The sequence below is a fragment of the Eleginops maclovinus genome, chromosome 5 (assembly GCF_036324505.1).
Source record: "Eleginops maclovinus isolate JMC-PN-2008 ecotype Puerto Natales chromosome 5, JC_Emac_rtc_rv5, whole genome shotgun sequence".
Classification (NCBI taxonomy): Eukaryota; Metazoa; Chordata; class Actinopteri; order Perciformes; family Eleginopidae; genus Eleginops; species Eleginops maclovinus.
Genome location: NC_086353.1, coordinates 6,256,175 through 6,400,353, shown reverse-complemented (window position 1 = coordinate 6,400,353; position 144,179 = coordinate 6,256,175). Strand labels below are relative to the sequence as shown.

General features: G+C 41.9%; 4 protein-coding genes across 8 annotated transcripts; 1 reads left to right on the top strand and 3 right to left on the bottom strand.

Moving 5' to 3' along the window:
- Nucleotides 1-25,283: 25,283 nt before the first annotated feature.
- lsm6 (LSM6 homolog, U6 small nuclear RNA and mRNA degradation associated) lies at nt 25,284-27,429 on the bottom strand. Of its 2 annotated transcripts, none has more exons than XM_063882779.1 (4): nt 27,289-27,429; nt 26,765-26,870; nt 26,562-26,675; nt 25,284-25,451 (listed from the first exon to the last, which is right to left on the bottom strand). In XM_063882779.1, exons 2-4 carry the CDS (start codon nt 26,856-26,858, stop codon nt 25,417-25,419), a joined length of 243 nt encoding a protein of 80 aa, XP_063738849.1. In that variant the 5' UTR covers nt 26,859-26,870; nt 27,289-27,429; the 3' UTR covers nt 25,284-25,416. The 2 variants fall into 2 exon arrangements, with proteins under 2 accessions (XP_063738849.1, XP_063738850.1); XM_063882780.1 differs by lacking the exon at nt 27,289-27,429 and adding an exon at nt 26,948-27,224.
- Nucleotides 27,430-41,459: 14,030 nt separating this feature from the next.
- Nucleotides 41,460-105,310, top strand: znf827 (zinc finger protein 827). Of its 2 annotated transcripts, XM_063884087.1 has the most exons (15): nt 41,460-41,796; nt 59,651-60,928; nt 63,144-63,316; nt 63,595-64,078; nt 71,619-71,888; nt 82,472-82,711; nt 85,518-85,572; nt 85,701-85,801; nt 90,982-91,119; nt 92,353-92,524; nt 93,698-93,864; nt 97,064-97,273; nt 97,939-98,116; nt 100,839-100,889; nt 101,225-101,439. In XM_063884087.1, exons 1-14 carry the CDS (start codon nt 41,754-41,756, stop codon nt 100,885-100,887), a joined length of 3,558 nt encoding a protein of 1,185 aa, XP_063740157.1. In that variant the 5' UTR covers nt 41,460-41,753; the 3' UTR covers nt 100,888-100,889; nt 101,225-101,439. The 2 variants fall into 2 exon arrangements, with proteins under 2 accessions (XP_063740157.1, XP_063740158.1); XM_063884088.1 differs by lacking the exon at nt 100,839-100,889 and having other exon boundaries at nt 101,225-105,310.
- A 12,418-nt stretch (nt 105,311-117,728) lies between these two features.
- On the bottom strand, nt 117,729-125,148 carry mmaa (metabolism of cobalamin associated A). 3 transcript variants are annotated; one of them, XM_063882723.1, is made up of 7 exons: nt 125,091-125,148; nt 123,881-124,289; nt 123,622-123,744; nt 123,103-123,273; nt 122,619-122,704; nt 121,571-121,720; nt 117,729-118,879 (listed from the first exon to the last, which is right to left on the bottom strand). In XM_063882723.1, exons 1-7 carry the CDS (start codon nt 125,097-125,099, stop codon nt 118,586-118,588), a joined length of 1,242 nt encoding a protein of 413 aa, XP_063738793.1. In that variant the 5' UTR covers nt 125,100-125,148; the 3' UTR covers nt 117,729-118,585. The 3 variants fall into 3 exon arrangements, with proteins under 3 accessions (XP_063738793.1, XP_063738794.1, XP_063738795.1); XM_063882724.1 differs by having other exon boundaries at nt 125,084-125,141; XM_063882725.1 differs by lacking the exon at nt 117,729-118,879 and adding an exon at nt 118,904-119,763.
- Nucleotides 125,149-126,475: 1,327 nt separating this feature from the next.
- Nucleotides 126,476-143,043, bottom strand: smad1 (SMAD family member 1). The gene is made up of 7 exons (XM_063884391.1): nt 142,823-143,043; nt 134,504-135,065; nt 132,203-132,487; nt 131,980-132,096; nt 129,151-129,372; nt 128,690-128,946; nt 126,476-128,096 (listed from the first exon to the last, which is right to left on the bottom strand). The coding sequence occupies exons 2-7, from the start codon at nt 134,901-134,903 to the stop codon at nt 127,953-127,955; spliced, it is 1,425 nt and encodes a 474-aa protein (XP_063740461.1). The 5' UTR covers nt 134,904-135,065; nt 142,823-143,043; the 3' UTR covers nt 126,476-127,952.
- Between the last annotated feature and the right edge of the window lie 1,136 nt (nt 143,044-144,179).

The following is a 144,179-nucleotide window of genomic DNA, read 5'->3' as shown; positions in this document are numbered from 1 at the left end:
TTGCTGTGTGTGTGTTGTGACTTGCGTGAGGAAAATTCATATTCTCACATTTCATAAATATATTAGAAACCTTAGCATAAATGCCGTCCCTGCTAGCCACACTGACCTCGCCCCCTTCATATGTGTGGTTGATCCACAACACTCAAGCATTCAAATGGGACTAAGTGGCTTTCAATTATTCAAGCATATATTCAAGAAAGGCTGTATAACGCTCGCTATCACCTGCTCCTGGCATTTGACTCCTCTGGAGATATTCCATTTCAGATTTCAAGTGATGCCTTGCTGCTCACAACTGAGTCAAAGCACACTGAAATGTTTTTTACAAACAGCTCTGCGAACAGAGAGCGAATCGCGAGTATCTCTATCACCGGTGTCTTCACCGTTCTCTTTATTTCGTATAATCATTCCCCTTTACTCTGATAGGTCCTCAAACACTCACACAGCTCTTTCTTTGATTCGTTCAGCGGTGCGAGCAGAGCAGACAGAGCTTCGTACCTGCATACCTCCAGGCTCTTAGACCTGCGTGTCCCCAGTACAGTTCAGCTGAGGGAATTATGATTATAATTTCAAAGCAGGAACAGGATCTTGAGGGCCAAAAAGATAGATTTGCATATGGACGGACGGACAGACAGACGGACGGATGAATACATAGATACAAATATACGTAGATAGATATGTAGACAGATAAATAGATAGAGAGATGGATGGATAGATAAATACTGTAGGTAGATAGGTAGATACGCCGATAAATAGATACTTATATACTTAGATAGATGCGTAGACAGATATGTAGATAGATACGTAGGAACAACTTTTACGTGTTACAGAACTTTCATGTTGGGTGATTGAAGATTCAGAATGAGTCAAAGAGAGAGGTTAAAAAACGATGGAGCTGAAACGAAAATATATAATTTGCATTAATTCGCATGATGAAAAGCTTGGAGATCCGGGAGAGAAACACGGAAATCTGGAAAGTGAGAGATGAGATGTGATTGACAGCTGTAAGTTGTTGGCGTTAAACTTTGATACCTCCAGTGAGTGAAGAAGTAAAGTATAGCGTGGTCTGTGAGTAGCAGTAATAGACACAGAAGATGAGATGGGGGGTGGTTGGGGTTGGCGGAGCTGGGGATGGGGAGGGCATTGTCGGTGTAACAGAGAGAAATGGCGAACCATACATAGTCTGAGTGAGACAGAGAGCAAGTTAGGGGGTGTGGATAGTTAGATAGAGAGAGAAAGGAGAAGGTTATCCATGATTTAACGCCTGTGGGGCCGTGAGATGAGCCTTGCCTTTTCGTGGTGCTGTGATTGCTGTATGGAGCTGGCTGAGACTGGGGCCTTTCAGCTCATTTCATCATGGAGCTCCTAATGAGGCCTGGGCCCACTCCCTGAGCACGGGGGCTCCAGACACACCTCTGATGGAGCCTACTGAGGGGCTCCAGCCTCTACCAGCAACACCATCAGATCCTGGGTGTCTGAAGAGGCAAGGAAGGGGGAGGCATGTGCAGCGAAAGTGGTGGTGGGTGTTGCTCCAGGGTGAGCTGGGAGACCCACTTTGTCCCGAGGCTGTGTGAAAAGGTCACTGCCCGTGAGGAGTACCCACAGGCCCCCGCTGCAGGGCGTCTGCAGGGAGAGTTGTTTTTGTTCAAACAGGAAGTGGCAGGTTAAGAGGAGCGTGTCCATCAAAAATATGTCTGCTGTTTGCTCAAACAGAAGTAGAAGCTTTTGTTTTTGGAGTTTGTTTACGGAAAACTATGAAGGCACATTTTGTGACTGACTCATGTATCGATACTTCCATCAATCAAAGATAGATAGCTTATATAGATAGCTTATTATCACAAATTTGACATTTGTCTCAAGGAGATTTACAATTTGTACAGAATATGAATACGATAGCTTCTGTCCTTAGACCCTCACATCGGACAAGGAAAAACTTCCAACGAAACTCCACAGTTAATGGGGGAAAAAATGAAGAATCCTCGAGGAGAGCAACAGAAGAGGGATCCCTCTCCCAGTAAATTAAAAACATATTACATTTACAACATACCATAACATAACAACCTGGTGGATGTTAACAATCCTCTTCCTTTTGTTTCAAGATGTTCCTTATCATTAACCACACCGAGCTGGGGTTAGGGTCAGGGTGAGCATTAGGGTTACTATTTATTTCATGTTCACCTAAGATGTCTCTCCCATCTTTCTGGGGAAATATTCAGGGACATAGATCCGTACCGTATGTTGCAATATGGGTGCCTCCCTAATGAGAGGCGGCTCTAGGGGATATGAAAGGCAGAGCGGTAGGGCGGGTGGCAGGAGGGGGGGGCAGCAGCCTTTGCTGGTGGAGCGACCTGTCTGCTCACCCCGGTTCTGGCCTTTGTGCAGAGTTAATGATGCCACTAATATGTTCTTTAAAGACCACACCGTGATTCATGGTTTTCATTAGCCCCGTATGCCAGGGTGTCTTTCTCCCTCTCTCTCTTTCTCTTTTCTGTCGCCCCTTTAATGATGGCCTGGAGACGAGGTGGCACGCTTGACCCTTAATCATACCAGCGTGAGGAGGCTGGGGTGAGTGAGGGGCGGTGATGAGATGGGAGGATTTGGGGAAAGGCAGGGGGTCGGAGTAGGAGGAGAATAAGGAGGAGGAGGAAGAAATCAGATCGTTGTTCTTCATAATCCTGCTCCCCGGGGCTGGTTAAGCTTTAGTCTCCTGCTCGGGCCAGGACGCTGCAGCATCTAATGTATATTCCTTACAGAGCAAAGACACTCATATGAACACTATTATGTTTTCCTCTTCCTCAATAACACTGAACTTCTTTAATATGTCTTTCTTTTAAAATAACCAGTTGGCTTTGTATTTGCTCATTGTTCACGTCATGTGAAAATAGGCCTGTCAACTGGAGCCGGTGGAGGTCAGGTGGTTGGAGAATATCTCGGTGGTTGTTGACAAACTGGTCGTGGTTAAAATAACATGCCAGAAAAAAGGCACAGCTAAATTGTGTCTTAGCAAAATACTGTATGTGATCATACAAGTGCGCTCAATGAAATCAAATATGCAATTAATGGTGCTAATCTGTTGCCATGTTTACAGGCTGCCTGACCATCCGACTCCTCGTGATTTTTGTCCTGTTGGATTTATTGATATCGATTTGTTTGCAGCTCTCAGCATTGACCCATCTGATTACAATGTTTTCATGACTCATACAGGTGATGGCCAAATGTACGAGAATGTAAGTCAAGTTGTTCTCAAGCAGAATTTCCTGCAAGAAACTAGTCCTTAAATCACCCTGCCTCCCTAACCTTTAGGCTATACTATTAACTCTGTGTCTAAAAGAGAGTGTGTGTGTGTGTGTGTGTGTGTGTGTGTGTGTGTGTGTGTGTGTGTGTGTGTGTGTGTGTGTGTGTGTGTGTGTGTGTGTGTGTGTGTGTGTGTGTGTGTGTGTGTGTGTGTGTGTGTGTGTGTGTGTGTGTTCGCAGAGGGGTAAACATACAGCATCTCTCACCTCAACTCGCCTGTTGGGAGGCGGATAAATAAATGATAAATAAATTACACACAGACATACTGTACTGGTGTGCTTGTGCTTGCTTTGCAGAGAATTACAGTTGTTTACAAGTGTGTGAGGAGTGTTAGGGGGCCTGGCAGGTAGAGCCACACCATGTCTCTGTGTATCGTGTTGTGCTGTCTTAGACCACTGACACTGGGGATAATTTCAATAATTTACGCCCTACGTGATTGTAGGAGATGCCTCGTCTGTTGCTTTTTAAAAATGTAAAGCAGGCCATGTTAGTTTCTGCCCACCGACCACAAGCTCCAAGCTAACACACACACACACACACACACACACACACACACACACACACACACACACACACACACACACACACACACACACACACACAGCTTTGGACCTGATGATAAAGAGCAGATGTTTTTCCAACCTGGGGGAATGCCTCTAATGCTTCTATACCTACCATCCCATAATACCTTCTCCTCCTCCTCGCCACCTCGTCGTTCTTCTTTTCCTCTGGTCTCTATCCAAGCCATCCATTTTTCTGCAGAGTAAAGACAGATTAGGTTTTAAATCCCCCGCAATTTGGGTCATGGCCTTTTGTGTGCTCCGTGCGGTGAGCGGAGAGGCACACGCCTGGGCCCCCATTTGCCAGAGATCAGGGGGTTAGGCCGGCTAGTGATTGAGGGGGAGCCACACAGTATGACCGTGTTTGTGGAAATAATGAGATTGAATTAACAGAGAGTCTATGGTGGGGACCTGGGTATCCGAGAGAGGAGGGGAGGTGGGAAAATGGAAGAGAGGGTAAGAGAGAGAGGACAGCTAGAAGACTCTCAGCTGTGTTAGAGCAGGAAAGGTGAAGTAATCATCACTTAAACTGATCAGTTTATCTATTAAGCTTTTAAATATTAATCATAGTGAGTATGGTGTTTTAGAGTGGACAGTGGAGCTTCATGTGCATATAAGTCACCTGCAACAACTAAAAGTAGAGTGACTGAATGAGGCGCTTGTAGCCATTAGGTCAACTGGTTGTTATCTTCAAAATCTGCTGCTAGTAAAGTGAAAATTTCAGTTGAATTTTGAGCAGACTGCATGAATGTAATATGTAAAATCTTGACATAAATTTCTAGAAATGTGGTGTTCTTGTGGGTCTGCCCAGAAGCTGCTGCACTTTTCCTGAAAGATTGTGCAAAAACAGGAAACACCGTGAGAGAAAACAGCACGTCGATGCAACAATCCAACACAGCGCCTCTCTCCTTAACTTCTGTTTCGTCTGTATTACCATCTCATCCTGAGTTCAAAGCAGCGTGATGTTAATGAAGGTTCCCATGTACAAAGAGAAGCTTATGTAAATGTTACCTCTCCAGATGTTCCATGGCTCTCAGAGCCAGAACTCCAACTAGCCCCCGAGCTACATACTAGCAGTTAGCATTTAGACAAACCTTTGTACCTCCACTTGCCTATAGGGCCTATCAGATCGTCGCTGCCTGAAAATCAATATCTGCTGCTAATGAAGTTTAGCCACACATTTTAATGAAGAACCCAATTTGCATTTAAAAGTAACAAGAGGGGAAATGGGTTCATTTTCCCCCATATCTTATTTAGTATGTACATTTGAACAGAAAGCAATGCACTAGTTTGTTGTGTGGGTAACATTTGTCTGTTTGTGAGGAGTTTTATTTTAATTAGGTAACATGTTATTAAAGTTGTGCAGATACAGCTGATGTATTTCTCAATGTGAGTGTGCCTGTACCTAGTTTGAGAAGATTTAACCCAAACTTTGAGCATGTGGAATCTATCATCCCAAGTACATTTTAAAAATATGAAAAAGCTTTTTTATCTTCAATCTCTTTTTATATAATTTAGTATCACACCTTTTTAACATCATGACCCTATATGAGATCTATTATCAATGAATTCCCTCTCTTAATTAATCATGCCTAAATGGGACACGTGGGAATGTGCTGATTGTTTATCTGTATATTAAGGTTGTTAGGACTGTTGTATTTCAGCCGTAGTTAGCTTAAAGGTAACATGAGGTACTCACATTAACAGTTTTATAATACCCCTCTTTTCATCCCTGCTTTTCCTTATCTCTTTGTTGTTCGTGTTTATTTGTGTTATCCTCATTCACTATAACAAGCAGCTACTGTGCATCTCTAAAATAAACTTGCATGAATCCTTTTTTGTTATCCTGTTCAACATGATCACACATCCAACCTGGGTCTTTTTGTTGGAAGTCAAATTGCTACAGTAAGGCTAAAGGCATTTTTTCTTTTTGTTTCCCAAGTAAAGCTAAAATCTGACTTTGTGAGAAGGATAAATGGTGCGTATGCCTCAAGACTTTAGACTTGATGAAATGATTCAGATAAACAACTTGCATGCTGCACGTACTCTCCCATGTTTTTTGTGTAATCTTCTTGTTGTTACAGGAGCTTTGATTTGTATTTTTGTGGGGGCTTCTCTCCTGGACCAGGTAAAACATTAAAGCCGCATCGCTGCACTAAACAGCTGTAGCTCACCCAGGGCAATTTCCTTTTTTTGTGCTCAAAGATTCTTAAATATTTTTAGATTTATGTTTTTTTTTACGCAACTGTTTTGTTTCTATGTGTTAAACAATGTTGTACACCTACTAGACCCCTGTTGATATCCTGGTTTATCTATACCAGAGACATATTTATTTTCAAGAGAAATTGAAAGATTAATTTTGCTAGTAGTAGCTAATTTTTTTGGACAAATGCAATGTGTTTTTATTTTATTTAAAGTATCGAGACATGCCATTGAATATCTGGACATATTTTTTGATTTGTCAGTCCTTGATCAGATATTTTTGCTTTACCAATTTTAAAGTATTCAGTCAAACTTCGGGGCACTGGTTTATCATTTTTATGTTTAAAGTGCGATTGTTTCACTGTCCATGATTTAACTGACTATAATGACTATATTTGCCAGCACATTTTCATTAAACACAATGAAGACCAATGTAATGGAACCTTCTTGAGCGTGGAGTCCAAACACAATGAAACACGGTAGAGCTGGAACTTCATGGCAAACACTGAAGATTTATTTGAAGTTTCAGCCGGAGTCTTGAGAAAGACATTTGCTGCAGCCACGAGGTGATACATGGCTTGTCTAACCAATTCTGAAGATTTCCCACCCAGTCCCATGGCACCAAAAGGTCACAGGCCTGTTCTCAGTGAGGGCAGAAAAACTGATGAACTAGGTCAAACTTATGGACCTAGGAAAATATTTCCCCAACATACATTTATTAAATTCTGAAAAATTAGATACTTTCCTGCAGTCGTCCAGCTATAGTTGCTTATGTTCAGACAACATTTAACATTTTAAACAAATTAGCTTCTTTTGTAATTAGACAAAAACGGTTTGGGAAACTGTGTGCATCCTTATCACATAAATAAATAAAACAAGACATTCAGCTTCAGGGTTCAATTATGTAACTGCATTAAACTTTGGGGGAAAATAGGGAAACTTTTGCAAACACCTCTGTTCTTTTCCCAATGTAATCTCCGACAGTGAAATGTCCCTTTTAGAGCACAGACTATCTCCACTTTGTCACACTGCGTTCATGTTCCCTTTCTACTCGAGCAGCCCCCCTGACATGAAAGGCAACCTGCTTGTTTTCTGTAAATAACAACAAGGCAGTGTCTCCTGCGTGCCACACTTGGTGAGAATACTCTGAGATCTTTGCAACCATTTTCGCGCTCTCCCCTGCCGGCAAAGTGTGCCACAATACCAGCTGCAGCAGGAAGGCAACTTAGCCTCCAGCTAGACTAAAGAGTGCATCAGAGTAAAACAGTTGTTTACTTTGTTTGAACTGCAGTATCTCACCCACGGGAGAATGTGCGCTTGAAGTTTCGCATCTTTCACTCTCAACTTGTGACAAAGAGTCTGATGAATAACAATGTCTTTTTCTTGACATTCTCCCCCCTTCTCCTGTTGTCGTCTCACTCTATTTCTTTTGCCACCCGCCACCACCGCCACCCTGCTTCCCCTTTGCACTCCTCTCGAATTATTCATCTGCCCTTTAAAGTTTCAGCATGCAGAAAATTGGTCGTGACACACAAACTACATTATGTTTTTTCACTCCTTTTTTTATAAACTAACAGCCCTGCTCATCTCTCTTTAATTGCGCAGCAGTTGGGGACGCAGATGCACACAGTTGCGAGTGCAGGAGGGTGAGATGAGAGGAGGGGGAGTGGGGATGAAAAGACAGCGGAGCAGAGGATTGTGTAACTTAGTTAAAGTGATAAGGCAGAGGTCCTAAGTGACCCGGCTCAGATGTGAGTGTTGTCTGTGCGCCGATGTGGATACAAGAGAACAGGAAGAGAGAAAGAGCTGATACTCATTCTTTGCGTTGCTTCTACTTAAAGTCAAACTACTACTGCTTATGAATATGCTCCACATCCTCTTTCTAAAAGTTCCCACAAAAAGAACTTCTGTGAAATTATTCAGATTATATTGAACTAACAGTTTGTTGCAGTTCTAGGTATGAATGATGAAGACTCCTTGCAGTTCTTCCTGCATACTACATAGAAAATATACAGAGTAGTATTATCGCAATTGGGTTTTTCTCTTAATGTGACATATCTATTTGTTTTAAAAGCAGGATGATGACCTGTAGTAATTTCTAGCATTCATAACGTGTTACAATTGCATAGCAGTTGATCTGATTTATTTCTTTATCAACAACATCCATGTAACACACTTTGTCTAAATATTTCACAAAACAAAACAAAAAGAGAAACAACAGGGACAAGAAAATAACACCAGACCAGGACAAACATAGAAAAACTCCCCTCAAACAAGGCAGAGCTGATGATGATATACGGAAGCATAGGTCAGTTTGCTGTAAATCTGTTGAAGAAGAGTTTGCTCTGGCCGGTGGGTGGTGTTTCGTTTTGGTTTGACTGTTGCAAACCTAGCAACTTGACACTACATTAGGGGTTCCTCACCTCTGATTTTTTTCAATTTCTGCAAATATAACTAAAGGTTACCTATTTCAAAAATACCAAATGCATCTTCAACTGAAAAAGCCCGCAGCATGTGTCGTTCTGCAAACTTTTTTTTCCTGAAAATACTATATGACAGCCTGTTGTGAATATACTTTTTTCTCACTACACATTTCACATGGTATAGCAGGAAACCCACAGGTAACATACAGTAAATAACATTCACATTACATGTTGCAGTAAGTTATTCCAGTGAGCAAGCATAAATAATACCTGAAGTGAAGTTATCAGCAGCTATCTTAATTGTTATAAACCTTTCCTACCATGACAAGTCAAAATATCTGCTTAAAAATGATCAATTCTATATTTCTATAATCTCCAAAACATTTTCAGTGAAATATGCATATGTGATTGTCATCCGAAAACATGTGTTTTTATATAAACAGGGATACTTGTTTTGATCTTTTAAACAACCTATTTTAAAGTATTTGTTTTCCCTTGTGCCGTGTGTGTGTACGTTTGCCTTCTCTGTTGTAGTGTGAGAAATAAACAGTTTGTTTGCCTCGCTTTCTTTGTGTTTAATAGAGATATAGATAGACAAAGAACGGTGTCAGTCTGGGGACTTGTAGAGCAGAACAGAGCCGAGATCAAAGCTACAAAAGATTATTGATCAGAGAAACAGCAACATTTTCACTCTGAATCAGGCTGAGGTGTCCATATCCTGGTCCTTGATGTTTTCTCTTTTTTTAATGTACATGTCTTAAGGGAAGGGAAAGTTCAACAGGATGTACTGTGTGTGTGTGTGTGTGTGTGTGTGTGTGTGTGTGTGTGTGTGTGTGTGTGTGTGTGTGTGTGTGTGTGTGTGTGTGTGTGTGTGTGTGTGTGTGTGTGTGTGTGTGTGTGTGTGTGTGTGTGTGTGTGTGTGTGTGTGTGTGTGTGTGTGTGTGTGTGTGTCAGTTTGTGTGTTTACCTGTTTGTGTGTCAATACACCTCTCAGCAGCAGATTTTAAGCATATTATGAATCAAAAAGGTAGTCTGTCCTCAAGAGAAACATGCAATAAAAGACATGAGGCACCAACACATTTCTTTCCTCTTCTCTCTTTATCTCTTCCTGACACACACCCACACACACACACGCACACACACACACACACACACGCACACACACACACACACACACACACACACACACACACACACACACACACACACACACACACACACATACACAAATGCACACACACACACAAATTATCAGGGTGAGTTTAACATCAGATCATCAAATGTCACATTTCTACTTATGTAAAGTCAAAGTGGAAGAGATCAAAGATATATACAAAATATATACATATACGGATTGTGTGTGTGTTTGTGTGCGTGCGTGTGTGTGCATTTATGGCGGGACAAGGCTCCTTTTTCACCTCCCTTTCGCTTCCTCCTTTTTTCAACCTCTGCACCTCTCCAACGGAAAATAAATAAGTAATACATAATATCATCGTATGTGATTGAGGGGACTCTGAAATGGAGGAGTGAAGAGCATCGCCAGATGAAGTGAAGTGTTGAAAAGAGTGATTATTTTTGCTTCACTGAGGTCTTATTTTTCAAAGTGCCACTAAAAGCATGAGAGACTTATGTCACTTTGCGCTGGGAGGATGGAGCAGCTGAAGGGTGATTTGATAAGAGATGAAAGAAAGATAGTGACACCCCACTCCCCCATTTTTTTTCAGACCTTTGCTCAAAATCTCGATACTTCAAGTGGCTCCAATCATATTCTCCAGGAGGAAGTGTGATATTTATGGCCGATTGCCCAAAGCCAAAGCTAATATTATGAGCTTCCAACGTGCCATCCATATTGTTTTACCTCCCATTGCCTGCAGTGAGGAATAAATAAAGTGGCTGCCGCTGTGGAGTAGCATTGGCAGTCCTGACTTTCAAAGCACTCTCCTTGCAGGTTGGAGAGCCGGCCTGGCTGCAGAGAGGGGAGAGATGGGAAGAAAGGGGGCTGTCACTTTAGGTTGGGTAATTTTTGACGTGCACGTCAAGGCCTTGACAAGGGGAATGTGGCCGGCTTGTACATTAGAGTCAGGCTCACAGGCAGCGCAGCACTGGGGACAGGTAGTAATGCAGTCCCAGAGAGTGCTGCTCATCTGCTCACACTATGTACTTGTCTGGTGCCACACAAGGATGCCCCCTGTCGCCCCCGCTCCACTCCCCCATCCCTCTGTAGAAATGACTTTAGTCAGTGAGGGAAGAATCCATTTACAATGTGTGCTTTATAACATCTCCTTGACAATGCAGTAGTGGATTAGAGACATTTCTGATGAATCTTTTATGGAGACTTTTTCCCCCCCATCCTTCTTTTCCATGTGCACAGGCTTTCTGGGGCCTGGCGCTCCACATGCACATGTGTCTGTTCAGATGTCATCGCAGCAAGATATGGAGAGGAGAAAGCATTGGGTACTCAGACAAAAAAAACAAAAAGGAAGGAGTGACACAATATCGTCAGAGTGGGGCATTAAAATTTATCAACAAGTCACAATTGCTGCCATGATAGCGGCGTGAAACTTTCCTTTGAAAATGAATGTCACTTGTCCTCTCAGTCATCCACTTCCCTCGCAACCAAGACAAGCGCTCTCTGTCCTCATCAATTCTTCACTGCCATTTTGACATTTATTTCATTCATTTGCATAACTTCTCCCTGTGTTTCTTGTTTCGTCTCGGTTTGAGCACAGCATTCCCTTTTTCTCAACTTTAAAATGTTGCTTTAAAATTAATGCAAGCCCTAAGAAATATATAAATATATCCTAAAGTTGACATGATGTTGTCCTACATTATTCCCTTTGAAAAGCGATTTTGTTCGTACTTAAAGCTACTCAGACGTGGCGGTGTGGAGGTGCGGGCACATACACTCGGGCTAACAAACACTCACCCGGCTGTCTAGCCTTGCCATCCTCTCTGTCTGTCTGCTCTGTGATGTTAACATGGGAAGGTGCATACTGAATGTTACAATCCGACCAAGTGAACGCTGCTTCTTTAATTCTAAGTAGAAAAAACTTTACCTCACCAGAATTAGATTTTGTGGCCTGGACTGTTGGTCTTTTTAAGATTTGTGGACACAAGAAGAGGCGTGTGGCTTTGCACAAACATTGTTTCAAAAATAAATAAAGAAACCATGACTCTGAATATATGTTTCTGACCCTTTTAATCAATCAAATCTCAAATTAATAATTATTTTAAGTTCAGCAAAGAGAAAAAGCTGCTCTCTCTGGTAATATCTCCATTTATTTTGTAAAGCAAAGTTTGAATGAATCCCTTTTCTGCCTGAATGATGTCCAGTTTTCGGGCAGCTGCAGCACAGATGGCTTTCCTCTTTGCTTTTTCCACTTCAGACTCACCTGTCTGCCCTCATTGTCCATCTGCGAAGAGGAGCAGTGACAGAACCTGAGAATGAGTCAATGCAAATGCTGCATGAAGAGGTATAAAAAATTGATCACCTTTCCATTTGAATTCAAGGTAGGCATCATTCTCCATAAGCAGGCCTGTCTCTTTAAATCAGAGGAACTGTCGCTTCTGTGACTGCCTGTTTACAAAATATGAGGCTGAAAATGAGACCTGCTCCCTGCGGACAAGCTCCTTGTATAAATATAAATAATGAATATTAGATAAATAATTTCTGCCCTTTAATAATGCACCACTCGACGAAATTCACTTACACTGTGAAACTGGAGGATCTAACTGAAAGTAGATAATGCAGTAGTACAATAGGGGTTGGAGTGGTGTGTGTGTGAGAGTGTGTGCGGGTGTGGGTAGGTGTGTGTGTGTCAGAGAGGATGAGTTCAGGTTGGAAGCCCTGCTGACCCTGTGGTCACCTCAACAGATTCATGCTCTGCAGGTGACCATTTATGGCTGTAAATACACCCAGACTGCTAGTGTGTATTAAATAATGATATAGTGATATTTAATTAACATTTGCTGTTAAAAGAGGTCAGCTACAATTGTATTTGCAATCCTAACTAGGTAATCGAGGGAATATGCAGCACAGTTACGGCTCCACTCCCCTGGGAAAGGTGGACTTGTGGTGGAGCAGGAGGCAGGCTGCTGCGCTCCGCTGGCTGGGTATCTTCTGGAGAGAAAGAGGGTGGAGATTTGATAAATGGTTAATTATGAAAACCCTTGTGCCAAATCTAAAACTGTAATTAGCCTTAATTGGCTAATTGGATTGAATTGGTGGATGGCATAAGCGTAATTGCCCCCTCTTTTCAAAGCATTTAGTGCAAAAGTAGCGGTGGTAGTGACAGGGAAGACATTTCATTGCTTTTTTTAAAGGGCAAGGCAACATAACCTGTAGCCAAGCCGACCATGAACTTGGTCCATTTTTGATGATGACTGCTTTTTTTGGCCATGTTTGTTCCTCCCTAGATTTTCAGTGCACTGTATTGACTTGTTGTGCAGCAGCCAAACGAGTAATAAAACCCTCTGTGAAGGGAGTCCGGCTTCTCCTTCGACCTGCTGATGCACACCTCAGAGATGGATTGTGCAAAGACTTTCACTCGGGTCTGAAAGAGAGTTCTCTCTCTTCTTCTTCTCACCTACTTTCTCTCTCTTGACATACAAACACAAACTCACACTGAGTATTAGTGCGGCTCAGCTCAAGGTGCTGAGACTCTCTGCTAATAACACCATCTAGAATTCACGCCCTCCAAATAGGTTAATGTGTTTTTGCCCAGAGGGCCCTATCTACCTCAACAGCAGAACTCTCTCTGCACTTCCATTAAGCAACAACACTGCTGCCTATTAGCTGCTTTGGTGTGTATGGGGTGTGTGTGAGTGTGTTTTTCAGACCGCAGAGGTGCTCTGTAGTGCACTGAGGGTGTCACTACCTGGAGCTGTACTGATGTGCTGTGTTAACTGTTGCAGGACAACAATGTTATGGCCCCTGACAGCTTGTTAAAGGCTCCACCATGTTGAAGCGGCTCCCTCTGTGGTGTGTGTATTAGCACCCTGCGATACAATGCACATATGTCAACACACAAACAGCGAACACATAATGTTGTGTTGTTTGCTAAAGTGTGAGAGTGTAAAGAAGTGGAACTTCACGTTTTGTTTTTTTTACCGAAACTTTCTTGTCTTCATAACAAAAAGTGCTGCTGTTGATCACCAGGTAGAACACATATGAGTTGCCTGTACTGAGTGAGATCTTCTGATTCATCTGCTCTTTATTTATAAGCCAAATATGTTGTTTCTGTTCTGTCAGTGATTATATTTGATTAATGGACTTGTTAAACCTATACAAATATTGTTGTGTTGTGAAGGATGTGGCGATGAAAGAACGATGGACCAAATTCTGGCAATGCTTGTAAATAGCAACTTATTTTAAATAATCATCCTCTTAACATACCAAACAAACGAAAAGGGAGGATATAAATATGTAAAACCATAATCACAGTAATTTAGCCTTGTTAAAGCAGCACTGTGCCCCCTTTAAATTTGTCCTGTACATTTATTAGTTGTTTTTTTGGTTCCACTCCCAAATATAAATATTTTTTATGGTTGATTGATTTGTGAGTGTTTGAGTGTTTAAATGCCTTCTATTTATACATTTTAAAAAGTCCAATTTGACTTAAATTACATTTTAAAAATGTTTTACCTGAAATTAAATGAATGTAAAAAAGGGACGGGCAGGACGTTTTTGATTCTGTTCTCATTATTTCAATTTTTAAAAATGTGTTACATCTAGAACAAAACTGCTGAACTGCTGCTAGGACCTATAAAGCTTACAATATTACTGTGAGTTTAAAAAGGAGGAAAGTTTAAAATAGTAGAAATGGGATGTTCTTCTGTCATTCTGTTTTAATTTCTTCCATTTCAGCTTTCAAACAAAAACTGATTTTTAAACACTTCTCAAAAAGTCTGACGTTTAGAAATATACTTGCTACCTTGGTTTCATATTTAAATATAGCCATGAGTCTTATAAAGACAGCATACAGTTAATAACTTTGGGCAATATAATCTAGGATATAGCTTTAGGTCATTTCTACATTGCACATGGCTTAGTACTTGAGGTGACTGCGCGGACAGTTTTTAAGATATGAAATTAAATTGGGGTCTGGCCGCTAATTTAAAAAATGTCTCCAGTTATTAATTAATTATGGAGTTTATAACATTTAAATGTAACATTTTTTTCTTGCTAAATATGTCAAATATTTGAAAGTCCCTAGATTTATTTATGTTGCATTGATTGCAACATAAAACAATAAAAATCTAATTGAAAATAAAGTATTTTTTAAATTCAAACTAACCTTTTAACCAATTTTGCCTGGTTTAGTGTGTTAGATTATTTCACATTGTTTAAACATCTTGTGTGGAGTAACTTCAGTTTGCAGCAGATGCTGGATGTTTTGTGTCATCCTGACCCCTAGTGGACAGCCGCTGCTGCACCCCGCTCATTTACAGAGGCTTCACACACAAACAGTCAAAGGAAAACATCTATAAAACTTGTATACATTTGATTGAAATGAATTAATCATCTATTGAGATGTTTTGATTGCATTTCACAAGCAACACATGTTCTTTTACGGAAAGTATTCAAGCTAAAATGCCTAAGGCCCTTAGCCCTGGTCTGTGTCTGTGAACATGTATTTGTATTTAAGTAAACTATGCCATTATTCATAATGTTTCATGCCAAAGTCAATAACATGCTGTGTAGAAATGTGAGTTAAATTGCTCTCAATTCTCTCTTCAACTGCAGCTCAACCGTGCCTTTGACAACAATAACTCACACATTGAATATGTATTAAAGCCCGGATAGTCCTCTGAGATGCAATGCATATACTTCATACATTGATGAATTCCATGAGTGGACCAGCCTATACGGGTAAAATAGATCTGACCAACTCAGAGACAGCAGAACTAATTAAATGGATAAAAGATATATATGACCTCCTCAGAATATGTAAAATTAATACAAGACAAAAAGACTTGCCTCGAAGCTACTTCCACTCTGCAGCACGGAGCTGAAACACTGTACTGAGGTCTGATGGAGTGTGGATGAGACTGTGTGTGTGTGTGTGTGTGTGTGTGTGTGTGTGTGTGTGTGTGTGTGTGTGTGTGTGTGTGTGTGTGTGTGTGTGTGTGTGTGTGTGTGTGTGTGTGTGTGTGTGTGTGTGTGTGTGTGTGTGTGTGTGTGTGTGCACGTGCTCATGTGCTTAATCTCTGATTAATCTGTGATTTTTCTCTTTGTGTATACGTAAATATCTTCTTTTTGTACAATATCACACAATGACAAACAGCACACATGCAGTGACCTCAGATTGTAGCTATTTTGCAAAGACTGTGTCAAAAGTCTTGTTCAACTTTATGGTGCTCTTGAGTTTCGTGGTGTTGCTGCATTTATTGGGTTTTATTATATTTTCCTGTGTTCCTGTAATTTCCCTGACCCTGTTTTATGTCCCCACTAATGTCCCTGGTTTTACTGATTATAAATAAAAGTGTAGAACTGCAACACACTGATTTTTGATTTATGTTGGGCTGCAAACTATCACCATAATAAAAAAACAAATCAGATTTTTCTCTATTTAACAAGTAAATGTTTGGTCCGTTAAAAGGTAGTACGAAAAAAGTGAAACAGCCTATCCCAATTTCCCACAACTCAAGCTGATTTCAGCTGATTTGGTTGTGTCTGGATGGACAAGTTGAGTATGTTCTGTCTTGCTCTCTCCTTCTCTCACATGGTCTCAGTATGGTCCTCTGGTCCTCTGCTGACTTTTTCCCGAGAGTGACTGAGCCTAAGGTCAGGGCTGTATCAGGACTCTCCACCCTGACCCATTTCGAAGGGTCAGTGCCCTCACTTCATGATTTACTCATCCATTTTGCTATCATCAAGACACAAGCTGATAGGGTTCAGGTGCCAAACACCGGGTCAGATAAAGACATTATGTGTTTATCTGTTTAACTTCCATTGAAAGATAAAAAGATTAAAACATTTATATAAATTGTAAAATATTAAATAAAAATGTACACATTGTACTACAAAATATCAAATGTACATTCCAGTATATGGTGTATTATTATTAACAAGATGATAATGTAGTTGTAGTTAACACACTCCACCAGTAGAGGACGTACCAGAGAGAAGTCACTGCCTCTGGAAGGAGCCCCAGCCCTGTCAACCTTCCTGGCCTTGACCATGCTCTTGGGAAGCCATCATTTATTTTTGGAGCCGTAGGCTGCATGGCAGCTGTGAGACTGACGGAGGGTGAGGAGGTGGGAGGGTGAGGGGAGAGAGAAGATGCAAGGAGAAGGAGGGGAGGCAGGGCATCTTATGCCAGCACCAGTGACACAAAAAGCATTGTCCTGATTTAATGGCTGTGAAGTCTTGCCTCCCCCTGGTCCAAGAAGCTGCTGATGCTTAATTAGGACGAAACGCACGCACACAACAACTTCCACACCCACACACACATACACACACACACACACACACACACACACACATACGCACACCTCCAACCCAGCCTGCCAGGCTCTCTGCTACAAGCCCCAAGCAAAGATGATTCAATCCAGCTCTGCCATCATGAAGAAGAGTGATGAAGAGTGAGAGGTTTCTGTTTTAGTAAAGAGGCCATTAATGTGTCACCAGGCTTTAAAGTGATGAGTCATCATGTGTACAATCAGGACGATGGTCTAAGTTTATACCTGGACAGGGAAATAGCCTCTGTAATGACAACAAGAAAAAATAAGTAAGCCAGAAGGAGCTTAAAATATACTTTTGATGTGATACCACTGTCTGACGGATACAGATGTGACTCTCAGTTGTTATGAGTTAAGCATTTGAGATATGTGCTTTTTTTTTTATTAACTGAATTTATATAAATGTGCAGCTGTCTTTCAGTCGTTAAAAAAGGGAAGCTCCGTATTTTTTTTTACTGCAGAGATGATTGATTTTAATCACACATGCAGTATTTTGTATATTTATACAGTGTTTTATTTATTCACGTTAGGTCTCTGTAACTATCAAATGAGTGTATAATCTTTTAATTAAAAAAGTTGGTTTCTTCATCTCCTTCTGAAACAAATTTAATATTTCCTTAATTTTTAATCCAACATGTTCTGATTGAATGACCTTGTTCATGATGTGGATTATTGATTGCCTTGTATTGATAATATGAGTGTCTCAGCGGCACGAGGAGAAGTCAACACAGACAGAATTAATATGTATGTGTATCCGTCGGATGGAAGCACATCCCTGGTCAATTCTCTTAGTGCAGGACCCGAATGAGCACATGTCCCATTTGTACAGGTTTCTGTTTTTAAAAAGTGCTTCTGCTCATTTTTCTATGTTTTCAAATAAAGGGAAACTCAATGTGAAACGCCGGATGAATATTTTACCATCTCTTTACACGGAGAAATAAGGATACAAGACAAACTCATGTACAAGCCCCACACAAATATATGCCAAAGTGTTTCTTCAATGAACTTACATCCAATTGTATTAAAATTCCCTTCTCCATTATCTGGAAAATGCATATTTCTTAATTATTCATTGCAAGGCATTGAAGCAACCAGGTCTTTTAAATTTTTTATTTCTGCTCAGCTTCAAACAGTGGATCTTGTAAAGGGGACCCAGTTTTAGGGTGTGGGAATTGCTGCAGGGCGAAGCTGACAGGATTTTCAGTCTCGAGGCACCTCCCGCTTTTTCATTACAGCAAAGCAAAGGAACAAATCCAGGTCAATTAAAATAAGGAACAAGAGGGCTGAGTGTTTGAGAGGGAAACCAAATCCAAGGTCTGCCACAAGAGGGCACAAGGGGCTTAGATATGTCTCGAAGATGTAAAAAACACAGCTAAGAGCGATACAGTACGGCAGCCAGGGGACTGGTGACGGCCCAGATAACATGCAAATAACACCAAACATCACCCCATGCATTCATCTGGCGGTTATACAAGCTTCTTATATGACATCATTGGTCATAATAAACAAAAAAATATATATTCCAAGTTGCAATTTGTATGCACAGTTAAAAGCTTTCCTTTGGCACTTAATAAAAGTCTCTCCCAGGTTTTATATTTAATATCCATCCACCCTATAAAAGCTGCTCCTCCAATCCTACCAGCTCATTCTGCCAAAGGTGTGGGTGTGTGTGTGTGTGTGTGTGTGTGTGTGTGTGTGTGTGTGTGTGTGTGTGTGTGTGTGTGTGTGTGTGTGTGTGTGTGTGTGTGTGTGTGTGTGTGTGTGTGTGTGTGTGTGTGTGTGTGTGTGTGTTAGCGAGAGAAAGAGGGGGCTGGAGAGCATCGCCTCTCCACTTTCCGTGATGGTCGTTAAAAACTCTCAAAGTGACACGCCCACGTAAAAAGCATCAGAGGCTAACCTGGGCAGTGTCACATTGAATTTAATGGCCTCTTGTTCCTGTACGGAAAATCATATCTTGATGTGAAAGGTGCTCTCCCTCGTCTGCCTCATAATATGTTGTGACGCAAATGTTCACATAGTCTATCCTCTCTTTGTCTATCTTCCCCTCTGTCATACACACACACACACACACACTCACTCGCAAAGAAAGACTTAGCTCGCCCAAGACTGAAAGGCTGTAATTGTGTTTATGACAGTGCCCTGACTTCGAAACATGGCCCTTGTCCAGTGTCCAAGTGTGTGCGTCCATTCATGTGTGTGTTTCTGATAGATTAGGGTTGTTTAGTGTGTGTCCCTGTGTGTTAGGTAAATTGTGTGTGTGTGACTGTAGCCTCCTTATGACCTCCCTGATGGCCGGAGATGGGCTAAAGTCATAACTCTGCTGTCTGGCTTTACCCTTGAGCAATATCACAGGCACTCTGAGTGCAGCGAGTCAAACCACTGAGCTCCATAACTTAGGACACACAAAGTGAAAATAACACACGTACAAAGGCACACGGTCAGCCAGCCACACAATAAAGGCTAAGCTGTAAAATCACTAAAGGGTAATTCCTGTTCGTAACAACTTGGGTATTATTTTCATAGCTCTGAGTTATAATAACACGACCAAAGCTGACATAAGGGCACACTGCGGTATCACTTAAAAAAAAAAGTGGTCAGGCTCTCAGACAGGTTGTGAAAACAGCCGATTATAACCACTTCTAACACTTTAACCTGAAATTAATTGCATCCAAAATGTCAGAAATAATTCCATACTGCACAGGAACACTGTGAACACTTTCGGCCAGGACAATAGGTCAAAGTGGATTCAAGTTGTTGTATAAACGGTAATGGATGTTTACAAGAGACAGTTTACCTTTAACCACTCTTTTTTTCTTGAAATAAGTTTGAATAAGGTGAATATTGCCCCTCCCACTAGTTATTTTTGCCTTTACCAACTCTCAACACCTTTAAGAGCTTACCTGAAGAAAATAGCTGTGGCTTAAAGCGACACTGATAAGAACAGAACAAAGTTGCTGGTTTTCAAACCAAAACAACTAGATGAAATATGACACAAGGGGAACCGGACATTAATACATTTTAAATATATAAAACGTTGATTTATAGCAACTTTTTTGACTGGCACTCCTAAAAACAGACACAACACCGGACTAAAAACACAACGACAGAAAAAGACAAGCCTGAATAACCCAATAAGAGAGTCAAACTCATTTCTAAGCAGCTGCCGCCTTAAAGCATTTGCACTGCAGCATTGGAGGCAAAGGGTCATGCGTCGACTCCTGACTGCCATGCAGACATTTTCACTTCCTCAACATTTCATCCAGTGACACACCAGCCGCCCCATGGCCGTTAGTCTGAGAGGAAACAACAACAAAGGACTCTTACAATAACATTATTACCATTTTGGGTGCGTGCCAGCAACACTGCGGATTACCTTGCATGGCAGACAAATTGGCAATTGGAACGCCAGCGTAATGGAGGCTAATTGCCTGAGTGCAGGGTTAGTTTGTATTTCATGCAAATCTCATGTGCATAGTGGTGGGACTTGGCTGACAATAGAGAACAAGCAATAGCCTATCTGAAGCAAAAAGGCGACTGAAAATAGCTCTTTGACACGGCCTGATTACTTCATATTCACTAATTATTGCTCACAAGTGATGATGATCTCATTCCTAAATAAACTATTCGTGAGATGAGGTCTCGAGACGGCTATTCAATATGCCCCCACTTCCTTATACAAAGTGTTTTATAATTGGAGTATTCTTTTTACCCCAAATGGTAGATGAGTTGTTCTGGAAAAACAGGAATAAAACCAACACATTTAGACCAACACAAAGAATAAAATAAAAGCAGAGCTATTACAGTAAATATGTACAAATGACTTTGTTTTTTTATAAAGTTGAGACATAATCCTATCTATGCATAGTCCAAAAAATGTTGCTATTCAATGTTGTTGTTATTGTTGAGACATTTGCCTCTTCATCTCTCCTCAATATCGTCTGAATCTTTCGAAATAATCTTCCTTTCTAAAAAACGATGAGCATTTTTCACTCTTAATCTTTTCTTGACTTCTCGTCCAAGTTTGCTAATTGGTTGAGGCCCAAAGATAACTTTTAATATTGGAAATAATAGTTGACAAAATAACCTCACCTCAAGGTCCAGTCAGCAGCTGTTCTGGAGCTTTCAGTCATGTCAAACGATCTTCATCAACTGGAGACTTAAATCATTTGTCATTCAAGTATTAAATCAAAAAAAAGAGCAGACAAGACCATGTCCTAGATGTTGTGGTGTTAGTCAGCATTGAGTCTCAAGTCTGCAGATGTGAAAGATAGCCTCTTACATAAATCCAAATATATACTGTAAAGGAAATGATTATGCTTCTTTTCTTTTTGTACAGAAGTTAATAAACGAAACCCCTCACCTTTATGTTATAATGGGTATAAAAAAAGTTCACACAAAAACTCTTAGCCTGCTGAGATGAAGAGTGCCAGTGTGCTTTGTGTTCACATCCTCCTAGCTTATTGTGCTGTAAGTGGGTCAGGTCATGGCCAATAATACAATATGCTTATAATCTAGTAGAGATTTTAGGCAAGTGTGTTTCCAAAATAGACCCTTCTGTTGTGTGACAGCTGGAGAGCCTTTTGGGGTGAAGGTTCAAGGACTCACGTGGACTGTGTTACTGTAGCATGCAACACTTTTTCTGGCTGTTGTGTGCGAGTCTGTAGCGTTAGAGCCTCTGCAACACTTAAAATGCTCTGTGAGTGCAACAGTACTGCTCTCTGGCTTACTGAAGGGTACCTAGTTACACTCCCCTAACCTCACCATCTGCATCACGCAGCCATTTGGAGCCAAGATAAATCACGGGAGCCCCTGTCCATGCTGGGAATAGCTTCTTCCAGATAAGAAAGTCAAGGGTCACATTTCTGGCCAAGGTTGACTGTCCTCGGGGCTAAATAAAGAGCCTAGGGGTTGCAGAGCGGCAGAGGCTAGCACAGGCCCCTCACACTCAATTAGGATCAAAACAACCGTCAAACTTGAACTTGGATTTAGGTTACATAGAGACAAGGAAGTGGAGCAGAGAACCTCTGGATCCAAACACCAGTGACGCACAACTTCATCTTGATATATTTTCGTAGGAATAACCACATCTGATTAATGGATTAATAGCCAAACAAGGAGTGTTCAGTTTATAATCCACAGCAGCTGTTTTCAACATTAGTCAGCGATTGTAACGCCGTTTCTAAGGTGTTTGTTTATCCTGCGGTAACCTCACAGGACCTCTGACCCAGCCAGAGGAATGTGAGAGCAGAGACACAGTTTGGGAGGTCACTGCCATCATTTACATCCTAAACACATGACAGGCTGTCAGCAGAGGTTAACGCTGGTCAAGTTCACACAGGACAGTACGTCCACTGTTAGGAGAGAGGAGTCTTTACACATGCAAAAGCAGTATATAACTTTCATCTGTGCAAACACAACAAAAGGATAATGCAGGGCTAGCAGTAGGAAAATAATCAGATCATAATATTCCTCATCAAACACCTTATCGTTATTGTGACAATATTGTTGGGTAGAACATTAATGCTTTCACAAAATGTTAAAACTATGAGAATTGTAATAAATAATCATCAGAAATTTGGATTCACTGACTAAGCAAGTAAAGGCAAATAATAAAACTGCTAGAACATCCCGGTAAATGTAGGAAATGGCATCCTGTACTGTAACGCAGCCTTTAAAATGAGGAAAACACAACATTTACGACAGCAATATCCAAAATCTAAGATGATATCTAATCTCATATCATGATAGGAATAAACATCCATACATTGCCCAGCACTGTTTTAATTTAAAGCACAAAACCCAGTCTTTGTTAAACTTCTTGTGCTTTTTTTACAGACCGAGTCCAGGGAGGTGTTGATTAAGCCCTCTGGTAAGTTATGAGGCTGTAATGTGTGGTGGTTTAGCGTTGCATTTCTGACATTTTTTTAACCTCTGTACATTCAACACATTATTCCTACTTTGCACACACACGACACATTCATTTATCGTGCATTGATTCACCTTGATACTGCAAAAATAAGAAAAGAAATGACTCCCTATGTGTAGCAAACTCTCAACCCTGGCTAAACATTTCATATGAAAAGATCGACTCTGAATAGATTTGCATAGAAAAGAAAGAAATGTGTCCTTGTCCAAATAGGAACGTGTTACAGTCAAACATGGGGAAAATCACTGATTTTCAGGTTGTCCTTGTCATCCTTTGATCCCTTGTGAAAAGGCTAGACAGTCATGCTGCAGTGATCAGTCAGGGTCAAAGTCGTACTCCCCTCTCCCTCCCTCCCCCTTCCTCCCTCTCTCCTGCGACTCCACTGTAGTTTTGTAGCTTGGGCAGCTGGTGGTGCTATAAGACTTGAGTCTCCCCCTTGCTTTTCTCCCACATAACAAGACTGTCACCTATTCTATCCTCCTTTGTCCTCTCCTCTCCATCACTCACCTCCATACGTCAACGCTGAACCACTGCAGCATCCTCGGACAGACCCTGAGCCCGTCTGCTTTTATGGGTGGAGTGGAGAGGGACCAGTGCCCTAAACAAACTACGCAAGACAAGGGGAACAGGCATCTTGAAAGGAGCTATGTGAAATAAAAAGAGGGTTGTTTTCACAATGTTGTTTGGAAAAGGGTTGTGAGGCTAAAATCAATACTCTGTTAACATGCAAAATGAAAAAGTGAATGCTTCTTTTCCCTGTTTTTTTGTGTAAAAGCACATGATGTCTGCCACTAGGTCATTTGCGTGAATAGTATTAATTGGGTTCCCTGTAAGGCCACACAGCCAGCGGCTCAGTTATGATTCCAGTGGGTAAATATTTGCCTGTTCTAACCCTCACTAGGTGCCATAATGATTCTTTGTGTGTTTCACTGTGTACAATGCGTTTCTGTGTACACATCACTCAGTGCCTATGTCAGCCTGTGTGTGTGTCTGTGTTGCAGCCCCCCCCCTGACAACATTCCCTCTCTACAGCTGCAGCTCGGCAGAGTTTGATCAATAACGCGTCCTTCATTCTCAAGTCTGGCCTGACCTTGGCAGCCTTTTGTCTCCTTCCAGGGGCCAGAGTGCGCATGTACAGGTTGGAAAACAAGGCTCTCAAAAAATCCACCCTTGGAAGGAAAATAATTCCCCTCACTGCCTCTTCACTACAGCATTCTCATTAAGAGCTTAATGAATCATATATTTATAGCGTTCTTATCTTAGTGTAATGAGGTGATGCCACTTTTGAACTCATTTGCTAAATTACCACAGGCTACACTGAAATGGAATAAACTTCCAATTCCTTGCATATGCTGCTGCATTCATTTTCAGAGGCCACACAGATGGAGACGGCAGAACCAATCCCAACCTGGTGAACAAAGAGCACCTACAGGGTATGTGCAGTCACAGATGACGAAAGGTAAGCTGTGTGTTGCGAGACATGTGAAAGCACTGAAACATGGAAGTGTGCTGCAGAGAGCAGTGATCTGACAGATCTGTTTACATGTGAAGGCAGCCTGATGTAGCCTGCAGGTGGCACCATTTATGGATTAGTCCTGCAGTCTTCCTACTTGTGTCATTGACTAATGGATATTTAAATGGCCAGTAAGTGAAGAATTTCATTTCACATGTACATATTGAATTGTTCTCCACTGCTGCGTTAAACCAAGTGAGTTGCTTTAGTATGTATAAGTACTCCGCCATGCTGGCATGTGCCCTATGATTTTCTCAGCTGGATACCAGCAGAGTTCAGATGCAGGTACATTAATGGAGTGAGTCATCATATAGAACTGTAGGAACATTTCCAGTACCAAGACTCCGTCTTCAGTCTGAAAAGAATTAGAAACAGAGCTTTCAGTAGAAAAACTTTTTCTTTTCATATGTGAAACAATACCTGCTTTGTTTTATTTCGAATAATGAAAACAGCTGTTCGAATAACTTAAATTATAAAGCAAAAGCAGGATGTTAAGTACATTTGAACACAGGCTATTCAGTAATTGCTTTCTGTAGGCAATTTGTATCAAGATCAACTACAAAATTAGTAAATTGGTACTGGCAAATTACAAAATTTAGTTCTAATCCCTTTGAAGCCTTGTGGTAAAACATTGGTAGATTTGCTTCCTCCAGGGATAAACGTGTTATTTAAGCCAAAAAAATCTGTATTCCCCTTCTAAAATCCCACTGGCACAGGAGAAGCCTGATATATTCAAGAATTAAATCCAAAAAATAGATATGAGCAACAAACTTTTTCAGAACAAGGCCTGTTGAAATGATACCGTTACTTCAAACCCAGCCTAAAACATTTCACGAACAACGCTTGAGGAAAGAAAACAAACCGTTATCTTTGTGAAGTTAAAACCAAAATGCATACAAATGAGATGTAAATCAAAACTGAGGATTTATTAACATATTCCGTTTTTACAAAATCAAACACAAGTATTCAGGTTTTACAGAAACAACAACATAGGACAGTGGTCCACTGAAAATAAAAAACAAAACAGAATGGTCTTCACTACACTTTCCTCTTCTGGGTGCTGATGTAAAGGACTGTGGAGAGAAAAAACAACAATCATTAAAAAGCCTATAGTTTTACGGTATAAACACAATGGCATCTTAAACACATCATTTCTTGTTACGTGTTCATTTGATGCGGTCAAGTCTGCTGCAATTGTACATTCATATGGAATTTATAGTTGGCATGTAGATACAATGTTCTTTAAGGCTGACCCTTAACGCTAATAGCTCTTTGCAGTCACCCTTCACTTCCCATGGTACACCACAAATACATTTTCTGTGGGAAACACAGGCTCACTGATGTAGATCTCAATGTGAGCACACATTTCAATTGTAGACTTGTTTTTGCACTGGTCACTCTGGGTAGAGGTGTACGGCTGCAGACTGTACAGAAAAACAGTTAGGTTATGAGCCTGCTCTGGTTTGACTAAAATAGCCCTATCTTTAGCGGTTGGCTCTTTCATCACACAGAGAACTCCACTGGCCAGCATGACTCATACTCAAGAGGGAATAACAGTAAATACAGTGCATGGCTGGTGTAGGGAAAATCAGGAAAGAAATGTAGACATTGATTTTTATAGTGAATACAAAACTAATGAAACACGTGCTAGGATTTTTTTTAATTATTAATCAAAGTTTGAGAGTGAACGTAGGTTTTTTTTAAAAGCTCCTAAAGCCCTAAAGCATCATCAATATTCTAGTTCACACTTTTTGGAACAATTGAAGGACCACTAAATGTACAAAGTTTAAAAAGAAATGAGGAAAAAAAATATCTTCATACAATGTCAGTACTTTTCTGATGTTTGTCCTTTTTGTTGAACAATACCCATTTGTTAAGTGGCACCATCTGAAACTATCAAACACATATCTCTGCCCACAACGCTCTAAGACTGAGCAAAAGACATCTCTGGAGGATAAATATGTTATTGAAATTGTACACTGGGATACTTTAATAGAACAGAGCAATGTCTAATTATTAGTTAAAACCTTTTCTAGTTTGAAAAGTTCATGGTTTCTGTGTTTATAGTATCAAGTCCTCTCCAGCTACTTGCTGGTAAGACACAATTGTGCACACATGCTCACTTCTTCAAATGCCAAAATGTCTTCGAATTGCTGATAAACTAATAACATGGAGAACCTTACCATTGTTTCCTCTTAGAAAAGCATCTCCATACTTGTTCTTGAGCTGCCCGTTGACATACTCCTCAGTCTGCTCTATGGCAATGTTCATGTAACCATCCAGGCAGGCCAGGACACCTGCAGACAGATCACACACGTGTATTGTTGTTGCTCAAAAATCACACAATGGAAACAATGGGATAGGTTGTACATTTCGGGTGCATTACCTCTGTAATCCACACCAGAGTTCAGTTTGACCACCACAGGTCTCCCAATAATCTGCTTCAGAAAGTCACTCGGTGTCTGCTTTCTCAAACTCATCTTGGCAATGATCTGAAAAAGTCGCAGAAACAAGTGACGTTGTTATGGTGTTTCCTTCAGCTAGCTACATTAGCATCGTGGCAGCTAACCCGTGCTTGACGGCGTCGTTTCGTTTAATTTAACAGCAGGATTTTCCTTCAGTGAGTCGTGAGCGTAACGTGTAGTCATGTATCTCACTTTGACCCAAACCACTGATTTAGTCAGGAATATTTAACTTAATACTGAATGGACAAGTAGCGTTAGCCGCTAAGCTAATGAGTGTAGCTAACTGCCAACTATGTAATGAAAAAGGCTTGCACTTAATGGTGTGAAAGGGTGTCTATCCTTGTAGCGACATTGTATACGTTTACTGAATATAAAGCGGACTACACATTGAGATGTTTGGTTTTATAAATCTTGTTATCTAAATGGTTGGTAGTGTTTCACTTACCCGACGTACGTCTTCCAAACGATTGTATCAGGCATGGACCGAGTACTCACCAATCAGATGCGTGTACTATACGGAGACCGAGCGAGGACAAAAATCCTAAGAGCGCGTCGGTACATACAGATCCGGAAAAAAACAAGAGACCACTGAAGCATTATCAGTTCCTCTGGTTTTACTATTTATAGATAGGTCTTTCAGTTATATGATTTATTTATTTTTCATTGTATTTTAGAAACTACTAACAACATTTCTCTGGTTTGGAATTCAACAGATACTGGAAAGGCTTATTTTTTTCCGGAGCTGTATTTTGTGTGAAGAGAAAACTACATGAGCAGAAATGTAGACAGACACTGGGGCTAATATCTGCATCGAGAGTTTGAAATATTTCAGAGTGTTTAACACAAAGTTTTATTAAACACATCACCAACTTGCAAACGTTGCATGTATGTGGATACGCCTGTTAAAGTGTTTTCAACATTTCAGATTTCTCTTAAAGTGCTACCATGAAATGACAAAATAAAAACAAAAAGCTCAAATTCATCCATTTTACACATGTTTTATTTGTATAACATATTAATGTGTTATCTTGCAATTTACTTTTACATTCCTTTAAGAAGAATATAAACCTTAATACCTGAATATGACCTTTTTGTTGTGACATTTTAATGTGGATAAATGATTAAAGGTAGTTTTACATTTTGACCTGGCCTTCTTAAAAGTAATTACTGGAGTGCTTCTAACCTAGCTTCTAACTGTGTTCCCACACTACGCTATATTTTTACAGCACAGTTTCCATGGACCACTGCAAACTGTCACAGTCTAGTTGAGAACTGGCTGCTGTTGGACAGTGAACCTGTAGCTGGTGTCCAGATGTACAGGCTCAGGTCTGATCCGCCTGCAAGGAAGGAGAGACATTTCTGGATCTTGGTGCAGACTGTAAGTACAGTAAGGTTGCAACAATTATTCAACTAACTGATAAGTAAGGGGTTGGCAGTTAGCTGATATGTTATAAATCGCTCTAGTCACTTTTCAAGCAAAAGTCAGCATCCCAAATGAACTGCATATTTTGAGATTTTGAACTGTTGGTTGAATAAAACAAGCAATATATACATCAACTTGGATTGGGGAAATAAACCCGCATTTACACTAATTTCTGACACTTTTTCACAAAACATTGACGAAACAACAATTTAATTCAACTAAAGACTAACATCTGGTGTTCTGTTATTCTCAGTCAGGGAAAAGGAATCAAGCACATTGATGATATTAGCATACAGTATAATAAAAACAAATCCAATCGCCTCAACATTTGTTTGTTTTTTAGATTTGTCCTTTCATTAAAATCTATTTTTATTTCTATAATCTTATACCTTTAAGATAAATGATTGTAATATTTCTCTTTTACAATGTCATAGTTATACCATGCATATGATACACATTGAGTTAAGTGACCTGTTTTTACTTTTGATATATTTCTCTGCCATCTTTTATAGAACTCCTTGTCTTACAATAGTCATGTGGACATCTGCTTTGAAATTATTATAGCAACGTGATGCTTTTTTAAAAGGCATTATAACTTTACTATTGTTCTAACTTTTTGTGAATTTAATTGAAATCAAGCACCCTTGAGGTTACAGATTTTTCCATTATTATTTTACTCTGCTACGGCCAGGCTGTGTTGTGAAGGATAAGAGAAAGTCCACCATCTGATAAAAACTTTGGTTGCTGGGTGCATGACCCAAACACTGCACAGCTTGGGAGGTACATGATGAATGGTGCAGGGGCAAAATAGGGATGAAATGTTGAGGTGAAAGATAGAAGAGGATAGTAGGGAGAGGATGTGCCGGTACGTGTTAACAGAGAGGTTGAGAGACAGAGAGAAAGACAGAGAGAGGCAGAGAGAGAGAGCGATTGTGAGAGGTGGGATCATAAAGTACTTCTTGTGTGTCTAGACAGGTTGCTTGTTAGCAGGGCATGGCTAGCCCTGTGGAGGCTAGAGGTTAATTTGGTATCTGCTGCTGTGTTAAACTAAGGTCAGTACTACAAGTCCTTAAGTCATAAACAAGAGTGGTTAAGAGCCATGTATACACCTAGGCAACGGTTAATGAATATTCAATGAAGAGGGTTTTTTTCTCCCCTGTCCCCTGTTCTCTTCGTTGTTTCTTGCTTTGAAGGAATTTTTTGGAAAGAAAAAAAAATCCCAGTTTATCTCTGTTGCCTTCAAAATATGACCTCTGTGCACTTACATTTACCCGTCCTTTGTTATCATAATAGATGGCCTTACTCACCGCAATAGAAAGTATTTCTGCTGTTTAGAAGGTTTAACTCATTATGCAGCTGAATGCAGCAAATGTAACTATAATTGATTGCTTAATACATCAAACCTATACTTTAATATTAACGTGATCCTTTTCCCCCCAGGGCATTATATTTATGGTTAAAATAAAACTTAAACCTAGGACCGAAGCTCCGTCCTCACTGGCAATAGATGTTTTAATAGGCAGTTTGGTAACTGTAGGGTATGAGTAAATATACATGAACCGAGCAATCCCAGACAAATCATAGTATCCAGGTGCCCTGAGATGAGTGTGTTTTGCTAGTAACCTGCAACAAGTTCACAAAGGATAAATATTAATTCACCTGAAATGGAGGTTAATTGTAATTATTGACATTGGGGTTTACAATCACCATCAGCTTCACTTCCTACCACGGTTTACATGTCAGTGATGGCCCCACATTCTGCATCCTATAAATTATTTAAAATTGGATTGCGTAGGAGTACACTTTTAAATACCAAGGCCTTTTTTTTTTTTACCACCGTATAATAGTAGTGAAATGCATAAGTATTAGCAGGTTTTGTTTTGCTTCTAGCTCTAACCCATCTGATGACTAACAACATATATTATATTATTATACATATCATATTGAACAATGAACTATATAGACAACATTTTGAAATCACTCGTGGTGAGGCAGCTTTCCATCAATTTACTTCCTATGGCAAGATCTGTTCTCCTTTAAGTGGTGAGAAAGATAACTCTAAAATAAAAGTTATGTTGCTCCATATGTGTAAATAAGCAACTGTTTGCTGACAATAAACACAGTATCGTTACGTTAAAAGAAACGTTAGGTCAGTTGTGTGCTCACAGGTGGGTGCAGCTGCACACAAGTTGCTAAAACAATTAATAAATGCAGGTTTTTTGCCTGGGTTACAGTAATTATACATTTTTAAAAATATCATTTATTATAATGATATTAAAAGCGCTATCCTGCAACCGCAGAGAATCGGATTTGTGTATGCAAAGGGCAAATACATTAGCGGAAACACAAACCTGTCACTCGCATTTTCCAAGCAAGCTCTGACAACAAGGGACGCTGATAAAGAGGGTTTCATTATTCCTGTTATAACCAACAACATATTTGTATTGGTAGCAGAGGTAGCAGAAGTACTTTTAAGAAAGTAGTAAAAGCAGCAGCAGTAATGATATACCATTAGAGTTTATTGCCAGCATTATTATAATGAGTAATAGTCCCACTGTACATTATACTTTATCGCTCGTACGTAATACAATTATTAGTGTAATCAATCAGGTATCTTTAGCTCCTTTTTGTCCGGCTCTTCTGCTCACCAGCCCTATGAAGTTACATTTTTTAATGCTCAATGTCTGGACAAACAGTGAGTGACTTTTCTTCAGAAGGATGCTCTGACCATCCGTAAGAGTGGACACAGCCAGAAAGCACAACAGCAGTGCTGTCAATTGAGAGACAAATCCCATATCCATCTCCAGACCTCTTAAGCCCAAGGGGCGGGGTAGTGAAATAGAAAGATTATGGTGACTGGAGATGCTATTGTAGGTTGAAAATGGAGACTGGACCAAAGGAGGCAGGGGCGGGAATAAGGAGGAGGGGAGTGCACATCCCTCTTGTGTCCTAAAGCAATATGCAGGATGGGGGTGGAGGTGGGGGCGAGGGTCGGCTGTTCAGGATGCGGAGAAGGTCTGGACTGCATTGACCCTTCTGAAGCCAGGTTTTCTCTTCAGGTCAAGCTTGATATGGAGTAGATAATGGAAAAGCTTGGGGGAGTTTTCAAATAAAAAAAACTGATTGGTAAACAGAGTGTCCCTGTTCGTGCTCTATGTAATCCCAAACTGTATGGAGGCAATAGCTTAGAAGTGATGGGAAACCTTTCTTCCATCAAAAATGGGGGCAGGAAACCCCCGCTGCATGGCTGCACGCTTGGATCTGTTGCTTTTTAGGCATCAATGGTTGTTTTAAAAACACACTTGTTCAAAGCTCTTGTATCTCCCTCCATGGCTGTGCACTGGCTGTGCAACTGTTCAGTGGCACAATGTCTCACTGGTTTTAGCACTTCCGGTCCCTTCATCATAATATAAATAGTTTTTTTTGGATACATTTATTGGTTAGATGCCTGAAATAAGGTCTGTTGTCAACACATGCTTGAACTATTAATGTACAACAACACCTCACTTGTGAATCTCTGAATATTAAATGTGTCTTAAAAGCAGCGGTTCCAAACAAGTTGCTAAATGAGACGACTAAACCTATTCACAGCGAAGACAAGGGCGCCTTTGATAACTGATAACTGTGTTGACGTAAAGCTGTACGCCGTCATGTAGTTTGTTTGAATATTATAATTGCTCTTTCTCTCTCTATCAATTGCTGTGATGATTTCAAAATCATAAATTGCTTTTTATTTTCTGCAATTTTCCAAAATCCAATGGAAAAACATATCTATTGCAATAAAGAATCAAAAATCCGAGGCATTGGTAAATAGCCTACAGGTTTCATGACTACTTTTGGTTTAGCTCTTTATTATTTTTGTGCCAATTACACACCTCTCAACTTCCACTAAATGATTCAGCTGTGATCACTAACAGTTGACAGTGGCTGGCTACCCGGGGGCCCCTTGCTGAGAGAAGGGGGTGGCACATGGCAGACAAGGTGGGATGTAATCACTCCCTGTAATTTGGAGGAAATCCACTGTGCTGCTCACATTCAAAATGAAAGCCTTCCTACTGTTTTGTCGCTCCACACAGCAACCAAGCTCTGCTGCTTTCAAAAGCCTCAGATGAGAGGTTGAGAGAACCAATTCTGCCTGGTTGGTGTCCCACAGGGGTTTGTCCTGGGACCATCTCAAATCAGCTTCAGCCCTGGAGCCATGTTCTCTCCCAAAGGAGTGGCAGTGGAGACAGACAGTCAGACTGCCGTCCTGTGCTATACGGCTCGGGTGCAGCCAGCCAGCACACAACTCTCCTGAGATCGTCCTTAGTGGAAAGAGAGCTCAGTGGAGCTTATGCTGAGGGCTTTGCTTGTATCTTGCTGTCCGTCTGTCTTTCTGTATGTGACACCCTGTCATGTCACTTTCCCTCTCTCACCTCCCTTTAATATCTCAATCCAGGCCAAGGAGGCAAAGCATTTTAAAACCAGCCATCCCACTGTTCCCCTTTATCGCATTATGTAAGAAAAAAGAGCATTAATCCATCCTTTAAAACATTTTTTGTTTGGATAAGTTTGTCAAGTAGCATCCTGTCAGGGAAATAATTATGTGCAAAGTAACTTATAATTACACTTTTAACCTCAGCATGCTTTTTTGTCACAGCTGTCTAAATGACAGTCAATTTCACAAGAAAATTTGGCTCGAGCTATGAGCAGATCGCCCGGTTTGCTCACTTTGTCACATAACACTATCCTACCAAGTTGTCAGAGACACTGTAGTGGTTTTGCTTGATAGATGGTGAATGGTGCTTATACAAGGAGCCACTCCAGTGCTCCCATAAATATGCATCGTGACATTTGGAACAAAGCCGCTCGTCCTCTCTTTCCTGATGAGCCTTGCCTGCATACTATAACATATTGCCATACTGTCACACCTTGTGTTTCATAGCCAATCTCTCTGTTCATCAACTTGGCAGATAACCTCTAGATGTTGACAGATGATATGGGGAGATGGCATTAGGGCTCTACTGTATGCAAAACCTGAAAGTGAATTTCGAACAGGGAAGCTTATACCAGTAATTAATAATTAATCATTTGTATTTTATCGTGTATTCAAATAATGTATGCTCATGTTCTCGAGACAGTTTGGAGAAAGTCAATTAAAATATCCCAGGTCAGGAGACATGTTCTCACACTCACACATAGAGTCTGTTAGGACAAGTGCAAAAGAATGCTCCCTGTTCTCACTTCAGCATTAACAATATAACTGGCCTCTTTCTCCAAACACCTCATTGCTTTAGAAAGGAATAAATATCCAAGACAGCCAGGAGCAGTTCCTTTCAAATCCCACACATACGCATATCTCTCTCTCTCCTCCATGTCTCTCTCTCCTTCTCTCTCTGTCATTTGACCAGCAGTGCTTCCTGCCACTGAGGACCTGTGACTCATCAGCCAGGATACAGCAACGCTCTCTTGCCCACCCTTTTGAATATTCATAGAAATAAGAGGACTCAAGCTCATACCCATCCATCTTGTACTCATCGACATTTATATATAAAAAAGGAAGTGTGTGTTTGGGGGGGACAAGCAGTACTAGATATCTAAACGGGTGCTCTGGGAGAGGGGGCGTTGGGGGGGCTGTTTTACACTAATTTCTTTATCCCTTTCACAGGAGTGCCATGTTACAAGAGAATTCCTGAGGCGAGCCAATGGCCCGATAAATCTGCCGGAGTCTCTCTCTCAATTTGTCTCCGTGGAATGTCAGCTGGCAAGCGCCCAGACACTGAGAACCTCTTTTCACAATGCGCCAATCTAACAGACGAGATCCCATGTTGGAGCTGCAGTACAAGGACTGGCATGGATAAATTGCCACGTGCCTTATCTAGGTTTCTTTATGTCTAACTGTCCGAGGACTTGCTCCTCACACGGCCTCTGAAGGCCACTTTCTGCCAGACCTGGCTGTTAACCTGAATGGCTGAGTGGGTGACATTGACAAAATGCAGGTGTCACCAAAGAGGAACCTGTGATATGACACAGATGCCGTGTCAGCTCGTCTTACTCCATATGACCCGCAGTGTGAACAGAAATTGTCCTGTTTAGTGTCGTCCGTCACTGTGTGGCGCAGTCTCCCACATAGCTCGGTCCAGGTGGTGGAATGGCAGAGTGGGAGAACAGACCATGTTTGTGTGAAGATGCAACAACTATCTCTCTATTTTTCTTTCTCTCTCATTTCCTCCCTCACTCCCCCCTCACAGTCCCTCTTCAAACAGACTGCTGTAGCACTTCTTTGTACTCTATTTAAAAGGTCTTAGGTTAGCAAACAACAAGATGCCTCCCCACCTGTACCCCCAAATGAGTCACGAGTCATGAATGAATTTATTTATATACAGTTTATTTGCAGGAAAAGAACATACTGTGTATACACAGATGGATATGAGTGTAAAACTGTTCTTTCCCAATCGACATATCAAGTTTTTATCTCTGTTTCTATGAATAATTGAGTTGAAATGTAGTTTTATTACAATGATTTATTAATTGTATTATTCATGTTATTGCATCTACATCAGATGAAGTACAAAATAAAGAAAACACAAATGAAAAGCACCTTATGCCCTACAACCATTTTAACACAGCAAACCACACAAGCGAGTGTAAAGGGTTCATGTTACTGCCTGACAGTTGGCATGGCTGTAAAAAAAAAAGGCATGTGCCAAGTGGAGCTGCCAATGCTCAGCATGTCTGGTTTTAATATTTTAATGTGTTTCATTACAACAGTATGGGCCAGATAGCCTTTCTGACGTCCAGACAATCACCTGTGAATGAACAAGATTACATGACAAGCCCTGAATGACAGAGCTACCCACTGCTGCCTACCCCAGCCACTTATCTGATGGTAGCCTAGCAACAGATCCCTGACCTGGCTTTGACCTCCACCCGATAAGGTCAACACCTGAAGGCTCTCCCATTGGAGGGTTGGCTGAGAGAGAGGTGGAGCCTGGGGATGTGGGGAGACAAAGGACTCACAGAGCAAGGGCAGCCTCTTCTGCATAGAGTTCCCTGCTCCCTGCTGACAAAAAAATGTTCGGACAAAAGCATGCCAGACCTCTTCACCAGGGTTCGTTATACCTGTGTGTATGTGTGCATTTTTAAGTGTGTGTTAGCATCAGAGGCAAGCCAATCCTAAAAGGCTGGTAAAAACAACACAAAAGCACTTGCCAGTACTCTGTCCCCCGTAGCAAATTCAGACAGCAGTGCTTTAATTCACACAGGGTCAAAATGTTTCCAATGCATCAATGAGAGGGAAAAACTGCTCTTGCAACGATTCAAATTAAAAGCTATTGTGGCGACAAACAGAAGAGACACATTATGAAGGAGGTGCTGAATATTAAATAAATTGACCGGAGCAAAGCGCACAAATAGACATCCCCACTTCTCCGTCATTTGTGTGCACACATACAAATCTCACTCGGTTTAACAACAGTGATATGGAAGTTAATCCAAATTGTGGTGGTGGCAATATCCTATTAGACCATGGCTATAAAATCAAGCTGAGTCTGGTAACACATGACAGATATCAGAACATGTTCAGCACGCTCCATTACAATACGAAGTGACATCAATCAGCGGGGGTCCTCTTACACACACATAGAGGCATAAAACAAACATGCAAATCCTACACACAGACGTGCATAAGCCTGAAGTACTGCTAAAAAAAACATGTTGGAGTGTTGAAGTGCTTTTTCAGTTGATATTATTTTAAATGGTATAAAGAATTTATCACTGGCCTTTTGCTTGATAAATTCAAACATATTGTTGAGGGAAAGATAGTCGAGCAGCCAAGGGCAGAAGGGTGGACATATGAATAGCTGTTCATAACACGTTTTGTAATTGTTTTATTTTATATTGTAATTATTTTTGCTCCCCGAGCCTCTGGTATGAAAAAGTGATTTAGAGGCAGGTGGCAGACAGTGTTACTGTCCCAGAGCTTTGTGACTTTATGTGAAAAACGTACTGCAATTCAGTATGCAAACTGCTCCAAATGATAAAAGAGCACATTTTTGTTAGAACCCCGTTTGCCGAGTGTCCCACTAATCATTCTTTTTATTTTTTTTAATATGTTTTTTGGAAGATAGGGCTGCATTTGATACTGGGCATATCACTTTCTTTTTGGTGTGCCAGGGTTATTATTCAGCAGGTCAGGTTTGGCACTGCTAAAATAACTCTTGTCCCTGATTTGAAGGACCTTCACTTTCCTCCAGGGCCTTTTGCAAGACCTCTGCTCAAGTTCACCCAGGCCAACTTAGGCTCCTCCTCTGTGTGTGTGTGTGTGTGTGTGTGTGTGTGTGTGTGTGTGTGTGTGTGTGTGTGTGTGTGTGTGTGTGTGTGTGTGTGTGTGTGTGTGTGTGTGTGTGTGTGTGTGTGTGTGTGTGTGTTGTGTGTGTGTGTGTGGGTGTGTGGGTGGGTGTGTGTGTGTGTGTGAGAGAGAAAGAGAGAGAGAGAGGACTCTGTCTTCTTACTGCTTGGAAACTGTTGTAGGTCAAAGGGCAGGAAGTTGGCCACCTGCCCCTGTCACTTTAGTAAAAGTAGAGAGCGGTGAGAGAGGAAGTGGCAGTAGGAGAGTAACACATGAGACAAACAGAAAGTATGAACGTCTGTCAGTATGTGACCATACTTTTGTCAGACATTTGAATTTAAAGTCAGATGAGGCATAAAAATCCTGTAAGAACTAAATTATAATTGAAGTCACATCCTCTAAAATCTCCAGCACTTTCTGATGTTGTTTCTTGCTCACTGGGCATTTTGTTGACCTCTGTGAAACTTATCTGATCTGCAATCTTTATGTCTGATTAAAGGAAACCACTGCTTCAGGCTTTGGAGTTTCATACCAGCTGAATAACCGGGTGCAGGGATCTCTCCGCTGGTATTTGCTAGAGGCGACAACCTTTCCTCGCTCCCTGCATAAATGTGCCAACCGAGGACGAGAGCGTAGAAGGCCAGAGGGCAAAAAGGGTGTGAACCACCTGCTTCTGTCACACTGTCATGATGAAGGCGAGCGGGTGCAAATAGGGTGAAGTGTGTGTGTGTGTGTGTGTGTGTGTGTGTGTGTGTGTGTGTGTGTGTGTGTGTGTGTGTGTGTGTGTGTGTGTGTGTGTGTGTGTGTGTCCGTGCAGGAGTTAGGTTGGGGATGTTGTGTAGTCGGGGGGGACAGGTGGCACGCCGGACAGCGCTGGCACAGGCCACCCCAGGATTTATCACTCAGCGACAGTCACGGCTGGGCAGGGGACAGATGTTTCTGTTTACCCCAGGGCAACATCTGACTGGCCGAGCCTAACGTTAGCCCCACCAGCCTCGCCCGCCCGCACAGGACAAGGCCTGAGAGGATAGGAAGAAAAATAGACAAGGAAAGGAGAAAAAAAATGCAGGATTCTCAGTTTGCCCCCAAGGCACATAAGCAAGTTAGCTTATTTCTCTCCAGTCAGCTCCATCCTCCACTGAAAGCACCTGAAACTCATTAGGCCCCCACTAACTGTTGTGCCACTATAGGGAACCGTTTTAATAAGTAGTAATAATGACGACTGACAATATGAGCTGTTTTCAAAGCAGGGAACCTATGCCGGTTATTGGGGAAACAGTTCTAATTGATCTCGGGTATATGCTACATGTCCACTTAGCTAGAAAAGCAGAATGCACAGCTCTTATTTGGCTGTTAGTAAAGGGCCATTCGCTGAGAGGCACTTTGTATTAGTGTATGTGTTTAGTGTACAGTGTTCCAGCTGGGAAATACGAGCGCTGTCACTGGTAATGTAGCTGGAGCACGAGTCCCCGGAGCAAAGAGGGATGACCTTTAGGTTCAACCCTTAGTGAGGTCATGTCAGTGTTACCATGGTTACTATCAGCAGACTCCTGTTGCCAGCATTACCTCAGCCGCCTGGCATTGTCAGGGTCAGGCAACAGGCTGTGACCTCCCCACGGTTTACTTTTGACAAAAACACCATGAACACTAACTCCAGTCTAGTGCAGCTTATTTTCTGGTAATAAAAATGTGATTGGACTTACATTACTGAACCCAAATTCACAAAATGTTGCGAGGCATTGCATTGAGTTAAGAAAATAAAAACAAATAGTAAATATATACCTGCCAACAGCAGAAAGGCATATATCTATGTAGTATTTATATTACACAATATGACATTTTTAAAAAAGTAAGACGTCACTTTAACAGTCAAAGTCAACTTTATTGTCAATCTTTCAATTTGTGTGTACAGACAGAAAGATCGAAATGCTGTTTCTCACAGGCCCGGTGTATTACATAAAAAATATACAAAAATATGTATATACATACATTACTATATATACCTACACATACACACTCAATATATACAAAAAACACAAATAATCATTGCTTGAAAAGTATGCAGGTTATATTAAAAATGTACAAAGTGCAAATGGTAGTGCAAACGTACAACTTATAAAAAATAAAAAAGGATACTATTTACAATAGACAACCTTGGTATATATTATCTTATGTTTATATATATACTTTTGTAGTATTAAGTTGGTGTGTTACAGTGTATTCTAACTCATTCCTTATATTGATATTGTGTGTTCTATTGATAATCTAAAATAATGTATCTTTCCACTGTTTATATCGATATATGTACCGTTAATATTTCTCTTTACGTTATTTTTAACTCATGTGCAATGCCTTTTAAACAAGCTGCTGTAAAAAGATACTTCCCGTTGGATCAATAGAGTATAATCTAATCTAATTTAATCATTATGCAAGTGTGCAAAGTAGTTGCAGTTTTTTTAATTAAAATGTTAATGCAATGAGGTTAAGTAATGTTTAGTAGCTGGCATTGGATGCAGATGATTGCCGTTTTTACACTGATTTCAGTCTGGAATAAGTCAATCTGTTAATGAAGTTTAATATTACAGTTTTCTGTCATTAAATACCCTTAATGATTTAGCACTGAATAAGTCATCCGGCAGGAGAATTTCAGCTTCCCTAAGATTGTAAATACCACATTTGTGAGCATAAACATCGCTCTTGGAAATCTAGAAACCCACAGAGTAACGGCAGTTATCTGTGATTTCATCAGGACATACAACAGAGCTCCTGCATTACAATGATTTAGTGGAATCATAAAAATATTGTTTGCACTGCACTGCATTTCATGAACATGGGAACTGATCTCTACCAGGAAATGTCTCTGGATGCTCTTAAAGTCACCTTTTCCTTCTTTTACAACTTATTTCTGGCTTATTTGTGCACTAGCATAAAATCACAAATGTATGTTGGACAAACTCCTTAATTTATAACTATTTGTCCAAGTTCAGTGTTTCCAGCAGAACTTGAGTACTTTTCCCTGAGGTACTTTGAGAAATTGTCTAGAGGTCTTGCCATATGCATATTTTGTTCTGTCCACAAAAACACAATGTGCAAGAAATGTAAAAATTACAATTTAACTTTTGCCTTGTAGCAGCTCATTCACTCTGCGGTCAGAGCACCAGTCCATAGACTATCCGTCTGCAGGTGAAGGTTAGAAACACAGCTGTGTGCACACACTGAGACACACAAACACACTCACAGAAGTCTATTAAAATTGTAATGTAAACCATTATATTATTCAGTATCACAACCCAACATTATCCTCTCCACAAATGAAAAACCTAATGGGATGTCTTAATCATTTCATGCAGGAGATGCAATAATACATACCGCTTTTCTATTTGTGGAACATGTTTGTCCACTCTCCTCCTGATAGGCCCCATTTAATCATGTTGTTCTGTTTCCTAATTAGCAGAAATGCAAAGTGTCTTTGTCACCTGTGGACAGCCAAGAGGGCTAATTTGGGCTTTTCACTAATTGCCACGGTAACGAGCCTCCTGCGCCTCCACTGGGGGTGGGAGGAAGGCATGGCAGGAGGAGGACTGGAGGATGGAGGATGGAGGGATGAAGACACAGCTCTCCTCACACACGGCCGAGGTGTGAAAGAACGCGGCAGGCCAACAGAACGCAGCCTGGAGGAGTCCAACAGCAGGGAGTGGGGGACAGGCTGCGCTGTGAAAAAGCCCCAACACCCAGCTGAGAGGGAGGAGGATTCAGCTCTGGCCAGTTTTGCTCTCTCAACTTTGATGAGGAGATGACTACATTGGGTTGGATAACTGTTGGACATTTTTCTGACACTGACACCTGTTATTATTTCGACCTGATTTAATACTGGTTCCCACACAATGTACTTTTTCTTCCTCTAAAACCAGTTTTTTGAATAGACAAATTCCAGGTATAACTCAGCAGGCAGTTTTTAAATGAGCTGCACGACATTTATAAAGACTGTGTGAGAGAAGTTTGGGGCAGGAGGATATGACAGAAATATACCTATTTGATATATAGGATGTTTGAAAATGATGATGTTTATGTAATTAATGAAGCTCAAGTTGCAGCCTTCAGTTGTGTTTTGTTTCAAACAACTTTTATATAGTTTTCAAAATCATGGTATAATAGAAACTTTTCAGGAAAAAGAGTGGGTCTAATAAGATGTCTTTCCTTCTGAATCTATAAGTCCTCCTGGTTTTACGATAATACTAATTATACTCCTATACAAAAAAAATCTAAAAGTATTATAAGCATTGCAATTACATAGCAGCATAGAATGCATGTAAAGTTTGCAAAATCACTGTGTAGAAAAAGCCCTCTATTCAATATTAAAATACTAAAATAGCTTTTCAGCATTTTAATTCCACCATGATGCAGGGGGATGCTTAGATTTAATTAAAATATACATTTTGTTATAGACGTTTATTCCGTTTTGCTAAAGCAAGCTACATTTATGTTTGACATGCCCCTGCTTTATGTATTTCTCAGCGTCTAAAATGACATTAATGTTTGCATCATTCGCATAAATTATTATCGTCACTCATCATATTATTTTTGCAGGAAATTAAATGGATTCCGTTAATGTATTCAATTCGATCAATATGGTCCCTCTGCTGATTTATACCATCTTTGCTTTTTTTTTTCCAAATACATTTTCTTTTCAGTAATACACCCTGAAAGCTTGGGGGCACCTTGTCCGTACGCTGCTCTCGGGGGCGCGCAAGAGCGTGTTTGTGTGTGTGCGTGAGTGTGTGTGTGTGTGTGTGTGTGTGTGTGTGTGTGAGAGAGAGCGTGTGAATGTGTTTGAGTGAGCGTGTGTGTGTGTGTGTGTGTGCCTGCGCGCGTGTGTGTGTCTGCTCTGCTGTTGCTGCCCTTTGATCCCTGCATTAGTGTTAGTTAGGGGCTCGGAGACACACTTGCACCGAGAGCAGCCATAGTCAAGACACGGCAACAACAACAGCGGCACCTCCTCCGCCTGTGTTCCCATTCCCCAACAATACACTTTAAACCGAGCAAAGCCAGGTGCACGACCGAGTCCCTGCCATCACTGGCGCCTCCAGTCTCAATGGGAAAAACCTTTTTTCTTCTTATCCCTAAACAAGGACGAGAATGTGATTAAAAACGGGGGAAAATGCCAAGGAGGAAGCAGGAGCAACCCAAGCGCCTGCCTTCACGTAAGTAGGATTTGTACCATTTTGAACGTCTCTCCGTGTGTTTTGCGCAGTAGTTTAGGGTTAAAGAGGTGAAACAGACAAAAGACTCGGCGTAGGTTATTTCTCCCTTTTTAGGTCCGAGCGAGGCAGCCATGTTGTTGGCGATGGGTAACGTTAGCTGAGGCAGTGAGTGGATAAATGATACGTGGCTTTATTAAAGAGTATAATCGATAGGAGGTCCGGTTCCGCTAAAGGTTGCGGTCAGTTGGCATGTCGGTAATGTGTGTGTGACGGAATAACGGCCGAGCGTTTTTTGGTAATGTGCTCGCCTCTGCTTTCTCGCTTTTTCGGGTAGAAAGGGGAGGATCTGGGAGTCTGGCCGCAATAAAATGAAGGGTCAGTCGGATCAGACATCCAGAGTCTGGCTCCCCCATACCCCAGTGTTCCTAGTTAGCAATAGCGCTATCTAGCAACCTCGGTAAACTTCATTTCCTCTGATAAACGTGTAACTTTCGCCTCGTAGTTTGTGCTGCTCCGAATCACGGAACCGAATTTGTTCGCGCTTGTTTGTCGTCGACTTTAAAAAGTGTGGAGAGAATATTTTTTGTATACCCCAAGGCAATGTGTGTGTTATTTTTCTACCCCTCCCAGTCTGCATTCAGGCTATGTCAGAGCCATGGTCGGTCACCTGAAGTTCAGGGTTTTTCCCCCCTTCCCTTTGCAGCCATTCATTGCAGACAGACTACGATCAATAACGCGGTTAGAAAAGGGAAGCGACAGTTGTCCTCTCCTATGCTGCTTTAAGAAACAATTAACCGCAGCAGAAACCTATTGTAGTTTCCGTGTTGTTGATTTGGATGGGAGGATGGTCCACTTTTGTACATTTGACCCTCCGTATCTTGGATGTTCGTATTGTGCCTTTTATCAGTCCAGATAATGAAAAAGCTGCGATAACATACTCCGGCCACTAGAGGATTGCTTAGATGGTAGTGGGCAGTGACAACGACTATTAACATTTTCTGCTCAGTACATGCCTAAGCAAGCTCAATTAGTCATATTGGTGTGCAAAATGTAATGAATAATTAAGTGATTCATCTATAGATCAACGACGTCCCAATACATTTATCTTATGACACACTATTTTCTTCATTTCTTAAATGTCAGAACATGCCAGCTGTTGTTCATAGCCAGTCACCATCAAGAAAAGCACTTTTACTTGTGACTTTTACTCAGTTTACTGGCATTTAAATATACAGGAATTAAAGAATGAATGAGCTCATGCTGCACCTGTCATAGTTTAATATTGACATATTAAAACATGCACATACAGTTATTCATGTAGCTTCACTAAGTGCACAAAAATGCAGTTTTACATTATTGTGTTACTATTAACTGATACACATCTCAGAGGATTGACCTAGGGTTGAACTTGGGAAATGGCATTGTTTGGCTTTGAGGCATAGACTTGGACTTGGTGACAGTAGTGAGTGTGTTACAGAGTGGCAGGGAGATATTTGGACAGTGATATGCTGCATAAGGAGTATGTAAGCTATATGGTTGAACTGCACAGAACAGGGTCATGATATTTATATATCACATATTAATATATAACCCACTGCAGCCTCTTTACTACCACTCTGCATACCGAGGCTTATTTAGGGAGCTTGTCCAATGAATATGTCTTTATCGGTTACCAAAATCTGTGTTTTATGAAGTGAATTTCGTGTGCCGTGTACTCATGAAATACATGCGGTAGTAAGTGATTTTCGTACCTAAAGCAGTGTGCATTCTGCAATATGTTCCTTTGTTAGAGGCATTTATACATGATTAGATGCTTAGAACAGTGTGGGGTTAGTAAGGTCCACTGATGGTGGATTAAGAAAGAAGCCGTGCTTCATAAAAAAATGAATATTTTGGTTTTATTTGTTTCAAATATTACAAAATACAGAGGCTAAATCAATTTGATTTGAAAAAAATCAATCACTGTCACATCAGAAAAATTGTGAGCTCCAACGATTAAAATGCATGAAGCTGTGTGGAGCTCTGTTTCACACAGCAGCCTCATTATATTGTCTGGATCTGTCAAACATGAAGTCCAATATCTCCCATCTTTTGGACAAGAGGACCAAAGTTAGCCCATGTCAACCTTTCAATTAAGCAGCTTTGTAATTGGTCTGAAACAGAAATACCCCTCACCCACGTATCTGAAATCATGTAATCCTGTAGGTGCTGTACTGGAGCACTACTGTGCCTGTGTTTTTGGGTTTAAATGAAAGCCTTTTATGATTTTGGAGGTTTTTTTTTATTTCTCAGTCAACAAACTGTCAACAGAAAGTATGAATTTGTCAGAAGCTTTTTGCGCTTTGTTTTGGATCTTCCCACTCTGGAATGGAAGTGTCACCTCATGCCATTCGCTGTCAGTCTGTGTGTTTTCATTATTCAGCCAACAACACCCTGGTGGTGTGCCAGCCAGCAAGCACAATATCGAGCTTCAAATCTCTTCATCTGTGGTGAAAAAGGGCAAGCCAATACACTGGCTTTAATGCTGGAGGTGCTTTATCTTAGCACAGACCCAGATATATGGCCTGTGTAGACCAGTGTGCACTGTCCTATTGTCTGTGGCACAGCTTGTGAGAGGAGACTATTTTTTAAGTGTGTGTGCAGGGCACGCACATGTGAAAGTGATCTATTGTGCGTGTGTGTGTGTGTTTGTCTGTAGGTACATAAGCCAGCTATGGAGGTCACAGTACAGTATGGCGCCTTCACTCTGACAAGTAAACATGACCTTTGGTGCCACAATGAAAACTGCCATTCTTTATGACCTTGCAGTGTGTTATTGTTGGTGCTGCTTTATTATTCACTCTTTAAAGTGTCAGATAGTGAAAACCCTTAGGGTAATACAGTATTGTTTGGCAGATTTTATTTCAAAATGTTTATATTATAATCTGTTGTCATTAGGTCAAACATTACCATTGACATTTCTCAACAAGAAGTCAAACTTGTCCTCAAAATGTTAAACATTAAGTGGGTGCGTATGTAAAAATATTTACTGAGAGAGCGAGACAACCTTAACTATATTGAGATATTTGTTTTCTGCCTATTTATCCACTGGTAATCTACATTTCAAATAGGGAGAATTCTAACATTTCTAGACGGAAATTGACTCCTCTTCATCAGCCAATAGCAGACTGACTGGGTGGCTCTCTACCTTACTGTAATGGCGGGTCACTGGCTCCCTTCCACTTGCTATGATTATAATGACCTTGGTAGGGCTGGGGCTCGAAAAACATTGGATTAAGGGGAAAGGAAAATTAGAGGAGGTTTCCATTTCGCTCTTGCCATAACATTTGTGGGGTATTTCTGCCAAGAATCCCGTACCTCACCACCACCGCTACGTCCCCCCCTCAAGTTGATGGGGCTTGGGTGCTCTGGCGGTGTCGGGCGAGTGGAGCTCAAGCGAATAATGATACACAGGCTTTAACTTAGAAATGAATTAAAGGGCAGGGGAAAGGTGGTGGACTCCTCGCTCACCATACACTGTCACAGAGAGCAGAGGAACCGGCTTTTAGCGAACATACAGCGCAGTGGACTCTGCCTTTTGTGTATTGCTTGTTAGAAAATGTAAACACTGATGTGAATAAACCAGTATGGTTTGATGGGCCTGGATAAATCTTATGACGTGGATCTTATACACATGTTAGGCTTATTTGAAAAATGGCAAGTCACATAGGCAGCAGTGTTGTGATGTGTTTCAGGGTAAATACAACTTAGAGATGAATGTTTATGCTCTATTCAGTTAACATGGGTATTGGGCGGATGTATGTAAATTGAAGATCTTGTAAAATGTATTTTTGGAGAGAAACTTTAATAAATACATCTGTTTGAGGGAGATGACTTCACAGCCCTTTAAAATAGATACTAGGGAGGGAATAATGACGTGTTTAACTACCTAACCCTAGCCATTAGTAGCTTATAACACTACTAATGCCAAGCTTTCTTTTGAATCAAATCAAGTTGGCAAATTGAAATACAATGAAGACTTCCTAATTGTTTGATAATATTATTTAATTGTTTCTTTTTATGCAAATAACCAACATAGATGGCAATAACAAAGAAGAACATAACATTTAAAAAAGCTTGCCTGTGTACTTTTTTTCAGCAATCGACTAACGGTTGTATTAAAAAGAGCAATCTGTGTTTCTTTACTTATCAATCTCCATCCCTTCATATTGTCAAATCGCTCTAGAGATCTAATTGTCCAGTAACACGTTCTAGCCTCTGTGATTATTATTATTAGTAATAATCTCATCTTCAGTACAACGACATTGTTGTATATATCAGGGCAAGAAGTTTGAAGATTCATAACTGTGTTGTTTTATGGAGCTGGTTTTTTAAGGCTGAAGCCGGTATGTTATATGAAATGTTGTTCCTTACATAACCTTAGACACTGAACGCCCTTTGAACTTTATATCTGAAGGCTGTGTCTTGTCAGAAAAGCTTTGTATGTGATGTTAAGTTGGTAATGCTAGTCAAGGTTCCGCCCAGTAATGGTAGTCAAAGTCCTGCCCATCCATGTAAAATATCCTAAAGATTATTTAGATATCATGTGTAAGAGCATTGTGGATTCCTGGTAAACTGGCAACAAGAAGTTGATCAGAAATAAATCAAAACCCAAGTTATTTGGAATTTGTGATACATGGCTTTTAAAAGAAAATCATCTGGACTTGCACCCTTAAATTGTTGCTCTAATCCCGTCTTTAACTCACACATTTTCTTGATACCAAAACATTTTAGGTCAGTGGAAGGAAAGAGGCGTGAGTGTTTAATAATTTAGCAACACAAATGTCTTTTCAGCAGAAGAGCTGGTTAAGTGTTTCTATGTGCTTGTATTAGTCTAGATATCGGTCCCAGAAGTCTAAATAAATGTTCAGGTTGCGATCGATGACGTATGAGGGCCCTACTGGTTCTGTGATAAATTGATCATAAGAAACTTGTGTTTGTTGGTCTGCTGTGCAAGCAGAGGCTGCATTATCAAGCAGAAAAAAAGTTGTAAAATAATCAGTTTGAGTAAACTTGCCTAACCTTACGTAGCACGTCATACAGTGACAATGCTGAGGGATGTATTTTGAGCCCTACAGCTCACACCAAGTGTTTAAGTTGCTCACATATGTAATGGCAAAGGGACATAGTTGGAAAGCATCTTTTATCGAAAACAACATATTGTGCTTGAGGCTTTGAACTTTATTATGTATATATTTGATTGTTAAATGTTATGCCATACTAATGTATATTTACTGTAGAGTGGGAGTTAGGCCAAGTATTTTATTTTTTATCTGAATATTCTTTGAATACTGATTGAGATGGGGTCACAGCTACAGTTGATACGGATTGCGGTTCTTGTCATATTCTTGGTGTAGTTTACTGTTTTATTCTCAGTGCAAGTACCAAACGTTTTGTTTGAGTCCTGCATTTACCAAGGATGTAACAGAACCATCACAGTTCTTGCTTTTTCTACTTTATGATGTGTTACTTGTGTGTTTGCATCTTTTATGAAGATCATTTGGTAAAGAGAAACCTGATATGGTCAAGTTTCCAAACCTTTTCTCTTCATGTTTTATCAGCATCTCATTACAAGTTACAACTGTATTTTGTTTAAGATGTTTGTTATCTAATCATTTCAAAGTGCCTTCTCTATGCAATACATCCTCCTGCAGCAGAAAATCAGGTATCAGTACTCGACCTGATACCTCCAGTACAGTACCTGGTCTCAATCAGAACCCCCTCTGTGTGGAATGGAAGTGCCTCAGCCTTGGTAACGATTTTTCCCGTGTTGACAAGTCACAACATGGAGATCTACAGCTCGGAGAGCAGCCCTTTGGCTACGCAGAGCCCTGCTTGCACTGAGTAATAGCAATCTCACAGGAGTAGCAGGCTTTCAGCTGGCAGCAGTTCATACAGAACAGCTCGCCGGTGCAGCTGGGAAAGACAGAGCAGAGAGGAGAGGGAGAGAGGAGCTGGTGGTGGTAGCAGTGGAGATGGAGGGAGGGAGGAAGTGGAGAGGAAGGGCTGTTAAGAGCTTTGGGCGGTTTCTCTGTTGTTGTACCACACAAGTGCATCCAGGCCCTGCAGGACAAGCCTTTAACAGGCATGAGGGATGGAGAGCATGAGAGGAGAGGAGGAGGAGGAGGCGGCGGCAGTGGAGGAGGAGGTGGTGGTCTGGGGAGCTGAAGCCGGCCAGTCGTGCCAGACGCCCGCTCTAAACAGGGATGTGATTTATTGTTGGACTCTCTCACGTTTCACTCCTCGAAAGTACTCAAATTACAATATAAAAAGATGAAGAACTTCCTTAATTGTCTTAGTAGAAGACCATTGCCTATGGGCAGTGAGGAATTTGTGAAATTGAGAAGTTTTTGGCACTGCGTGGCATCTAATTTTCGTTTTTTTGGATATGGATTCTGCTTTGGTTATTGTTTTTTTTACTCTCTCTACAAACCTACTGCTTTAGCTGTCCATAAATCTGCGTTTCGAAACATATTAATCCTGTGTAGGTCATCAGAGTATGTATATTTTTGCCAGGGGGCTTAAAATGGCTTTTGGCCAACACGTTGATCTTTGTCGCCCTCGCTGAATGCACTCTGCACAGCGCGGTACTATGAGATGACCTCACTTCCTGTGTGGGTAGAGCAGGGCAGGAGGCCTCTTACACACACACATGCACACAGGCTCTCTCTCAAGCGTAGCCAGGCTCTAGTTAGCCTTTAGTGCAATAGCTATGCTAACCCCTATCTTCTCGTGGAGTGGAAGTGTTTCCACATTGCACATTTAGGCAGTCAAGAGCAAGGCACAGGCTAATGTCTTTAACTAGCCAGGCTAACAGCTGTGTGTCTGCAGCTTTTTGGGAAGCAGGATCAGTTTTATAGGGAGATTAAAAGTACAGAGAAGGAGAGGGGAGGTTTCAGACACAGGATAGTACGACCATAAGGCAGTGACAGCTCTCTAGGGAAACAATATATCACCTCTAAAAGGAAGTGGAAGTGTTTGGCTCCGGGACAAGAATCCTGAGAAGTTAAAATCATTGATGTGATGTCATCTCATAGAAAGCCATTGTCAGTGCCGCGTGAGGTTATTTATGATGCTGAAAATGCAGGTGAGCATCTTGACTAATTCAGTGTTGTGGAGAAGGCTTCCCCATTTGCACAATGTGGTCATAGCATCACCTAGTGCATTAAACAAACGATGTGAGTCAGGTCTCATCCTTTCGTTGTTTACCAAGGGCATTTGGTCACTTGGGTTTGTCCTTGGGATGCTAATGAGATAAGCTAATCACTGGATTCATTGAGAGTTGAGAGCCCTGTAGCTTATTGTACCTCTAAGAACCATAACCAGACGTAGAAACGCATGGAGCTAGATAAATTAGCAGAGCTGGTTAATGAATGAATGGTCGTAGGTAGCTCGGCTTATGATTGCCCGTATGTTCACAGCACTCCCCACCCGTGTTCTGAATGGGGGCCATGTTGGTTCAGATTGCCATGTCATTAATCCCTCGTACTCTACAGGGGAGTGGTCAGCGGCAGATGTATTTGCACTTCCTCCAGAAGGTTTTCTAGATTAGCCCAAATCCTCCCTGAAAACCCTGTTTAAAAACCTCATTTGGCACGCACAGCCAGACTTTGTGCTCATAGCTGGCCAAAGACAGCCATCCCACCCTCTACATCTCATTCTGTCTGACATGCCTTGATTTAGCTTTTTTTTATTTTTATATCCCCCCCACCTTGTGGTTCTCTGAGTTTAGCCCTGTGTCGATTCAGACAGTGCAGTGTAATTGTTTAGAAACTCGGTTCTGTCATTTGCATGTAGCAAGCAGCCACTTTTCCAGTTTCAGTGGTTTGACCTTGTTGTACCTGCCAGCCAGAAATGAGATCATCAGAAGAGTAGACGAGAAGCTGACATCTCTCCTCCACCTACCCATGGCTTTAAGTGATGGTTGTCATAGCAATCATTATACCACAGAACAGACTCAGTGGGTGAAGGATGGCTTTGAATGCGGCAGCCTCGGGTCACAACCTGGTTATGACAGAACAGATAGACCTGTGAGGGTTGGCTGCAGTATACAATCTGCACAAAGTAAACCGCTGCATACAATGCATGTCAAGTTCATATGGATCTCAGGTGAGGGTTAAATTTACTGAGGCAATATCTTTTATACCTTGAAGAAACCAAGGCAGGTATTCGTGTAGCGGAGAGAGGAAGAGCAGCATGGGGCGAACAATGCCTCTCATTCCCATCAGCTGCCCTGGCCAGCATTTAACATGGAGATTGGAAACGGAATAAGCTCTCCCCCCATTCTCCCTGGACCTGCATGTAAATGAGGTTAGCGGTTAGCTTTTCCTGCTGTGCCACGGCAATTCTTCTCACTCTCCTGCTCCCTCTTTTTCCTTTTTTTTTTTTTTTTTAAATAATGGCCTGAAAGTGCTCCCCCCTTTCGTGGGGTAGGGAGCAGGACCAATCCTGATTAGTGTCCCTGTCCTAAGTGACAGGATAAAATCCAAGCAGGCACTGCCTTGGGCGCCTCTGCCAAACAGCCGTCAAAGCAATACCACCATAAAAAAAGCCATCTTTACCCCCTCCCCCTCATTTCTCAAGATTCCCTCCCTCGTCCGTCTTCCTCGCTCCTCTGCTCACTCTCCCTTGCCGTCCCTTCTGAGTGTCTCTAACAGACGCCGCCTCCGTCGCTCTAACATACTGTCCACTTACATACATGCATACACATATAGAATTACCTCACACTCTACCCCCACCTCCCACCGGACCTGGCTTTGTGTCCCTTGGTGGACTGGCAGCTATAGAGCCGAGTGTCCCTTTTGCCAGTAGGGTGATTTACAAACAATACATGGACGCTGTACACACTCCCACCTTCCACCCTCCCACTCTCTCTCACTTCTCTTCCACAGTCACACAATCACCTCAGTGAGGAGCTTCAGTATGCCAGAAAACTACGCAGCAGGGTGATGGCCTGTTTCTTTTCGCACTTGTTTCAAAGAATGTACCCTGTCTACTTGAGCTTGCTAGCGCGACATCCACGTCTTGGTTGAATGAGCTTACTTTGTCAACCAGTAGACAAATGGATGGGATCTGACTTGTATGTCAAGTGACTTATAATTAGTAGTTTTCTAAAAGCACATGCAGTGGTAATATGAGCTTTAAGACAGTTGTGCTTTAAAAAAATATGTTAGGGATTACAACGAGTTGAATAGTTGCAGGAATAAGCTAATTACTCAGTGTTTTAGGCATTTGAGAAATTCTACCGGCTTGTCTCTAAAGCAGCTGTAATAGAGTGGTTTCATCACGCATCCTCTGGATTTGTTACTACGCCAGTCTGTAGAAAACATTGTATGCATAACAAAAACAACTACACCTGTGCAGCAACTATATCTGGTTATACCAATCGAAATGTGATGCCACCAAGTACATTTTAGATATAAAACCAGCAGTTGGCATAAAATAACTTGTGTTGTTTTTCACACATGGATGGAAAACACTTTTTGTAAAATATGTGGTGTGTTTAGGTGTGCTACATGTGTTTGCCTGCATTCAGTTCCCTAAACAAGGATGCCACCCACATATGCCTATTACTATGAGACGGAACGGCTTGAGTCTTGATGAATATGAACAGCTCTTCCTACAGTGTTTAGACACTATACTGGCAAGGAAAGTAACCTATGAATGAATTCATTCAAAAAAAACCAGTTGAAAATCATTTTATTTATAGGTTTTAAGTCGAAAGTAACAACAAGAGTTTACCTTTTCTGTAATTACTTCATGATAAAGATTGCTCATTTATTATCATTTATTTTGAGAAAACATACCAACTCATCGATCAAAGTAAGCTATCGCTGAGAAAGGAAAGGATTGGGTTTTGGTCGGTTACAGACAGACTTGGCATCTGGCTTATATTCTCAATAAATGTGCTACATTATGATTCATAACATCACATTTTGGATAGACTGTGTTTGAAAAATATTGAAATTAAAGCAAGATTGAAATGTATCTTAAGTGTACGAGTAGTAGAACAATAGAGTGATTTAAAAAACACAAAGGCTGAAACCCACTTAACAATAAGAAGTGTGTAAGTAGAATAAATCAGTGCAGACAAGTTAAACAAAACGGGTTGAAGAAATAAACGCAAGAAGAAACCTTTGTGATCAAATGACTCTTTTGAGCGCCATGTCCTGACAGCAGTTTTGAATGCTGGGATTAGATTGCTGCTGCCGAGTAAAACCCCTCACCGACACCATGCTGTTAAAGACCCCGACACACTCATCTGTTTTGGGGTTCCTTTATCTAATTCTTTGGATTGAAACCTTTCGCAAAACTTTTTATAAACACACAGACATTTGTTATTTTGCCCAATTAAAGCAAGAAATGATTTCCATTTAGAGTGAGACCATTTGACACTATGTTTAATATTGGACCTCTTGCATTCAAAACTATTAAAAAGAAAATCTTTAATTCAATAAATGGACCTGCAATCCGTTATGTAGTGGAGTACCCTCATCGAAATAGAAATAGCAGCTATAATTGTCAGTCAAATGATCTTTTTCTTACTGCATGTAATGCATAGAATTGCATTCAAAGAGGATGACCACCGACATAAATCTTCTTTTGTAATCGCTGTTAACATTATTTACTATTGCTTGTTCAAAAAGCAGGATTCATCATTAACAAAAATCACTGCAAGTAGTGAATAAGTCATTCATGCTAAATGCAACCCTTTGGTGTTTCGTTTGACAGTAAAACCATAGAATAGTGCCTCGGTGAAGATACTGCTTTTATTACGCTTTCACCGTTACAACAAGCCAGTTAACCCTTGCCTCTGCTTTGTCACAGTCCGACTCTCCTTTATGTTTTATGAACACAGAACCAACGCCACCACAGAGTTAGTGAGGGACCTAGTCGCTTGGAGAAATATTAGAGTGACTCATGCCATCAACACATCAATGTGCCAGTTTTGTATCGTATATCTCGCTGATTTAACGTTTGCCATTGAAATTAGTGGGTTAAAACTGGCTGATTCTATACACCCGTCACTCACCACAAACACATGATATCCAACATTTACTACACATTTTCTAAATACAATAAGTGAGCCAATGCATTTTCCTGTGTTGATTTTATGAATGTCATCTTTTTAGGTCAGAAATCATTGCAGTTATGTAGGGCGGTGCGATATGAGGATGTACTTTAAGTGGCTGCTGTTAACGGATGAGAAGGACATTTTGATTGGTGGCAACATTAAATATGATTTTTGTATCCATGTGATGATTAACCAATAATGACATTCCTGTGTGGTTTTTTGATGAATCGATAATTTGGTAATGACCAATAGCTGCTATGGAAAGGCTTGATAAGAATTGGCAATGTCGGAGGCCCATGGCAAAGTCACCCCTTGCATTTGACATTACAACTGAAATCGAAAGAGGTTTGCATTAAGAAATAATTCACGCACATTGTGACAGCCCAAGGCAAAATAGGAGAGACACAAATTAAAGGAATACCTTTACAGGGGCTGCATACCATACTTACTAAGCACACAGTTTTCAAAATAAAACGTGCAATAAACCACATTTTCATTTATTCTTTTTAAGATTTGTTTGGGCAACCAGTGCTTTTAATCAAGTGATAGCTATTTCAGGGGAGACAGGCTGGATGACATGCGGATAATGGACTCTGGCCAGATTCTAACCTGTGTCCTCTGCATGGGGACCAAGCCCCAGTATGGGCCGCCAGCTCTACTGACTGTCCAGTGCATTGGACAGTTCATTATTGATTCTTATGGCCTTTAGTTTTTTTAAAGATGTCTGTTCTCCTTAGGTGTTGCAGTTCTCCACGCTCATAAAGCCAACTGATTGCTTGCCTTTGCCACTTGGTAAGCTGATGTGAAAACATTAACATCAGACATAGGTTCATTTTTTGCTTAAGTGGATCTCCAACATCCAGTACTTGCCATTGAAACTGACTTATTCCAGAATTGGGAAGTCTATTTTTTTATATATAGCTGTAAGATGGCACATGAATGCGTCACTATTTTCATCCTCGTTCTGATTTCACAGTTGCATTTCATTGTAGACATTTGTAGACGAATACTAAACACACAAACATGACTTTGAACGTCTCTGATAGTATGGCACAGTGATCAGATCGTGCCTGCCCTTTGTCCCTTCAGTTGAAATGGGGATTGGTAGACAGAGATGGGATTTGACAATCTCGTGTGTATAGATGTTTCAAACATTTTGATGCTGTTTTTGGGACTGTGACAGCGAACATTGGCCCATTTTCACTCGCCAATTAGGGTCATTAGCTGGATGTTGCAGTTTGCCTCGAGCCTGGGCTGTGGATTAATCCAAGAATGAGAATCCTAATCATGTAGTGAGGAACTGTGTGTTCGTCTACAGTTTGTTAAATGAGATGAAAAAGTTTTAAAAATGCCATATTCTGTATATATCTATCTGGTCGATTGATTTCTCACACAGACTTTGATGTAATAATGATCTCGCACACTATTTTGAGAATGCTCAGTACTCATCATGAACCAGATTACCTACACGGTGCACTGCATTGACCCACATGAATTTACTGTTAAACGTGGTAGCAAATACATCTGAATTAACAGGTTTGTTACTCTCAACTTTTATATGTAACATTTTCACAACATTAGAGACGGTAAATAATATTTCATTCAATAATAAACCATGTACTGTACAACATTAATATGATCAGTCCAAAACATGTGTATCTGGTTTGCACTCTACTTTCCAGTCCAGCCTGAATCATTGAAGGCAGGAAAATAAAATCACTATCAGATTTAGTTGTTGTCTCTCGATCACAATGTTTGTGATATGTAAGTTTATGCTGCAAAGATGCAACAAACATACCACTTCCCTCCTACCAGCAGTTTAGGTCCACAGCTTTGATGACACATCTGAGGTTATGAGCAAGCCTTTTTTACATGCGATGCTAAAACTGGAAGGGAAAAATAAACCAGGGGGTAAAGTGCACTTCATCTGCAATGAGGAATTTCAGAGGTCTGGGTCTCTCAGTCGTCTCATTCTCTTCCAAGAACACTTCTCCTTCCTGTTTCACCTCTGGCATGCTGCCCAAAGTGCCCACAAACCACGGAGGCCAAGGCTGAAAATACACAGATGGTAATTTGCACTACATTTCAATACGACTCAAGCGTCATTATATATATAGCCATGATGCCTGAACCCTGATCCTCACCGAGTGTATCGTCTCACCTCAGATTCAAAATAAAAGATGAGCTTTTTACGTCTTTGTCCCAGAGTACTATTTGTACGCTTATGTTGAACTAAAGAAGTTAATACAGAGTTTTCATAATGTTTTAATGTCTAACATGAAAAACAGGAGGCTTTTTCCCCCTGGATCAACACTTTGCGTCAAGATAATTAACGACTAAAAGGAATATTTAATGGTTTAGTTTACTCTTGCATGGATGAAAAATCGGTGTCAGTTTTTCAAGTCACTTAAAGTAATGGCTTTGACAACTCCTATATAATTGACTACACATACAGTTGGCATGTATACAGGAAGTGTTGATTTTAAGTCTTCATCTAAAGAGGTGATTGTTAAAGCGTGGTTTATATCCCAGCAAAAGTCAAATCACCATAACACAATCACCTGTTTCATTGTATGACATTTCATACACTTGTTGGTTGTCATGTTTCATCAACTTCCTAATGGAAATTCCATCATGGATAAACTTTGGAGCAATTATCAGAAAGCATTTAACAGATTGATGGCATATAATTTCATATGAAGGGGGGGGGGGTATATGTCTGCTCGCTCCCACACATCCAGCTGGATTTATTGTGGCATCTGCGCTTTATTTATTTTTAATAATATTCCAGTTTTAGAGAGAGGAAAGAGATGAAGGGGGGGATACAGGAAAAAAAACATGTTGGTGTGAAAGAGATCAAGCTAGTGAGAGATTATGGAAAAGGGAAGCGATCCTGATCCAGTGTGTCCCAATTAATGGAATTACCTCCTTCCTCGGGAGGACTGTTAGTCATTTGCAGAGACGTGAGCCCGCCAGTAGAGCGTCTTTCCCACCATATTGTCCAGCAGGCGCTAATAAGGCAGTCCTGACCGCCGGGCGTGCTCATTAGCATAGCCCGCGGCCGTGGCAACCCCCGCCAGGGCCCAGCCGGACACTTAATTACCGCCGTGGCTCCTTCCTCACTACATCCATACTCTCTGCCCTCCTTCCTATGTCCTCACCCCCTGCTCTACCTCCTTAACCCGTCTCCAAAGACACACACGTGCACACCACCACCACCACCATCTCCCCCTCCCAGTGCTAGCAGGGAGGATGTAAGACTAATCATTTTGCCGACGTAGATGTGATGGCTTTAGTCTTGGTGTGTTGTGGCAGTCTTTTATGTTATTTCTTTTTTTATGGCTTTGTGCTCAGCAATCTCTGTGATTCCCTGACCTGCGCTGCTTCTCTCTAACTCGTGCTCCCTCTCTCTTTGCTTCTCCTACTCTCATTGCTATATTAGCTCGTGGGCATGACTCTCTTTTTGACATCGGCACAGTATTGATGCACCCCTGTCCAGCCTTAATCGGCTAATGGCCTCCTCTTCTTTCCTGCCCTGCCAAATCAACCCCTCCCCTAACCATCCCTCTATCTGTCCCTTCCTTCCTCCGCCTTCCCATCTCCTCTCCCTCTACCCTGTTTAAGCCTGGGGTCAGTGAGGCCAATTTTCATGCCTGGCTAAGTCACAGAGAGAGTGTGTGTGTGTGTGTGTGTGTGTGTGTGTGTGTGTGTGTGTGTGTGTGTGTGTGTGTGTGTGTGTGTGTGTGTGTGTGTGTGTGTGTGTGTGTGTGTGTGTGTGTGTGTGTGTGTGTGTGTGTGTGTGTGTGTGTGTGTGTGTGTGTGTGTGTGTGTGTGTGTGTGTGTGTGTGTGTGTGTGTGAATATGTTAGTCAGCAGCCTCACACAAGTCATGTGCTTGGTGACCTCCTGACCTACCTTTACTCCAGTCTCTTGCTCTTCTCTCCTTTTTCTCTCACACTCTTAACTTTACCAGCCATCGTTCTGTTTGACAATCAAAATCTGGCTGACTCCTGTACTAAAACACCCATGTATGTACACACACACACACACCCTTCTCTGACCTAGAAAAGCAATGGCCAAAATAATCCTGCCAAGTTCACAAACGGAGATTGTTAACAGCACTGCGTGGTGAGACAATGAACACGTACGCTACCTGTACACTCCAACTGTTTTTAAAGCTGGAGTTACAGGCTGTCCCTTTTCTTGTGACCGGTTAACACAACACTCAGGTTTCCAAACACTGTAAGTCACAGAGGTGCAACATCAAAATATTTAAGCTGCTCAATGTACAACTCTGTTCAAGCTCAAGCAGTTTGTAGCCTGCCTCACAGCCTTCTCTGTGTGTAGCCTCAGCTTGCACTTTGAATTGTTATGGCTCTCTTTGTCTATAATGTGGTGGCGCTATACATCTCACTGGCCCAGAGAGAAAATCCCCTGCCGCTGCACTGAATCACCCGTGTGTGAGTGATAACAGGTCCAGACTGCTGAGCACCCCGCAGCTGTTTGTCTCAACATGCAAGTCATCCCCGCCATTACACATCTAAATGGTTCCCTTTCGGTGGCAGACGCTCGCCGCCTCGGCCCCTATCTGCACACTTCCATCACTTTGGGTGTTTGCAGTCACTGTGGCAGAGCCAGCCACTGTATGTGAAGCAAAGCAGTTGAATGTGTGTCTGAAATGCAGTGGGGGGAAGGCTTGGGCATTAAATAAATTCTCTGCTGTTGGTTTGCGGTCTAAATGTATGTATGCACATGCATTTGTTTGCCCCCGTGCATGTGGTGGGTATACAGCGGCAGTTGTGAGAACAGAGCTCAGACGAACCCCCCTCAGAGATTAGGCCGGAGACCGTGACCTTGGGAAATGTCATTCCGCCCACGCGGGGCAGCTCGTCTGTGACACACAAAGCCATGGTAGTGGAGTGCATTAGTGCACTGTAGCACTCTGACAGAAGCCGAGTGGTGTAGTGTTGCGTTCAGCTGCACCTAACCCTGAGGTTTAAGAGTGAACCTAGGAAGCAAGAGAGTTCAGCCTCAAAGCTGGGACCTTAGGTCAGCAATCTAGTGATTTCCCTCTAACCACATTACAGCCATTAGTGGCTCTTGCTGCTTTTCGCATGTCACATGGAAATAGGTCAAGCCCTGCCCTGCATGACTCACAGGCTCTTTCCTGCTCTCTTTTATTCCTGTTAACCCTACTCAGGTGGCAAAATGGCTTCAAGGAGCATTGGAAAATTGGGCTCACAATTGGCACATTAAGATCTTTTCGTTCGCCTTTTAAACAGTAATAAGAAATGCTAAGGGTCATGCATCTATGCTCATCAGACTCTTACATCTTGTGTTGTTTGTGTAGGTGAAGTCTATTAGATATGGGTTCATAGAAAGGCTGGAGAGTCATAAGGCCAATATTATAACATAATCCGTTGCCTTGGTTTCTGGCATCTGTCATTTCCTGTCAGCGTTTGGTTGTGGTGTTGCTGAAAACATGTAAGATGTATGTGTGTGAGACGTGAGCAGATCTCTGGAAGTGTGTTAGCCCTGTTTGATATCTGTTGCAGCAGGAGAGTAGCAGTTATGGTGGGTTGTGATAGTGGTCACCTTTGTGGACCATGCTGAGCCACGCTGGCCAGATGTCAGCCGACTCTAATGATCCCAACAGGTCGCTGGGCTGGGTTGCCTGGCAACAGTTTGCCTTTGCCTGTAAACAGGGAGCAGACCCACCAGGCCTCGGTCAGGGTCACGAGGGTAAAGACGACTCTGGTGTGTGTGTGGACATACTGTACTGTATGTTGGTGTGTGAGACATTGAAATGATATTCTTCAGTCAGTTTCTACTTATCAGATGTTTTGTGAGGTTGTGTACAGTAACCCAAAGAGGAGGTGGAAAAAGAAAAGAGTCAGTTTTGACATTTTGTTTTGCCCGGGCTCTGTGCTTTTGACATATTCTTATGGAGGTTTGTTAATATGTATCAGGAATATTCACTTTTCTTTGTTCGCCCTTGTCTGGCAAGCTGTAATGTTTTGCTTATGAATATTGATACATGAAGTGTATATTAATGACCCTTGGTGACCTTAACCCTATCCTTATTGGCTCCCCGGTGGTATCTGCAGGCTCATGAATATTAATCTAGTTCTGTAACCTCCATTACCCTAATCTTTGCTGTCTAGCCTCCCAGAAGGACCCGTTGTCATGGTAACCCCTTTACTAGACTCTTCCAGACCAAGGGTGGGAAAAATATGGTTAAAAAAAAGGACAGAAAAATCTAAATTACTCAAACATCTTGTATGCGCCTTGTGGAAAGCTGCCATTGTGTAAAAAGAAAGGGTTGAATTTGTGTTCCTTTTTTAATAGTCTCCTTTCTGAGCAATGAAGTGTATTTTTATCAGGTTGGTATTGGGCAGGTAATTGCATTTTTATGAATTCTCAAATCTCAATTAAGCTCCCACATAGTACAGTTGAACAATTTAGCTGCAACATCTGACAAGTACGGATGGGAAATAATAACGGTTTATAGTAAAAAAAATACTGTATATAACAATACTCCACTGTCAAAAGCTGTTTATCAAGAAGCTATGACTAATGCTTCTCCTTAGTAATGAGTGTTTGATTATCACAAATCATATTTAGGGTACTCCGGTGTTTGCGTACTCGAATAGTTCACTAGAGCATCATGCTGATATCTTTGTGCCAATACTTTCACAGGATGTACGTCTGTGTGTAAATAGTGTTTTCGCTCTTCTTTCAGATGTGGACAGCAACGAGGAAGGGGGCCCTGATGACGGTCCAGTGGAGGAGGAAGGCTGGTTTGGGAATGCTTCTGACACGCGCTCAGAGTCGTCGTCCTACGGAGACACACAGGATGAACTCCTCATGGCCAGGGGCTCGTCTCCTGATGAACGGCCTGGAGTCAGCACCGGGTCTGGGGACCACGATACCTGCGGAGGTGAGAGCTCATTGGGTTGCTCCACACCCATCCATCGTGCCTCTTTGGAACTTCTTGGACTGGATGGAAGTGCATTCTCGGCCCAGGACACACTCTCCTCTGTGGTATCATCTCTGTACGGTGAGGCAGCGTCTCGTGCCCTGGGGAAACCCCTCAGCAGCAACCTGCGGCGCCTCCTAGAGGCCGGGTCGCTGAAACTTGACACTGGGGAGCTCTTGGGGCGGTCATCCAGAGGAGGTGCTGGGGGGGAGTCTCCTCCCATAGGTCTAGCTCCACCTTTGACCCTCTCCCCGTCTTCCCACCATGCTCAGCAGCTAAGTGCTCTTGCCCGAAAACTGGCCAATAACAACAACAACAGCGGCTCAGCCTCACCGGCCTCCTTGGCACCCTCAGTCACCAACATTAAGCAAGAGCCCCACGATCCCTTTAACTCAGTCACCCCTAGCAATGGCAGTGGCTTTGTATGGGCAGGTGTTGCAGATAAGTGGCCCCCGGCCAGCTGCTCCACGCCCTGCGGCTCCAGCCTGTCGCCAGACTCTGCCATCCAGAAGTTAAAAGCAGCAGCAAATGCTGTACTTCAAGACAAGAATGCCGTGGCCGCCTCATCTACGACTTCTTCCTCCTCGTCCACATCTGCCTCGTCTGGAGTACCCACCCTGGGAGGGGGTGGTCGAGGGGACGATGTTGTGCGCTTTGATGCCTTCAACTCTCCGTTCAGCCCACAGTCAGCTAGCTCCACCCTCGCTGCCCTTTCCAAGAAAGTCAGCGAGCGGAGCCAAGCCTCGTCGACGACCAGCGCTGCTACTGACCACCAATCCTCAGCCAGCTCCTTTCTCTCTCTCGTGTCAATGACCTCCTCTGCTGCCTTGCTCAAAGAGGTGGCAGCCAGGGCGGCGGGAAACCTGCTGGCAGAGAAGAAGGACAGTTCCTCCCTGGCGACCGCTGGGGTCCTCCAAGAGGATGTGAAGCCCCTGCTGGACAAGAACCACAATGCTACCACACCCTCCACACCCACGCAGACCATGGACCTGCTGTTGCCCTCTACTCCAAAGAGCAGAGGCAAACCCAACAGCCAAGCAGGTAATCTTAATGAATCATATATGCACAGCAATCACTGTATGCATAATAATGTTTATACTACATAAAAAATTATGTTTAATTTAAATATTGGAGTTCAGTGTAGGTTAGATACCATTTTTGTTTAACTAGTGAAAAGATGTCCCGTTTCTTAAAGTGAGGCAAAGTTACTTGACACTGAAACACTTTACTTTAGCTCAACAAAGGTTGCAGTTAAATAAAATAACCTTATGTCTGTATGGAAAGGACACGCTATGAAAGTTCATGATCATTTCTTCTGAACTCTATAATGTAAAGTTTTCATTGTTCAACCTTCGTCTGTGTCTCGTTCACATGCACTCTCCTGTATCATTATACTTTTTCCCTTTCAGCATTGTACTTATAAATTGAAACGAATATTGCAATGGAACCACAACTCCAAAAGGATAAAATCTCTGTCATTGTGGGATCAGGATTACTTGTCGCCGAAAATACTCTCAGAAAAAGCACAATCCTGAGCTGCCATGACATGTTTTCTCTCGTTTTGCAATGGTTTTGTTCTCGCCTCACTGGCGCTAAAGTGGCGAGTAGTGTAGTGTAGCCGCAGCTTAACTGTCAGTCGAGCAGAGAGCACAGGCGAAAGAAAACAGCCCTGGCTGGCCTTCTAGTCTGGGAAATGGTCTGTGGGCTCGACAGGGGGTGCCGACTGAGACCTCACTGCCTTCCCAGACCAGCTCGTTTGTGCTCGGATGTGCTCGCTGCCAAAAGGGGGCCGTCAGTGTGTGCACTGCACAGTGGGGAGCCTTGGAGTCCATATCCATCTCGGCAGCCTCCTCCTGGCTTCAACCCCCCCCCCCCCCCACCTAACCAGAGCCCTCTGCACTGATCAACACAGCAGACTTAAGGCCAACACATCATACTTTCCACTGACTGGATACAGATGCGTATACACACACACACACACACACACACACACACACACACACACACACACACACACACACACACACACACACACACACACACACACACACACACACACACAGCGCGCGCTTCCTCTCTCTTCCCCTTATGCTCTCTCTGTTACTCACAAATGGCCATGCAGTATATTCTCTAAGTGTGTACTAGACGTATGACCAAACAAGGGTGCACACCAAGTTCTCACTCTTGCACAGGGAGATGGAAAGCTTGGGAGTGCAGGCTCTTGCTAAGTAGCCTTTAGGGAGAACAGAATGTTATCAGGGAGATGGATGGGCACTTTTGACGGATTGTGTCGCAACCCCACCAAATCTAAAATGGCTGGATCAAATTGACTTCAGACAGATGAGGCAGTCGATGTAATATTCTGTGATCTGCATGCTAAAAAGGGGGTCGGCTCTAACCCGCGAGCCGTCAAGGTCGAGCATCGCTGTAAAAATGCAGGTAGTTGTTTGGTCGCCAGACTGAGAAATGTGACCTTGATTATTGACTGTCATGTCTTGTTTTATTGTCGTCCCTTGCCTACTATAAAACTCTTTTTCACGGGCATGCTCTGCAATTTAAATACCTACAGAAAGCGTTTTGCCTTTTTTCTTAAAAACATGGTTTTGATGGGAATGGAAGAGTTAAGTACAAGGATAAAGGTACACAAATCACCCACATTTCCTCTGCTGTTTTATTTCCGCTTCACTCAGCTCAACTTAGAATAAGCAGAAGTCATTTCTGCGTTGTGATCTCTGCTGTGCTTGGAGAGGTTGGGCCGCAGATGGCGGTTTATTGTTGCAAATAGGCAGTCTCGAGGTTTTACACCTCAGGTCAATGAATGGCTGAGCACAGTAATTTCACCAAACACTGATTACCAGATGTTTTTCAAGGAACGGCACTGGAATACTTATGAAGCCATCCTGACAGGCCCTTGTAGAATTTGTAATGCAATCATGCCTCTTTCTAATAAGACCAATTAAACAGTAATGGATGCCGGATATGAAGCCAACAACAATAATCGAGATACTAAAACATGCTTCAGTTTTTACTTCCATTTTTCCATTGCCTCCAGCTGGCATTTCCCTTGATAGTTTTCATCATTAGGTGAGGAGTACTTGTCTCTTCCAGATCAGTGAATATTCTAGTCTTCATCTGTAAAGGCATGTTTCTTTATTTCTTTACATTCACAAAGGGACATTTCAGCTACATTAAAATATTTACACGCATTAAAACACTAATGACTCTCCTTCTGACAATGTGGTTTGGTGTCCTGAAGGCTCTCCTGAGGATGGTGGCAAACCATTCCAGTGTCCTGTGTGTGGACTGGTCATCAAACGCAAGAGCTACTGGAAGAGACACATGGTGATCCACACAGGCTTGAAAAGCCACCAGTGTCCCTTGTGTCCCTTCCGCTGCGCTCGCAAAGACAATCTCAAGTCCCACATGAAGGTGAGATCATCTAGTTTTTCTTCATGTTGTGCCCTGAATCACCTGTCACCCCCTCCCACATCATGTTAAATTAGTGGCTATTATGGCTCTTGGAATATAATTGTTAACATTAAAGGGTGTGCATGCTTTAGTTAAACGTGTAATATGTCCTCTACATGGCATAATTAAAGCCTACTGCATGTTTGTTATATTAAGCAAAGAGTCCTTTCCTCTTTCCTGTCCTGTAGTGCCAGAGAGAAGAAAATGATTTGACACATAAACCTGTCCCCCTTTTTCAGGTACATCAGCACCAGGACCGGGGTGAGACGTTTCAATGCGAACTTTGCCCCTTCACCTCCTCCCGTCACTTCAGCCTGAAGCTTCACATGCGCTGCCACCAGCACTTCCCCCGCACAGACCTGAAGGTGAAAGAGGAGCTCACCACCGACACGGAGGGCGAGGGTTCCCTGATGGGTGACAGCGGCTCCGCAGACCTGAGAGGGACGGAGGTGTCGCCGCTGCACTCAGACTCCCGGCAGCAGGTGTCCCCTTCGCTCGAGGCCTCGTCCAATCACGTCCACATCAAGGAAGAGCCGCAGGAGAGAGATCTGTCGGTGCTCTCCCCCTTCAGCATGTGCAGGGACCGTCCCAGCAGCAGTGCCAACTCCCTGGACCTTTCCGGGGTCGGGCTCAGATCCAGTCCTAGTGGTCCAACCACAGCCTCCCTCTTCAGCCCTGACATCACTACCAAGACCGCCACTGACCTGCTTATGAAGCTTTCAGGTTGCAACATTTTCTTCAGCAAAGTAACAAATGCAGTTGTCTCCAGGCCTGCAACTAATGCTTGACTTGCTTGAAAAAAGATGCCCGTCATAAATGTGCAGTGCCCTTGATGGTTATCTGGAAATTTGTTCAGTCAAAAACTAAAATCATGCAGTTTATTTTCACAGGAAACCAAATTATCACATATTCACATTTTGAAAACAATTCAGTTGCTTTGCCGGTCAAATTTAACCAATTGAAAGGAAGAAAGAAAAGATACTTATTTCAAAATAGAAGACAATGCATCAAATACTATCCTTTTGAGAAATTGAATGGAAATAGAGAGTGGAGAGACACCCTTCTAGCCCGACTCCTTTAATCCATAAATGTTTTTTTATTGTACCATTTTCTCAACTTGACTTTATAACTCCAGTCATTGCAGTTGCACTTTTTATAGAAATGATTATCTCTTCTTCCCGACTTGAACATGAAGACATGTTTTCAGATCTCGAGCTGTTGTCTCCCCTTTGCCATAAGTTTTGTTTTGATTCTTCACTGTCACCAGAAATAACATTCGTAAGAAGTGTAAACAGTTTTATGTTTATCGTTTCAGGTCAAGGCCGCACTATCTTTCTGAGCCGTTTTAAATGGACTTTAAAACAATGGGAGCCTAAAATGAGAGTTAGTTCAAACCTTTAGTGAATCGACAGTTTTAGCTTTTGACAGTATCAAAAACTTTAATGAGTTTTGACGTTTTACGGGCATTAACTCCTGCTGGAATAATCCTTTCTATAGTGAAATAAATATAGTTTATACAACATGTGCCAAAGCTGCATGGGTCTTACACTCAGACACATACCTTTGAGCTGTTGTTTCTCAGACTTTCTATCATGGTGGATATTAGGGATGCCTTCACTTGTACTCAGGGTTGTACAGCCTTGGTTTCAGTGTCTCTCCCATGAGTATGGTAGAAAAGCAGGCCATGGACTTGTAGCCTTTTCACAAGAACCACATGCCTTTTAAACTTGTTAGGGCAACACACAAAGAATTCAAAACTTGTCCTTATGATTCTGATATGAGGAAACCAAATTATACTGTATATTTGACCGAAGAGATACGGTTATTTTTACAGTTATTACATTTAGCTCTCACAAAAAAAAAAACCCCATTTTAAATAAATATATGAGATTCCTAGAAATCTGCTGGGCATTTGAACTTCTGACTTTTTTGCTTGAAGTATATCTATATGTGTAAAAGTAAGACCATGTGCACCAAGCGCTCTGACTGTTCATCGTAAACAGTAACTGGTGGCACCTACCTGATAAAAAGGGGGTTATGTAGTCTAGTAAAATGCATACTGTCTATATATAGTGTATAATCAGTTTGAAAGTCACAGTAGGCACACTGCTTGTGTCCTGCCACTTCTTTTTAGTGTTTGATGAATGTGTGTTGGAAGACATTCTTAGCATAGTAAGAGTGTTTCAAGAATATCCGTAGACTGAGATGTTCTAAAATGTAGCCTTTTTTCCTACTTTTTTAAAATAATGCTCCCGTGTCTTCTTGCCTTCACACAATGCTTAGCTAAGGGACAATGGGGATCTTTTTTCCCATAATAATCAACTGAAGAACGGCACTGACCCAAATCCGAGCATTCACACTATGTTCACATCTCCTAAATAAATGCTCTGTTTTCGAACTACATCGTATAATCTTAAAACATGTCATTACAATATCCAAATGATATTACATTTTTTCCATCCAAGGTTGAATACTTTAGATATACTGTAAATGTTTTCCTTCTTTTGCACACAGTTAAAATAACACTTGATGGCTGCCCGGCAGATCCTTAGTCCTCTGCTGCTGGCCCCTGATTAGCTCCACTGAAGCAGTTGGGGAGTGAACAATTTGCTCAAGGGCACCTCGACAATAGTTGTTGAGGGATTCATTTTTCTCACCCTCATCTAATCAGAGATATAACCTCTAGGCATGATGCCTGTGTGTCGGTTTTATTATGACTGACAAAATGGTGACACATGTATTAGTAACGTTAGGAATTCATTTTCTCTCATCCCTCAAAACAATTCTAAGAAGTTAACTTGTAATTACATTTGTATTTGTTGCAGGGTGCTTTATTAATATAATTATACAGCATTGTTTTTTAACAAACTTAACAAAGATGCTGCTGTAAGGTAAACTAGGTGCAGACCGTGTTTAGATGCATTTCACAATGTTGCAAATGATCAAAGGATGAGCTTGGAGACCATGGCAAGATTGATGGAAAAAGGTTGACCGAGGTTCAGCGTCGGGGTCGGGGCTACGGCTGCCACTCTTCCACTTAATGCTGTGTAATTAGATTGAGATCTTGAGCGAGGATGGGAGGAAAAAAACCCTGGGAACATTAGATTAATTAAAAATGTATGCATAATTCATAATTAAAAAGGAATTCATAATTTGAAATGATTAGCGCCCTCAGCGCCATCCTGTGACCCCGCCAGGATGCACAGGGACTCGGCTGGCTTAGTTAACTCCCCCTCGATCTCACACGCCCGGGCTCCACATGGATGCCCCCTGGGTGCCAGTTGCACTTCACTCCCAGACTGCACAATCAAGCCCAGGCAACTCCCAGAGGAGCCAAGATGGCTCCTCACAATGTCAGTCCAGTGTCAAGTGGCGGACATCTTAGTCAGGGCATCATTCAAGGAGAGTGAGGAAGGATATAAAAAGACAGGACGAGAGGATGTTGAACTCCAATGCATGATGATGGGTTTTAATGAATACCCCCTCTTTGATCACAAACTTCTCCCTTTGTTGGTGATGGAGTTATAGATGGCGGATTATGAAACTGTGAAGAACTGGGCTCAGATCTTTGTGAGACTTACCCGTGCCACGGAGCAGTGGGGGAGGGAGAGGTGAGGAAGTTCCTCTTGGGACCTCTAGACTCCATTTCTTTTGACCTCCCTGCCAACCCAGATTGAATGTGTACACGAGCAGCTCATCCCTCCTGCTTTTACACTGCTGTCTCTGTGCCTCAATTCCACAAGGCCTGGGAGAGGGAGGGAAGAGAGAGAGAGAGGGAGGTGGGGGGGTAAAAAAAAAAAGGAGAGACGGATAAATTGACAGCAAGTGGAGAGAGGGAGGAAGAGGCAAAGAGGGAGTTGAATTGAGTTCCCCAGGCATAAAAAGCCAGTGAACTCTTCCTGACCTCTGACATAATAAGCATATCATTTTTTTGGGTAGCTCTGCTTTCCATTGAGTGTTCTACTGATACCCTTTGATTTCTATCCTTGCATGCTGACACAACCGTTAGCTATCTAGTGTGATCCACATTTTGATTCAGAGATGAAAGCCGCAGAGGCACTTTGAAATGCACAGCCCCTACCCTGTGCCCAGTGGACCCTGAGTTAATAATGACAGTGGGCACGGCACATCCCCCCAACGCCAAACGCAGCCCCCTCACCCCCCGCTGCGGTGACACAGGCACACAAGCTTGACCCTGGCAGGGTGTGAATAATTGGCATGCAGGGGGTTGTAGGAGGTGTTGCATCTGTCATGATGCTTCTGCAGTTGTCTTATTTATCTGTTTCCTGGGAGAGTTTGTAGCATGCTACAGTGAAGCGTTGCACATGCAGAATCTGATCCTCGTACATGACAAACCTGGAGTAGTTTTGATATTTTTTTTTTAAACCTTTTTATTTTCCCTGGTTTTTTCCAATTATCCTATTTCTGGACTTTATTTTTTGATAATGTGTTGGTCAAATATTTTGAGTTTAGAAACACTTGGCTTTCATTGCACCATCTCTTAGTTGACACAGAAAGTAGAATTTCAAAATGGCTTATTTCTGTCTCTTTAACATCTTGATTTCATCTGCATGTCTCTTGCTCTCCAGCTCTGCATGAGCAGACACAGGCAGGCCTTTTGTCTGTGACCTCTGGTCCATACATCCCCACTGCAGCCATCAGTATCACTGTCCAGTGTCTAGCACACTGTCAGCTATTGTTGGGTTCTCAACCTGCCCCACGTAGCCCTGTGCTCCTTTTTTTTTCTACGGGAGAAAACAGCAGCCAATTGTCAGAGGGGGAGCAGGCCAGCATGACAGAGGTGGAAAGCTAATGAAGTTATTTGACGGCAGCCCTGGCCACGGAGCGTGAGGTGAGGCGAAGTGGACAAGCGCCTGGCAGCGAGACGGATGAGGCATGAGCGAGAATCGTGGTGAAAGGGAGAGAAACAGGGGACCGGCGATGAGAGGTGCATTGGTGGCAGGTGTCAGAAGGGTGTGATAACATGGAGACAAACTGATAGCATCGTCAACCCTGAGCTAGAGCTAACCTTACAGTATCATGCACAGGAAGCTGGAATTGGCCTGCACGCGTACCCGCGCAGGCAGGACACCCCTAGAAGGAATGCCCAGTCACCCAGAGATGCCCATCACCGCCACAGATCTGTGTTCACTTCACAAGATGATCTGCCAGAAACTTGATGCCATTGTGATTGTGAAAATCGGACGGACAAAAGGCCAAAAGTGTTAGCTTGGCATTGCAGGCTGAAGTGTTCCTGTTGGTAGTGTGCTGAGGCTTTTGTTATTGAGCCATCAGCTTAGAGGAATAAAAAAAAAAAACCTGCCCATCGGATTGGGCTACTAAATAATTCATTGAGCTCTGTAACATAGATTCTGAGTGGAAATACACTCTATTTATAGCGACAATCCAAAAGGTCACTGGAATGGTGTGACTTTGTGTATGAGTGCACGTCCCGGGGTTGTTTTTGTTCTCGTGAGGCCACAGAGGAGAAGAATTGGAGGATCTTAAGTTTGTGTTGAGTGTGTATTTGTCAGTGGGTTATGTGCAACCCGGCATTATTTGTATGGTTTGAATGCAGCATGGTACCGTCTACTGTAGTATGTGGGCTGTTCCTAAGATGTAGAGAAGTGTGTGTGTCTGTGTGTGTTGATGGGATAGTGTATTTTTATGTGTATTTGTAAGGCGGTGACCAAGTGTGCTGTCCCTGTCTGATCCGACATGGCCCAACACGCTTCTAATTAGAGGACGTCCTTCCAGGTGCTGACCAGGTTATACTTAGCCTGCCCGCTGACATCTGACGGTGTGACATTTCCAGCTGGTGCCGTGTGCGACCCTGCGCCACTGCCCCTGAACTTGAAGGTCAATGCCCACCCACCCCCATCTCCCCCCTCACCGCTGAACCTCTTCCTTCTCCCTTCTCCTGAACAGCAACCTTGGCCCGCCATGGTGTGGCACTGTGGCGTTGTGGCACCACATAGGTGGTCAAAACACCGGCACCTGTCCCCTTTCCTGCCCCATATCCCCTGTCCCTGAGCCCTCTATCCCTCCGGCATAGATCATCATTAATCAGAGGGGCTGCAGCCGGCACAGATTGATGATGTGGGCAGGGGGCGGCAGGCCTGTGGCGGGTAGAGATGTTAGGTGAGACGGTCGGGTTAGGATCTCTGCCGGGGCCAGAGGAGACTGGACAGCAGTCTGCCCAAGAGTGATAGCCTCTCTTATATCCGAAGTGTGTGTGTGTGTGTGTGTGTGTGGTGTGTGTGTGTGTGTGTGTGGTCAGATGTTTAAAAACAGTTTGTGTCAAAGGTCGTGAAGGGTGTTCGATTAGATGTTTGTTGGAACCCTACTCTGCCACAATCAAACTTCATTAAGTGCGTTTATTTAAATCAAAACTACATTTTATTTTGAATTTAAAGGTAGTTTAGAGTTTAACTTGTAATGTCTGTGTAGCTCATTTTCAGAATACCTCTCAATTACTTATAAAAACACAACAGATAAACAAGATTTTCTGCTGTGAGGAAAAACAACTCTAGGGGTGCTTACATTTTTTTTACAATTAACAAAGACAAATATAGAAAGCAACCGTTGCCACATTTGGTTTTCATTTGCACATGTGATGGCCTGCCTCTTAAAATTTGCTATAGCAACGCCGCTCTGTCCGTGAGTCACGTGTGAAACAATCTCAATCAACAGCACATTTCTAGATCTTTACTCATCCATAGTAGCTTCTTTGTTTAGTCTTTTGGCAAATTACATCATGGCAACACTGCAGAGAAGATGAGGTTCTACACACACTTCCTACAAGCTTCATGGTCGCTCAAATACATAAACACTGCTTCCCCACCTTCTTCTACTGAGGGTGCTAATGATCTAATTAACACTAATAAGACACACAATTACAACTTGTATAATTGTTACCAGACACAGCTTCCCTACCTTCTTCTACAACTTGTATAACCAGAAATTTAGAGAAGACACTTAAACATGTTTTCAATACTATTGACTTTTGTAAAGATGTAGATTTTGTAACAGCACTGTATTGTGCTGCTAACAGCCAATCCAATGAAACACTTACAATGCTGTATACGTTTCCGAAAAATGGCTTGGTTCACCCATTGTAAATCAGGGTACAATGGTGGACAATAGTATCCTTAAACCTTCCCCACAGTTTCCATAGTTGCACTGAATCATGAAGATATCATGTTGTTTTGCACAGCAAAGACATTTATTTTAAAACACTTTTCTGCGGCTTTTCTCACATATTTAAAGCCGTTGTAAATATCAACAATGTTGTTATGTTGTTCTGTAAACCTTCGTTGTAGCACAGAGTGTAGTAGAATGTGCTGAGAGACACAAAGAGAGGCGCTTGGCCCGCTGTTCTTTTCTTGGCGGCTATCGGAAGTTGCTCCATGTCTAATTATTAATTATTCATCTAAGGCGGATTAGATGTGGCCCAGTTTCTCTTGAAGATGACTTTAGAGCAGAGGGATCCATGTGACACTCACTCCCTAACCTAGGCTGCAGAGATGGCAGATAAGACGTCAGCTGATTGCTATCTCTCTCTATAGAAGTACAGCAGTTATTTTATGTCCTTACGTCTGAAGAGGATTCAGACGACGTCCGGGGCGAGAAGGGATAAAGAAACCAGACTTAAAGTAGAATAGAGCTGAGAATAAAGAGTGCAGAAATTAATGGGATAGGGAGGGGGGCAGTGTGAAGGAGAAAAGAGGGGGGAAATGAATTGGGAATTTTATGCGGAGGCCCTAAAGACTGAGAGAGAAGGACAGTCATGAGGTTGTACCCTCTGAGTCGGCCCACAGCACTCCACTGTTGCAGAGATAGGGCTGTTAAAATCCCTGCAGGTCCTTTTGTTGTGCCATTTAATCTACATGTGCATGTATTATACTTTGTTTTGTGTATAAACATAGTCATCTTCATAAGTATCATCCTCATAAGAACTGTTGATTTTAATGTCCCTGTAGCATGTGGTACTGAACGGAAATTGTTTCCTCAGTTAGCACCACTATACATTTAAGATAGATTTACACCACAAGAGGAAGGACGAGTGGTATACAGAATGCAGTATTTGACCTTTGGGTGCATCCAAGCTTGAGGGATGTATGTCACACTAAAGTGAAGACTTTTATGGTCAACTCGCATTAATAATGGAAAAATTAGTAGGAGCAGTAATCAGAATGTGAGGAATGTCCATGTCAAGTTCTCTTCAAACATTTCCTTAAATCCGTTTTCTTTCTGCCTGCAGCGGCCAACCAGAGGGAGACGCTCAAGTCTCCATTCCACCTGAAGGAGGAGCCCAAAGCGGAGGAAGCATTGAGCCCCAGACCCTCCTCCCTGTCCCAGAGCCAGGTACAGCCAAGCTTCCCTGCGACTTTCTGCCAGGACAGGCCAACGGGGGCAGCAGAGCGGCCAGGGTCCCTAAAGCTGAGGGAAGGAAGCCCCATGACAAAGAGCAACCTGCTGAACCAGGACATCAACCTTAAGGTGGCCTCTGAGCTGCTCATCAAGCTCTCAGGTAGGGTGTGAACATAATGCATCTATAGATCTGTGCATCTGAATGGGGGTAATGCTAATTAGCTTTGTAGTTCTCACACTGACCTATTCATAACCTAGAGTTCCTTTAATCCTTTGAAACAAAGTAAAACTGATCTTGAAATTGTGTGCATATGCAGTATTTTTTAAGTTTATACAAGAGCCTTTTTTATTGCAAATATACTTGGAAACAGTCACCTCTATATAGAAGTATTTTATAGGAAACAGGCCATGTTATTGATATTCCTTGTGCTGGTCAGCTGTTTGAGTTTCAGAACAGCTAATAGCAACTCTGGAGGTTAGCCGTAGGCTAAAGGTTATGACTCTGACTGCCATAAAAGGGTTCTGTTATTTTCTGCCAAGGCGCACCTAAACAAGCTAAAATTGGAGACTTCTCAAAGGTGAGCAAAGTATACCTGTGGGGGAAAAGCATATGTGGTGAAGTAGTTATGTGTCTCTGAGGCCTTTACTCCTAGATGGTGGCTGCAAAGCCTTTTTGTCTTCTGTGATGATATTCAAGGTCTTGGTGCTTCTCTGCCGTCCCAGTCTATGCGTCTCAGTGTATGTGCACAACAAGTGAGATGGAACTTGTTCAGCTTTATTTTGTGCAACAGCTTGAAAGCTATTGAAAGACAGAAGATCTCTCTTCTTACTATAATGAACTTGAAACTCAACCCTTTTTCCACGACAGTTTAACAGTAAGACATTTGACTCGTATCATGTCTCAACCTGCATTGACCACTGTGACATCATCTGTTGCTGTATGATTTATCCTTTACAGCTTCAGGTCTGAACTCTGCAAAAATGTTGGTAACACGTCCTCAGGCGGGGATTCAAACCTAGTCATGTACTTTGCTGCTGCACTTGTGTGGTTGTTTCAACCATTGTTCTTCGATTACAACACACACTGTGTCACTGCTAAATAAAGTTTAAAGCCACTGCTTATTTTTAGCCTACTTCCAAAATCACTACTGAATGCCAGGTCAAGTTCAAGTGTATTATGGACAGGTGTTGGTTCGCTGTGGGCTGCTGGAGTGCATCTCTCCGGCAGTCAAGAATGACACACGCTGAAGTATGTAACAACAGAGCTGGCTTCCCTAGGGATATAACAGTTTTTTTCCAGATTTTTAATAATAAACTGTATGTGTTTTCTAAATGATAAATACATTTTTACTTGCTTTAATCTATTACCTGGCGGACCTATGCCCTACCTCTCCTTTAGAAAAAAACCCCACTTTGTTTTCAACATTGTACTGATTTGTATAACAATGTGACATGCTTGAGCAGATATGCATCCATACCGTAAAAAAAAAAGGACAAGTGGTGGCGCAGTGGGGTGTTACTCCATCCGCGGCTCTTCATCCTGTGCCAGTGTGTGTGCTTGACGGACACCTCACACACCGGTTGCCATTGTTCTCTCCGAGTTGACCGGTGTTCGGAGTGACTCATGCTGGCTGGGAGCTCTGTGCTACTTCACGTGTGCTGCTCCGCTGCCTGCCCCCAGGTCGTGTGTGTGTGTGTGTGTGTGTGTGTGTGTGTGTGTGTGTGTGTGTGTGTGTGTGTGTGTGTGTGTGTGTGTGTGTGTGTGTGTGTGTGTGTGTGTGTGTGTGTGTGTGTGTGTGTGTGTGTGTGTGTGTGTGTGTGTGTGTGTGTGTGTGTGTGTGTGTGTGTGTGTGTGTGTGTGTGTGTGTGTGTGTGTGTGTGTGTGTGTGTGTGTGTGTGTGTGTGTGTGTGTGTGTGTGTGTGTGTGTGTGTGTGTGAAGAACATTGACATGCTTTAAAACAACAGGGGGAAAGGACTAATGTAAGATATGGCCTTTTGTTTGAATTAGAGAGAAGCTGGGAGGATGATGTGGGCAGTGTGTACTTCCTCCACTGTACTGCATCCACCTATGTTTCATCATTGTTTTCCGTCTTCCTCTCATCATTTCTGCCTTTTCAAATCCCTGCACTCATGCTATCCTGACAGTTTATTTGGTTCTTGAGCAGCATGGCCAGCGTTTATCCCCACCCTTCACTTGCACCAGCTCTGCAAGGTTGACCTAGGTTAGGGAAAGATGCTGCAGCGTTCATCCGTCCGCTGGCTCCCTCTGCCCCCTCACATAGTCCTCGGAGCGCAGTGCCGTCCATTGCCATGGCAACAACGGGGGCGGTAGATGGAGAGGGCTGTCTAGAGTGACAGGCTTGACAAGAGTCTGGACCCTCAAATGACCCTGGGGGGAAGGGAAGGAGAAAAAGATGGCGGGGCGGGAAGGAGACGGCCGGGTAAAGGTCAATGCCGTTACGGTCACGTGTGATTACGGTCATGAGGTTCAAGGGCGTCTACACAGTAACCTCCCTCTGTCCCCTGTTAAAGGTCAGCAGCGGAGCACAGTAACCCAGTGAGGATACTTGAATAGGGAAATCACATTGGGGACTTTGGACTAAGCATTTTCTTTGTTCCGAACAGGACTTTTTGTCTGATGAAAAGCGCTCATTTCCTCATCCTTGCTTGTCGTAGAGCAAATGGACAAAGCCTAATTAGATTTCTGCTGCCCGTCCTTCCTCAACCACGGCATTGGGCAGTCCGAGCAAGTGGGGCTGTCATCATTACTGCCCATTTTGCTGTAACATGAGTTGCATCATCCCTTAATCTAGGTCACTTCTTCTTCTCTTCTCTCTCCCTTTTTTTTTCCTTATCAAACATTGTTCGGTCGCGTTGAGTCGCCTTGCAAGCGCTACCTCCCCCACATCTGTTTAAAACCAGGCTGCTGGTGTCTGGGGGCTAATTACGCCGGGCTAAATAGTCCCTGGCGCCAGAGGCTAACGTGTCCAAGCAGATGGGCATTGGTGTTGCAGGGCAAGGGGAACATGGCGTCACAGGAAGGGAGGGGGAAGGGGGAGGGAGGGTACAGGGCCCTAGGTGGTGCCCTGGCAGACTGGCATCGTGTGGGTAACAGCCGTGCCACCCACTCACCATCCAGCCACCCTCACTATAGGTGTGAAATCACACTTTGTACTTGCTTAACTCATTCCTCATTCCTAAGGAGCAGGCCTTCCATCTCTGAGGACATTTTAAAGGCCCTCTCCCCTCAACACTGCTCGTTACTTTCCTAATAAAAGTTGCATTAAGCAATTTTGACCGCTAAGGAGCAGAACGCGTTAAAAAAATAGACAGCCACACATTTTTAGGTGATGACGTTTTATTTGTTGATTTTAATAGAAAAACAACCTACTTAGACATCCAGCAGGACAACATGTACTGTGCATCAGAGCTTTTTCTGCTTTATATTCCAATGTAGGTTCAATATTAACAGGTGTTGATTCCCAGTTTAGTCCACCACCCTTAGTGATGGTTGAAGCTGATGGTTTTATAAGAAAACTGTAATGTTTTCATGTTGTCTCTGCGTCAGAGCAATTAGCTGAATGCTGTAAAAAGCTGAAAAGTGGGTGTTGATTTGCAGAAGCATTGGCAGCTCTTGCAGTAGTGCCAAAGCTGATTGATTGAGTGATAATTAACGCTGTTTGTAATCAAAGGATGCCAACTCCACCTGGCCTCCCCTCTAAAGATTTCCACATTGCCTCTGCTGTAGGAGCAACAACGGACTGACATACCACATGTTGTAAGCTTACAGGGTGGATATGCTCACTGTCAGCTGGATAATCTGACAGATACTCGACTCTCCATCAGGAGTTTTGTGGGGGGGTTTGTTCTACTCTTGACATCCCACCGTTGCATTCAGCAATGATGCTATTTTTTGTCTGTATTTTGTCTCCAAATGCAAAAGATACAAGTTGCAGAATACCATCTATTTTGTAAAAGACCTGCCTCAAGAATGATGCACTCTGGTTTGTTGTGCATGGTTTCCTCGAGGTAACCACAGTGGATCATGCCGTGTTATGTCTCTGCTCTTTGATGCAGCGCATGTCTCAGATAAAAACACGCATTTTTTACATCTCCTGCTGCCTTCAGGTAGCTGTAGGGATTTAGTCAATCAAAGTGGAAGGCTTTAAGTCTAAAAGCAGTTTAGGATGGCAGATGCAGACCGACTTAATGACAGTGTTCCTTAAATTGCTGAAACGTGGTATTTTGTTTCTTCTGGTTTTGGAATGTGTTTATTTACATTAGTCTGCTTTATTGCATCGTGCACCACAGACTTCTAATACAAAAGATTATAGTTGATTAATTATCAACTCAATGGTGGTGCACTGAAAAGAAAAGATAATCTTTTTGCAGCTATTCAATTAAAAATATCCCAAACAGCCAATTTTCACCATGTCCAAGCACTGCTCATACTGAAGTTTCATTTCAGCAGCAAACCCCACCAGGCAATTTTAAGGAATGCACCAAAAACTATAAAAGAGGAGGCACTGATAATATTTATTATATATTAAATCTATCTATAATATCGAATAAATATCTAGCCCTTCTTTTTGTAACAATTTATTTTGTAATTGTGTTTATTTATGTCCACCCTCACATAAAAGGATACACCGTTTACTCAATATGGCGTATCACAGCAGACAGTGTAAGCAGTTCACCATTCTAAACCACAACACTGGGATTACTGTACAGTATTACTTTATGTTAAGCTCCGCTCTGACGGTGTCCTCATCATGCCCCCTCAGTGTGGCCGCTCGCTGACCTCTCCTACTCCCACCCTCCCTACCTTCACATGTTTCTTCCTGTCTCGCCCGCTCTTTATCACTGCCTTTATTTCTATTTACAGAAACGCACAGTTGAGTCCTCTCGCCCCTCGCTGTATGTGTTTGTTCCCTGGTAGGTGGTTTTATATGTGGAAGTGATTACATTACAGGACAGTGGTCTTTTGTCTTGACCTTTTTTGAAAATATATATATAATGAAGCTCTCCTAGCCTTGGATCTGCTCTGGCTTGTGTCAAATATCTTTTTTGTTTCAGTACGACTTTTATAAGGGCCTTATCGGGCTCCTTATGGGCTGTTTATCAAGCACGCTGCTCTAGAGTCAGATGTATCTGCAGTTTTCAACGATTGGAGGGCTGAGACTACTGAGAGCTAGCTGGTCGAGGATCAATTGTAGCAGCAGCTGTCTGTGAAGTCTGCAGGCAAGGCTGCTGTGGCTCCCACATGACATGCAGTCTCCACACTGCAGCCTTTGAAGCGCATGAACTCTTGAACCCTGTCTGAGCAGGTCGGCTAGAGAGCAGAAGAATAGAGAGATTGAGAAAGAGAGAGAGAGAGAGAGGGATGGGGGCAGGGATGGTGAGATGTGGTATAACAGAGCAGCGAGGAGGGTATAGTAGGATAACGCGAAGGGGGGGAGAGGTGGAGAGCTTGTCATTTAGGCTCTAGCCATTCTTCATCCTGCTGTCCTCCCCCATCTCTTTTTCCCCATCCCACTTTCTTCCTTCCTCTCCTACCCTCGGGTGTTCTTATTTTGGCACTGTATGACTTTTTTTCTTCCCTTCCTCTGGCTGTCTGTCCAAGTTTTTGTTACTGTGCCATCGATGCATCAAAGTGGTGCAGTAAATTGACTCGCATGCATTAAGTCTCTAATGGTGTGTGACTTTTTTGTTTAAGTGTAGTTACAAATCTGTCCTGGGTCTGTACCTACCGTATATTCTCAGTGAAAGAGGTTGTCACGTCCACACAGATTCAAGTGGACATCTGAGGTCAAAGTTGGATCACTAAAAACAGAACATCGCATAAACCCCCGTCACTTTCATTCTGACTCAAATCTTGAGTAGTGCTGCGTCAGAGGGAACAAGGTATGTACAGGGCATTTAGAGTAACTTGGCATTCAGTCCACATTCACACACATTGTTAATCTGCAATATGGTTGCCATTACAAACCAAATGGAGCTGAAAGTAGCTTTGTTAGCAGCCTTTTACTTAAAGAGACACATTTGGACAAGTTTTAACCTCCTAATTTAGACAGACTTGCAATTTAACAGATTGTCATTAGTTTCTAAAACATATGGAGCGCTGCATGAAGAGGAACCATGTGCATTTGTTTAAGCATAGACATAAATCTTAAGCACTGACCGTAAAACCCAAATAAAACGAAGAGTTCATCGCTTATTTACCACACAAACAGCCAGAAGAACCAAGATGTGTTTATGTATACTTGTGACGCCTGCTCGTCAAGTTGCATTTTTTGGCAAGATTAATATCTGGGCTAAAAGTGAACAGGAAAATTATTATTATATGCAATGAAATTCGATTTGCCTGGTTTTCAAATGTTTATCGCCCCATGTGTTTTGATGTCATGATATAAATCAAAATATAGTAGTGTTCATTATCCCTGATGGTATTATCACACAAATGTATAAAACACACACATGGTATTTTTACTGATATTTTCAAGTACAATTCAGAGGAATTGGAGCAACACTGATACTACAGAACACACACACACACACACTCACAGACAGACAGACAGACACATTCCTCAAGACCTGTTTCTGTAGCCTAATGGCAGCTGGTGTATCAAAAAAAAGGCTTCAGCACCAGAGGGGATGACACATGCACTCATAGACACAAAGGGCAAACACACACACACACACACACACACACACACACACACACACACACACACACACACACACACACACACACACACACACACACACACACACAAGCTGTATTCGGACAGACTCAGGGCTGCTTTTTATGGCTCCAGAACATTAGGTCGTGACCCCGGCCAAAAAGCCCTAGCTGTTATCAGTGTGGGAGTAAGGCCACGTTTTCATTGTGTGACAGGTACCCTTCTGAACTACCCTGTTTTGATGTGAGGCTTTCAGCGTGTTTACGACCACATTTTTTCTCTTTGTGTCATGTGACCTCTCTGTGATGGCTCTTGGGGTTGTAAGCATGTTTGTCCCAACGCTGAGAGCTCAAGTACGTACGACGTGCGTTGGTACTCGGGATGCGTTTCTGTGTGACACTGTTCTGCAGCGCTGCAGTCCACTCAGCCTCTGTGGTGATCCAATGATAGGAAGCAAGCGTGTCCCTTTGGTGACCCTTACAGAGCTGTGCCCCCCCCCTAACAGTATCACCCCTCCACCCTCCCGTCTCTCTCCTCCTTTGCCCCTCCATCAGCCTCTCCTAGGTTACTCTTGGCCAACTCTAGCCACCTGATTAAAGGATTAGTGAGGCTGATGGTTGTCAGTGTCCCCCCTCATGCTGGCTACACCTGGACACCTCAGGGAGGCGGCAAGGGGGAGTTCACACTTTAATTCACCCACATTAACACAGAAGCTAGCATTCTGATTGTTGCATGTTCACACGCAGACACACACTGTACTGCAGGTCTGCTCTCCGTGTCTCACAGTGGCCTCGTTCAGCAGGAGAGTGGAGAATGTGAGGGGAGGGGTGGCAGGGTTAGCGCAGGGTTACTGTCTCGTATCTCCCTCCCTCCCTACTCTTTATCCCGCTCCTCTAACCTCCCCCGTGCCCCTCCCACTGCTCCCGATGCCCTGCCAAATTCATATATCCCATAATCGGGCTGAGTCGCCATGTCAGCGGCACTGTATCAGCCCCGCTGCTTTGTCTTGCTCCTGCTTGTCGCCGCACTGAGACACTGCCTCCTGCCATCCTTGCAGCCAGAGATCAGATACCTTTGTTCACATGGTAACAGATGTAGCAACCAAGCATTTATTTACTCCAAATCATACTGATGCACAAACTGTTCTCACTGTAGTTAAAGTAGGCCCGCATTTAATAAAGTATATTAAGCCACAGAGGACTTTAGAGAAGCAGCGTTTGACAATGGTCTAGCTCTCCATTGAGAAAATAAAGCCTGCGTCAGTTTCTTTTTTATGGTTTCTAACATTTATATAATGGTGGCCTGTAGTGTTCTGTGTAATATGTGTAGAGAGAAGAGCGTCAGAGTTTGCTTCTGCAGATCGACACGGGACATTCCTCACAGATGCCATCCCCACTATTTTTAGCGTGCTCACTTGGCCTCACCTCTTGAACTTGTTTGAAAAGTGAGTCACAGCTTGTTTTTGTTCCACCATGCCATTGTTCATGAGCTGAAAAAGTACTAGCATGAGAGACTCTGTCATCCAACACCTCGAGTTATCATAAACGTTGAATAATTCCCTTTTAGTTAACATTTAAAGTGTTCCTCTTTCTTCCTTGTTTGCTTCAGTGAACCCACATGAGCGGCAGGAGCCCTCCCCAAGCGACAGTCTGACCTCACAGTTCCCTCATGCCCTAATAATTAAACAGTGAGATGCTAACAGATTCAGCTCAGCTTAAGCGGCATTGTTTTTGGCATTTTTGGGGGATTTCACTGTTCAAGCTTTAATTCCAACACCTCTTAACATGTCTGCTGGATGTGTAATATATTTGTACATATATGTGAAAGTCATATTTTTTGCTGCTCACTCAGGCGGCTCCACCCTCATCTAAAAGGAAAATCGCAAGACTAAATGATCACTTTATAATATATCTTTCATATTGTTATCACTTTGCGGTTCTGGGCAGCATGCTGCTATGTTGGAAAAAAGAAAACCTTTTCAGTGTTTAAAAAGAATTTGCCTCAGTATAGAAATAGGGCAGATGGACGCCGAAGTACGAAACTTGATATCAAATAAAGGCCTACTGGGAAAATTAGGTAACCAATTAGACGCCATAACCAAAACTACACTCGAAATATGGAATACTGTTGTTGAAAAGTATAAACTGGAGAAAGAAATAAAGATTTTGAGTTGGTTTGCGTTTGATGATAGGTTTATACCCGGGATAAATGATAAAGGGTTTAAACAATGGGCGAGAAAAGGGATCACAGCAATATGTACAATGGTTGAACGGGGTAAGCTGCAGAGTTTTGAGAAGTTGAGGGGTAGATTTGGATTAGATCAATACGAACAATATCGCTACCTGCAAATAAAGGATTATTATGAGAAGGCAGATAAAAACTGACACTGATAATGAAGTTGTTGAGGTATTTCGGAGAGCTTATGAAGGTAAAAAATGCAGAGTAATCTCAGTCCTATATAGAAGTTTGATGTCATGCAGAAAGTCTTCCTCTCTTTATATCAAAGAAAAATGGGAAAAGGAATTGAAAGAACAAATTACTGAGGAAGTTTAATATTTGTAAAACGCAGTGCACGTCCACTAGCTCCAGGATCTGGAGGGAATTTAACTGGAAGAACATGGTCCGATTTTTTATAACTCCAAAGATTAGGAAAGGAGTGGTGTCTATTCAACAACCATGCTGGAGAGCATGTGGTCACATGGATGCTGACCATACACACATATTCTGGTCCTGCCAAAAGTTAAAAGGATACTGGGATAAACTATGGAGGGATTTACAAAAAATAATAGGATATGGGATACCAAAAACGTGTAAAATACTCTACTTGGGGAATTTGACACAAGACATAATACAAAGAGAGGATGAGTATCTTGTTAAAGTGCTGCTACAATCAGCCAGTAAGAAAACGATTACAAGAATGTGGTACAAAGTAGACCCACCGACTGAGGAGCAGTGGATGTGTACCGTGGAAGAGATTTTTGTAATGGAGAAAATCACACACAAACTGAGACTACAAGAGGCACAATTTGAGAACAAATGCAAAAAATGGACGGATTATAGAGGATGAGAAAAGGACACCACCATTGCCACTGGACAATAAGAACACTGATTTACGGATTGTTTAAATATGTATGTACAATGTTCCCTGAAACTGTAATTATTGAAAGAAAAATTAATAAAAATAAGTTTAAAAACAGAACAGTCCACTACAATCAGGTCTCGATGAGGAGGAAATCTCTGGATCGCAACTCAGGGAGAGGAACGTTTAATAATCACCAGTTGGACATATTTTACTGTGAAGTATTTGAAAGTGTTTGCTCTGATGAATAGAATTTTTGTGTCCAAAGACTTTAAATATTGAAGACTAGTCTATTGTGTAGATCCGCTCATTGCAATTCAATCAAATAAAACAAAAAACTTAGAATTTGTCTTTTTCAATCTTATCTCACTGTGATTATTTGACCTTTTGGAGGGTTACGTTTTTTGTTCTGAATTTTCTTTTATAACAAGTCTCTGAAGATTGAGCGGGTCTTACAGGGTACGTCTTACTGTGTTCAGACACTTTTTGATGCAGATGTGTGATTTGGGAATTTTGGCTGTAAGAACAAAATTAACTTGTGCAAGATAAACACATCTGACATGCACTTAGACAGAAAAACACATTTAATTAAGCCTTCATTTTAGAAACAGCTACAGTGTAATCACCTGTATAACTTTCCTGCAGTCATGGTTTTAGTGGAAGACGTGTAGTATGCATAAAGTTTGGTTCAATAAAGATAAGGCATACAAATACAGTCCAGAGAAACTGTATTAGTTGCATTAGTAGACCAGCAATCATTAGTTGTGGAAGAAGATTAATTAAATGAACAGGGTTGCAATCAAAAAGAAGATAAAACAATCACATGCAGAGGTTTTTATTTTTCTGTCTGTAATTCTTAAACGGAAACAATAACCTCTTTACCGTGAAGAAAAACCTACAGTAAATCTTCATCCTTACAAAAATATCTAACAGTTTTTTCTTAACCAGAATTGTCTCTCTTGTTCTGTCCTCTTCTGCAGAGAACAGCAAAGACCAGTACCAGAAGGTGAAAGTAAAGGCAGAGCCCATGGAGGTGGACCCGCCCCCTGCAGAACTCATCCCGCCGGCCTCACACCGGCTGGCCTTCAGCACTTTAGGGGCGAGTGAAAAGACCGAGCCATTGAGTAACCTCCCAGAGATGCTGGCCCGCCCCCAGAAAGACCTCTTCTCCCAGGACATATCGGTCAAAATGGCCTCTGAGCTGCTGTTCAAACTGTCAGGTATGTTCCTTCCAGACATGTGTGAATCCAGGCACACAGTGTTCTCTGAGCAACAGTCGATCCACAACACACACGCAAATGCACACACACACACACACACACACACACACACACACACACACACACACACACACACACAGCAACATGTTTTCTTTCCCCCTTGCAGCGCGGCAGTGTGAACCTTGGACAGTTTTTGATACTGGACCATAAAACCCACATGTTTCCATTTCCATCCTCCGGTGGCTGTGTTGTAAAGTCGAGGTTGTATACGACATGTAATGACATCCTGCTTCTTACCTGTGCGGCCATGAAAGTGACATTGAAGCAGCAGACAGCTGTTTGTATTGCTAGATTAAGACAGAGCTTTGAGGTGGAACCATTGTCTCCCCCCAGGGAAAAGGTGCAAATGTGTGTGTGTGGGGGGGGGGGGGGTTAGGCATGTAGTCCTGGACTGTGACCCCAGCCTCTGATTGCTTTGCCTTATAGAGGGACAGGATTGTGTAAATCTTTTTTTCTCCTCTCGCTCTCACACATATTCACAAATTCACACATTGGCAGTCTTTTTTTCCCACACAGTCTTGCATGCACACCTTTACACGCTCACACACGGCCCCATGGGGAGTGGTGTCTGCACAAATGCCCCCCATCCCTCCTCCCTCTCCTCCTCTCTCTCATTCTCTCTCTCTCTTTCTCTCTCTCTCCCTTGACTCGTTTTCAGACATGCCGGCTCAAGCACACTTGGCTGCACACGCTCTCCCCCTGCACTTCCCCTCCCTCCCTCCTCCTCCCTTTACATTTCTCCCGTGCGGCATCTCCATGGCAACGTGGAAAGAGACCTCTGTCCTTGGCGAGCGGTGTGACGGAGTGGGGTGTTTACAGGGGATGTGGGGGGGGGGGGGCAGAGGATAAGGAGGGTAGAGAGGGCAGCAGGGGTACACTGTATGCCACCCAGGGAGGCCAGGGCATCGCTAGCCTGGCAACGGCGACGACCGCCCCCCTTTAGAGCCGGGTCTGAATGTGAGGGGGACGGGAACAGAGTGGGCCGCTGTCACACAATGAGCAATCAATATGAATTACCCAGAGCAGTAGGACCTCAGAGACACATCAGTAGCAAGGTCGCTCTGAACACTGAGATGGTTGCAGCTTTGAAATTCCCTTCAGTGCATCGCCTTGAAACTCACTCCCATTCTCAGGAAGAATGTATAGGGCTTTTTACGACTGAATGCAGAAAAAAACGATAATAGGATTAGTAGATTACAGCTGTAGCAATTCTTACTTTACATACCGCTCATAAACCTCTTTAAATTCTCTTTATTTAATGCTCAATAACTCTTAACAGCTAGGAAACGGCTACTTTGTTTCAAGTATTTCGTATGCAAGTTACAGTAGACTGGCTCTGTCTGGTATGCACTGGAGCACTTTGATAGCCTCCGTTTTCTATTTTCATTTGTGTATTTACTGTACAGGTGTAACAGAAACTGTACTTGCCTTGCACTCGAACAGAATCTATTTAATGTTTGATCAAACATTCTGTAGCAATGTTTAATGCAGGATTTCCTGCAGACTTTCATTACAGATAGCTTACCACCTCACCTGAAACAAAGATGACCAGGTGAAAATAAAAACCCTTGAACCTTGAAATGTGACTTTTGGGTGACATATAGTGCAATTGTTATTAAGCGTCTTTAGGAGTCATAATGAGCAGTTGATCGGTTGATGAATCACATTGTTTCAACTTCTCCTTAATTATTCTGAGCAACACTTTGCTGTATCAGAAAATGTTTAATATTTGAATTAGGATGTAGACAATAACTGCACAGCTAGTTACACTCAAGTGTTGAAGTGTGAACGAAAAAATACTCTTTCACAGATGAAACGCTTTCAACAGACCTGTCCTGTTTCTGAAGACTTTGAATATTATTGTGAAAGGGACTACTCATCTATTATATAGATCTATACATTGCAATTAAAAGTAAAAGCCTTGGGAGTAAATCTTTTTTGAGTGTATCTCATCTACACTTTTTCCTGTAATTATGTTAACACCAATGATTCAACTCTTGGCAGTTTTTGACGCCACAGTCAGAAATGTTGAGAGGTGTTTGTAATGTTTTGTTTCCCCATTTACATGCAAGAGTGTTACCGTACACAAACACACACGTGCCATCTGGTTTGTCGGATCTGACCATCTATGAGTGTCTTTTAAATCTTTTCAAACTGGTGCTGTTGGGCTAACTTTCGGCCCACAGGTCGGCAGGCCCACCAGAGACTCCCACTTCTCCAGATGGTCAGTGCCCCCCCGCTGGCATGGGCAACCTGCGCTCTACCAGCAGAGTTAAACTTGAAAGAATCAGGATCATATAGTCTTAGTTTCTCTAGTGGCCAATGTGCAGGGAAGCTTTGGGAAATTAATCAACCATTTATTAACAGACACAATTTGTGCTGTTCAATTTGTGAGAGTAATAATTAGAGTTATTAATGTAAAGCAAATTTATAAAGATAATCTACATCTCTGTTCTTGACGTGTTCTTGTAGTTTATTAAATAGAACCAAGTATGTTTACCCGACGTATTTCTCCCACAACCCCTCCTGAAAAATAAAAACACAACAAAATCAAGATCCAAAACAAGCCTGATTTGGAGAATTGTTACTCCCCAGTTGTATATTGGAAGTACATTGTAACCCCTGTCTCTTGTTATAGATCGTTTAAGGGGATGGATTTGTATAGATCATAAAACAAAATTATATAAATATGTAATTAGTTTTGAATTGACTGGGTGTAACATATTCCCCTTTTTTCTTTTTTCAGAAAAAGTCAGCAAAGCCAACAACCACAAAGACAGCAACATGGTGGGAATAAACAGGTGAGTCAATAATCCCCGGTGCTTTGGTTCATGATGGGTTTCAACCTTCATTTCTCAAAATAATTTGAATACTGTATGTGTTTAGTTTAGTAGCTGGGTAACTTTTAATATTATGTATCATGTTTCAGTCCGTTTCTGGATGAGTGCTTCAGACAATCACCCTTTAACTCTCGTTCGAAGAGCTCTTCCCCCGCAGAAGCGAGCTCCTCTACCAGGGCGCTATTCCACGGTAATACGCATGTGACACACACACACACACACACACACACACACACACACACACACACACACACACACACACACTAATGCATAAACACAGGAACATACTTTAGTAGTAGTAGTTGTAGTACTGTTAGAGGGAAACGCATGCAGACAGCAGAACTGTATGTATCCTTTACACTGTTGTTGGTAAATTAAATCAAAGAACTTCAGTTTCTATTCTTGCACTAAATATATGAATCCAATCACCTTTCATAAACCATTAACATTTTCTTTTTTTATTCTAAGTCCTTGTTCCTCCTTTTCAGTTTGTAAACCGAGATCCGGTGGGACCATTCAATGAGTCAGAAACAATTTGACTAATTATACAACAACAAGCGTTTTGGTTTGAAGACTTTTTAGCAGTTTTTCATTGTTATGTATCGGTGGACGTTTAGAGTCTTTTAGGTTTTGGATGTTGGTAAGAAAAAACAAGCAAATTGAACACATTGTGTTAGACTTCTTAGTGTGTATTTTTATAATATTTCAAAGACTAAACAATGAATCAAGAAAATAATCGGAGGATTAATCTATTTTAAATGAAATGTTAGTTGCAGCTACAGTTTCAACATATTGTTCATTTGTTGTTTTACACATAGAGTATCTCCTTTAAAGAAATAATAATAAGACAGAAGGAATGATCTGCAGCTGGCCCAAACAAAGAAGACGTTAACTGCCAACAGTCATTACCGTTGCATCATTCATACTCCAGTATCTTCAAAGACAAGCATCAAAGTCTCCCAGTTATTCTCACTGTAGCTTGAAGAGATAACTGATTATTCAGAGATGCTCATTATACAGTTACATATGTGTGCATGCATTTACAGTTAACACACACACGCACACACTCTTTCCCAGAAGCTTTGTAGCCTGCCGTGCTACTCAACATCAAACCACAAATGAAGACATCTCTAAATCTGAGTGTACAGCCACTAGGAAACATCTCAATTAACCACCGCAAACTTTACATGATCCCACCCCCGTCTCCCCGTTTCATATTTAGAGCTCCGTCCGGTTCTCTGCCCTCTCACACATTTCCCCAGCCCGGAGGCCTCTGCCCAGGGCATCCCCCCGCTCCCTCTCCTCCCCTCTTCCCTGGCATCCGAGAACTTCCCTCCATGTTCCTTTGGCAGTGAGAGATCCAGAGGTTAATTAGCTTGTGCCAGCTTTGCCTGTCCCTCTGCCAGTTAATGAAAATCTGATTGGCTTCTGGGTGTCAAGAGTGTCCTGAAAGTTAATTCGCCCAGCCCACCTCCCCTTTCCCTTGTGTGTTTAAGCTTCAGACTCTGCTGCTCACTCTTTTACTGTAGTACTGTTTTACTCTTCTCTCTGCTTCATGCGTTTCTCTCTATGCCTGTCCATTTCCTTTTAGTCTTTTATTTTCTCCACTTCTAATTTGCTCCTGCTCCAATTATTAGGAAATATTTCAAGTTGCAGTCGAAGGGAGGCCGAATTTTAATAACCCTTATTATTTTTCAGACCATTCCTGTTAATTCACATCACCTTTTATGATCCAGCATACATGTAGTCATACATTTAGCTAAGTTTGTTATACAACATAATATTGAGTAGTAGTAGTAGTAGTAGTAGTAGTAGTAGTAGTAGTAGTAGTAGTAGTAGTAGTAGTAGTAGTAGTAGTAGTAGTAGTAGTAGTAGTAGTAGTAGTAGTAGTAGTAGTAGTAGTAGTAGTAGTAGTAGTAGTAGTAGTAGTAGTAGTAGTAGTAGTAGTAGTAGTAGTAGTAGTAGTAGTAGTAGTAGTAGTAGTAGTAGTAGTAGTAGTAGTAGTAGTAGTAGTAGTAGTAGATAAAAACAATGGTTGTAAAATTACTTGTGGGCTACATTTGGCTGCTCTAACTCTTTTTAAACTACCTTTGTATTTGAAAGAAAAGCAAATATTATTTGAGTAAGAGTCTTTGACGATAGGAAAACTTGATATATATATGTACTTTAAAATGTTATTATTATAGTCCTCAAGGATACCTTCAGTCCACAATACTTCCCTGCCTGCAACATAACTGGGATCATCTTTAAATGTTTTTGTTCTGAGTATTTTTGCTGCTTTCCTCCTTAAGACTGAGGTTTAGCACAATCCTTAACTTCTTCTTTATACCCCTCCGTCACCTGCTAAATCTAATAGCACTAATAAAGCCATTAACCACCTTAAGGCTTACGACACACCCTAACTGGTTTAATCATCGGTGTGTTTGCAGGGTCGTGGCCTTTGTCACCTGGCTTCTTCATCACCTCGTGTGACCGGGCCATCCCCGAGTCTCACTCGTGAGTCAGGACAAGTTAATGCTTCTACGTGCTAAGCTTCAGCTACACGCACTATAACAAGATATAGGATTCTCGGAATAAGCCACAGACGGGCAATTAGTTTAGAGACAATAAGTGTGAATAGCTTGTCGTAGTCAAACATTTGGGCCGCTTTTATGTTGAGAGGCAGATTCTAACTAATTCGGGAGGTCAGGCAGCGACTCGCCGTTTGGTCGAGGTCACAGTGAGTTTCTTGACAAGTCTCATGTTGTGACACCTGTGTGGCTTTACTGTAGCGTCACTTTAACTTGCATATATTTACCTTTACTCACCCTAATGCGATTAGCCACCATCCTACAGTAAAAAGAAGATATACAATATGTACACAATTATACAAAACTGAGAGAAGCAGTACATTCTCACATTGGAAGAGCTTTGCTGAGTATTTGTAAAAAAAATCATCATGAAATAATTTATTGTAATCAAAATAATTGGCCAATAGTTTTTCCCTGGATTAACTAATTGTATGAATCCAACTCTAGAGATTCTGCTGATTTAAGTTGTCATTATCTGCAGCCTATTATAAATACCTTATATCTGAAACTTTCCTTTTAAAAATGTTGTTTTAACTTGATATATATTTGAGCTAAATAAAAATGATAATCTGTCATAACAGCTACATTATTCCCCTTAGATCATGTTAAGTAATTTTAAGAATTATTAAAGTAAAATAAATAAATAGGAGGAATATAAAACCCATATAATAATCTAATAAAATTAGGAAGAAAAGGCCTATATGTAGCCAACATGCATTTTATTGTGTGTCCCTATTTACCATCCAGCTGCCTGTATATGCGAAATAGTTTGCATATGAATACTAACTACTCCCGGGAAAATAATTCCTATTTATTTCGCATGACAAACAAAGGCACACAGCTCAAATGCAGTAGTTTGCATGTGCAGTAGACAGGCAAAGTGAAGATTAAATACGAGACACAGTTAACTAAAAAAGCGCTCCATGGTTAGTGGATCAGTGCTACAGTAAAAGGTCCTTTCATACCACTGTTTGTTCACAATACCTGCAAATTCCCGAAATTATCCTTTGCTTCACTGCATTGTGTTACTTTTGCCACCAACCCACTTCATCAGTGTGTTTTTTTGTATGACAGTTTTAAAAGATAAATGTAATGTTGAAAATTGGTTTTAAGACGCTACTGAAAAATGCTGTTGAATATAAACAGTGTTCAATATGGCATAACGATTCCTTTACTCTTCTGTATCCTCCTTTGTATCACCAGAGCTTCAAATGTGTGAATTGATTTCCATCTGCAAAGAATTCAAACTTTTAGTGAGAGAGGGAATGTTTTCCATCTATTATGTACACTGAAGAAATTCATTGAGTATACCAATGTGTTATCCAATGTCAGTCGGTGTATCATGCCCTCTGAACAATGCATATAGTAGACAAAAGAAGCCGGTCTCAAAATGTGAAAGTTGTATAGCTTAATTTAAAAAGTACATGTCGTTATCCTCTTGAATGACTCTCAGTCCTATGGTGAGGTTCTTCAGATTCAAAGCAGCTGAAAATAGTTTCTCTGACTTTTTTTATTTCTTTGATTACGGAGTGAAGGGGGGGGGGGGGGGGGACTGACGTACAGTGAGGAGCACTACAGTGAAGTGTGTGTGTGCTGCAGGCTTAAGAGCAAAGGACTGGTGCTGGGTGTTGACATTAAGAATGCATTTGCACTTCATCCCACCCGCAGGATACACAAGGAGCATCTGTCAAATGGTAGCAGACAGGTTGAAGTCTTGTGGGTTAGCAAATTAACACACAGTGTATCAGTTGTTCTGTTTCACTGAGAGTGAAGGCAAAGAGACTTTCCCTGATGAATTAGACTATTTTAATTTGTAGATTTAGGCTATTTAATATTTAACAGAGTATTAAGATGCCAAATGAGTAAATGTGATTTGTCTGATTCTCTTCATTTATTCTCTTTTTGTATCGTGTAATTTCAGTTTGTTCTGTTGCCATTCCCCCTCCACCGGTCTGTGTATGTGGGTTAAAACCAGTGGCAGAGAAAGCCCAACAACCTCCATAAGAGGATAAACCAGGATACTCTATGAGAACGTTATAGCTGAGTAAAAAGCCTTGTATTATTTATTCTATGTTTGTGCTAAGCTAAGTGCCAGGTGCTTCTAACCTTATGACTAGTTGACAGACATGAGAGAGCAATTAATTAGATATCCTTTATTTAGTCCCAGAGTTGGGAAATGTACAGCGTTACAACAGCAATGGGACAGTTCAGATTATAAGGCTGACATATTCAAAAAGAGGTAAGCAAATGACTGATAATATCAAATACAGTAAAAATAAGTAGCAGCATTATAAGAAGTGAACACATAAGAAGCTAGTGGACTCACAACCAGTATTTTTAAATATTACTCTCAGTAAGAAAGCCAAGAACATTACCAGAATGTTAATACAAATATTGAATGGAATAAACAGTGTCCCATATTGTACCGTCCTAGCTGTTTTACTGGTGTTAAGTCTCATTAAAAATGGATGTAAATGGGGAGTCCAGGTGGTTATGACACATACTATACCATATATTGTACTGTGACTACAACTTTCTCCAGTTTGTTTCTGACCTTTGCTGCATCCCCCTCTCCCACCATCTTACTATTTAACTAAAGGCAAAATGACTGGGTAAAATCAAGATGACCCTCTTATTCAAACAGCCCTACCACAGTCTGTGGCACTTGGGGTTAGGGTTGGTAGATTCAGCATCAGTACATATTAAAACTTCAGTTACAGTAGCATGTCCTTCCTGCAGAGGCTTTTGTGGCTGAGTGTGTCTGCGGCGAGTGATGAGTTTGGTCCTCTGTGTGTTCCAGACTCAGAAAAGGACGACGGGGAGCTTGGAAACGGGATCGCCCAGTGGAGACTAAACGAACAGCTCTTCCCGTGTCCCGTCTGTGGAAAGGTGTTCGGTAGACAGCAGACTCTCTCCAGACATCTGTCTCTACACACAGGTAAATAAAAACACGAATAAGTTGTTTAATCTTTTCTTGTTTTTTCATGTATAGCTGTTTGCTGCTGCGTTTGTGCATGCGTGCTTGTGTTTGTGCTTCCCACAGTGAGTAAATAAGGTTGACTAGACTAGATTACCCTTCCTTTAAAGAGATTACTACCATGATTAGTCTCACTGGGAAATCTGCCCGTCTAATTACCCAGCTAGAGGGATGCCTCACAGAGTATCTACACACACACACAAGCGCGCACAAACACACACCAGTAATTCTGATGCAGTCACGATTGGTTCCCTCCTTCACTTTCTCTCTCACACACGGGAGACTTCCCCAGGATGAAGCTATACTCTCCCTTGTGTCCTGATTACACTGTGTTTTTTAAACTTGGCCCTTCTTTGCTCCCAATTGATCCATTCTATCCCATCACTGTCTTCTGGCAATCCCTCCCCGGTACTTATTAGGAAAATGAATTAATGAATATCCTACTCATGCAATTTTATTTAAAGCACATTAACGCTGGATTAGAAATTAATGCAACCTACTTGGGATTGCAGACTAAATCACCGGGAGCGCAAATGGAGCGTCATGTACAAAATGCCCCCACACAATTGGACATGCTCTCACATTTTGCGTGCACACAACACACACACACATGCACACACACAAGCGCGCCATCTGAGAGTGTTGGCTGCGAACAGCTTGGCCACACCACAGAGAGCAGAAGCAGGGGCATATGTCAGTGCGATGGTCTTTTTGGTTTTCCCCGGCGACATAAAGGTTGCCTGGCTTCATGTCCTTGGGGCAAATGGTGTGTGTGTGTGTGTGTGTGTGTGTGTGTGTGTGTGCTTCGGGGATAGGAAGTTATGATGATTTGTTTTTGGATAAAATAAATATTGTAATTTGATCCTTCAGAATTTAATTTAATAGTGTTTGAAAATAGGGTGCAATTGTGTTTGTACTTGCCTGATATTTTCATCGTCTTGTGGCATCTAGAGGAATATCCAGATGCTTCCCTGAAAAGTTAATTTTGTCCAACATCACATGGTGTGTTTTCTTCCTCTTTCCCAGGATCAGAGTTACACTTGGGGTCAGGCGAAGGTGAGGCAGGGTTAGGCATTAAGCAATTAGGTTTAAGCTTGCTTTAAAGTCTCAGAGGCTGAGCGTAACTTAATAAAATATCATTTGAGGAAACATTTACTGTAACCCGGGGTCTTGTGTCTGTGTTTATTTTTGCAGAAGAGAGGAAGTACAAGTGTCACCTTTGTCCTTATGCAGCCAAGTGCAGGGCTAACCTCAATCAGCACCTGACCATCCACTCTGTCAAGCTGGTCAACACCGACGCCGAGCAGATCGTCAGCGCTGTTACAGCCGAGTCTGCTGAGCGCAAGAACTGCCCTTACTACTACAGGTAGTGAAAACACAACAAAAATGACTGTCTCTAGGATTTCTCGAGCCAGGAGCAGAGGATACAATGCTGGCATTTAAAAAAATTCCTTCTGCTACTTGATGCCCAAGTATATCTTGATGTTTCTCTTGATTTAGTTTCTCCCTGCCTGCTCTGTTTTGTTCATCTGTTTCCACTGTTCTCTTCCCTTTTGTGAGTAATTTATCTGGAAATGGTGAAAATGTGCTTTCTTGAATAAATTCTAGACTCATTCATTTTTATATAGAGTATGAATCAAGAGCTAGGAAACACATAGTCCAAAGGTAAAGTTTACTTATATACATTTCAGATCTTGTTAAATTAACGTGAAACAATGTGTTTGTGGAGCAACCTCAAAGTGACTTCTGCTTTAGATGTATTTATATTGAATCTAATGTGTGTTATCCTAAAGGGATGATGCAATCTAACATAGTTTCAATACAGAGCCTGAAGCGTCTATCTCAACACAATGGTTAATTGCTTTTGCTCATTTTCAACTTCTGTCCCTGGGCTTTTACATGTACTGTGTAATTAAAATATACAGTGTTTAGTATCATATAACCACAATACACTACAAATAGGGAGATACGGTGAAATACACTTAAACAGATACATTAATACCAATAGACCTTGTTCATTTACAAAGCAATTAAATAAAATGGGTACAGCTTTTGGTGTGGTCCAAGCCAGTAGTTGGATTTTGTTTTAAAAGATTGAGTATTTTCGGAGAAGTAAGTTTACTGTGTTTTACAGAGTTGACAAACCTTTATGGGGAAAAACACATTTAGATCTGTGGTGTGGGATTTTACAGTTGCCATTAACAATGTTCTTACATACCCTGGTAATGTCTTTTTTTGGGAAATTTTAAAAAACGAATCTCTGGCTGGAGTGTCATAACGGTACAATTCCCCCCTAACTCCCTGTAAGAAATCGAATACATTTATTTCCCAAATTGCTTCAATATTTGAATGGCTAATGATCTGAAAAGAATTAGCATCATGTCTGCAGTTTCATCTTTATTCAATTAATTAAAATAAATGTTTCCAGGCCGTACCACTTTCCAATTTATGCAGCCATAATATAACACTAAAGCTGACGGTCCCCCCCCCCCATTTTTCTCGCCATCTCCCTTCCTTTTCCTCTCTGTTCTCTGTCCAGCTGCCATGTGTGTGATTTCCAGACCGAGCTGAACGCCCAGTTTGTCAGCCACATGTCGCTCCATGTGGACAAGGAGCAGTGGATGTTCTCGCTATGCTGCAGCGTCTGCGAATACGTCTGCATGGAGGAGAACGACATGAAGAACCACATTAGTACTGGACATGCAGGTACACAATCCCGGAGGATGTATGATGGAAAACTAACTCAATTTACATTATTTTCAGTAATTACATAAATAGTTTTGTCTATATAATATTGAAAATGGTTTAAAACTCCCATCATGGTGACATTAAACCTAAACATATTCATTTAATTATTGAAGATACATATTGCATAACACAAAGAAAAGCAGCAAATCCTCACCACGGAGAAGCTGACGGTAGATTTGCATCAACTTCGACACTTAATCAATAATCAAATATATATATTTTTTTAATTTAAAGCTAAAAGATTTAAGCGTTTGAGCGTGATGTTCTTGTGTCTACTCTTCATACAGGGTTTTCAAACTCCCAATGTACTGGATAGTAGCAAAGTACATGATTCAACCCCGAGAAAAATGCCTTATGGAGTTATTTTCAAAATTACTCTCACATGTTAGAGTGGGTGGGAGCTTACACATTGTGGCTCTTGTTCACGGCTCAGAATAGAAATACAGTGCAGTACTTGGACAGTGACACATTTTTCTATTGTTTTGGCTCCGTACTCAAACACATGGGGTTTAAATTTAACCAAAAACTGACGTTAAAGAGAGGACTCTCAGCTTTAAGGGTCGGGGGAAGAGTAGGCTGTACAAACATAGTCCCTGCAATTACTGACAACAATAAGGCTACTATACCTACAATACGTGTCTGTAAAACACCCTCAAATAAATGTGAAGATTAATCTGCAGATATATATTTACAAGTAATTGTTTGGTCTTTTAAGTGTCTACAAAAAGTGAAAATGATCAATGTACACATTGAAATTGTTTGTCTTGTCCAACCGACTATAAATATATTAAGGATATTTAGTTTATCTTCATATAAGAGTAAGAAAACTATCAAAATCTACTTTGAAAAGCTGCTACCTACTCATTTTGAAGTGTTTTTTTCTTAATATAATGACTCACACAGAGAAAAACAGACTCATAGTTTCAGCTTTATTCATTCGTTTTAGATCCAAGTACAGAACCAACATTTATAACTTCCATGTTCCATATATACTCAATACCGAGAAAAATTGTCAGTAGTTTATAGAATACAATCCAAAAAGAGGTGTCTTAATTTTTTCCACGGCTGTATATAGTATTTAAGTAGTATTTTCAGGCTAGATGCATTTCATTGGCTTGTACCTGTACTCAGTGACAATAGATTTGAATCATTTCTTATCCAAACGCATCCAAACAGACATGTGTAAATACTGATAGACTTTTCTCTATCTTCCTGGCATTTTACTGTGAAGTGAAAACATCCTTATGTGACAGGAAGTAAAACTTCACCAACACACAGTTCTGTGAGTTCAGAGGACTTGGGTAAAGACGAACAGTAGAACTGGGTTTCACCAACCAGCCTCCTCCGTTCGACCTTCTCTGGACTTTTAAAGCCGCTGGGTTGAACCCCTGGTGGTCGATATGAGTGTTTTTGTCTAAAACGGCTTTGTGCAGTTTATTGCTGACGTTTTGCTCCTCCACTGTTCCTCCGTGTGAGTGTGTGTGGTGCTTGTGTATTTGTGTGGGTGGGTGGGATTGTCCGGCATAGACAGCTGAGGGGTCTTTCAGAGGCCACGGTGGCCTTGTTTATCTGAGAAGGTTGGCCCTTATCGTGCCTGAGGGGAAAAAATCAATAGGCCTCGGTTCCTTTGGAGACGGGCTGGGTTTACGATGCCACTGTGGCCATCTTTTAAGTCTTTCAGCCTGGCTTGGCATTTATCTCAGTCTCACACAAGATGGACACCACCAGCAAACACACACATGTACAGGAGTGTGGCTTAGAGTCATACTTTCTACCTTCTACATGTGGACAGTCCTTTTACTTTTTCATGGTCCAGCACTGTTTTGTTAAGGTGTGTATTCTTCTGAGAGTAAGTTAGAGGCAGCAGCACTAGAGTGAATGCTGACGGACTGTAAAAGGCTAGTTATCTGGTCAACTGTGTAGACACGCCCAGGCAGGAGATGGATGAGCTCAGCAGGTGTCACAGTTCAAGCTGTGAGGACTAGACTAGACTCTGGGAAAGGGTTGGTTTGGTGCCCTTCTCCGCAGGGGGTAAGGTGCTGAGTTATGTGACGGTTTTACTTGATATCAACCCTGGATACTTTTGGCAGTCATACAGACTTTGCCTCTTTATTTCTGTTCATATGTCTTAAAGAATGTCAGACAATCATCGACAAAATTATTTTGTAAAATTTTTCAGTAAAGGTGAGTTTCAAGGTCAAGGCCTGCTGTCACAGAGCAGCACCTTTTTTTATCATTCCCCTTTTTTTGCTCATATTCTGTGGCATTGACCTTTTGAATATTGTAAGAGATGGCAAGTGTATGTTAAATACTGCAGCAGAGGAGATAAAAGCTCCCTCCAGCTGGTTCAATAGCTTATTCAAGATGCTACTTTGAATGACCCTGGTTTATTTAGACTTGATTGAAGGCAATTAATCATATCTTCCACTAAAGTATAAAACAGTGTGCGTGGCCAGCATGCAGGCATTATTGTATGGTTAAGACTTGCCTGTGTTAAAAAGATAGGTCAGCCATTTCAGGCTCTGTGCAGCCTTTTCTCCCTCCTTTCACTCCCTCCTGAGTGAATGCCCTTTGTTGAGCAGTGCCCTGAGATGCTCCCGCCATCTTAGCTCCTTCGGCCATGACCCGCGCTCCCTCCCTCGCTCCCTCTCGCCCCCTCCCCTTCTAATTCCATCTCTCTACCGAGTGAATTACAGACTTGGAGAAGGAGATCAATAAAAGCACACTGCATCTTGATTTGATGGGCAGCAGGGCCTCAGTCAGAGCACAGGGCAATTGAGGCTGCCTGCTTCTATTCTCTGTGTGTGTGTGTGTGTGTGTGTGTGTGTGTGTGTGTGTGTGTGTGTGTGTGTGTGTGTGTGTGTGTGTGTGTGTGTGTGTGTGTGTGTGTGTGTGTGTGTGTGTGTGTGTGTGTGTGTGTGTGTGTGTGTGTGTGTGTGTGTGTGTGTGTGTGTGTGTGTGTGTGTGTGTGTGTGTGTGTGTGTGTGTGTGTGTGTGTGTGTGTGTGTGTGTTCAGATTTTTCAGGAGAAAGGATACCCTGAAATTTCTGCAGGGTTTCAGTTTATATGTTTTCTTATTAGTTGGAGGGGCTGTTTCTTTTTCGATCATACTAATAGCAATTCCTCACTTTCTGCTATCTGTCCTCTTGTGTCGCAGGTCTGAACTCAAGGAGTCCCCTCAGCGAGACCAAGAGCACGTCCTCGTCCCTCTCGGCCCTCAGCGACTCACTGAACAGCTCGGAGGGCGGAGACCTCACCCACGGTAGCGAAGAACTCAGGGGCCTGCTCGCCCCACCCTCCTCTGCCGGCAGCCAGTCCAGCTCTGGAAGCCACTCGGGGTCAGGAACTGAGGACAAGTCTGAGAAAGGCAAGGAGTTGTGGGAATCATTGCAACCACACACAATTCAGAGTTTCAGTTCCTCTGAAAAGTTCTCTACAACAATATACATTGTACTGACTAGGCAAAACTACCATTGAAAGAAAAAGTCAGGTATTATGTGAGAGAGACACTCTTTGATTAAGAGTGATCAAAAAAACACCAATATCATCAAATTCTAATTAGAAATATTCAATTGGACTTAGAGTTGAAAAGATGTGGGACATTTACACGACATAGAGAGTCTGACAAAATATGCTGTCCGACTAATTATGAGAGGATGTAGGATTCTTTGTCTTTGGAGATCAAAGTCAGGATATTGAGTTCAGTTTTGACCAATCTAAGCCTATGTATACACTGCTTACCTTCTGAAATCCACTACAAATTAGCCATTTTCTCTTGAGTTTGCTATTACTAGTTTGTTCATACATGTGAAATATATTTCTAATACTATTGTGATGATGCCAAGGGATATACATGATGTGGTCTCTCCTATTTTCTTTATTTTGTAAGAGGCCCGTGGCTGTAAGCTCTGCTCTATTAATGTGAATGGGCATAGTTGAACCTGACTTCTCTCCTGTATCTGAACTCCCTTTACCTGATTTCTCTCTCAAGAGCCAACCCAGACTCACCCTCTACTCTTTCCTTCTCCGCAGGCTTCGAGTGTGTCTTCTGCAACTTTGTGTGCAAGACGCGTAGCATGTATGAACGGCACCTGCAGATCCACCTCATCACGCGAATGTTTGAGTGCGACGTGTGCCACAAGTTCCTCAAGACGCCCGAGCAGCTGCTGGAGCACAAGAAGTGCCACACCGTCCCCTCCGGAGGGCTCAAGTAAGGAAAGCAAGTACAGACAGAGGTTCCTAACTCCGCCCGTCCTCCCCCTCCCTCACCCTGTCAATCCATTACTTACATAAGCACATACAGTATATACACAGTCATAGTTCGGGTGTCTAAGTTACAGCACATTTAATTGTTGCTTCATTTTGCTAAAACTCAACCATCAGGCATCTCACAACGGTTTTAGTTATTGCATCCACCATTTAACATTTACTTTCTCAAAATGATACACATACACGCACAATCATAGTTCTTCCAAATAGGAGCTCTAATAGTCATACAGCTGAAGACAGGAACCCAGATTTGTGGTCTAGTTATAGGTCATTTCGGCCATGTGTCCTTAATGAGTTAACCTCACTTCCATGTTCATTATCTGCAGCCAGAAAAGGAAACGATACAAGCTGTAGTTTTGCTCGACAGCCTCTCTTGGCAAGTCTAAGTTATTAGACAGTGGTCCCTGTGTCTGCAGTGGCTGCTATGAACAGAAGGGAAAGTGGAAAGGATGGAAATGGGCTTCCCCTCAGGGTCTGTTGTTCCACTGCCCACAGCTAGCAGCCATGCCAAAGAGAAATATCTGAAGCATTGCATTCCAGAAACCCCCCCCCTCCCCGAATACAGACACTTGTATAAAATCTCTTGGCCCACCTCTAGAGAAAAAAAACAGCACAAACGTCAGTCCAAAGTTAACCCTCTCTGAAGTTCAATTTGGCCTACCAGATTTCTTCTAGCAGGATCAATTATAATACAACTCAAAATATTGTGCTTTTTTTTGTGAGGTAAGAATGCACATCCAATCGTAGAATCCCTAATAATGAATTATAAATCTCTTGCAATCTGTGAAAATACAGAAAGGGAAAAACTGCTGAATTATTGTAATACGTTCTGATGGGAGCACTGATTTAAACGTTGTCATAAATAGTAAATATACACTTAAATAATTGATCAAGAACAAATAATTAAAAAAAATATTGTATGATTTGTAATAATTCTTTAAAATGTAATAGGTTATAAAAAATAAGGTCATAAAAAATGTTTAGGTCTAAAAAAAGTCCAAATATCTTCATACAAAAAGAAAAATGATCATAGTTTATTTATAAAGAGTTAGAAAATGTAATACTATAATATGTCATAAAATAGTCCTAGTCGATCCAATGTGTTTCAGGAAGTCAGTGAAAACTGAAATATATAACAGAAGACCTGGCTGGTATCAAGATGGAGTTTCAGTAAAAAGGGGGGACGGTATGTTTGCAGCTATTCAAAGACTGCAAAAATGTTCATTAAAAAAAATAGCTTGGCCCGTGTCTCACCATTAACCTTTAAGGGGTAAAGTTTGGGCACCCCTGGACTACACATGGTCATGAACACACATCAATTCACCTTTTATATTAACCAAAGGAAATGCATGCTTTTTGTGCAAGGAATAACTAATGAATTGCTTCAAAAGCATAATGTGCAATCCTGTTTCAGACCACAGTCTGCATCCCAACCCCCTACATATAGCCATCTAATTTTATCATATCTTTGATAAGGCAGCCTTGCTTTCCTAACACTGATTGGCTGTAGCTCTAGTCTCCCCACATGCCTCCCTCTCCATCCCCATACTCCAGTCCCACAGGAGCCTTTGTTGTACTGTCACTCGTTTATGTCCCATTTCAGGTCTGTCAAGCCAACATAAAGCCTGTGTGTCGATCCGAACCACCAAAACACACACTGATGTTTTAAGTTCCGGCAAATTATAATCATGTTCTTTGACAGCCTTTGTAAATAACATTTGCCTTTTTAATATTTAGGAAATAATGCAGACATTTTGTAAGGATTCATTTCAAGCAACACAAGCCATTTTTTAAGTTGTTCCCATAACTGCAGCTGTGCATGTGCAGAATCATTGAGTTTCATTGTGGTTATCGCCTCATCTTGTCATAAGCAAAGATCTGTGTTTTATACTATATTTCTGTGCAGCCATCAGTGGATTTAGAATGTTTTAAACATTGCTGAACGTCTGGATATGGTAGCATTTCATTAAATGTCAAAGCTATCATCACAGTTACATTGACTTATATTTATTTACATATCCTGTGGCTAACAGAAGACCAACACATAAGAAGCCCCTTCATAGCTCCAGATCGCCACACAGCATCTCTTAGTCTTAACTTGAGGATTTGCTGCTAGCTGCAGTGTGTGAGTGAATATATACAACAGTTTTAAATGTTTCTTCTGTCTGGTGTTAATGTTTTTGAAGCCAGATTGATTTCTTTAAGCTGTTGTTCAAAAGGGAAAGACGCAGGTTGTGGATATTTTCGATTCTTTGTTTTTATAAGGGAGAATAAAACAAGAGAGGGAGAAGCTGAGGTCCTTTGATGTTTTTTATATTTAAATGTGCTTTACTTCTTTGCTGTACTGTTAATATCTTCACATGTGAGTTATATTTTCAGATCCAAGGTTTACATAGTCTCTTAATTTATGTAAACCACATTTATATCTACTTTTAGACGCAGGCCAGCTGTAGAATCAGTTAATGGACATTAGGGGCAAACAGGTTTTAGATAACCTTGTAGTGCCTATATTTTATGACATCACTATCTAGATCAAGGTTTATTGTGGTGTGTACGCGTGTATACACTCAAGCAATGTGAAGTGTGTCTATGTAGGAGTGTGTAGAAAGGGAGAGAGGGCCTTGTCCATTTCGAGGTTTTTCTGAGGTGATTCTGTTCTGCAGGGTTTGTGAAGCGCTTTGGGGCCCAGAGCAGATGAAAGGTGCTATTTAAATGTAAGTGCCACTCCATTCCTTCATTTCCCTTCATGTCCTTCTGCTCCAATCTTTTCTCCAGCCTGTCACCCCCCCTCCTCCTCCACCACACACACATATACCTGATCACGTCAATTATCCAACCATTAAACTGCCACACATACCACCATGAGCACACAGAACTCCACATGACACGCACTTTTCCTTTACCTGTCCTTCTCCTCCTCTCCATCATTTTGTGTGATTATATTTCAAGATATGTTACGTATTTTTAAACGTTAACTTCCCTTCAACTGTCCTTTGCTTTGTGTGGCGTGACCTCCCTCCCTACTTCCCCTTTTTGTTGCATTACCCAGGTGCCCTTTCTGCATCTACTCCACCAATCGACCAGCGGCCATGGAGTGCCACCTTAAGACGCACTGTAAGATGGAGTACCGCTGCCGCATCTGCCAGGGACTGTGGCCCGACCAGGCCTCATTGGAGGCCCACATGCGCGGGCACCGCCTGGGCAACCACTACAAGTGTGAGCAGTGTGGCTACTTGTCCAAGACGGCCAATAAGCTGATCGAGCATGTGCGTGTGCACACGGGCGAGCGGCCCTTCCACTGCGACCGCTGCTCTTATAGCTGCAAGCGCAAGGACAACCTCAACCTGCACAAGAAGCTGAAGCACGCGCCGCGCCAGACTTTCGGCTGCCAAGAGTGCCCTTTCACCACCACACACCCCTTCGTCTTCAGCCGCCACCTCAAGAAACACCAGAGTGGAGGAGCGGGGGGACTGGACGGGGGTTTGGGAGAAGAAGAACTGGAGGAAGATGAGGAGGCAGGAGAGGAGGAGCTGCCACTCCAGGGATCATCACCAGGGGGCTCCTTGCTGCGGACGGGTCAGGAGAATTTCCTGTTCTGCAGAGGAGGGGGGAGCAGTGGGGGGAGTGGGAGTAACAGCCCACTCATGAGTCTGACTGCGTCCCAGGCGCTGCAGTCTGTCGCCCTATCACTCACTCTGGGTAAGTCCCAGCAGCTGGACGCCAGCGGCCCTCTGCACTGCTTACTCAGCACTAACGGAAACAACGGCAGCAGAAACCCCGGCGGCCCGAGCAGTGGCGGCCCCTCCCTCTTCCTCCCCTCCTCCCGCCACATGTTGGAGCAGTACAGGAACTACGACCGGGCGCAACTGATCCCCCTCACCACCCTGTTCACCCAAAACAGCCGCTTCACATTCCACTCGCACCTCCACTCCAGATGGCGGCCCGCCACATCTCCTCTCCTCTTCGCCTCCAGCTCGGCGTCCCCCTCCCGCTCTCCACACTCACCCTCCTCCCACAAACACTCCTTCATGGCCTACCTGGGACTGATGGAGAGAGCCAAGACTGTTTGACCTCACCCACCTCCTCCTCCTCCTCACCCTTTCCCTTACTCCTCTGACGGTGGTATGAATGACACTTAACCACCGCAGTGGGAGCCACGTCTTTTCCAATCAGACCAGCAGGATAAGCTGGACCAGACAAACATATTGAAAAAAAGAAAGAAAACATTTATAAGAGAAAAGGCTGTACATGCTAAAAATGCATTTATATCAAAAAGCTGCTTTTCTTATCAGTTCTATCAATTGAATTATTACTACTTCAGCTACTACTCTCTATTACCTTATTTTCCGTTTTTAAATGTCTGAATGACTTGGACCCAGTTGCATTATCTGAGGAAACTAACGTATCTCAGTTTTATAGATTTGTTTTCGTTAGTCATTTGACGAGATAAAAAGATGAAACAAAAACTTGCAAGTGCTATATTTTAGTGCATTTTTGTCTATTGCTATTATGCATCGAAATAGCATGCCTGTGTTTCAACTAGCTTTGACGTCATTAGGAAGCTAAATTTGAGATATCCTGAAGTGTTAGCGGTGCAAAGTGGACAGAACCAATGAAACGGATTGCTTTTCATTGTAAAAGGAACGTTTCCAAAGCAACGCCTCAAACCACGCACTTACTTATTTATCAGTCTTGTACATAGTTTTGTAGCCCCTCCCCTTCCCATCTTTTTGATTTCTGTTGGGTTTTTGTATAATGGTGAAGACATTTTATGCATAGTAGCTGCCTGATATCACCTCTGTCTCAGAATATGTATCCTTTAAACGGATAACTGGCTAATTTTAATCGTTTTTTTGTAAGCTCACAAACAGAAGATAAGCTGTGATAATGTAAATGAGGAAAATCGGTCCTATCATCAAGAGGAGAACTATTATAATATTATTTGATTTGAATATAAACGTAAAATGATGACAATGAATTTGCACTTGCAGATAAATAAGCAGAGAATTAATTCATTATTTCTGAGACCAGGTGTTAGCAGCGCAGCTTCACATGCAGAACTATGTATCACGCACCTATACTTAGAAGAGATATATGAGATAACTGTTTTGTGGAGGTGACCAGCTCTGGGTTAGCGAGCTTCCCCACAGCCCCGGTCACCACAGGCCGATTCAATGGTGCTTTTTGGAGCTTTTTGTAATTTTTGTGTACAAAAAAAAGAAAAAAACTGTTCCAAAATGACTTGAATGAATGTATTTTTGTTTATGTACATGAAAAAGAAGCGATACAGAAGTGTGAACAGGGACGTCTTCAGTGCAGGATAAGACGGGAAAGTTAGTGTGTTTGGTGGCCTTCTGTGTCTTTTGGGTTGTTTTTCATTTTCTTTTTTTAAACTTTTTTTACTGAGCCTTTTACATCATAATAAAACATTTTCTACTAACATTCATAAGAGAACCCATTGTGCGAAAAAGGTCCTGTAGGTGCAATGATGAAGCAAAGCCATTCACTTGTACAGCGTTGTGTTCAATGGCTTATGTTCGGCCGGCAGACATGGTACTGCTTTTTGTCCCCCCTCCTCTTGTCAACCTTTTGAGTTTTAATTGCACTTAATGTAGTTACACTTCAAGCCAAAAGCACTTAAACCTTTAATTTCCTTTTTTTTTTAAGTGCAAACTTAGATCCACCAAGTCACCATAATGTGAAGTGGACAGTTGTTGCTGTAAATGACTCAATCACCACCCCTTAGTTTCACATGTAGGCGTTTCGAGCAGTGCAAAAGGCCTGCCTCTGTGAAATCAGAGAACGTAAATTAATACAAATTGCATGAATTAGACGGTAGAGGTCAAGCTCTCCCTGGGAACTAAAGGTCCCAGGCTAAATTGTGAAAGCCAGTTTTGCACAGTGCTGCACTTTTTGATTAAGAGAATATGTATTTATCCGTGAAATGCTCAAAAGGAGATATGTTTGCGACATAGGGCAGCAAAGTACAAGCATTTTATTTTGAAATAAAGCTTTACCCTATTCATAGCGCTTGTGTTTTTAAGTGGTCTTCAAGCCAAAATCCCTTATTGTAAAAGGGATTGTTTTTTATTTTCCTTATGTTCTCCTTGTGTCTATTGTACTCATGCATTTTCTTATATGGAATCATTGTTGCTTTTTATTTTATTTTTCTACTTAACTATGTCAGATAAATGTTGATTGGACGGAGAGAACATGAATTGTCGAGACCAAAATGTAACTCGCTGCAGGACGTGATGTTAGGATTGAATCCGTCACGTCCTGCTGTGGAGCGATTCCTCGATTGTCCCCCTTTAGACTGTTTGTTTGTTCCTTTTTGCTCTATCAATGTCTGGCATGATGTCTCTGGAGTGAAAGGAACATCCTTCCATCTCACACACACACACACACACACACTTTCTTTTATTGTACTATCTCTGTTATCTTTTATACTCTAGTGCCACTTGGTGGAAGGAAACCACCTGAGACTTCTGAGAATGAGTCAAACTAATTGTCAGGGTCCAAAAGATTTAAGAAAATTTAAGATAAAAAGAATGTGTCCGCTCTTCACACCTTTTTTAAACGTCTGCCTTTTATTACAGCGTAATCATGAATGGCTGCACTTCTGTATGTCCCCCTTAGTTTGAATGAAATGTTAAAACAGGGCTCTATCAATATTCTTAAGCACTTATTTTTATTTTGCCCATTTGTAATTCGCAGTGCCCTTTTTCTTTAGGAAAAAAAAAAGCTTGACTACCTTTTCAGCACTTCAGAGTATGCATGGAATTGCCCTCTCTAGTTCCTTGGCACTTCATTGTGTTTAAAACTAACTCCCTCGGTTGCATTTAGTTAGCATCACACTGCACTGTCTACAATCAGTTAGCTTTACGTTGTATGTTATGATTAGAAAAGGCTCAGCTATCTTTTGGCACTCGGTAAAGATTGGTATGTGCTGTACAAAGCTTTTTTTTATTACTCCATTGTTAAGGCTGTACAGGGTTGTGACGATAACTGGTAAATAGATCATTTGTACTTTTTTGGTTTTGTATTTGTTTTCTTTGTTTTGGCATTATGTTATGTTCAACTTGCCAGGTCTAAATGTAACAGGATTTGAAAGTAAAGCTTACATCAGATATTACGTCCGTGTTTTGTCTTCTCTCTTTTTCTTTTAATGGTGTGTGTCACAAATGTTTCCACTACTAACAGCATCGGTCTTACACTTTGCTAAAACAAAACTGTTATTTTCCTAGCACTTCTCTGACTACTTAAGGTAACAAAATGCTAATTGACTCTAATTTCTTAACCACAAACAAGCACTTTAGTTTTAGTATTAGTGCTATATATAACGGATCGCTTTAACACCCACAACCCCATGAACCCTCTAAAGATGTGTGTATGGTTAATGGTTATTTGAGTATTTAAAGTCCAATAATTAAACTAAAACACAGAAAAATTAAATGATGCAATATCACTTGGAATAAACACATTTTAAGATAAAAGTCCTCTTATGAAAAATGTAAAAGAGCAATTATTTTATTTATTTTTAAGGGTGTAGCATCAAAAACACTATACACTACTAAAAACTAAGTTTATAATCGACTTTAAATAAAACCAATCAAATGATGGACTAAAATATTCTATAACTCATTGGAAATCAATAAGCTCACATGGCACTGAGAGTCTAAAAACTAATATTGGATATTCCCCAAAGGATCCTCATTTTTAGCTTACATTCAAATGATCTTGCATGAAATAACCTCAAATTCTGCTACGAAGAAAACCAAGAAATGCAAAAGCCTTGGTGCCCAAGTAAAGAAATAAAAATAAACGCTGGATGAGAAGAGAGGCATGTTTGAGAGCAGGAAGGGCAGCAGATATCATTCAGAGAGGCGACAGGGGCATGAGTTAAGGAACAGCACTGATCATCTTTGAGGGACATAGCTTCCTCTAATTTATAAAGCTGGCGTGCCATCATAATAATAAGGGATAGGATCTGTCATGGTGTCTCGCTGGTGTTTTTATTAGACCGATGGGAGGTCTCTCTCCCTCTCCTTCCTGTGTTGTAGTAATGAAAGTTACAGCACGTTCTCGCCCAGCCAAAGGTTGGCCCTGCCTAATGAAAACAGATGAAGCAGAGATAAAGTGTTTGCCGACATTAAGGGACTCATTTATCACCGTTAGCCCCCGAGCTATAGAACACCTTGGTCTGGAGCTCTCCTTTAACAGGCCCTGCCTCAAAGCACCCTGGTGGCTCACTGCAGCCTGCCATGCACTTGAACACCTCTTTCTCTCATATTCAATGCAGATTTTGCATTGCTTCAACAGCTTGTATCACTGTTTACAGCTTCATGTGTACACAGTGTCATCCACAGCTTTTATATAAGCTGGAGTGAGGTTTTAGCTGTAAGAAAAGAATACGTTTTAGAGGAACCTTTATCACATTTCAAGGATTTTGCAGTCCTTGCGTGCCCTCTGTGTTGACCCATGTGGGTTCAACAGCCATTCCAAGTCCAGTCTCCTCTGTTGAAGGGCCATGTTCTCATCTAGCTGCTCATCTTGCCTGTGTAATAATGAATCTTTTCGGCTGTGTTTAAAGCTGCTTAATTAAGTTCAAAGCAGCGCCCGGGGTACCGTGCGCCTGCTCAGCTGACCTCCCTATGAGTGGAAGTGTTGATTAGGAAGTGAGGAGACATGCGGGCGCTGCAGGGGATGGCTATTGATTGAATGGATAGAAAACCTCATTTGGATTTGGTGATTGGAATACCGCACTGTACAGGGAGCTGTTTTTCTTCATTTATCGAATAACAATAACTGCATTCCTGCACTGACAGTTTGCTGAAATTGTCAACTAAGTGAGGAATTTCTTTGATAAGACTAAGTGCTGGAGTTTTCCTCATCCCAATAATAGCCCTTCACCCCGGCCCGAGTTGTCTGCACAATGTCGACCTTTCGACACCACCTCGCGAAAGTTGGCCGCTGTCGATCGATAGCGTGTTAGCTTTTTGTTTGAAGGTTCAGGCTGCCTTGGCTTTATTACAGCTGCTGAGAGTCATGGGGGAGTCGTGCACGGCTTTGTGAGAGAGGAGCTCCCTCTTGTTTGCCAAAAGTGTAATCCCGCCATGACCCGCCGTGACCCTGCCCTGAGAGGAAAGCTGCTTAGACAGAAGTGCGTGTCTGTGGGAGCTCCCAGCTGCCTGGCCTCTCTCTCTGTCTCACTTTTTCCTGCTATTTTGCTCACCACATATACCTCGCCGCCCTTTCATACCTCCACATACATCTTATCACACACAATCTCTCCTTTTCCCCTCACTCAATACTCACTTTTTTCCTCTCCTGTTTACCTCCTCATCTTTTACAGCTAACTCCATGCATGCTTCACTCAGCAATAATAATTCAAGGACTCCCCCTCCTCACTGTACCTCTTCCAACATCGGGGTTTTTGCTCTCTGAAAGAGTAGAGGCTTTGCTAAGTGGAGACAGATCCTTTTTTTTCCAAAAGGGAAAATAAACACACAAAGTCCTGCCATACCCAGCCTTCAGTACGGGACCACTGGCACACAAGGAAGAGCGAAAATGAAGGAAGAAAATGACCTCTGGAATCGATTTGGCATGGGTTGAAGCCAGGGCAAAAACTGCGCAGAACAAGGCTCCACTGAGGCTGCTGGCTGATTCGTAAATCTATTCATATTTTAAAAAAAATTAGGCACCGAAATGAATTAGTGAATATTAAAATTCCATGTTTATTCAGTCCTTAACAGTGGGTAGAAGTCTGAAGAGGCTAAAGGAAAGACATGCAGTTTTATGCAAAGTGCAACCCAAAAACAAAGATGTCAGTTTCAAGTGTGTGCAAAAAGACAATGGACAGTGGGGCTGCACCTGAGGGACAGGAGAGAGAGAGGATCTGAGAGGCTCGAGCTGCACGTCACTCACCTGCAGGCTTGTCCACTCGGGTTGGACACGCATGGTGGGACATGTATTTACATGCATGTTTGGTGCGCAGCCCACGGGCATAGCATCAGTGTCTGCCCGACCCCCCGCTGTGCCCGTTCCCCATTCTCTGGGGTGAGACATCACTCTGCGGGGGTCAGCAGAAATCTGATTCAGGAAGCCCTGCAGGGGGTGTTGGGTTGCGGGGGGGCAAGAGAGGGAAGGGTTTACCCAAAAGTCCCCGGGCCTTACACATCCAGACTTAGGGCGGCCTGAACCAGCAGGGAGGACAGATCATACCCCCCCCACTGGGTGCTGCCTCAAATACACAGCTACTCCTTGGCCACTTCAACTGGATGGCTAACACATTATAGAAGAGAGAAGTGGGGGGGGGAGGGGGGAGTAAGAGAAGGATGGTAATGGGTAGAGGAAGAGCAGCTCTACTTAAGTATGATCATGTCTTTGAAATAGATAGGACACAAGCCAGCCAACTCCCCTGTTGTTAAGCTCTGCTGTTTCCATGGCATTCTATGACAGTTACCAGACATACGTTACTTGGTTTCTATGGGTAACACTTGGTGCAGCGCTTCATTCACATCTTCTGTAACCACAAACCCAAACATAACGCCCATTAATGCTCAGCAGCTCTCATGTAATATCTCTGTGACTTTGACCCAAGATGTTCATTTTGAAACATCGACACACACTTTTTTAAATTCGCTTTTGCCCATGAGATGCAGCCATTTCAGTGATTCTGCTGAGAGCTGAAGTGAGGGGATTTACTTATAGAGAGCTTAACAGAAAAGCCCAAGGTCAAGCCCAAACTAATCAGCCTCCTCATTTCCCTGGATGGAGTAATGAACTAGAACGTTGACCCCCGGCTAACCCTGGGAATCTGTAGCAGGGAAAACTGGCCTGGTGACCAATTAGCCTAGAGTAAACGGAAATATTTAAACAGAGCAGTCATTTATTAATAAATATGATCCGACTCATCTCAAAAAGCAGCATCAAAGTGCTTAAATGTGCCTTAAAAGAAGGGTTTGATTTTTTTTTTGTTACACTAAATGTCACAAAACCTTAAACCCGGCAGGATAACGAGCTGTTTCGGTCTGTTTCCTAAAGATGATTTGTTCTGAGGGTTGATTACAACCTGAGTAGCTCTCCTAATTATCTCATGCACTTGAGCTTTTAATGATTTCCATGATTCAATTATCCCTAACTGAATTCCTGTCTTCAATCAATTAAAGCCATAGCTGCACACTCATCCATCTTCCAATCAGGACATCGGGAATCCCTCCATCCATTCTCATTTTAGAAGAGAGTGGGTCAAACAAATTAACAGAGATCGCATCCATCCATGTCGTTTCATCTTTTTTCACATTTCTAACCTTTTCTGTTACTTTTACTTTTTAACTCTCATGTGCCGAGAATGTGTTCAAGATGAATCACTGTTTCATTTGTCTTGAAACAACACGATTTGCTCAGATTATTCCCATTAAAGAATGATAGAAATTGCAGTTAAAAATGTTTTAATTCATTATAAACAATATGGTTTTCCTACTACTGTGACCACTCCCTCTCACAAACCAGTGCTGTGCTGGTGATTATAAGTATTCTACTGAAGTCTTGAATAAATACAGTATCCTCCTTTATCTCAAACCCCTTTGTCCTCTGCTGGTTATTGTAATACCTGACGTGAAGGTGAATGACAGCGGCTTTCTTCATCTCTCAAGAAAGCCACACACTTAAAGAGATCAGCACACACAGTTGTGTACACACACACACACACACACACACACACACACACACACACACACACACACACACACACACACACACACACACACACACACACACACACACACACACACACACACACACACACACACACACACACACACACACACACACACAGTCTGGCACCATCTGCTGGAACCTTAACAAACATAGATGCAAAATACTGATATAATGGCATATTTTTAATAAAGTAAATTATAAAAGAATAGAGTAAAATATCACACATTTCTTCAAGTGAGACCAAACTGATTTCAAGACTCCTGAACAACAGGTTATTTGTGAGAGAAAAGCACAGGCCGACTGATGAATGCAGCTCGTTCACAGCCGAATTAGAGGAAGAGGAAGAAGAGGAAGAACAACAACAACAACAACAACAACAAGAACAAGAAGAACAAGAAGAAGAAGACGAAAAAGCACAGAAATGGTTGCCAAGGTGCCCAGATAGTCATTTAACCCTCATTGGTTGAGAGGGACGCCGAGGGCAGAGCAGCCTATTCACATGCTGCTCTTTCCATCCCCATTATCTCTTCTGTCTCATCCCCGCAGCCACCAATATGGTTTCCTTCAAAGGGTTTAGCATTCTTTTAAATGTAAATACCAAATTCTGCTCTTTCTGCGCCGACGCACAGGATGGAGCTGCAGATTAGGTTTGATGTTTTTATCACCAAGGTGGCTTTCTCTTGAGCAAAAACTGTTTAAGAGCAGCACCGACCGCAAAGGACAGCATAAGGGGCGTTTCGGCCACATTTTACTTTGTTGAAGATCAAACCAAAGGCAGGCCTACCACACTGTGGCGGCCTTGTCCGAGCATCCCACTATGATGGACTCTGTGGCAGAAGCATGGCAGCAAACTTCAATCTAATCCTTCTCAGCAGTGCTCGTCATGATACTGAGTAGTTTCAGATGTCTTCATTCAGGGGGCAGGCTCGGCTACATCTTTTCTTAGAGCCGTTGCAGGGTTTTTTTTGGACGGCGGTGAGTGTGCATTCCCTGGCACAATTTTCAACAGAGCTCCCCCTGGAGAAGCCAGGGAATGGCTATCACGACAATTACACTGACAGCTCTTTTCTAAAGTGCACTTGATTTATTTGATTTAGCGAAGATTAATGGCCCTCCCTTCAGGCAGGCCGGGCTGAGATGAGCTGCAGAACACAGGTTTACTCCTACGGAAGCACAGGTGGATGCTAGCAGAGATTGAGAAATGCTACCAGATATATGCATACATGTATTCACATATTTTAGCCACTTATCACACATACATATTCTTCTGTGCAGATAGTGTGCCTTAAAATATCATCAATTAATTATCACTCACTTAAAAACACCAAGGGTTGTTTCGATTCTACTTGGACTTTTTATGATCGTTCTATGATATTTTTGACACAACTATACTATGATATCTTTCACAAACTATTGAATGTCATTTTGAATGTATTTTTATGATTTCTTTAAAGCAAACTGTGCAATGAAGATTTTTATGACATACTATACTATGACATTTTATTGGTTAACCATACTCATAGCATACACATACGACTTTGAATTTATAAATAAAAATGTTTTGATTTGTTTTATGTACATATATCATCACGTTATCAGCATGTTGGATGCATATTCAAAAACTGACTTACTGAGTCACTACCCACTGTTCTCAGCTTAAGAAAAATAATAAATATATAGTGATGCTACATACTGCAGAGAAAAATAAAACAGTACACATTTACATTGTCATTTATTTTTTTACAATTATTTATATCAAAAAAGTCTGGCAGCAAAATGTAACCTTAACGCTATCATAATCAGTAATATTCTGTGCATACTCATTTTGAGTTGCAATAACTTAACTCTTTTTCATTGTCACACACACTGGCATATACACTGTAAACAGACAGACATGTTTCCAGAGCCCACTGCTAGAGGGAGACACCTGCCCCTCCACTTTGTGCCAGGAAGCGCTACGTCTGGCCGGCCCACAGTTGCCAGGCCAGCGGTCCGGTGTGGTCCACTGCGGTTGGCACTGACGCCTGCCCATCTGCCGGAGTTGACACGTCTGCTCCCACACCACTTGTCCACGAGGACGAAATGTGCGGTGGTGTCCTGGCAAAGCTCCCTGTAATGTCAACCTGGCGTGACAAACCCGTGCCGGCCCCTTGGCCCTCACAGGCCTGGCGGTGTGGGGGCCTGCCCCGGATCAGACAGGGAGCCAGAAACATGCCACGGTAACAACAACTGCTGATCGACTACCGGGGCGCCACCATCTTGTCCAGGGTGGATGGAGCTTGTTCGGTCGGGTAGAGGATGACGGTTCTCATTACTGGCCCTGAACCTTTCAAAGCGTGGCTATTCACTCGTTGATAGAGGGCAGCTGGACTGAAGTGAGACATCGAATGAGCAGGAAATGCATTCAACATCCTTGGACCCTCTGCAGAAGCAATCCCATCCCATTAAAAAATGGTTATGAATGAAACAAGTTGTAACCTGGCACCTCCTCTTACAAGCCAAAAACAATGGCCGAAAAGACAAATAACATGCGGAACATATTTTGTGTAGTTTGAGCAGATGGTCTTGGAGGTGTTTTGAGGGTCTGATGTTGGCTGACTCTGTCCTGCAACCCCCTCAGGGCAGCAACTGTGAGTGGTCATTAACACGGGGAGCAGGCCATGCCAGGAGAGAGAGGAGTCTAGCTGTAGTTAACAGCTACCATCCAGCTCAGTCCTCCTCCTCTCTGCTAAACAGGAACAACTACAGCATTCCTGCCGGTTGCCAAGGCTGTAAAAGCAACACATCATGTAGAGACCTTTAGAAAAAAAGACATTGTTTTGCGAGCACAAAGGAACTCAATGAGGAAAGGTGTATTTCTACTTCAGTGCGCCTCATCGCTCACTTTTGCTGAATCTAAGGTTACAGCCAGGGCTGTCTGGCAGTTATCCATACACAGTGAATCATAGCATTTGTGTGTGTGCACGTGTGTGTGTGTGTGTGTGTGTGTGTGTGTGTGTGTGTGTGTGTGTGTGTGTGTGTGTGTGTGTGTGTGTGTGTGTGTGTGTGTGTGTGTGTGTGTGTGTGTGTGTGTGTGTGTGTGTGTGTGTGTGTGTGCACGCAGTGGAGCTGCGGACAGGTATGACAGGCTGACCTCCGCATGTTACCAGAGAGAGTGTGCGGCCCAGTGTTACCTGTCATAACACGGGCTGCCTGGAGCCCTGGAGCAGCAGCCTGACCAGGCCACTGGGCAGCCAGAAATAATAGAGACTGGCAAGAGGGCAATGAGGGGTCACACGGAGAGAGAGAGGAGGAGGAAGAGGGGGACAAGGACATATGACAGGAGGACTGGTGGAAAGATGAAGGCAGGAGAGTGAGAAGCAGAAGAAGAGAGGATGTACTGTGGAGAGGAGAGCTGTGAGGATAATGATGTGGGGGCAAGTGGGTCAATCAAGAAGCAAAGAGAGGAAGATAAAAGAGAGGTAAGGAGGGTCGCGGCTGAACTCCTGCATTTTATCTCCCCAAGCTTCTAAAGAGAGCTAAAAATGGTTTAACAGAGAGAAGAGAACATCTGACTCTTCCTTTCTGAGTACTCAGCGTCTATCCAACATCCTGAAACCAGAAAAATAGGGTTTAACAAGACGGACCACCACGCATCTCTTCCCATTTGTTTTGAAGCACAGTTTATCTTTGCGAGTATGATGTTGGAGTGTTCCCGTGGTGCAGCCACTCGCCTGCAGAGATGGAACAGCTGAATTCACTTAGGCAGGCTTGGCCAGCAATTAAAGTACTGGATTAAGAGTGATTGCGTTTTGTGTCCTGAGGAGGCGCTGCCTGCCATCTTGAGAGGTCTCATTAACATGGCTGCCGTGGGCCGCGCTGAGCACTGCCACAGGCAGTTAAAAAATAATGGAGACATTATCAACCTTAATGTCTTGTACCTGGAGTGGAGAAGATTTTATAATCACTATTGTGATGGGCCACAGGCTGCACGTTGGGCGAAAGGGAAAGGTTGCATGAAGATAACCCTTTTTCTGACCAGACCCCTGTGTGTTTTTTTTGATCAGCCACTACACGTGGGGAGTCTGAGCAGCTGGATTTCATTAATTGAGTGCTGGCAGCGTTCTGCTCTGGCGGCAGGGGTGAGTCACACTGGTGGGATTGGTCTCTCTCTCCCTGATATCATCTTCCAACCATAACTACAAATAATTATTCACTCAAATCCATTACCGGGGGTCAATCAAGTTCCCCAATCAGTTCTAAAGTCCAATTACTGGCGCCAAGGCTCTATTCGCGCCTTCCTGCAGATGAAGGCCTGGCCCACAGGCTGCCCAGTAAATTACACACAGCAAATAGTGCAGTGTGCATGTGTGGGAGAGCCAGCCTCCTCAGGTGGGTAATAAAGCAGAGGTACATACTGGTCTCCCTAGGGCAGTCTGACCGTACCATCGAGCAGACTTCACCAGGTTAAATAGAATTAGCCCATGCAATGAGACGCACTTCGAATACCAACTACAGCTCATCACTCTACAGGCTAGAGAGCGTCGCAGCATGCACAGCACAGCCTGGTATTAACATCCATCTCAGCAGTTGATATAATAAGACATGTCGCCATAAGGGTCTTTTTATAAAGAGGCTGCACAGTGACCCATCAGAGCAGCATAATGAGTGAGGTGTTACATCTGCAAGCACACACACACACACAAACACACACACACACACACACACACACACATACACAAACTCAGGGCTTCGCTGCAGCTCTCCAACCCCATTAGCGTGTGGTTCCTTGTATCGTTTTGCAGCCGTCTTGAAAGTGAGCCCTGAGCCTGGAGGAAATGCTTCTTACACACTCATCTGTCACTACAGAGAGACAGCGGTGCAGCCAGCCGAGACAGAGCGGCCGGTTGGGCAACAAGGCAGGAGCCTGTGTGTGTGGGTGGGTGTGTGTGTGTGTGTGTGTGTGTGTGTGTGTGTGTGTGTGTGTGTGTGTGTGTGTGTGTGTGTGTGTGTGTATCTCAGGGGATGGATGGCTTGTATGTATGTACAAGATGTGTAGGAGGTGAGCAGGACGAGTGTTCAAAGAGAGGGGAGTGAGGGAGGGTGGGGGAGTGTGGCGGTATGTGTGTGAGGAGCAGAGCAAACAGAGCAGAGACGGGGTGAGGCTCTGTGGCAGCAGCCCATGACCGGTTGTCACACTACACACACACAGCTCCCAAATCAGCCTGGTAGGAGGGCCGGTCTGACATTTCCCTCAGTGTCAGGCTTCCTTCACGCTCTGCCCTGACCAGAAAGTGACCAAACTCTAACACTGACACAACCACCAAGAAGAAAAGCATAGATGTGTGTGTGTGCTATGATATGCCTGCTTTGTTTACTGACATTTGCAGCAGTCCCATTGTTCAACACTCATTCCAGACTTCTGAGGTTTCTAGGGGGGGAAAAGCTGAGTTTTTGGACGGCAATTACAACAGTATGAGGGCACTTTGTTTTGTCCTGAGCCAGGAAAGCATCTGACTTCAGACTGCTGACACAAAGAAAGGCTGTCAATGTAAGCCCCCTCGCTTAAACATGAAAAAACCTCATCAAAGAGCCAGCCTCTGTCCTCTGCTTACATTCAAGAGATCCAGTGAAATGCTAAACACATGTGGATGGATCCCGTGTTTAGGCTAAAATGGCTGAACACGATCCGGCAGCATTTGAGTTAATCTTCCTTAGTGAAACCGCATGGTGTTGTTTACACTGGAGACAACTGTGTGTGTGTGTGTGTGTGTGTGTGTGTGTGTGTGTGTGTGTGTGTGTGTGTGTGTGTGTGTGTGTGTGTGTGTGTGTGTGTGTGTGTGTGTGTGTGTGTGTGTGTGTGTGTGTGTGTGTGTGTGTGTGGAGTGTATCCAGAGCTGCAGGACTCACTGTTCCCTTTTGCTAAGCCAGAGCAGTTACAGTGTGTATGTGTTTGTGTCAGCATGATGGAGGAGAAGGGTGTTACTCAGACCTAATGAATCCATCTGCATGCAAGGGGTATTCTTCCTCTCGCAAGCAGGCGGGAGCAAATGAGCAGCGACCTGGGAGCGCTTCCAGCGGTCGGGGGGCTCAGGCCCACTATTTTCAAAGCAGCAAGGACAAGCGTGGATTAGTATTGAATTTACCTTTTCTTACTCGCCTTAAAATAAAGGTTCTTTCAAAGAGAGGATTGAAAGCAGTTAGACCTCCTGTTCTGTACTGTACGAAGCATAGCTCCTTTTCAGGGAGGGTTGAGGATGGCAGAGGAGGCTTTGGCACTGAGGGTGAAGACTACAGTACAGCCTGTGCTCCAGGAGAGTGGCAGCTGCTGATGTCCTCACCTCTGAGTGACCTGGCACCCTAGGCAACCTCAATGAAGAATGGATGGAGGGCAGGAGGCGGGGGCATTATGAAGAGGAGGTGGTTGGCACTGAGGGCCCAGTCATTAGGATAATGTATCCAGAGCTGAGTGGACTTTGGGAGACCTCTAGTGGCTGGATAAAGTAGAAACTCACCACGAGGTGGAGATACAGTATTGTTAACACTGCTGTACATACTAACATGAAAAGAAACGTTACTATCATTACTCTCTTTCTGGTCTTTAAAGTCTGCATTTTTTTTAAAAGCACCAAATAGTGTAGCTGGTTTAAAACACAGCTTCTAAGCTTTAAACAAGAACAACTTACTCTATTAATGCCTCCATTAGCTTTCAGATCGCTTTTTAATTGAAGTTGAAGATTTTCTCTAATTGGCTTCAAGTTGTATTAACAACTATAAAGGATTAATGATGGCAACTTGAATCCTACACTGAATTTGATTATAGATACACTTCTCGGAAAGTATTTTCCTCCTCAGCCCTAAAATGTCAAATTTTCCCAGTACTTCAACTGATCAATGAAGAAGTCTCTGAATTATTAGAGCAACAGAAAGTTTGCATTTTGGAAATATTGAGCCCATACGTACAAGAGAGCATGATTTGGCCAAAAGAAAAATCTTCATCAGTGCCAACGTGTCGACAATCATTCACAATCTTTCCTGCTATGTGTGTGTTTCTTAATTTGGAGTAAACACTCAACATAGTATTTTATCAATCTCCTGTGTATTGGTCAAATGTTTGCGTGGAACAAAAAAAGAAAATCTGTACTGTGTACGCTAGAGTTGGAACCAATTAGCCCAATCAGATATAATTGAACATATGGCTGTTTTTTTAACTTCTCATATGTAAGAAATCGCTGCTTTTTTCAGTTGTTTTTTTTATCATAATATATATATATTTTTTGGGTTAAGAAAGGGTTTTGGTTGGACAAGGAATTCTCAACAACGGATAATTAGTTATTGGTATTTTTCACATTTTTAAGGCATTTTAAAGACTAACTGATTGAGCAGTTTTAAAATGAATTGACCTAAAACATTGTTAGATGCAGCCCTAATTTGCACTGGTATTTTACAGATATATTATTCTATCAATACCAATTTACCACAATTAATGATGTTGGTTACTTCCTTAGCCTTTGTAGAGATTATGCAAGCACTGCTTTACCCTGGGAAAAGTATCATGTCTGTTTAAAATAATAAAGTAGCAGCACTGGAGTTATGAGTGTGAGACTTATTTGTCTTTAATTCTCTGGTGGCGTCCAGGAGTGCAGTGTATTATGTGAGTAATTCTGGAAATATTAAAGTGTGTTATGCCTGAATAAGAAGCAGCAGACTCATTCAGGGGAAACCGAGCACTGACATTTCTGGCTCCAGAGAGAAAAAAAAAATTCATTATGTCTGAGACAAATCTCAGGGCTAATATTCGTAGAGGTAGCATTAATCACCCCCCCCCTTCATATCATGAGCAAACACAAGGAGAGAGAAAGCTTGGCCAGCCGTACTGACAGATTTAATGATATACACTTATCAATTTAAGATTCACATCATTCTTGTAATATTATATTCAACGCAGAAACACAAACAGTAAATAAAAACGTTGTGCAAGTCCACCTGCAGGACATGTTTGATATTAGAGCAACGTCCACAGCAGTGCAACCAGAGAACCATAACAAAAACTGACCATAATAAATCCTATTCCTCTATCCTGAACATTTTGCTTTTTGGGTTATGAAAAGTGTCTGTTGTGGATCACAGGATGAGGATGGTGGGCCAGAGTGTCAGTAAAAATAGATCACAGTACTTGTCATGTCAATAATTCTGGCATGGGCAACACACTGCTTCACCTTTAAAGGACCCTGATAGTAAAAGGGGATTATTTGCACGACAAACTGTATCAACATGGCCTTTACAATTGTATGTTTTGCATTGCTTTCATTTAAACTGTTCATGAGGGTCTGTAGTGTCTTTGTCCATAAAGGAAATCCCAGTATATACCTTAGAAAACCATGCCGTTCATATAGGTCATATCTCCCAGAAAATAAAATCTGTGTAAAGTGTTCAAATGTGACTGTGTGTTGAAGCGGTCTGAGAGAAGTGACTGTCAGCACTCTCCTCACACTCCTCATATGGATTAAGGCATTCATAAGACTGAAGTTTCAGAGGAGAGGTGACTTCTATCTGAGGTGTTTTAAATTTCAAATGAAGTGTAAAAAGAGCAAGACTGCTTCTTTTGTGAAAATCTCAGATCCAAGGCCACATATTCTCACTTTTTCCTGGTTTAGCTGTGCATCGAGGCGTCCTGATCCATCCTCCTCATAATGTGCAGCCCCACTGATTACTTTGCCGATGAAGATGAGAAGGCTTTGAGGAGCAGGTCTGCAGCCAGGCCAGGGGAGATTTCTCCTCTGGTAACCCTCGCCTCCAAGAGGGGGAGAGCCCCTCTGACACTGGGGTGATTCTGGAAGTGTGAGAGGGCGTTGTCCTGGATCAGACTCCACATCCAAATCTTCTGCTGGGCCCTCCGCCGGCCCTGCAGTTCACCGCTGGCTAACATGGCGTCCCGGTACGACTCCAGCTTGGCCCAGACCTCTGGGATGCCTTCATTGGTGTATGAGGAGGCACGCACCACCTGAAGAGGGAGTCGGGGGAGGGATGTGAATTATAAAACGCCTTTTAGCCAACAAACAGGTGGGAGCATGGACAATTTTTAATGGCCGTCACAGAAGGCACAGCAGACTGCCCTTCTGCCTCATATTTAATATTATGTGTGGAAAAACCACATCCTCCTTTCAGCTATTTTGTCAGACATAATGACCTTAATCCAGGAAAACAACTGCAGTTGTCAGAGGTCACCGTATTGTCCCACTCCGATACGGCAAAATGTAAAAAACAAGCTAAAGATGAGGTTAAAATTGTCCTTGTTGCATGTAAGTATTTAACTGTCTAATAAAAAGAAACAATGCCCCAAAAAGTTTGATGGTAGATTGTTTAAGACAGTTTATATGCACTTAGGTTGGGCCTTCAGTGTTTTTTTGTTTGTTTGTTTTACTTTTTATTTATTTACGTGTACAAGAACATGAGATCATCATGGGTGATAGTTAAAATCAAAATATTCTTTTACAGTCAATACATACATCATAGCCAAATGTCACACTATTCAAGGTGCATACACGATCCATTTTTCCCAGCGTTCCATACAATTCTCCAACTGAAGTTTTAAAACAAAGGTGAGTCTCTCCATACAGTACATTTCTTGAATGTTCCCATGCCACTAGTTCAATGTTGGAGGATCTGGTTGCAACCACCTTCTGGTTATGGCTTTCCTACCACTTGCCAGAAGAATCTTCAACAGGTACCTGTCCTTACGTAGGACTGTTCCTTCAGAGTGTTTTGACTCAGAGACTTGATACATGTGCACTAAGCTCTGTTTTAATAATCAAAGACCATTTTGCACAGAGTTGATTGCTGTTCGAAGTCGCTGCTATTTCCACTGTTTTGCGACGCAACTCCAACCTGTAAGGAGTTGTCATGTCACTTTACAGAGTGAGTATTTGTCTCCCAACAACACCTTGTTTTCAATCGGGGGATAAATGTCACTTTTGTTTAGTTCAAGTGACAGTTTGTTTCTTATCACAGCCTGCTGCAGATTCAAGAGCAAATGATGAAATTCTGGGTAACAGGTTTCAAATTTAACACAGAAACAGAAGTCAGAAATAGAACAAAAACAAGGTCAGGCCTTTCATTCAGATGTGCATTAGGGCCCAGGAACCTGCTTATATAAAAGTAAACTGGTCGATTTCTATTACTTCATTCCACATTTATATAGATAAGTGTACAAAAGGAGTTTGGAGGAGCAGAGACGAGGGTATTCCTCAGTGTGGCAGAAAACCACAAATATTCCACTATCTCCAGGCTGCTAAAGCGTAATGAAATTACATGTATCATTTGGAGATAATTTGACATCAACTGGTAATCAACAAAGTTGAATGTGACAGGCTGATAAATACTGGCGGCCTATGATCAACAGCCAATTATAAATACTCTAATTGTATCAGAGAGTTAATCATTTTACAAGGACTTGATTCGAGTCTGATGCAAAACAGGAAATGAAAGTTTGTGAGACTAAACGTACTGCGTGTTTGCTAATCATCCTTTTTAAATGTTTAGAACAAAAACATCCATTCATTAGCTTACCTACCCCTACTGGTATCGGTCTAGCCATGCAGATAGAGTTGGTTTTGTAGTTAGTTTGTCTGATTACAGAAAGAATACAAGCCCTATTTTCATAAAAGCCGGTAAAGGAATGTAGCTTAAGCCGAGGATGAATACATAACATTTAAGAGCAGAGGTATCTGTTCCTCTGGATAATAATAAATAAAACTTATTTTTACGGCTACTTTCTTTGAACTGACACTTTTGAATGGGTTCCATAGCTTTGTCAATTGAATGCCACATTGATTTTGGACAATTAGTTGGACAACAAGACATTTGGAGATGCCACCCGGGTCTCTTGGAACTATCGATGTTTTTTTTTACATACTCCTTAATCATAATAACACAAACAAAAAAGAGCTTAGATATCAGAGTAGCACTTAGGCCATGCCATTCATGCTATCTGTTTTCATGCTGAGTGAGCTTGACAACAGAGGGCAGACTGATGAAGATGAGAGACAGCGAGAGACTAAATCATAGATCACGCTACTGCAGGCCAGGCAAGCAGACACAAAGAGGGCAAGACAGCAGAAGTAAGGATAAATACAGAGAGGAGACTACGAAGAGCAGCTTTTATGTTGAGTGCGCAGGCTTCTAATCAGCAAAATGCATGACACAGCAGCGAGTATTCAGAGCAGGAGGAGTAGGGGGCGGGGGTGAGGAGAGGGGAATGGGAGGTGGGGGTGTTTCCTGGCAAATTGCCCAGTGGGCAGATGCTGCATTGGGCTGGGAAAACAAAGGGACAAGGCCAGGCAGGCGGGTGAGCTGGGACATGCGGGGAGGGGTGAGACACTGCAGTACTGAAACCGTGATGCCATGACATCATCACCACCATCCTCATCATCATCATCATCATCTTCTTCCCGCCTCCTCCTGGGTCAGCTGACCCCTCAGTGGGACGGCTTGTTGGGTCCACAGAGCGGTGTTACTTCTGTGCGGCTGCCCACTGGGTCAAATGCTGAACACTTGTCAATTATTCCTTTTTGGTTTTATTAAAAGCCTAATCATTCTGTTGTTGGCTCCCTGCCTCAATACACTGCGCACACACACACAGACACACAGACACACACACACATACACACACACACACACACACACACACACACACCTTAGGGTTCCAGGACTTGGACTGCCTCCTCAGCAGCTTGAGAGCGCTGGTGTATTCGGCCTGGATCCTCCTCGCCGGCACCACAAGGTCTCCGTCCGACTTGGTCACCACCACCAGGTCGGCCCTCTCGATGATGCCCCTCTTGATACCCTGGACGTAGATTTTGGCAGGACACAGTGGGATGGTCATTAACTTCCTCAAACACTGTAAATAAATCTGATGTCTAGACATGTAATCTGCTGAGGGATCTGTGTACACAGTGATGGATGGAGCTGTGCTCGGCTGCCAGTTTACTCATTTATTATTTTGATATTGGTGCTCTCTGTCAATACCTCACTGCTGTCAACTTCTGACTGATCTGAGCAAGGAAAGCAATCTAATGTATTTGTAAAGGTTACTTTAAAAACTATTTTCCCCTGCTGAAATGTAGTTTCAGATCAAGTCTAGGTATACTGCTGCTGACTGCAGGCTACAGTAGATTTACACAAGGACTGCAGCCATCAATGTTGCTCTCATGCAATGTGTCATGTAGTAATGAAATGATATCTCTATATTATTATTATTATTATTATCATTATTATAATTATCATATGTAACATACTAAAGTTAATAGTTTAAACAAGTTAAAAATGGTATATAAGAGATACAGTACACATGTGTCTTATATTAAACACATAGTGGTCAAATTTAAATAACACATGATATACAAAAGGTATACATAGGTTATTTAGATTACGAAAACTGTTTTCCTAATAGCACAGTTAACTTGTTTCAACTGAAATTATGTGAATTATGTGAATTATGTGTATTAATTATATAATTATGCACTACACAAATCATTTTTGACCAATGTAACTTTAGACTAAAACTTGTTGTTTGGAAAAGCATTAAAATGTATCTGGACAGCAGTGAAGAATAATATTCAGTGAGCAGTTTTTAATGCCACTATCAGAACTTAGTTGAACCTGGCACATTTTAAACTTTATTTCTTTCGCCCCGAACATCTGACTCTAATGATTGGCTTGTTGCTCTCTTGTTCTTCACCGACCTGGAGTTCGTCGCCCCCTGCTGGAGGAATTAGCAGCACAAACATGTCCACCATGTCAGCCACTGCAAACTCAGACTGGCCCACACCTGAAGACAAAACACAGAGTTTTGTGTCACCGCTGAGCAGTAGTATTAAACAAAAAATGATGCTTACTGTTAAAGCGAATCAGAAAACCTAAATACTGACTTCAAACACGCACACTTTCTGTGTCTGTAGGACTAACTATCAAAATTGAACACTTGAGATTGTTACTTTTAGAACAGCACTGAATATTTATAAGCTTTTGAGGTTTGGCTACAGACAAATAGGTGTGTATTTGTACTTATAAATATGCAGCCCTACTGATGAACAACAGGGTAAACAAAGGGTTTATATTCCACCAGAAAAATTGCTTTAAAAACATATTTCTTATGTGGAAAATATTCAATATTAAAGGCTGAGAGAAAAGTCACTCTGAGCTACACCTGAAGACACGATGTCTTACCTACTGTCTCCACGAGGACGATGTCATATCCCGCTCCCTCACAGAGAACAATGGCCTCGTTAGTTGTTCTGGTGACTCCACCAAGAGTTCCCGAGGCTGGAGACGGCCTGATAAAAGCGTCCATGTCCCTGGAGAGTTCAGTCATACGAGTCTTATCACCCATCAGAGACCCTGCAACAAGAGGGAGGAAACCGTTTGTATCGTGAATTTAACAACAGAGTGGTGGTGTTGAGTCTACAGATATTATAGTTACAGCATAATTACTATATAAAATATACAAACAGTCATTACTAAATGTATAAGCTAAGCATCTTTAAACATCACATTATAAATTGCCATCTGTGCTTTGTTTTTTCATCTGCCTTTTCTTAAATAAAATAACTACCTTACACTGTACAGTAACTTTTATATTTGTAGTCTATACCTGTCTTATTCTATTTTAGGGTTCCTTTATTTGTATCTTCTTGGCTTTTTAATGGCTGTTTAAATGTATTTATGATGATGACGATCAGTGCTTACCTCCTGTAGTGCAGGAGGATGGGTCAACAGCCAACACTGAGACTTTGTGTCCGCGTGCTGTCAACATCTTCCCCACCACCTCGATGAAGGAAGACTTCCCTGCTCCTGGAGGGCCCGACAGACCTGAGAAATCAACAGAGCAATCGAATCAGCAACAAATCTCATCAAAATGAATCTCTCTGATTTCAAAACCTAAATCATGATGAGGAAGTAACATATGCTACATACAAAAAAAACGTTAGCCTATCAGACCACACACCTACTCTGAAGGCCACCGGCTTCCCCCCATCACGACTCTCCTGCTCCCTCCTGTAGGCGAGCACCCTCTGCAGCAGCACCTGGGCCAGCTCTTTCTTCCTGGGATGCTGGGTCTCCACCAGAGTGATGGACTCAGCCAGAGATGCCCGCTGTCCTCCGATCAGACCTTCATACAGTTTATCCAACAGTCTCTGCTCAGGTCCACTCAGGTCCTGTAAGTGCTGCCTGAGGGCTGTGCTACTCAAACCCCTCCAGTGCTGCTGGCAGCTGTGACCCACGATGGTGCTCGTGTAAGAACCAGTAAAGACCCTTTGATGGAGGCAACATTTCCGACTGGCTGAGGTAAGGGAAGAAATGTGGCGGAGGAGGGAGAAGCCAAACCGTCCCATTTTATGGTATATGTTGGGCATCTAGGAGGACAAAGAAGATGAAAGACAAGGAGTCAGGGGGTGACTTAATCATGTACTCACATTTCCTTAAAACAAGTCTGTAAAATACCTTCTCAAGAATCAAACAGCCCATGAAACATAACAACCACCGTAAAACCTAGGACATTGGGGAAATTCACAGATTTCCTAAATTCATTGATAAAAAGTGTGATTCTCAAGGTCTTGATGTGGTATTAAGGAGGGAATGTTTACCAGTTAATCAATACTCATGTGGTGACAACAAATATTACATTTAGGACCAGATCTGTGAAACAAATGGTGTTAGCCGAGACATTGCAGCACTTCTATGGTGCATATACTGTTTACTTTGTCTTCACCAGAACATCCCCACTCCTCACCCCTCTAAAAAAGCGTACAGGTTCAATTGTATTCAAAGGAGGGAGTATTTCTCAGGTAATGATCTTTTCCAGCTCATTATTGCCCTGGCTACCTAAAAATAACTTTAGCAATGAAAAATAACATTAGCAATCACAAAATACTGTTTCAATGATAGATACACTGAAAACTACGTATTATATTTCATGAATGTAGCGGCGTGCTTAAACATGCAATGATAGCTGAGAAATAGCTCATTAACTTCCAGAAATCATCAACGAAAACATGATATTTTAACAGTTATCCTTCATTGTACGTTGGGCTAACATTGTGTAAACACGACGTTCATCTGAGCTGCAAGTGTATTCACTGTTGTCACACATGTAATATAGCTAATAAACAGTTTATTCCTATTGTTTGAAATGAAAATAAACCCTGACCTCGTACCAGCGGCATGGAGGTGTTACGGTTGTTTCATTCACCCACTTCCGGTTTCCGGTGACGTACGACAACTCCCATCACATGGTTCCGTCGATTTATTTAAGAATTAAAACTTTCTATACATGAAAATATATACCAAATATAATTAAAAATGCCCTTTTTGTGTGGTGGATAAAGGACAATTTGAAAATTGTAGTAGTTTACGAAAATAATTAAGGTAAAATAAAACTCTAATGATGACATTAGACACATTTAAGCACAAGGTGGCAGCAGAGGTTAACTTTCAAATCTCACCTGAACCATGCACACTATGATCTGAACCCACAGATCTTCTACCTAAAACGCATCAAACTTGACTTCATGTAGCAATGTCACTCCTAAATTGTCAATTGTATTTTATATGTAGATATTACTGCCAAATTACATTTGGTTTTCACTTAAGAGTTTGAAGTGAAAGATGGAGATACAACAGATGAATCATTAGTACATCACAAGGTATAGAATCACTTATTCTTTAATTGTTTCCAGACAATTTTAGCAACAAAACCCAGAAGACTGTCATCAGTCTCTGGATAAATAAAGTGTGAGTCCTCACACTCACTCACACTAACTCACAGACATTCACCGTCTGCAGTCCACCTGACTTGCCTGTCTGTGGAATTTGGGAGAAACATGAAAACTCTTGGGAGGCAACAGTACTAACCACTGTGCAACCATACCACCCACGTAATGTACAGTCATGTGGAACTCCAGCACACACACACACACACACACACACACACACACACACACACACACACACACACACACACACACACACACACACACACACACACACACACACACACACACACACACACACACACACACACACACACACACACACACACACACACACACACACACACACACACACACACACACACACACACACGTTTAAATCAATGATTTCCAAGGGAGTTTCCTGGAAGATTGTTACAACTGTTCCAGTACTGACACAATGTGTCCTATAAAACAAAAGAAACCCACATGTATTTTCCAGCAATTTACTAGAAAATGCAATCCCGCTTAACATTTGTGCAGTTGGCTTTTGGATGCACATTTAATTGTTGCACTTCCCTAATTGGAGGTTTACATTCACGCACGAACACGCTCACAAACACTCAAAAAGTGGTTAATGTTTTTAAAGTCCCCGACAATACCATATCGCATATTTTCCTAGCATGGGTGGCCTGTAATTAAACAGACACACACACACACACACACACACACACACACACACACACACACATACACACACACACACACACACACACACACACACACACACACACACACACACACACACACACACACACACACACAGAGAGCAAATAAAAGAGTCTGAGATGTTAAGTAATGAAACAAATTTATTGAATCTTCCAGTAGAGGCTTGATATTCATGGAATAAAACTGCTTTTCTGGGAGTTTTACTGAGCAAAAACACAAAGAAGGAGAAAAAAAGTAAAACAAAACAAAGAGGCAATGTGTGAAAGTGCAGACAAACCAAAACAACAAAACATGTTCAGAAAAATACAAAAAGAATGTAAAGAGTAATACAGTTTAATAGCAAAGAGGATTGCTCAAAGCATAAAAGAATCGAATGGCAACATCTGCATTTTATAAAAACAAAAGTAACTCATATCGGGACATCAGTAACCTTTTTTTCAGTCAACAATTAAAATTTGAATGCTCAACATTTTCCCATAACAGTCATTTCGAAAGTTTTGCTCAGTCAATGTAATACGAGAATGAAGCAATTGCTGAAGTATTTATGTCCTCAATGTCACTCTGTATTTGACACATTGGATTTTGCTGCAGAGGTCACAGCGAAGGACAAACTAAACTGCACTTGCCTTTGCTTCTTGTGGTGTTCAGCTACCAGTCTTAAATGTGTGAAACTACACTAACCAAACTATGCTTTGCAAAACCAGACTGCACAGCACATATTCTAATAGTGAATATATCTAAACACTATTCTTTTTTTCCGTAAAACTCATTCAATGAAAGATGAGCAACATTTAAACATTAATCTTTTCTTCTGAAATGCCCTTTTAGTGCCATGCCCCACACTAAACCCCTGTCGTAACTCTCAAACTCCCCCTAGTTTTGCCCTCTTATTTTTTCATGTTCATATGGGATTCTATTTTTATAAAAACCTTGTACTGTTTTAATTTATTATCCTAAAGAAGAACACTTTGAGGAAACAGCATACTTGTTTAAGTATCTGGAGATGATTTAAAATGTTCAGTCATACTTGACAACCTCCATCTCCCTGCTAACTCTCTACATGTTGTTAGTACATTTCAAGTCAACCTTGTTGCAGTCAGGCAGTAAACATCTGCCAGCTGCAATTTTGCTGACCTGGAATGACCCATATTATTGTAACTACACATTTATCTGGATTTCGGAGGGAATATTTTGATAAAAACTACCATTGAGTCAGAATAATAGAACAATGAGTAAGAGACATTGTTGGAGCAAGATCAGGGAGGATCCTTGCGTCATGATGATTGTGATGGTCTAATTATTATAGTTGGTCACAAAGATCAAGTATCTTCCAGTTGCATCATGCTCACTTTGCTTACGCCTCTCCCAGACTGTAAATGTGCCCAATTCAGACATCCTTCAAGTAGAGAACAAACCGACCCATTTAACAAAAACGCCCAGCCCCACTGGTCCGAGATCAGCTTGTGTTTCAGTCTAAACCTCCATCAGTTATGGGAAAAGGCAGACTTGCTAAACCACAAGCCAATCTGGGAACCTATTCTTGCTACTTAGACTAAAATGCTGGGGTATGGACAGCCATGAGGCTGAGGAGGGTTAGGCCTAGGAGACGGAGGATATAGGGTTGTGGGGGGAGCCCATCTGGGTTAGCACCTTATCCAACCACTGCAGGGGTCCGTGCAGGTGAATCTCAATCCAGCAGGGTGTGCTGGTCACATCCTGACGGTGGTACTCTGCTCCCCAGCCCTGGAACACACAAAAATACACAACTTAGAATTACACCACAGGATATTACTACATCCTGCTGTACTTGTATATGTCTTCTTTAAGTGTTGTTTTTTTTCTTTTCCCCCTGAAGGACAGGAAAATGGAAGAGAAAGGGGAGGACATGCTGCAAATGGACGCAGTAAGGACTCAGCCGTACTGCATGGAGCAGCTGATGTTGAGTTCTACTTTGGTCCATATAAAGATTTTATTTTGTATCAAGATTTCCCCTGTTACTGCAGATATTTATAGTCAATTAAAAAAAGGGGGTTTTAATTGCAATTTGCAGAGAAAGGCGTCAACTTACAACCAGCACATTTGGGATGCATAAATTAATAGAAAGTGGAGTAAGTGAACTACTTAATAAATATAATACTTGAAAAAAGATTTTTTGAAATTCAAAATCAGATGCATTTGATATTCAAAATACATATTTATATTTTCCCAAATTTCTTTAAAAAAAAACTAACAATGGACCAATTATGTTGGATCAAACAGTTTTTTTAAATGCAGGAAGGTAAAGATGAATACAATTCAAGAAATGCAATATTGTTCATCAAAAAAACCCAGCCTACCTTAACGAAGCTCATGCGGATGGTGCACATCTTGGTGAGCTCGTAGACGGCCTCAAAGCCGTGGTTGACGGACTGGGCCAGTAGCTCTGCAAACTCCTGGTTGTTGAAGATTTTCAGGCTGCAGCCACTGGGAATCTTACACACGGTTGTGGGATGGAAGCCGTGGTGGTAGTTACAGTTACGACTCTGGACGAAGATACTGCTGTCACTCAGACACTCTGCGTACACCTCCCCACCGACGTAATACAGATGGACACCTGAGAGGAAGCATGAGGAGAATAAGTGTTAGTCACTTTCATCAGCAAAAAACAAAGGCCCCCTAACATCAGAGTGGCCATTTACAAACAATACACACACCCATGTTTACCCAATCTGTTGTTATTATCCTTACTGACAAAGTGAATTGATTTAGCCTTGGCTGCTGACAGTCTTTCAATAAGAGGGTTGTGTCCGTACTGCACCTTTGCCGATGTGCCGCCGTGTGTTCTCAATGGTGGAGTTGCGGTTGACATTGGAGAGCAGGCCGAGGCAGAATCGGTTGCGGTTGTTGGAGGGATCTGTGAAGCCATCGACGAGCACGCTGGTGGAGGACGCCTGGAACGCCTCTCCGACACGATTGTTGAGCTCGTAGTAAACAATAGAGCACCAGTGCTTGGGCTCCTCGTAGGCCACCGGCTGCACATCTGCACAGGAAACACATTAACAAGTCACTGGAGTGAGCTGAGTACGCTGAACACGCAGAGATGGACACAGACACATTTAATGCACATTTAAGAATCTTCTGAGCAGACTCCGGATGCCAGGAGCCGTGATGCCAGCTATAAATCTTACTCATTTGCACAATTATTTCAAGCAAATGGTCCCCCAAAGCCCATAATAATGATTTGAATAAACATATAGGACCCACTGGCTACATTTGAGTACATTTATGCTGACACAAATCAATGTGGGTGCATCCTAAATGCCCACTGTCTGAGGTCTGTGTGCCAGCTTCATTGAGCAGAAAACCGGTCAATAGAAGGTGCCTGGCCATGCTCTCTGAACCAGTGCCAACTGGCACCTCCCTATCTGAGAGAGAAGAATAAATCATGTTTATCTAAGCACATACTTCTTCCAAACTTCCCCTGTAGCGTGGCACTGGCTAGCAGGTGTGTTTTGTCTGTCCCTTTTTCCAGAGCTGGCCTACAATATAAACCCTCTCCCATGTACAGGATGCAGCTTGTGCAAAAGAAATAAAAAAAACTCCAACTTCAACAAACATTTCAACAGCTCTTTCCCGCTACTGCTATCTCCATGTTTGGGCAGAATTTTTGGGCACTGAGCGCATGATCATAAAAAAAGCACAAATATTTAGTTGGTCAGGTGTGAAAAACTAGCATTCAGACCAAAGTCCAGATGCTATTCCAACATGGGGTGAGAATAATTTAACCGCAAACACGCACTAAGAAAAAGTCTGGATTATTTCAGGTTGCTTCCACTTTTGTTGTTTTGGTGCTCGTTTGTATCGGCTGTGATCAAATCTTTCTCCCCAAACTAATTGCTAAGATTTAAGAATGTGCGACAACCAAGTGTGACGCGGAACAAGTACAACAGTCAAACAGGTTGTAAACAAGCCAACAGATCAGCCAGCATCCTGGGCTCTGAAACTCAACAAGGACTCACCAGAAGAAACTAAGGAGTTGTATGATGTTTACCAGGATATTAAGTGAGGAAAGATATCATTTATTTTATGCGAATAAGTTTATGCTCTAGAAATAATTTGGAGAAGCGAAAATCCTTCTTTGATGGCACTGCTTAAAACTCATTAGATTATAACTGTTGTAATAAGGAGATGCAAGCTGACATTGCTTTGTATAAAGCAAAAAAGGCTGGGAGCCACTGATGTAAATCATCTGAAATGTGAGTAACTATGTATACTTTTCTTAATGTAACCTCAGCTAACATTAACTACATTATGTTTCAGGTAAGAGTTGTACAAGGAAGTCAGTCTGTAAACTGTGAAGTAAGACTGCAATGGAAAGTTTGAAAAATGTTTTCTTGGATTGTGAATGTTTGCCTCTTCTTATCTAACGTAGGGGTTTGTTTTTATCTCAAATACCGGTATCAGGCTGATGGAGGGATTTTTTACTGATTGGTATCGGCTATAATGAGTTCTATCTGATCCGTTATTTTTGTCAAATGTCACACAGTGTCCTGAGACGTTCATGCTGCAGCTACTGTCAACTCTCCAAGAACAATATAATAGAAAACATAACACATCATAATCAAAAGCTCTCTTAATTTGTGCTAATCAGAAAGAAACATTGAAAATTACAGTAATGTATTAATCCATGAAAAAGATGTTTAGATGGCTTAAAAAAAACTCAACTCCATACATTTAATTTGGATATTTCAAGCCAAGGCTGCACTAAAGATCAAAAACAATAAACACTTTAAAAGGATAGAAAAAATCCCCACATATTACAGAGGGTTTAAAAAAAGAAAGAGAAAATAATAACGTTGTGAACTGTTTCGATTCAGGCATTCTGTTTTGATGCAATGCAAGACTTTTAAATTGTCACTCATACATTGGATTGATTTTAGGAACTTCAATGTAGATTGTGCAGCTGAATTTTGTAGAATTATAGAAGTTGCTGTCACGGCAGATGCTAAATATTAAATGAGTCACATTGGGACAAAAAACGTTATCAGTAAAAAAAGATTGAATTACCCTTTCAATCCCAAAGCTGTGGAGTCAAAAACATGTCCATTATACTGTACAGTCTATTACGTATTCATGAATGCCAGGTTCAGATGTGTCTGTAGTACAATAAAACCCAAACCACAGAGTCGAGATAGCAGCAATTATTGCACCACATTTCAGATCTGAAGATGGGGGTAATTAGTGATCTTATCGTTAACGAGTTTCAAGTCATTACCTCCAGCAGAGGAGACACACTGTAAGCTTTTATAGACCCCATAAAACTGCTCTGAGGCCGGGCTTAATTTGCTGAGGCTTTGAGCTTCCCATGGGCTCGCACCCACAGACAGAGGCTCGCTGTAAACTGGCAGATCCTCTCTTCTCTGACAGGATATGGCGGACCAACTCAGCTGATGCTTTTATTTTTTTATTCTTTGGAGGTTGACCAGAGGAAAAACGAAAAAACTTTAAAAACAACAAGACTTCCAGAAATCCATGCATCTGCAGATCAAGGTGAGCAGGTGCAGACAGCTTTATGTGGATGATATCAGCGAACATTCAAGGTTACATGTGTGCTTGTTTGATATACTGTAGTAATTGCTATGGTTACCTGGCCGGTTGTTACTCTCTATGGGCAATGTTGGAGCCAGGAGGTTGGTGTCCATCGGCTGGGGGATATCCTGAGTCATCTGCTCCTCTGGGGGCATGTAGGCAGGAGGAGGGGTGTCTGCATCAGGAAGGAGGCAAACACAAAGAGCAGCGAAGTGAGTTGTTGTTGTTCAGTACGGAGGAAAATAAATAAAAGTTGAAAAAATGTTCACTGTGGATCTCACCTGGCATCTGGAATGGACTGCCGGGGTCCGTGCTGGATGGCGAATGAGGGAAGGTGGCGCTGCTGCTGCTGCCGCTTCCCGGCGAGTTTGGGTAGCTGTTTCCCGGCGAGTTAGGAAAATTGGCAGGCATTGGGTTGGCCAATTGTGTTGGAGCAAAGGATTCTGGGAAGGTGGCGTTCTGCGGCATGTGTGGCTCGTTCTGTTGTAGAGGGTTGCGGAAGCGAGGCAACATTGTATGCTTGGCGTTGAACTCGCTGTTCCTCGGTACCAACACAGGGGGCAGCACTGAGAAGGACAAAGCAATGGTTAAAAGAGGAAGTGCTTCGATGCCTCAGCAACTCTTCAACCAGTGACCATGCTTTTTTGCAGCATGTAGAGAAAGAAATTGAGCACTATAACTGTGACTTCAATACATTTGTATTAGCTGTGTTCCTTGTTATTTGAACTCTTCTGACCGATTCCTTAATATTTTTACAACATATATCGTGTCAGAAAATTAGATTAACACTATACACATTTCCTGCATTTTTTTTATTACTAGATCCCTTAAATCCATAATAATAACTTTGTAGTGTGACACTATATGTACTGTTTGACCCTTGGCTTGTGTCTCACACATGTGAAATTGAACCGAACGTTATAAAACTCCAACATAATAATGAAATATTGCTCTGGCACTCTTTTATTTTACGTTCTTGTTGCAGATGTCCCTGCATTTTTCTAAATGTGAGTTTCCAGCCTGTTGGTGTTTGCCAGCAGTATTTGGACCAGACTCTCGAGTTTCTACTCTGAAAAGACATTTTGAGGCGAGCCATTCTTGAGTAATTCATCACTTGGTGAAACTATCCTGGCTGATGTGAGGGCTATTCAGGTGCAGTACATACAAACCACAGAGATATGCTCCACTTGTGTCTATAAATACCTGTGCAGATAAATAAAGGTGGTGCTGAAATATTAGACGGGGCCCACGCTGCTGTCAGTAATTCTGCAGGTAGCCCATGTGTGCTGCAGCGCGTCACTGCATCAATGTAGCAGTTTATATCGAAGGTTATATGTGAAGCAGGTGTTTGGTTGAATAGTGAAGGGAGATTGACAGGATGTGTGTGTGGGCGGGCGTTGTTAGGGGAGAGGGGAGGGGGGTGGTGTGGACAGACAGGTGCTGTGGGGTTTAATCACCTTAGCCCTCCGCTTTCCACCCGCTGCTTAAACAAAAAGTGTGCAACTCTTTCCTCCCATTGTGTGTGAGTGACTGGCTTCCTGTTCCAACCATCCTCAGAGAAACTTTGTGCAGTCATGTGTGTGTGCGCGTGTGTATCCTGGTTTTTGTAACCCGCGTGCAAAAGTGTGTATGTGTGTCTCCATGTGTGCATAACTGTTAAAAAAGGCCAGGAGCACAGAGCATGCCCAAAACAAAGCCCTCATTCTCCCCCAGATGGAAATTCCTGCTGCACACACACATGAATGAACACACACACTTGGCCCTTAACACACTTAGCACCCTGCACACAGCTGTTTCTATCTTGTCAGCTGACCCTTATTAGTTTAGTAAGAGGCCAAATACTGTTTGATTTGTCTTCGTTCGGGGCCCCAAGCCTCTGGATTGTCTTTGAAAACCTTTCCTAACATAGGTAGTTAAATAAAGCCTGTTTGGGGTGAATGTATTACTTTGAATCCATTTGATAGTTTTTATTTAATTATTTTAATTTGCTGACTTGATCGAAGGACTTTGGTTTGAGAAAAAATCTCTCAATCTTTGATTTGTTATCATCAGTCAGGAGTCGTTCTTATAGTCTGATAAATCAAAGGAGAGTGGTTTTTTTATTGTCATTTTGACCAGATAAAAAACAGATAAGAGAGGCAGAAAGAAAAGACGTGCATTAGTAGTTTCAAGAAAAAATAAAGGAAAGGAAATTCTGGGTAGGAGTAATAATTTACAACCTTAGAAAACTGCTATACAAGTTCCTGAAATTCAATTAAATAACATTTGTTGATGGGTTTCCTTTTATTAGTAAAGATGGGGATGTTGTGATCACAGTCAATGCTGTCTTTTTTACATTTTGAAATCATTTCTATCAAGCTTATTGTTATTCTCTGTTTATATACTTAATCTTTTTTCTACCAATCCACAAAATGTAAATCTGATTCATTCTTATTCTGCCTTATAAAAGGATGGCGGTGACTAAATTAACATAACTAAATGTCGTTTTATAATACCACTGACAATGTGTGTCAGCCCTAACAACTCAACAGTATTGGTCCCAATAGTCGCAGTGCATCCATGAAAAACAATGTATCACTCACCTGGGCTGTCTACTCGTTTGTAGTGATAGGGGTTGATACACACATCCTTCTGTTTGGCGCCAAAGGGGTACTCGCAGCACTCCAGGGCCTTCAGCTCATGGTGGGACTGCAGGTCGGGCCAGCGCCACACCCGACAGTAAATGACGTGCGGCAGACCTTTCCTATGGGACACCTGCAGCCGTCCATCCAGGGAGCGGGGGATTGTCACACAGTTACTGGCCTGACCCGGGCAGCTGAGAGCCCTCTCCAGCTCCTCCATGGCCCCCTTCTTCTTTTTCAGTTTCTTAACCAGAGCATCCACAGCCTTTTCCGCCCATTTCTCTTCCTCATCTCCCTGCTTCCAACCCAGCAGCCGTTTGACCGCCGGGCTGGTGAAGGAGAAGAGCGAGGTGACGTTCATGATGGACGAGGTGTCTTACTCCCCTCTCCTTTTTGCCCAAAAAAAGAGTGAGCAGCGGTGGTGGACAGTCCAGTTTTAGAGGATGAAATTATCGTCCTTTTGGAGATTCAGGTATTCCTTAGTTTATAAGATGTAGGATCAGATCCTCTTGATAGACTCTTACTGGAAGAAAAGGAAAGTTAGGTTAGCATTTTAATAACATGTTCTATCCCTCAGATTTTACTTTCAACACATCAGTCCTACTTACTGTCCTTTCTCTTAGAAAGTTGTAGCAACTATTGTGAATATAAACCTCTCCCCCTTTTGCCTCCCAAGCAGCACTGGCGTCTCACCAGAAGATAGCCTGGACAACACTTGATAAGGAGATCATGTCACCATTATAGCCGTAATGGCCAAGTCCATCATGGCTTCTGGGAAACTGGCAGAGGAGTAATAACGGACAGCCTCCTGTGAACGTCCGCCCCAATCAGGCATTCTCTGGATAGCTTCCTTTGCTTATGGCTTGTCACATTACCTGACTCTCTAATGTCAGTTACTGTAAATGACTTCATATGCAGCCTATACAACCTGTAGGTATTTAGCCTGCAGGTTTAACACCTAAGTCACTCTGCAGATATTTAAACTGTTATGTAGGTTAAATCCGATACCTTGCCTATTTCTTTAACATCTATTTTATACTGTAGCTACATGGCAGCTTAATTTGTTTAACATATAAATCATTAGTAAATAGTTTAAATCGTTTATTTTGTCTGACCATGAGTGTAAAACATTGATTTACTATTTCAGCTTTAGCATCAGTGGCAAGTAATGGTTATAATGCTGATAATCAATTATTCAATTGTCTTTTTAGAGTGCAGATAAAATGTAGTCAATCATTTTAAAGAAGTTATCAGTGTGAGGAAATGTCAGAGACTCAGTAAAAATATTACCCACACATTTAAAAAGCCCTAGTTGGTGCAACATGCTGTTTAAAACACGATGATAACTATAGCATTAGACAAGAAAAAACAGCGAATATTTACTTGAACGTCTAATCAGATATCAAAATTGCCAGAAATTATTAGACTTATCGTTTCAGCAGAAACTAAATCACAAAAAGTTCACATTGCAATAAAAACCTCAATATACATAGATAGAGGAATTTATCCGCCCATTAATATCAGCCCATAGTTTGACTTGAGATAACTATTTGTCCTACATTTAAAATTGTTCACAAAAATGTCTCATGAGCAGCTAGAGCAAAACTTGTGATTCTGCATATTTGTGCACATTGAAAGGCCTTTGAGGTGGACACTTTGAATGAGCCACCTGCTGAGAAAAATGCAATAAAAAGGAAGTGCACGTGGACCCCAGGATAAATGTGCTCATTTACCCGGGTCCCACGGGAGCAATCTTGTAGCCAGGACGTAATGCGCATTCAAGCTTTTAAAAAAGGGAAAACAGAAGCTCTCCCAGTTCTTTTCAAGTTGTCTTTCTAAATACAATTAGGGAAGACAAAAACAGTTATGGTTGAGGTTTGGCTTTGCACAAATGCTCAGATGCAATCCTAGAATCGAATAAAGAGCTTATCAGAGATCCACCACCTTTTATCCGCACTGACTCACGGGTGAGGATGCATCACTCCCTGACAGTAAAGCCTGCAGTATATTGGATTTCCTACGCGCAGGAACAAATACATCATTAAGACTGCCCTGTAGTTATTCTGGGCCCTTCAGATTATGGGATGAATAGCGATTTCTATCTTTGTCAGCTACTGCATGTGTAGGATACATCATGCCGACAAACGGGCAGGGCAGTTTGATGAGAACAGGTGCTGTTTACAACGTGAGTGTGTTTGTGTGTAGTGTGTGTTGTGCTCTTACTATTGCCAACCCCACTGATGGGAAAGCAGCAAGTTGTACCTATACTTAGCTTAGCCATCAGAAACACACTGGCTAATCATAAATTACACTACTACTTACATATAAGGGAGAAGACACTGGAGTATGTGTGTGTGTGTGTGTGTGTGTGTGTGTGTGTGTGTGTGTGTGTGTGTGTGTGTGTGTGTGTGTGTGTGTGTGTGTGTGTGTGTGTGTGTGTGTGTGTGTGTGTGTGTGTGTGTGTGTGTATGTGTGTGTGAGAGATCAAAGGACAACATGTCTCCTCACTAAAATCAGTTTCATTATGATATCATAAATTGCTAGCATCCAAAAACAAACAGCTCTGCACCATCAGAGAGACAGGAAACAGGCTGCGTAGCTCTGTGTTTATATCTGTCATCGCTCACACAGCAGTGACATCACTTCCTGTTGCTGAGAGCTGCAGGGTTTGCCACAGGTGCAGGGTGGGGGAGAAAAAGGGCAGTTTCCTCAACTCGCCACCCCTGACTTTTAATCTTCCTTTCTTGCTCTCTCTCACCAGTTTCCTCTGCAATGATTGTTAAAACTACAGGAGGTTGGGTCAGTCATGTCATGGGTGTTGCCTCTATTCCCGGCAGTTTAGTTATTAAAATAACTGTATTGCAGAAATACTGCTTCAACTTCAAAACCTGAAACAATTCTTGTTGTCAGGGCACGTAATCCACTGTAATACTTGTATATTTCACCAAAAATGTAATACTTTTTAGATGCAGTATTTTAAAGAATATAAACTTGTTTTTCTGCTCAGGTTAAAAGTTGTCTTGACCGGCTGTACGACAACTTTGAACAATAGAGAACATTTAGATTTAAGTCTAAAAATATCAATGACAAACACAAACACCAAAGATGTTTCTAAAGCCAGTTGAAACGATCAAATATTAACATCTTATCTTGAATGAACTTAAAACATATCAATAACCAAAAACTGTTTATTCTTAAGGTCAACTGAATGTTTATTGAATTGATTGTAAACAGGATTATATCACACCAGACATTTAATACCTGCTTTTGAGATTCGACAGCTATGCACACATTTCTGAAGTTGCTTATAAAGTATGGAGGATAAATACCCAAGAACATCTCAAATGTCAAGACCCTGCTCTCCCGTTGTTCCGCGTTTATTATTTTATGTATTAAATCATTAAATATTTTCATATGTTCAAAAGCTGATGCTTCTTTGTGACCTTGTCTGACGCAAATCTGACTCACACATCCTCACACAAAGCGAAAAGACATACTTGAACTCTGAGTGTTGAGCACAACAATACATAATAAAGTGCAGAAGGGAACAACTGCAACTTCATCTCTGTAGCACGGTCACCATCCAGACACACAGCGAGTCTTTTTGATTCCCTTCCAGCCGCAGAGCTGCTTTGATGGCCTCTCAGTAACATCCAGCGCTATCGGCACAAGTTCAGGACTAGTTGCGGGAAGACGACCTTTAATCCATTTCAGATGCTAGAATTCGGAAAGCTATGTTCTCTAACATCTGGAGCCGGCTTCTCGACCCTCTGTTGTCATTCTGCTGCAGCTGGAGACCATATCTCGTATTTCCAACCCTGACAGAGAGAAGTATCTGACTGCTGGCCTGGCCACATGCTTATTTTAAGGGTCTGGTATGGCTTTGTGTTGGTTCTTTGGGCAATGCAAGTTTAGAGATGGCTGTGAGGCAGTCAACATATAAAGGTGCCTCACTGTTCCTACTATACTTATGTATAGACTAGGATGTTTGTATGACATGAACAGGCTTTTTATTAAACTTTCCAACTTACTCTAAAACATTTCTACTTTATATAGATTTTAGGTACGAAGTTGTGCAGCAGTTTGGCAAATATAGATTATTGTTCATCTGAATACAATAAATTTAGCTTGGATCCAATATAAAGGCCAAATAAAAGTCCTTGGCCTCATTGTGTCAGCTTGGAAGATCTTTTTCACGAACAAGTTGGAGCCTCAGCTGATCATTAATCATACCAAAATGACATTTCGTTTGGCATCCGGATTGTGTTCATTTTGGCTGATTTCGGTTGGCATTCTAGAGCAAAGAAAAAGGCTGATAGTAGTTATTTCTATAAAAAGGTGCAGTTGCATTGAAACTATTTTTCATGGATGTAGTTTTTTTTCCCTGTGAGATTAAACTAAAAACCCACCTACAAATCTCTGATTGGTTAGGTTGTTCTGTTAAAAAACATTGGACCTGTTTGAACCCCTGAAAAATATCTTTGATACGGTGAGCGGGTTAAATTCCTACTAACAATGATCTCTTAATCTGCAACTCAAGATTCTTTTCCATTGTATTTCTTTCCATTTTAATGATTTGCCCAAGGTTGCAAATATCAATTGCTTGTTTTGTCTGACAAACATCCCAAAGCACAAATGTATTAAATTAACAATTAAACAGAAAAAAGCTGAAGTCTCTCAGGGATAGAAAACCAACATAATTTACTGCTTAGCTTGTTTGTAAATTTTGTAGATTGACTTGCATTCCTTTCATTAAACAACTGTATGTAGTCATGAACCTTTGAGGCTAATCACCCATGTCTTACAGACTCAATGAAGAGTCTCACAGATGCCTGCAGTGGCCTCGGCTGCTGCTCTGCTCCCTATAAAAGCTGAAACACACACACCACATTTACACAACAGCTCCATAAAAACCACTCTGACATTCCCTACATCTGAGTCCAGGCAGTGCTCTCTCTCTATTGTGTTAGCGGTAGCTTGTTATGGCCCTGTTAGCCCAGTAGACAGAGATCCAGGGCTAATGGGAGCACAGAGTGGGATCATGCGACACTGTCAGGCGGGGCTTTGACCCACCTGGTGCGAGCTGTTAGCCACTACACTAGCCCCATGGATCATTTTGCACCGCTTCAGTGTCTGTTAATCAATTTAGGCCTGGGCTGTGTAGGATGAGGAGGCAGTAATGATGCTCTCTGGACCCTCCCTAGGGACGGAGCATTATAAAGAAGCTACATTATTTATCAGCAGGGTCCTGGATTGGGCCTCCATTAGCCCCCGCTCAATGGAGTCTCTGGCTATAAACAGAGGAGTGCAGGAAGAGAGAGTGGAAGATAAAGAAATGGAGGGAGAGGAAGAGGAGGGGGAATGATTCAGAAAGAGAAAGAGAGGAAGAATGAGAGTGACGGCAAAGCCAGAGACATAAGACAGAGTGATTGTTTTCTAGGGGGAGAGAGACGGAGACCCTTGTGTATCTGGTCTCTTAACCCAGCACTTCTCCATTAAGTGTCTTCAAGGGTCATTACTGAGTTAAGAGTTACACTACAAGGATGCAATATGCTTTTACACAAATGCAAATCATAGCCATGCAGCAATGACGTCTGAAAGCATCTCCAGAGGGGCAGCTATTGCAAAATTCAATATCACTTGAGGCCTCACATTTAAAAAATCTGTTTTAAATCTTCGTAAATTTTAAATATTTGTGGTTTGGGCTGTTATTCACACATCATTTGAAGACATTGTTGAGTAAATGTTTCATCAGACAAGTTATTGGCAGATGAATTGATAGTGAATATAGTTGCTAGTTGCATCCCAAGTAAAATAAAATCTACAAAACCCTTTTATTCTTCATCATTTATAGTAGTTTATAATAGACATAAATCAAACCGGGGTATGCTGAAAAAACATGCCTTTAAAATTAAGAAACTGAACTGGGTACATTTTATTTATTTATTTATTTATAAGATCCCTTATGATCCCTTTGAGGTGTGGACCAGAATATGAGATGGAGATTTGATGGTTGAAAAATATCCATTCAATGTCACAGATCATTTGGAGTGTCTATACTGACAAGTCTTGCTATTTATTGGCCAATGTATAAGGTGAAAGCGTAAGTATTAGGACTAAATAATATTGGCTGATTATTCATCCCATCCTGACCACAACTACCAGTATTTACAGTGGTTTAAAAAAAGGACAGAGACCTAATAGCCTGACGTAGTAGACACTAATTTACCACAGCCCTATGTATTTTTAAAAAAACAGTCGCAGAGAAAGCTTGAAATAACCACAAGTGGTGTTGCTTTTAGTGACTAGACATGGCTTTGACCTGGAAGGCTCCTTAAACTCACTAGGGTCACTTCTCCTCACAAACACCAACACATACACACCTCTGACCTGACCTAAAGATTACACTGGAACAAGTGACAGAAGTCTAGCAAATCACACTTTTTAATAAAGTAAAACTCTAGAAAAACCTTCTGACACCAAAACTGTGGTCAGTATTGTTCAGACTTGATGTGGGACGAGACTCTTTATATCCCAGACACACCAGCCCATCCCACACACGACTGCAGACATAACTAGCAAACACATGGGGTTTCAAGCAGCAATCTCAACCATGCATGGCACTCAGTGTTGGGTTAGTGTTGTGTTAGGGTGGACACCTCACCCCAACACATGGCAGGCTATGCTGTCCGGCCGTGCAGACACTCAGGAGGGTTTAACTTCGTTCACTCACTACTGTTGTGACTGACTCTCTGGATACAGGAATGCTGCTAACCTATATTTACACCTTGTTGTTGAGTAGGGTTTTTTTTGCCTTTGCTATGATCATAGATAGATAGATAGATAGAGTATGGTCTTATTGGTAAGTATCAAAGAGGATATTAAGCAGATACAATCATGTGACAATCACATATCGATGACCATTTATTAAAGAACGCTTCACCTTGTTTTGAAACTAACCATGTCATTTTAATCCTATAAAAACACCATTTGTTTGATTTACAAACCAAATTCAAAGCTGCATACCATGAGAATGCAAGAACGATAGAACAATTGGAAGTAAATCACGGACAAGGACAAATTACTGTCCTTTGGGTAATCTGATATGTCATCTTCAATATTGTCAGGAGATCTAGCCTTAGCTGCTGTAGGTTTCTCCCTCACTCTCCCTCCTTCCCCCCTTTCCTTTGCACATACACACTTACACAGATTCATAAACATATTGACATACCTAAAACCAGACACATCTCCTGTGCTGCACACCAGTGCATAATATTTAATAGCTTTAGCAAGTCTGCAGCAGCCAAAAGAGCGCTAAATTATAAATATGTGTTAGTAATATATATAAACCTATATTTAGATAGCAAGATGCAAAAGGATAGCATGAGTGATTTGTTAGCAAGATGCAAAAGGATGGCAACAGTGATGTTTGTACAAATAAATGCAATATAGGCCAAGTGCATCCTTCTTTTTGAATTAATATACCTTCAGAAAAAAAAAAGAGTCATGCAAAGTGAACACCTATCATTCACATTCTGTAGTTTAATAAGCCAAAAATCCTTATACCACCATATAGTATAGAAATAAAGGAAATGATTTAATCATTAAAGCCATTTTTCAAGAAGATAATGCTATGTTTTCTGTTTTTTGCTCCTGTAAATGTGTGGATTTGCCCTCATTTAATTGAAATTGGTTATTTTTACCATTTTCTGACATTTCATAGACGATGCAATTCATTTTATGGCACATCGTTGAGGTTAATAAACCAAACAGGCCCACGCCATGTGTCTAATAACTGCAGTTTTATCTGTATTTACTCTTGGATAATCACTATGTACAAAAGTGTGCATGTACATGTTCTAGTGATTCTACCAATACCTACTTTAGAGTATCTTTTAGCGTTCAAATGCAGCACTTATGCAATTTTCCTATTGAAACTTACTCCTTGTTTGCACTATAGCTACAGTAGTCTAGGCTACATTATTGCAAGATTACTATAGCTCTTAATCGAAAAATTGACGATGATATCACGTAGCCTAAACAATTAGTTTACATCTTCATGAAAATGTGGCTAAATTTGCTGCTTCATTCTGAAACTGAGGTTTAAAAATGTGAAGGAAAAAAAAAGTTTGAAGCTGCCAAGTGACACACTGTCGAGTTGATAAGAGTTGGGTTCTACTTCCTTACAAACAGAGCCATGCACACAATAACACGTGGAAAAACACATAGAGAAACTTTTCATTGAGCACGTTGTAAAAGAAATCAGAAAGTTTACAGTACCTTTCCTTTCTCTGATCTCTCCCTCCCTGTGTCTCCTCTCTCTGCCTGTCTTGAGTCTGCTCAACCTGGCGTCAGTCAGTCGCGGAGCCTCTTCACCCTCCGCTGAGCGCCAGTATCACGCCGCGGGGATGCAGCCCTGACAATAACAAGACCTACTTTTCACACATCCAACATCTTCATTCACTGTGGACACTGATTATGTAACTGTGGAAACAATGCGGGTTTCTCCCCTAATACGAAGAGCTTCTCAGCAGCAGACAGCTTCTTTTCAGATGACCGAGTTTGTTTGTTGCAAGTTGAGCTGAAATGTTGCTTGTTTGTTGCAGAGAGAGGAAGATTGCAGGAAGAGCATCGTTTTACTTCAGAGGCTCCCGGAACATCAATGCAACATGTGGGAAAGTTTTTACATTTAGCTATTTTCTGCATGCATTATAGCAGTAACTGGTGGGTTTTTTCTGAACTTCCCCTACACACAACAAAACTCATCTTAAAAGCGGAATTTATGACTTATCTATTCTAAAACTGTTCAAAACAAGTTATGTTGCAACTTCAGACAATGTTAAATGCAGAAGAACAAATGTATTCCTTAACTCTTTTTTTTTTACTACATAAAACATCTCTCCTTCAAACTTGGACAGTAATCTGTTGCAGCAGTTTAACTGATAGGCGGGCAACTCTGTGGTTTATCTGTAGTGAACTCCTGAACTGCACGGTGTTAAGCCTGCCTCTCAGTTCCCCTCTAGCTTTGATTGTGATATGATAAGCTCTATTTATGTTGTCAGGAGAACAAAAGTGTCCAAGAGCAGGGTAAGCACAGGAGCATGCTTACACATGCCATCATCTCAATTTCTCAACCCAAGACAGTAATACACACATACAATCAGTCCAGCCCTGATGTAGGTTTTTTCTACTGGTGGGTGTGTAAAGTGATAATGTGCAATGTCAAGGGTGAAACTTCCAACAGTTCTTCAAACCATCTCATTAATATTTCATGATAATGCATGAAAATAACCTTTAGCCAGGGCAGCAGCAGCAGAGGACATAAAGTGTCATTTCCTCAAAAAAGAGCTAAAACAGTTCTTACACAAGTGCATCAGAAATAATATGGGTCTTATTTAAGAATAAGTCATATAATTTGAACAGGTAAAACGTTTTTGACAAAGGGGGTTATAGATAAAAAAATACAGAAAATAGATAGGTAAAATGCCTGAGTTGTACCCTACAATCTAGCATATAAAACAAACTGACACATATTACCAGTTAAATACAGGCATTAAGTTCATTTTACAGGAATAGTACAGTGTTGCTTAGCCCAGATATATGTCAGTGTTATATGTCAGAGCGGTAAAATAATACA

Coding starts and splice junctions, on each gene's coding strand:
- smad1 (XM_063884391.1), bottom strand. CDS start 134,903: ATGAACGTCACCTCGCTCTTCTCCTTCACCAGCCCGGCGGTCAAACGG. Junction 132,488..134,503: donor CAAACGAGTAGACAGCCCAG/GTGAGTGATACA, acceptor TGTCCTTCTCAG/TGCTGCCCCCTGTGTTGGTA. Junction 129,373..131,979: donor AGAGAGTAACAACCGGCCAG/GTAACCATAGCA, acceptor TTTCCTGTGCAG/ATGTGCAGCCGGTGGCCTAC.
- lsm6 (XM_063882779.1), bottom strand. CDS start 26,858: ATGAGTTTGAGAAAGCAGACACCGAGTGACTTTCTGAAGCAGATTATT. Junction 26,676..26,764: donor CTCTGGTGTGGATTACAGAG/GTAATGCACCCG, acceptor ATCTGTCTGCAG/GTGTCCTGGCCTGCCTGGAT. Junction 25,452..26,561: donor TTTTCTAAGAGGAAACAATG/GTAAGGTTCTCC, acceptor TTCTCTCCACAG/TCCTTTACATCAGCACCCAG.
- znf827 (XM_063884088.1), top strand. CDS start 41,754: ATGCCAAGGAGGAAGCAGGAGCAACCCAAGCGCCTGCCTTCAC. Junction 64,079..71,618: donor CCTGCTTATGAAGCTTTCAG/GTTGCAACATTT, acceptor TTCTGCCTGCAG/CGGCCAACCAGAGGGAGACG. Junction 85,802..90,981: donor TACCAGGGCGCTATTCCACG/GTAATACGCATG, acceptor TGTGTGTTCCAG/ACTCAGAAAAGGACGACGGG.
- mmaa (XM_063882723.1), bottom strand. Junction 122,705..123,102: donor CGTCCTCGTGGAGACAGTAG/GTAAGACATCGT, acceptor TTTTGTCTTCAG/GTGTGGGCCAGTCTGAGTTT. Junction 118,880..121,570: donor CCAAGTCCTGGAACCCTAAG/GTGTGTGTGTGT, acceptor CTCCCTCTTCAG/GTGGTGCGTGCCTCCTCATA.